This window comes from Homalodisca vitripennis, chromosome X, assembly GCF_021130785.1.
Source record: "Homalodisca vitripennis isolate AUS2020 chromosome X, UT_GWSS_2.1, whole genome shotgun sequence".
Taxonomy (NCBI): Eukaryota; Metazoa; Arthropoda; class Insecta; order Hemiptera; family Cicadellidae; genus Homalodisca; species Homalodisca vitripennis.
In genome coordinates this window covers 57,404,988-57,549,166 of record NC_060215.1, presented here as the reverse complement: position 1 = coordinate 57,549,166, position 144,179 = coordinate 57,404,988, and the positions used below count along the sequence as shown (strand labels likewise).

At 32.3% G+C, this 144,179-nt stretch overlaps 2 protein-coding genes across 5 annotated transcripts in view; both read right to left on the bottom strand.

The window, feature by feature from the left end:
• LOC124369032 (retinal rod rhodopsin-sensitive cGMP 3',5'-cyclic phosphodiesterase subunit delta) overlaps window positions 1-16,343 on the bottom strand; it is a 17,799-nt gene extending 1,456 nt beyond the window's left edge. Inside the window, exons 1-5 of the mRNA XM_046826711.1 lie at window positions 16,019-16,343; window positions 13,288-13,350; window positions 13,003-13,138; window positions 6,822-6,943; window positions 1-4,433 (exon numbers count right to left, since the gene is read on the bottom strand). The exon at window positions 1-4,433 is cut by the window's left edge and continues 1,456 nt beyond it. Coding sequence (XP_046682667.1) covers window positions 4,352-4,433; window positions 6,822-6,943; window positions 13,003-13,138; window positions 13,288-13,350; window positions 16,019-16,059 — 444 coding nt within the window. The 5' untranslated portion in view covers window positions 16,060-16,343 and the 3' untranslated portion in view covers window positions 1-4,351. The remainder of the gene's footprint in view (window positions 4,434-6,821; window positions 6,944-13,002; window positions 13,139-13,287; window positions 13,351-16,018) is intronic.
• A 30,947-nt stretch (window positions 16,344-47,290) lies between these two features.
• LOC124369031 (protein strawberry notch) lies at window positions 47,291-137,085 on the bottom strand. 4 transcript variants are annotated; one of them, XM_046826706.1, is made up of 26 exons: window positions 136,978-137,085; window positions 123,297-123,411; window positions 115,714-115,905; window positions 111,260-111,478; window positions 108,049-108,239; window positions 105,245-105,326; window positions 102,922-103,131; window positions 100,642-100,817; window positions 99,201-99,365; window positions 92,479-92,720; window positions 91,047-91,200; window positions 88,937-89,097; window positions 84,692-84,811; window positions 75,093-75,265; window positions 70,789-70,974; window positions 69,817-70,091; window positions 69,288-69,390; window positions 68,780-68,944; window positions 64,780-64,892; window positions 63,871-64,042; window positions 57,102-57,326; window positions 55,005-55,192; window positions 52,451-52,582; window positions 51,399-51,520; window positions 50,215-50,408; window positions 47,291-47,566 (listed from the first exon to the last, which is right to left on the bottom strand). In XM_046826706.1, the coding sequence occupies exons 1-26, from the start codon at window positions 136,996-136,998 to the stop codon at window positions 47,481-47,483; spliced, it is 4,182 nt and encodes a 1,393-aa protein (XP_046682662.1). In that variant the 5' UTR covers window positions 136,999-137,085; the 3' UTR covers window positions 47,291-47,480. The 4 variants fall into 4 exon arrangements, with proteins under 4 accessions (XP_046682662.1, XP_046682666.1, XP_046682664.1 ...); XM_046826710.1 differs by having other exon boundaries at window positions 111,260-111,424; window positions 136,978-137,050; XM_046826708.1 differs by lacking the exon at window positions 136,978-137,085 and adding an exon at window positions 136,699-136,971.
• Between the last annotated feature and the right edge of the window lie 7,094 nt (window positions 137,086-144,179).

The following is a 144,179-nucleotide window of genomic DNA, read 5'->3' as shown; positions in this document are numbered from 1 at the left end:
CTTATGAGTATACTAACAATTATTCATTAAATTCTATGATACAGGGTAGGGCAGCATAACTTCCTATTTTCAAAACTTAATAAAACGCACTGTATGAGTCAGAAAAATTTTGTGGATTTGACTACGTAGGTACATACATAAAGTTTTGTTATACGTAGTTTTGAAGAGTAAATAAGGTAGGTGACGTCCCCCATTCTGGATACATTGAGTATACCGATTTCTGGTGTTTGTCATTACCCTTTCAAGCGTAGCAGGCGTTATGTTGGCAATTTCATCCTGCATCTTTAAATCTTGAAGGGTCCTTGGACGGTTCACACAAACACGGGATTTCAAAAAACCCCATAGAAAAAAATCACAAGGAGACAAATTGGGAGATCGAGCCGGCGATTGCAAATCGCCCCTGATTGAGATACAGCGTTCTGGGAAGTGTTCCCCCAAAACAGCCAACAATGCTCTTGCGGTGTGTGCCGTTGCACCATCTTGCTGGCTTGCACCGCTATGACATCAACCAACTAAATGGCGCGCATTTAAAAAAAGGAAGTTATGCTGCCCCATCCTGTATTTAATTTAATTTTGAGAGAAACAAATAAAATGTATGAGTAATTTTTCACATAATCTTCAAGCAGATATAGTGAATAAATAACTAATCACCTAATTATGACTAAATAGGTGTTACATAATTTTAAAAATAATTATAATAGCCAAATTTGAGCACACACTAATCACATTGCACTACCGCTTGGACCATCACACTCAACTTGTAATGTTAGAATTCCCATTAGACTGCCCTTTTCTCCATCCTCCCATATCGTACAGTGGACTCCTTGGCCACAACTCCATCGCCAGAATCCAACATACATGGTGTTGGACAAACCTGATAATATGATTGGTGGTTTCTATGGAAGTTCCAATAATTTTATAAAGCTTATAAGGAAGTTTCCACATGGAGGTTCAGGATTGAAGATGATCTGATGACTAACAGAAGTGCACGATTAGAATATTTGTAAGTGTAATATAAGGTAGCGTACCTTATACTCTTCCCGATAACAGAGACCGTTCTTAAAGTCTACTCACAAAAATTTTTTTTTATAAATGGAAAATCAAGTTTTCATTACAGATTTACCAATAAAATTTATTTATCTGCCTAAAGTAATGGTCCTAAATTAAGCTCTACATATATGATTCTTACAAAGCATTTTAGGATTATTGGAATTTCCCAGCCATAGCTACCTCCACACATATCTTGTTATTAACCAATCATACTGATGAATTATATCAACCACTAATGAGTACTTTGGTTCTGGTGGCAAAGGCATGGCCAAGGACTACCAGATAATGCTGGATTATGGAGAACAATCAGTCATCTGGGAATTTTTCTAAGAGTGCGGATCATGTGCGAGAGGCTCTGCCGCAACAGCCAAAGCAGATAATGAGACGCGTTTTGGGAGTTCAAAATTTGGATGATAATCGTATTCATGTTAAGTGGGCTAGTAATTCAGTAGTCAAGTAATTAGTAATATTTTAGAAACCAAACAATTATTAATTATTTTAAATCTGTTCTTACAAAATGATGTAATTAACAATTTACACCTTACCCTCAATTTATTTTACTAAAAATGAAACTAAATATCTTTGAATTGAATACATGATCATTAATAGTTTTATAAACTATTAAAATGTGATATAGCGGCAAATTGATAATTTCAATTAGTACACCATTGCATAGTATTGCCAGTTCTTTATTTCTTCCAAATGTAGTCCAAATAATTATTTCAAGATTTTCTTTCTTTAAGAAAGTTTTAAAATTGTATGCTAAATTTTAATAGTGTCAAACTAAATAGTGATATATTTGGTGTGGTCTAAATATACAAAAGATAAGTTTCTTGTTAATATTTAATCGGTTTTGAAAAAGGTTAGAAATTCTTAAAATCTTAGGCACCTTAGATTGTGGATTTTCTTATAGAGAAAAAAACAAAACATTTTCAATGGAATCAATTAAAGATTAATCCAACATCAACATTGTAGTTACGTTACGTAGTATTAAAAAAAAACTACATTTACAGTAGAATCCCGCTTATCCGAGGTAAATGGGACTGAGACTACCTCGGATAAGGAAAAGCTCGGATGGTAGACCAGACTTTAAAACAACTTCTGCCAATTTATTTTGAAATTTTGTGATTTCTGAAGAATCTGCCGATAATTTTTCACCAACAGTATTAAGCTGTCTAATGCCGTGCCGCCTTTTATACCTGTCTAACCATCCATGGCTGGTTGTAAAACTGTCATCACCATCCATAAACTTGTTATGAAATTCTATTGCCTTTGCTTCTACTATTACGCCGATTATAGGTCTGCCCAAATTCTGCATTTGAATAAACCATAAAAACAAGGTTTCTGATGTCAGCTCATATTCGCCTTTCTTCTTTGTTTTCTGCAATAAACTGCTACCCCCGCACACACATTTATTAACAAATTTCTCAATGTTTTGTCGGTTCTCAATCACCAACAGTCACTTTACCAACTTCTAGATCTACAGCCACCATTTTAATTGTATCGCTATTGTCTAAACGTTTTAACGCTTTCATTTTTTTTCTAATAGAAAAATCACACGCCTTTTTCTTTTTCCACTCATGCTGTAACACTAACACTGTACACTTTCCACAGCTAAAAACACGGGTAGACCACTGTAACAAAAATAACAAACGAAATGAACATGTCCAAATAACTTGTGCGACTGACTAGTAGAAACGTCTGTGGCGTTCCAGAAATATGGCAACGTTGCAGTGTCACTCAGTTCATTCATATAGGCTACGCTCACAGGAGCCTCCTTCAAACAAACATCAGGTGACCTATCATAAATCAGCAACTATTATGTCACCAAGAGGATGTGTATTCTAAGAATTCACTACTCAACATAGTAACAGCCAGAGTACACGCATCACAAATAGATATAGCCGCTAGTCACAAACACAGTATCTTATTATTTTACTGCAACTCCTTGGTCTATAAAAAACATTTTTTATCTTCGAAGTCTTCGGTTAACCCGGACCCTCAGTTAATCAGGACTCGGATAAGTGGGAGTCTACTGTAGTTAAAAATTTATAAAAAAACTACATTATCAAGTAGAAGATAATATTTAAAATTGATTTCAATTAACCCTTTGTTATACCAAAATCTAGCCTTCCTGTCATATTATAACTAAGCCATTTAAACTGTAATTTGTATTTTAAGTAAGAAATGAATTAAACCATCTATTTATCTTATAAAAGTATTTGATTTCACATCGTAGATATAATTTACTCAAATAGTAGCATATTAGATATTAAACTCTCTATTTTATTATTTTTTTCAAATTTAATAAACTTAGTTCAAATCACTCTTAAACTAATTGTTTAGATTATGTTTTTTATATTTACGGAAACAGAATATTATTCCACATCCATGCCTAATGATAATACATAATAACATTTATGTAGTAAAATTACTCCCGCTATTAGGGTTAAGGCCCCAGAATGATTTTTATGTTGAGTGCATTAAACTACAGGTATATGTGGTGTCTGTAACAGCCACTAAGTATTTAGCCTTCAAATATTATTTATTTTAATGACATCTTAAAGCTAGAAATACAGGTCTGTACGGTATTACGACTGATGTTTAAATACAACCACTTACGCTTGTGACTAAAATGTAAATTTAAAAAATTTTCTCAAATCCAAGATATAGTGTTATGTAAAAATCAGAAATAAGAGCTGTATTTTAGAGTTTTGGTCATACATTTGAAACATAAATGTATGACATGATACATGATTTGTCATTTGGAAATTATCTAAGCTGAAACAAGACCTGGTTTTTTTTACTATGTACAACTTAAAAATGGCCATTTTCAACTCTTAATGTTTGATTCAGCAGGAAAGAAATATATTCAGTTGAACTAATTAATAACCTATACCATTTTATATCCTATGAAGGTGTTTTGATAAACTCTAATATATTATAGACATTTTTATAAAAAAATGAACAGTATTCATGCAGTATTTTTCATATGTACAATGACTGGTTTTTTATACTATACTTGTAATGAAAACCATGTTTAATACAGTTAGGAGAGTATCAACATCTCTTCCAATTAATCTCAACTACAGTAATATAACAAACAACAACAAATATATATATATATATATATATATATATATATATATATATATATAAAATGCTGTTAAACCAAATTTCAATACTCTATACACATACACACATTATATACATATTGAAATAAAATGAAGACCTCTTTTAAAAAAAGTTTTAAGTATAGTATCCTCTATACCACTTGAACTTGGTCACTAGTGTAGGATGATTAGACGTAGAACAATCGCACCCTCGATGTAGATATAAGTGTTGTGTCATCATAGAACTTGGTTTCTATAATAACATTCCCGCTGAAAAAATAAATAATTAAATTTGTTAAAGTTAGAAATATATGTATAACACATGTGTATCTGTCATCATTATCTGTATAACTATAATCATCAAAAGTAAACATTTGTTTAGTGATTACTGTGTAAACCTTGCCCTTTATTAAGCATATTTTGACCATTTCAATTAAGCTGATTAAGAGTCTTCATCTGGTTTATTCCTTCTAAATAATGTGATAGTCTACATGAGGAAGAATATGATAATAAGGAATTGCAAAATATCAAGTTGTGGAATAGTAGATGAGGGGTTACCCAAAAAAACCAGAATAGCATTGCCATTGGTGGAGCTTGTGTTGTACACATTTCTGCAGCTAGGCGTGTATAGCGCATCTAATAGCCAGTTCAGTGCTGCCTAATTTGTCAATATGACTTGTTCAGTTCATCTGCAGTGATTGTTTCTACTAGTGCTGTTTTGTTCTTGCTTCGTTTTTTTATGATGGCAAGTTTAAGTGAACAATGTGCAGCTATGAAATTTTGTTTTAAAATGCTGCTGAATCTGTTTAATGTTGAAAACAGTTTACCAAGATGACTCTATATGAAAAACTCAAGTATACAAGTGGTTTGTTCGATTTAAAAATGGTGACATGTCAATTTATTTCAAACCTCGTTTTGGACATCCATCAACTGCTGAATTTAGGATAGTATTGAAAAAATTCGACAGCTTGTGCTTACAGACCGTTGACAGACAATTAAGCAACTGTCAGAGATTAGTGGGTTATCTTGGAGCTTGGTTCAGCAAATTTTAACCAAAGATTTGGGAATGAAAAGGGTTGCTGCCAAGTTTGTTCCTAGGGTTCTGACTGACAATCAAAAGGAACATCGGGAAAAGGAATTTTTTAGCTAAAAATGGCATAGTTCTGCTATCCCACACACCTTACTCGCCTAACCTGACACCATGCGACTTTTTCTATTTCCACACATGAAAAGGGGCATGATAGGACACCGATTTCAAAGAGGTCAAGAAAAAAATGAAGGAGGAGCTGTCAGCCATTTCTAAAGATGAGAACAAAAAATGTTTCGAACAGTGGAAACACTTATGGGACAAATGTATTAGTTGTAATGGAGAGTATTTTAAAGGGGATAAGGTTTTTTGTCAAAAATTAAAAAATATATAGCTGATAAAAAATATTCTTACGGTTATCCCCTTATATGGTTTCTTAGAAATATTGTGACAAAAGCAACATCAATGAATATTCATAAGGCATTGAGATAAGTGGGGTTGAGGAGCTTTATGAATTGCTTATTATGATTATTTGGCTCAAACCTCCAGTATGCATTTCCAAACTAAGAAGTAAATATAATTACAACTCATTTGTAGGTAACTACTGCTTGATGTATCTGTTATAGTAAGAATTCTATACAGTATAATGTTGATTTAAGGTAATGTCATTATTGTTCGATCAGGCAATAAATCACTTGAATCAGATTGCATACTCTTGTAAAAACAAAAACTGCACTCTAAAATCATTTGTTCAATAGGAGAACCATTTTCTTAACCTATATATTGCATAATTTCTCTGTTAGCTTCCAAAGCTGACTTACTTTGTAATAGTGCAAAATGTCTATATGTTTTGAGTGTGTTGTAACTTGTTTTTCTTGGAGTACTGGTTTTATCAATGGTTTAGTACACAGAGGCAACATGCGCTGCTTAAGCCCCAAACTCATGACAAGATAAGACCATTTACCCAATGTAAATTACTAACAAACTTCCTTCAATAAAAACAATTTGTATAGTCACCTCTTGAACTTATTTTACAACCAATGACTAATGATAAAATAGTTTAAAATTGAGGAAAACTTGCACATTAAGAATGAGAATTTTATGTTTACTTCTGCACTTCTATTTTTACTAAGATAAAGTCAAAGATCTTTATCCACCAAACCTTTTAAGTCCCTAAGCCAATACAAATTCAACACCTTTAAACTAATTCTAAATATTTTACAAATTATTTTTACCCATTGGCATATCTAATAATAATAACTTTGATGTAGCTTCTGGTTGTAATTAAATTTAGTTGAGTCTTATGTTTAATTGTTTTATGCCCATCTGTAGTTAGTTGAATTTGATATAATATGTATGTAGGTCTGAATCTGGTTTTAATAATTTTTTAAATCAATATAATTAATTCTACCTAACACACACAACAGGCATAAATATAAAAATAACTTGCCTTCATAAATTTGTATGCATTTTTTAAATAAAAAATTGCAAATTCAAAGATGTTTGTACAATAAACGTATATAAAAACACATGGCTAGTAAAAATTGGATCAAAAAGTTTGCTTTTTACCATACAACCACTTTTTTAAATAGTTTTTTTTAGATTAGTGAAAGGTTTAACATGAAACTTACTTGAGCACATTAGCTGGCATCATCTGAGACTCAGGAGCAGCTTCAATTAGTGACTGCCACGTGTTTGTAGAGTTAGGTATCACAAAACCAAATTCAAAATACCATTCTTCCATTACTCTACCCTGTAAAATATAAACAATTTTATTATGAGATTAATTACCCATACAATATATTGGGCAGATCACTCAAAAATATTGTAATTAAACGACCTTGAATTTTTCCCTATAAGAACAACGTTAAACTTCATGCACTTCTACGACCTTATTTTAACCGTAGTGTTAGGAAAATCTGAATCTAAATATTTAATTAATATGCATCCAAACAATGTTTAGTTTTATTTTATAAATTTTATATTTTTTCAATAATTAAACAATAAAGTACAAAGAGTTTGAGATTTTTGAGTGAATAATGTTGAAAATTATCAAAAAATCTAAAAAAACATTTGGATGCTTATTGATCATTGGATCATTGATCTTTAAAATGAGACATCTTCCATGATTCTACAATGAAAAATAATGTTGTAAAAGTGCATGAGGTTTAAATTGTTTTTATGGAGTTAAAATTAAGATGAATGAATAACAAAATACTTACATATTGAAGATCAATTGTGTAAACAATTATCTAGAGTAGTCTATCTCTTGAGTAAATTGAAACATTGTATAACTACCTGTATGGATATGCTTCTAGCCTCCTATTATGCATTTTTCCATTCACACTTAAGTTATGGTATATGGGGGAACAGTAGTAGTGCAGTAAGAGTATTGAAATGGCAAAAAAATGCATTATGTGTTATGAAAAATGTTTCAAAAAGAGAGACTTGTGTTCCAATTTTTAAGGAATTAAAAATAATGACTATTCCTAATATGTATATATTCTACTGTCATAAGTGTAAAGGAACAACTTGAAACATTTACAACTAGGCAGGATATTCATGATTATCCAACTAGAACAAAACATTTGTTACTACTCTTACCAGTTAAATTAACCAAAACAAAATGCAGTCATCTTTTTATGAAAATTAAATTGTTTAATAAGTTACCATTAAATGCTAGATCTATATCTTTAGTCAAATTTAAAACAGTTTTGAAGTGCTGGTTAAAAGTTAATATATTTTATTATGTTGATGAATTCTTAAATTGTGATACCACAACAATAATTTTTTAAATTTTGTCTCTCAATGTATTTATTTATTCAGTTTCAATATTGTTGAGTTTTAAAATTGTATCCATGTTAAATGTGTTAATAGTTATTTATTATTGTTAATTTATATAGATCTGTTAATGTTGTTATTAATTATATAGATCTATATATTTACTGGTAGGCTGGATTGAGTAGGTAGAATCTGAATTGTTTGTTTTAGTTTTAGTTTAGAATATTTTAGTAACTTGACGAAGTCTATTGCAATATTGAATGTGTTTAAAGACCAATAAAGATCTTGAATCTTGACCGTCAGTACAGCCATATTTTTTTACTTTTGACCTATAAAATGTTTTGAATTTGTGTGAAATAATTCAGTATTAATGGTAAACGAGAAAAATGCTCTGACATTTTTACATTTCATATGTTTATAGCAAAAATACTGTTATGATTTTTACATTTCATATATATTTTTGGCGGCATACAGGGTGGTTTTTTAATGGGCCACAATTGCGATCTTAGAAAATATAAATCAGACAGCAAACTTTTAAAAACTATCACCATTTTCCAATATGGCGGTCAACTTAGGTTTTTCTTATGGAACACTCTATTATTATTTTCCATAGAAAAATTAATTGTAAGACTTTTATTGTTAGAATTTTGTTATATTTCCTTTCATAATGAAGATATGAGAGCTCACAATGTTGAATTCCTTATGGAGTTTCACGTTGAGAAAATGCCTTTAAATAGACATCCATTTCAATATTAAACTGTTTATATAAAATCTTACATTTAGAAATGTTTCTTCAATTTTTTAAATATTCGTAAATGTGAATTAAAAATTTATGTTTTTTCAAACACAACCATTTCATAGACATATATATATTTGTGTGGCCGACAATATAAATATATATATTTCTTCCTCAGAATTTGACTTGTTACTATAATTTATTAATACCTTTAATGCCAAATAGTATCTACTACTTCCAGCTATAAAATATTTGTGTTTGAAAAAACATAACTTTTTAAAGCACATTTACAAATATTTAAAAAATCAAAGAAAAATTTCCAAATGTAAGATTTGATATATACAGTTTAGTGTTGAAATGAGTATCTTTAATATGCCTGATCACGTATACATGCTGGTAAGGGTAGCAAATTAAACTTCAGAATTTTCCAGATGTGAGGACTTGTTAGTGATGTGGGCCGGGTAAATATAAATTGGGTATTTACCCAATAGTCATTTAAATACCCAAACAATGGTATTTTAAGTATTGAGCAAAACCGAATTGAAATACAGTCATTTGATGCCTTAAATTGGAATTAGCAATAATATTTATCCTTCAAATGAAAAGTAAAAAGAATGTCCGCACATGTTTGGGTACTTATAACTTTTTCCACTGTTATTGGCTTTCTCAGTTTTTTAAATACATTTTAATCGTTTATTTTAACCCTATGTCAAGCATTAGTTTTAGCACAATGGTTTTCGTGTTTTGGTGTTATTATGTTTAAATGGTTTTTAATTCTAAAAGGTATTATTATGGTCATATACCTATAAAATAATACAAATCAAATATTTTATATTTATAGTAAAGACAAAAATACAAAATAGGTGCTAAGGATTTAGTACACTTATACAAGAATACATTGATCCTGTCAACTTCCACCCAAACCAACCACCACTTATTTAAGGTGAGCCTTCCCACCAGTTTTGGCACAGACCAGTGACCTTCATATAAGTGTACATTAGACGGGAATCAAACGCACAACTCCACATCTAAGAGAAGCGCCTTAGACCACGCAGCCATTCTGACTTGATGAGTGAAATGTGTAAATACCTCACTTCTGTTTTAGCTACACCACAACGTATATACTCAAGTTTTTATAATCAATTTACAGTAAAAGTGGCAGGCGTACTGGGTATGTCTAGATTCATCAAAGGGTTAAGCTAAGATCAAACGTTGGAAAAATCTCTATTATTATATAATATATAGAGAAGTATTGAATAAGCATTGGTAACATTTCATTTCAGTGGTATTGCACCTACACTTAGAATAATACAAGAAAGATTAAAATAGAACATAATTTGTTACAAGGTAGGTGTAGGCCAGTCCATAGCTCAATTTGTTCTTGAGATAATTAACATAAAAAACAGACACAGACAGATAGATAGAAGAAGAATTTTGCTATGACCCTTAGTGATAGCTAAGAAAAATACATAAAATTCAGAGTTATAGCTCAATTCATTCTCAAGATATCACCCTGAGTTATAGGCCTTCCTAATGCTAAACCAAATCCCATAACTCTATTATGTCTATATAGAAATAAAGCATTTAAATCTTGTTCCAGTAAAATGTAATAATTAAAAAATGTTCCTGTTTGTGATAATTAAAGCGTTCTATGTATCTTGTTTTTTCATGTACTTGTTTTAGCACATGATTTACAATTTTATTCTATATGTTGTGTTTTTTAAACTTTTGTACAAAATGTTTGTCTTTTAAATATATGTGTACTATAATGATCCTTTCGCGTTTTTTTTTTTTTTTTTTTTTTTTTTTTTTTTTTTTTTTTGTAGCAGTATTAGATTTTTTTAACTTTTTGCCTACAGAAATAAAAGAACTCCCTCTTTATTTATTTAAACAATAAAATAAAAATAAATTAACTGTTTATACTCCATTGGAGAATTTTTACATTCAGTTTTTATTTCTTGGTTTTTATTTGTTGATTGTTACTTTTTGTTTGTTATTGATTAATTGTATTTTTGTTATTTTTTTACCATGTTAATGCGATATATATATATATATATATATATATATATATATATATTGTTTTTTCTATATTACAGAGAACAGATTCAACTGTCAAATCTTTAGTATTAGTATTTAGTGTAGAAGGATTACACTATAATAACTGTAACTGTAACTATCTTTAACCCTTTGAAGGCCAAGCCATAAATTCATTTGTACTTCTAAACACCCCAGCCATTATATCCAGATTACTTGCCAAAAAGGCCAGCCTCAAAATGGCACTTTTGACACACTCCTACAAACACTGGTGTAACTCATCTATAAATAGTAGTATCTTAGTGATGTTTGTTTTGTTTTATTTAGTAGTATATATAAAAGCATCAAAATATATTTTTGTAACAATTAAACTTTTTTATTATTTTTATTTTTATTTATTTTTTTCAAAAAATTAGGATGTTTTTTTTATTTTTTGTGTTTGATTGGTGACAACTAGGATAAAAAAAATTATTTCAAGGAAACCATTATTATTATAAGAAAGTATACATATTTTCAAACAAGTATAGAAAAAATCATATGGATATCTTCAGAAATAAAGTTTTTAGAAATATTTTTATAGAAAACTACAACACAGCACACCATGCGAATCAACATGAAAGTTTGGTATAACAAGTGTTTACCTTGTAACTTCTTGTTTGTCCATAGGCCATGTGAATTACTGTACAATGGTCACCTTATAGTTTTCTCTTGTTTACACAATTGTCTTCAAACACTTTATACATGAACATTTAAAAAAAAAAAAAAAAAAAAAAAAAAAAAAAAAAAAAAAAAAAAAAAAAAAAAAAAAATGAAGGGTGCCGATTTCTCGGCGCGATGCCGTTTTCGAACTGATTTTTCTATGCCGATATCTCGGCTCACGGCCGTTTCGGAAAAGAAATTCGAGAGCCAGTATATCGGCCCGTGGCCGTCAAAGGGTTAAGAAAAGAACATGACGGATGCCTATACTAAAAAAGTTGTTTGGCAATAAATTATTGATTTGATCTGACATGAAATAACACCAAATAAACTAACATACCTGAGCATCGAAGGGCCGAACACAATGTAAAGGAAGTCTTACCGACCATTTCAACAAAGTAACCTCATTACATGTGCTACTATGTCAGAACTCAGAAATTCTTTATTGACAGACAGAATAACACTGCAAAATAGCGTCAACAATAATATGTAATAGTTAATTACATTAGGTGATTCAAAATAACCTAATTAAATTAAATATAAAACAAATTCAGACTAATTCAAACAGCGCTAAAGTTTTTGTTAATGCTAAAATAAACTAAAGCTTATACAGGTGGCCTTTCATCTGAGATTAAACTAGTCTGATCAGAGCACTCATTAAAGTCCCTGACACTGTAATATGGTCGCTATACCAAATACCACTTTACCTCCCTTTCAAAAAAAGGACTTGTTTTTTTTTCATAGAGTCTGGAAGAGCATTGCAAAGTTTAATGCCGATAACTAATAAATGTCTTAAAAAAAAACTTGTTCTATGGGCAGGAATGGACATTTTTTTAAAGACGTCATATTGGAGTGACGTAGACTGTAGTGATGTTGGGAATTGATGTATTGATGAATCAAATAACATTTATGAAAAAGTAAAAAAACGACAAATTAAATGAGCATGTTCAGATTGTACTACATCCGAAATTGATGACAAGAAAGATGAAGATCATAATCTGGTTAATGAGGAATTAATGGAACAATTGAGATATCAAAACTCAATAATAAAGACAATGTCTGAAGATTTGTTCCTGACTAATGATGAGATTAAGAAACTAAAAAACCATAATAGCCAACTTGAAATACTTGTATTGGAAAAATAAGAAAAGATCATATTACTTGAAGGGAAATTAAAACAACTAACTGAATTAGTTAAAGATGTCAAAGTAGGCAATGGCCAAGACCAACAAAGAGATGATGAAAGATTGATTGACACTTCAATATCAACACCAAAAATTGATAATGGTGAATTAATAAAAATGAGTTAAGTGGGCTTTCATATAAAAATAAAAATGTTACATAGTTTACTTGTGCTTTTTATTTATTAAAACGATAATAACAAAAAAAAACACGGGTCAGCAACAAGTTTCAAAATTATATTTTAAATTTAGCAGTTGGTTTCTTCAGTAATGATCCTGTTCCTATAATTGTCAGTTTAGGACTGCAAAAATAAAATCAGAGTACAAATTTCTTTGCTTTTCAATTTTAATTTGAAATCTCTTGTTCATACTACTCATACTGACCTTAAACAAAATTTTTTGTTCCAATCGGAATTTTTCCAAGGCCTCAACAGAAGAGAAGTTTATTTCCCTTGAGACAGCTCTGCATTTTAGAATTTTTTTGGGAACTCTAGCCATATGTTCTACATCTGGAGAAGACCTGCAAAATATGAAAATCAATACGTAGTTCTATAAAAACTGTTTTGATTCAAATATAAATTGTTTTGTCTAGTTGTAAGGAATAAATTAATGTATTATTAATGAGGGGTTAATAAAAATATGTTACCATAATTTGTTTAATATACTTACAAGTCTTCGTTTCCTTGCCATAATATTTTTCCTGTGTCGGCATCCCTCAGATTCATCCAATTACTGAGTTATCAGGTCAAGGCTTTTAGCTAAATAAATATTAATTTGACATATATACCTCTATTAGCTGAGCTTTAGTGAACCCTATCACTTGTGGAGCTGGAAAAATTCCATTTCTGTCAGTCCACACAATATCTCGAAAACGAAGTAACCTACAGACTTGAAATAGTGCATGAAGTTTCATTTCTATATGAGAAACTCGAGTTTGAAGATGGTGCATGTTACTCTATGGGATTTGGCTGAGAGTTAGCTAATGATTTTACATTGCACTTATAGGTAAACATGATGGCAAAGAGAAAATAGCAGAATAAATAAATTTGTAAATAACCTCAATACACCCATAAGAGATTCAAACATGCAACATATTAACACGTATAGCCCAACTAACCCAATAATTACATCATTTTATAGTGACTTGAAGTATAGATTTCTATTATTTAAACACTGCTATGAAGCCCAATTTAATGAAAAAAATCTGAATGTATCATGTGGCAAGATATGTTGAAAAAGATTTCATATGTAGATTTAAATTTTGCGTAAACTTCATTTTTACAAAAATAAGTTCTATGACGCATCTTTTTCGTGTCAACATCTTTTCTTTCTGAGTATCTGCAGGACAACTCGAGAACAAAAGCAGCTATAGATTTGAAATTTTGCATGCAACCTCAGCGAAGCCTGTTACGACACTTGGTATGGCGTACTTCTACCTTGTTTACTAACATTCCTCAAAACTATTCAAGCTAACACTTGGTGTCTTGAACACTAAATTAACAGTTAATAAACTTACAATTTACAATAACAACAAGAGTGTCACTAAAATAACACTGGGAAAGGGGAGGGAAAGTGATGAGAAATAATACTTCATAATTCTGTTTTCTTAGTGAATAAGTAAGATACATTAAATTTCTTTTTAAATTATTTTACGTGTTGGTCTTGTTGAAAAAAGTAATTTAGAATACAATTATACATAAAACAATATAAAAGTAACTGATAAATGACAAATATACTGGGATACAAATATATTAGGATAAAAAAAAGTTAATTTTATGAACCTAAAACTAAAATCGACTGGTTGGGTGAATTTGTAGTAATATTTTTAGCTCTCAAGCATCAGACTTTTAGAATTTTATATTTTATTGATCACTATCTTCAGGAATTGTTTTCCATTCATTGTCATCAGTGCAGGGCATTTATCACAGATGCCACATTCCACGCTGATGGCTGGAGGCATCAACCCATTCGACTACTAGTTTCCTCTTAAAAGGATTTTTTAGTTTATGGACTTTCCAAAACTTAATTGTTTTCTATTGTTTTTAATTTCTTTTTTTTAAATTGTCCTTTTGAAAAAAAAACATCAAGGAACTTTTCTGTTAATTGACCACCAGCACTTTATTCTTTGAGTTTACAATATTTTTAGCTCTCAATCCTAAAAAAGAACAGAAAACCGTTAGTTTGTTTCTTTTAAGTTTCGGAAAAGCTATACATTTTTTGTATAAAGTTTACTTAAGCCAAATTACATAAAGTGATCCAAACCACTATTTACAATTTCTTAAAATAGTGTAACTACCATGTTCAGAAAAGATTTTAGGTGGTTGCAAATGATATATTGCCAAACATTTGTAAGTGTTTTAATTTAGGTTATGTCTTTATTAGTCCATCGGTCTAGGGGACCAGAAGGAATCGGGGCTTCAAAGAGGTTTTGCTAATTACTTTCCCATTTAATTACTATTTCTCTTCTTGTGTTTATACCAATTTCCTGTTCTATAACTTAAATTTATTACAAGAACCGGTTATCATAATGGTATGAATTTTCACATTCAGTCAAATAATCTGTTCTTTCTAATAATGTAGTTTTTTAGGTCTCAGGTGAGAAAAGCTGTTGAAAAATAGTGGCCTCCAGATAATACCAAAGTACCCAATAATAGTATTCTATAGTGAATATTTTAAATAACCAATCTACAATTTTATTAGTCTAATATTACGTTGTAGTTAGTTAAAATTTTGTATATTATGTGTAAATGGCCCCACACATGTAGATTTAGTATCAGTTTATTTGTAACTTAGTAACATCAGTTCAGTATGATGCTAATACCGAGAGTGGATCGCAGTAACACGTTACTGGAACGTTTTACCTGAACAGGCTATTTTTGTACTAGGTTATTGACCAATAACAGTATTTCCCTTTATCTAGCGGCCGTTACTCACATATCATACACATGATTAACTTTATTTGAATTAATTTGGAACAAAAATTTTCAACCAAATTATATTATAAGCTTTTAAGATTGAATTAGACAATATTGTTACTCTATAAAATTAAACAGCTAGCAATTAATAATTATGAATATCTAGGCCTATAGGTCATGTTTTTATATTCTATATTGGTAATATTTTCCAGTTTAGATATTTCTAATCGACAGTTGATTCAATTCTTGTGGTGGCAGCTTATATAATCCAGCCATAAAATATTTTTATATTCAATAGTTTAGATATTTGTAGTTGAACTGATTGGGGTAGTGGCTGCTTATTATATTGCAGCCATGCACAGAATACAATAATAACTAACGTGCCATTAACTTTACTAATACACTAACTTATTCTAGGCCTACTTTCTAAATTACATTAGGAGAAATACAACATATAGTCTACATTGATTGTAGTAAAAGGATACACTTGAAATCCATTCACAATATCCGTTGCTTTAGGACCCATCGGTAAATCTTTATGAGACGTTTAACATCGACTAATTGCACAATTTTGGTAAACAGAGAAAAGCAAGACAAAACCAAGAACTAAATTGTTTGTCAAGACAGCCTAATACGTGTACATAAAAATGTATACTGTGGTAAAGCTTACTAATGTCACTACTCACTTACACAAAATGTATAATAATATATTATAAAGGTTAGTATTGACAATTTGGCTGATGAATATATAAAACAGGAATATGCTAATCCTATAATTACATTTATTTATGTCAACGGCAAACAAAATTGTTTACTAACACAACAACCACAGAGTAATACACTAGTCGAATAGTTGTTTATTCGAGTAGTAATAAGGTAGTCGACTAGTCGGTTGGTTTGACTAGTCGTGGTAAATTAATAGAAGACTTGTAAGGTGATTTTGCATTTACAAAGTAGTATTTTAATAGTTTCTCTATTTAATACAAAGATGGCTATTAAATGTAGTTGATTAACAACTAATGCAATATATGCAATATACAAAAATAGTTACTTGATTATTTGCTAAAGGTTATTGCATTCTCTTATAAAAACCTTATACTATAAATCACTATATGCTTGCTATGCCAATCAACTAGTTTTATGAACAAGCTATCATGTTTGCAATATACAGTGTAAGTTAAAAGTATGGATACACTCTGTTTAGTTTTTGATGGGTAAGATAAAGGGATGGAACTCGGGGCACCTTTCTAGGAAATAGAAGTGAACATTTTAGTCACTGTTAAACACTGCCCATTTCCCCAAAATGGGATATTGGAGGAAGGGTCAAAAGCTATTTTTATACGTCTTACTCTTAGATTGTTTTGTAGAATCGTTTACATTTGTTAGACACTTACAGAGAAGTTTAACAGTAAGATTGAATAAAATAAAAGATTTTAAAATAGTGCTATCGGCCAACTAATGGTGTTCGATTATGTTTTCGTTACTACTAACTTTGCCGGGGCTTATTATTAACAAAAGTCACAAATGCACGACTACTATCAACAATACAAATAAGACTATATTAAGACTGTTACAAATTAGCCTTCAAAGTGATGATCGGTAGGCGTTCAAGTGTGCGAAAGTGCTGGCTTTTATTGCATTTCTCAACCCCTACGGATTGTACACGGACTCTTCATTTCGAAAAAAATACTAAGCACAAGTTTTCTGTTGTACTGTCTGCCAGATGTTATAGATAAAATATCAAAGCGAATCTGAACTATGAGACATGGTTCAGTTTAACACAAGCTAAAATATACCTCGAATATTTTTATCATATGGGGTGATTAAAACTCCAACGAAATTTCATTACATACTCCATGTATAAGTTTTTTAGCGTTTTTCGCGACGGTAGTATTTATTGTGGCTGAAGTGCATTTGAGTACTCCTTGAACCTTTCATTATTTACTACGGGCAGAGGTTGGAAATTCCTACTTGTAATGTAGCAAGGCCCGGGTCGATAACAAGTTTTGTCGCGGTCGGTAAGGTGTGTGTTTTTGTCATACGTTTAATTTACCATGATCGTTTCTTCAGTGGTCCATCTGATAGTATTACTTAAATCTCTACTTCTAATCTGTTCTATAATTTTAATTATAGTAAAGCTCTTACCAGAGGAATATTGAGGTACAATTACTGTGGTGGCAGCCTCTTCTGCACGAGAACTCTCACCACATACATTGTAGGGTGCCCACTCTTAAGATGTAACATCATGTTACTTGTATTTTTTACATACTTAGGAATATTTTAACATAATCCAAAAATAACATTGTCCTTGTATTTTCTTTCAAAATAGGGCCAAACTATTGACCTTGTATGAAGCATTTTACTAATTTAAGCTCTATAAAAATACAGTTTAACCCTACATATTCTAAAATATTGTATATGATATGTAACAATAACACAATTGTGTTTTTCTGATGTAAATGCATACACAAATAATTTATACAGGGTGTTTAGTCAAGGTTTTCCAATACCTTAGTATTTTGTTCTACACATAAAAAGGTTCATATGAAGGTCTGTCATAAAACCTTTAGTTTTCCGTTTATCTGTCTGTATGTGTTCTTTATAGAAAAAAACTATCTTTTGAACCATTTAAGATAAATTTATGACACTTGAGAATTGTATTAACCTTTGGTAGACCTTTATGAATACAAGATATTAACAAAATCCTTTTACCAGTATCAAAATGGTGTCTGATTATTTTTTTAATTCACAACCGGTAACAAAAACCGGTATAGTTATAAAAATGCATAGGATACCATCTATTTAGTTATTTGTTTACCAATTTCAACGGTTGCTTTTTCAAAGAAATCTGTTAACGCATAAGCGAGGACGATCCCTTTATAGGTATGCTTGCACATGCTGGGAGCAACTAAGATTTTGCTTTTGATAGCCATTAACTGTTTCAAATAGGTTATACAAATTTTACAAGTAAGCCAGGAGTAACAAACAACTAATACCTCTCAACTGGGACATTTTTATTGTAGAACAACTGTATATAGTGCTAGTACAGTTCCTGTACAGGACAATAAACTGAAGTTCCTGACCGGCTCACGACTCGTTGTCTTGTTTTATTCAAGACAGCAGACTTCTTAGAAAATATTTCGTGTAAAAACACGATAAGCTAGCCGCCCAGTTGTTACGACTAATCTTGTCTATGTTTGACGGTAGTCAAAAAGTACGTCTGTAAACAGTAGTTGATAATCCCATCACTACGATCAACGTCAATTCAATATCGGTATTCTTCTTACTTGAACAGAACGAAACAGAACAGAGATCCTGTCCGCCGACACATTACCGCGATGTAACATCACAATCTGTCAGGTTAAGGTATTGGTTACTTATGTTTTTTTCTAAAAAAAAGACCATTAACAACATGTAGCCTTTTATATATTTTATTGGGTAATTTTTATTGCAATAGGACTTTACGACCATAGGCTTGTAACTGTTAAACTAGCACTTTACCAAAACTAGAGAATACCCCTGATCATGGACAAACTTCGACTAGCACTCTCTGTCAGTTTTCACTATTTCCTTGGCATTCAGCTTATGGGATTCAGAACATTTATAGTTGTTGAGAAAACACAACGAAAAGATATTGAACATGATATTATAATAACAAGAGAGAGAGAGAGCGCGCGAATGTTCGAATGGGTGCCGATACCCATAATACTCTTTTAAATTCATAAACGTGCATGGTTTCTCCCGAGACAGAAACTGAAGTACTTATTTCAGTTCTCCTCTAATGAACCACATCTTCCATTTTACAATCTCTGAATAATAGTTCCTTTTTCGTACAATATGTTTTATTTTTGTGATAAATATCTGTTCCGTATTACGCCTCCAAACAGATGCAAGTTACATAATTTTAGTCAAAGTATTTGTTATGAGTTGTACAATGGGAAGTTTATATTGTATGCAATTACACAGTGACGAACTCAAAAGATTTGAGTTTATGGGATTCAGCGAATCGTTAACTCATGTTTTGTGAGGAAGGGTTATATTGACATTACTTTTAATATTATGTATTAAAGGTACAGGATTTTAGAAATTGTAGAGAAAACTTCTAGGCATAGGTAAACGGATTTCATTACCAAGGAACTGCGCAGAAAAAAGCAGCTTCTTCAACCATGATATGTATTTATCACCTGCCTAATAAAATGCATGATGCTATGTCGATATCTACTATATAAAGACGGATATATTGGGAACTAACAAACATTGTTACTTAGTCAAATCTTTTGTCAGGGACAGTTGTCTCAGGGTATACATCTGAGTCGGGTATCAGCTCATAAGCTCATATTAAATCCAGTTTTATCAACTAATTAGTTAATGAATAATTTCGGATTTAAATGCATTTCTAATTATATTTAAAGACATTTTCATTCTTCCTTAATTTTATTCGCAGATACGTTTATAACGACAAGAAATTAGTTTCTTATCTAATAATTAAACGTAGGTCCAAGGTGAGGATCATTGGGCCAACGATCGGTGAAGTAATCGAACCAGACCCGACCAAACATAATAGGCTGACTGATCATTAGGTACGATCATTTTCTAGTCGAAAAGATTCTTTGCTTACTGATTTGTCATAAGGAAGATTTAACCGCTGTTATTAAAACAATTGGCTCCCCGGGCTGGTTTGTCATTTATGCATAATACACATGTATGTCAAACTTTACATTCATAGGATACCGGGAAGTTTACAAAACAAAACGTAGTTGTTATACCGATTTCAACTCCCTTGTAAGCCCGTATTCTGGATTTATCTTTTTTAATAATCTTTTTGTAATCTATTTATATGACGAGAAACTTGAGTGTGAAATTTAAACATTTTTTGGACAGCGGGAAGATGAAAAATAACAATATAGTTTTTCTAGGATTTGCAATTATATTTTAGCCGGTATGGTAGTTAATCTTCATGGAGATGCTCTTGTTTTTCTATGTAAAGTCATGAAGTACGTGTGTTTGCACCTAGGAGCAAAAGGTCTAAAGCAGAAATCACAGAATAGATTACCAGAAAGGAATTCACTTTACTTCAGATATGAAAAAGTCGAACATCAAGTGACAGTCAAGCTCCGCGTGATAGAACTAATATGGGCTCAAATTAAAGGAAATATCGCAAAAATAAGAAGCCATTCACTATTACTTCTATCACAAAATTTGCAACGAAACTTTGGAAACTACACCTGATTGTTGGATAACAATTGTAGAGAATACCAAAATAATTATTGATAACGCTTGGACCAATGAATGATTGCTGGGGGAGGCTGTAGAGAGACTAATATTTTGACTGGGAGACTGAAATTCGTCGGAAGACTGTGTCAGTGAATATGAGGTAGACAGTGAAAATATAAACACTAATAACAAAGACGATGATGATAAGATTATGTAAGGTATTCCGCCACTTTGCTTTGAGGAATATTAACTTCCCTCAAATTATCTGTAAGTGAATTTACACATATGAGTTTAATTAAATGTTTGTTTTTGGGTAAATGAAAAATTTAATTGCCTTTTCCTGATTTAAATATTTACCACAGTCATGCAAGCCTAATTTAAACACTTCGCTGTTGTGGTTTGCGTGAAAACAAAACTGTCGATATTTTATCTCATGTTTTTGACACACGAGGTAAGTTGGTATGTTTCATTAAGCCATAATGTAGCACGGTCCCGGCACAGTTATTGTGTACTTCGCTTGTTCTGCACCCTCACGTACAAGTAAAGACAATTAGCAATAAACATTGCGTTATTTATAAATAAATACAAGTCTAATGAGTTTCCAAAAAAAACTTGTTACGCCTTTCAATTATTAACTTAAAATTCTCAATTATCAGTATGTCGTTCTTTAGGAGAAATACAACAAATTATATATTTTAACTGTAATTATTTTTGAATTATGAAGAGTTGAACTGGAGAAAGCTTAAATTTAACACAAAAAACTGTGTTTTCTTCATATTTTTTATTATCACAATCCCTAAAATATTTTGCTTTCGCTAAACAGTAAAACTGTATTCTGATGTAATATAGGTGTATATTTTAATGTGGTAGACGAGATATTGTGCGCGCGCGCGCGCGTGTGTGTGTGTGTGTGTGTGTGTGTGAGAGAGAGAGAGAGAGAGAGAGAGAGAGAGAGAGAGAGAGAGAGAGAGAGAGAGAGAGAGAGAGAGAGAGAGAGAGAGAGAGAGAGAGAGAGAGAGAGAGAGAGAGAGAGAGAGAGAGGTCGCCGTGATCCGGCGACAATAACATATATAAATTCCTAAAATTCAGAGTACTGCTAGAATCCTAGATTTTTACGTTGCCAAGATGTAAATTAAATAACAATTTATAATTTAACATAGAGCGTTGTAAAAAGTTATATTTTTTATCTCATTGAAGTTATAGTAATATGAAACGTTCACCGCCTTCATTCTTCCAGCGAGCGCGTTGATGCAACACGCACAGCACGTGTCAGTAACCAATTGAAAGAGCTATACCCTAACCACACGACTCAACGGACGTTCGCCCACTAGCCACTGACAGTGGTAGCGGCCTACCCCTCCAGCGAGCCCCACCACTCCCTTTTAGGTGGTGTGAGATTAGGTGCTATAGGTGCTATCCGGCACGATCTTTAGGTGCCGTTCGATTCTCGGACATTTATTAAAATGCTGTGAGTTTAGGTAATATGACATTAGGTGCTATGGGAATCGGCCTTATTTGACGGTTACATTTTAGGTGCTGTGACATTAGGTACTGTGAAACCCCACGAAATTTCTGGCGGTGGGGGAGGCTAGTTTAGCATGGCAGTGTCGGAGAGTATAGAATCAAATCGTTATAATCAGGTATCTGGAAATCATTACAGTAATTAATTACCAGTATTATTTTATTCAAAAGTTGGACTAATCTAGGCTTGTTTTTAAAAACGAAATCTACAATTTCCCTACCTGAGTTTATTTTTCAACTAATTTATACACTTTTCAGAAACTTAAAAATAGTTTAGTAATTAGATAGGGTTCCACTGACATTTAAAGGTGGAAAGAGAAGGCAAAACTAAGAATACAAGAACAAAATATGTATTTAATAAAATAAAAAATAGTTGTTTAACAAAACCTGTTCATTTTAAATTAAAATATTTGCTATTATCACGAATTTTGTGTTAAATATTAATAGTCAAAAAGTAAAACAGAGTTTCTATGTCAAACGCAATTTTTCCTTCTTCATAGCGAACCTTATACAATATCTTGATTCTTGAATTTGAACCTGTTCTCTATATTTTATTCTCTATATATACAACAACAATAAGTTGGAGAATCTCTTTTGCAGTATTAAAGTTCTCAACCAGTGTTTGATCCTCCTAATAGCAAAGAAACTTCTTTCGCACGAGGCTGAGCTTATGGGAATATAAACAGCTAGTTCGATTGACTTCAATAAGATAGGAAAGTTTTCTTGCTTAACTTAAATTAAATTCTTGCCTTAAATTTTTTAAACTATACTTTTAAAATAGCGACGTTTCTATTTTCTGACATATTTTGGTGTTCCAATGGTCTAGTTTTAAGTAAATTGTTTGCTAATGTAATACCATTCCTACTTTAAGTAACGTGGTGTTTACTCTCAGTAGACCATCAATGTTCAACGAAGACTCGATTGTTCACAACTCAGATTTAACAGTGCATTGACGGCTTCAGCTAACTTTAGCAATTCTTCATGGAATCTTACATTCAATCGTTCAATGATAACATCAAGGACCTTGAAGTAAACCTAAGTTCGCCAAAATCTTTTCACTTCGTCTTGAACTTCATTCTGACTGACATCCTCTCCTGCTCCGACGGTTAACATTACTGCACTGTCTCTCAAAAAGCACTCATTTCACTTTTTCTGTTTGAACTCCTAACGTTCTCCAAGGAAACGTCATGCTTTTCAGCAAAATCTGTTATTTTTGTTCAGATTTCGGAAAATTATGCCTCACTTGTTTTTTTTTCTTTCAAAGAATTGATTGTGCCTTTAATTACCTGCGAAGCTTCTACCAATGTGCCTCCAAAGTGATGTAGCTGTTGGCTCAAAATGTGAGCAAGAGGTAACACTTAGAGGAATACAAAGAGGTTAACAACGAAGTTCCCCCCATAGGGAATGCTCAAGGAAAGTTGCTGATCCTTATAACTTCTGGCTTCATCGATCATAACAGAACAACCAATCCACTCAGATTTCATTTCATCCACAATTTTCTCAGTTACCATACTTGAAATAATGTGTGTTATTTGTTTTTGTATAGATTTACTACAAAAACTTATGGTTCTTTCAAAGCCATCTTTAAATAAAAATAATAACAGATCAGGTCCAGCGTAAAAGTTGCGAAGTTAGAGAAAATGTTCCCGGTTGTCTGAGTTGTCTTTCTCTTTTGGAGCAAGGCACTGATTTGTAAGAAATATTATAATTTCTATGATTTTTCTTATATATACTCGTAATTTATTCGTCTTTGTGGGCACTCGACCTTTCCTTTGGACTGTTCTTCCATCAAATGTTTTTCCCAATAAAAAAGGAAGTCCTTTACATTTTTCGTGTTTGTAAAATCTCTTTTTAGTTTTCCCAGTTTCGAAACCCAGACTTTGTAAGTACTTCCTTTGAGGAGGAGAGATTTGAGCTAAACACACGACAAACATAGCAATATGTTGCGTCATTAGCTACACTGTATTCAAGCCAAGGATAACTGATCAAAGTCGGCCTTTGAAAAAGAACTGTTTTGTTTGCCAAATACAGTTTGAAGGGTTATTACCCCGCTTAGGCTGAACTGGCCCTGATTTTCTAGTCCCTAGATCGCTAGATTATTACATTTATTCTCACTTGTAATTAGATTCGAGTCAGTTTGAGTACCAACAATCACATCCCTGCTACTTCTCATACTAGGCGTTGGCGTTCTCTGTACACTTGTAGTTGCACTCATCGTTTTGTGTCACTGGTTAGTGTTTTTAAGTAGTCAGTTAGACGCTTTATTACTGAATATCGTTATTAACAATAGTGTCAATAAACACAAATATGAAGTACCATAGACATGATGTTAACAGCACTTCAACACTTCAAGAACTCATTTTTAATTTATTTTTCCTTGCCTTAACAATTTATTTTTCTAATTTATCCGAAAAAATCCACAATGAATTTTTAGGGACAGAACAGGGCTAGCAGACTAAGTCCCCCAACCCTCCCTTTAGCCGCCACTGTTTAATATATATACAACATTAGATACTTATCAATAAGTGTTTTATAGTTGACCTACATACATATATACAATAATGAACTTACAATCTTTTAGTGGTGAACTTCTTCTAATATATCGGAAGTCATGCAAAATCCATGTAATCTATTTTTAAACGTATTTTAATCAAATGTTCACAAAAAATGTAATGTCACAACAAAAGTGTAGAAATACAAAGATTTTTTAAACAATACCTGGCTTGAAGTTCGTTTTTTAAGATTAATTTTACACATTAGATCATGTTTTGAACTAGAAAAATAACAAATATTATTAGAAATCAATCATTAAGCTCATATTAAAACAAATTCGAGTACTTCACTTAAACGGTATAGGCCTTTGCGACCAGATAACGTCCTAACTTTTAAGTTAAATCATTTAGGACCAAAGTAGAGTTGATTTTTTATGCGTAACTTCAATTTCTCTATTTTTTATTAATTTTAGTTTCTATTGCTGGAGCTATGTTCCGGAATGTAAAAACATCGTTGTTATTTTAACAAAAATCAATGTAGTGATAAATTAATAAAGAAGGGATGTTATCAGGCGGAGAATATTCTTTGAAACTCTCCCGAGGTCCGAGACTACAAACGACCAGTAAGTCCACGCGGAACAAAAATTCGATTAAAATTCTGAAGAAAACAATCTCCAGAAAACTATGCCATATCTCAGCCTAGACTCAAATATATTCCACTTTAAGGTACCCTGAGATTCTCGTGGTAGACAACGTCAAAAGCCTTAATTAAAAGAGGGTAAAATTGGGTAAAATTGTGCTCATTTGACACAACAGAAGTCACTGTTTTTTTGAACAAATGAAGAAACGGAGGAAGTATGAAGAGATTATGGTGGAACCTAGGTTGAGATAAAAATGTCATATTATTCGTTTCAAGACAGTAGTACAGTATCTTAAGTTTTTAGGTTTTTATTAGGATAGCTTTACTACTTCGAATCAGTTGGGAAAACACTATAGAGTGTTTGAGGATTTGAACAAACCAGTCAAGTACAAGACAATAAAATCAGTCGTAATACCTTTTTAAGAGAGCTGATTATATCTAGAGATTCAAATAACTGGATCTTGGGGAAGTAAAGTTTAATTAAATATGTGAATAATAGAAAAGTTAAAAGATTTCTATAGACAATGATAAGACTGGTATGTTTACTGGAATAAAATGAGTTATATTTTAATGTAGCAGATTTGTATAAAGTTAGTACGTATTAAAGCTATAGATATTTCTTTGAGATCATTTGTGATAATCCAATTTAGTTTTAATCCACCCATATCATATTTAGATAATGAAGATTATTAATTAAAATTAGTGATAATTGTTACCACAGGCAACAGTAGCCCCTAGTATGGTTCAATTTTACTTTAGTACAAAGTTTTATGTTCATAATTCTTTAATTTATAATAACAATTTAATTATAGTGGGCCATTGATATTTGAAATATAAGTATCTTGAAATTCTTATCTGTTATTTCTAGTTTTATGACTAAACAACTTTGGTTTCTTAGATACTGATATTGTTCAGTGAATTGAAAGGAACGTTTTGTCTCAATATTATCTAAAAATATCAACACAAAATTTATGAACTGTCTTTCAACATCTCTTTTATTGAAAATACTATTCCAATATTTTTGTTGCAATATTTTTCAATAGCTTTCTTAGTAAATATTATCTGTTTTATCTTTTTACTTGCTTCTAAGAAACTGCTAAATAAAAGTCTAATTTATTATGTGAAAGATTAACAAAAATATTGTTTAAAACTGTAATAAAAAATTATATCTAATAATACGGCATTAGTCTTTTTATGACTAGTAGGTTAACATTAAAATCGCCAACACACAAAATAATTTATTTTTCGTTGATTTATATTTGTATACGTTCATTAAATATTACGATAGTTATTTTAACGATCGCTATAAGGTGTTTCTGTTGCACTTTGTGGATGAAAACCAAAGATTAGATAACGAAAGTAAGGAAATATCGTGCTTGTAAATATTTGACTTGAAGTTCATATTTTCTGTCTATATTTATTCATCGCCGGGCTTCTGCCGCGTTTTTGCGCAATGCACGTCAACCGCTTAGCAGAGGTTCAAAACACACAATTACTAATTTTTTATAATATACAGAATATATATTCTCTAAAAAAATACATGTCGATTTATATCCCAATATTTTTATCAGGGATGGCATGGTATGCAATGAAACAAAAATTAAATGTAAGGTACAAATCATTTAAGTTATACATATACACGCCCATTTTCAAGTAAACAATATGTATCCTGGAAGCATATTTTAGAATATATAAACTTTAGGTAAAATGTGCAGGGTGTGTCTTGTAGTACTTAATATATAGCCATTTCCCCGGGCCTCCGTTATTCTCTTTAATATAAAGTCGTTTTCTTGAACTTCTTTTGCGTTAACGGGCGGTCCCCAAAAGGTTGCAATTTTACTTAAGTTTTAGCCATTTTTGTAGAGCATAAAATCATAGTAAAATGCTCTCGAGCGGTTATAATTTTGAATATGATTAGCATTTAACATATTCCGGGGAAGTACTCCCGTAACCCAGCTTGACTGGGAGGTGCGGGAAATTTGTAGTGGTATCACCCCCTTTGGCCATCCTAGATATGTTTAGGATGAAACATGAACTTGACTTCTGTCCAATAATTACTGATTAGTGTTGCGGTAAATCTCGGTAGATACGTTCTCAAATCTCGTCGATAAAATCTCGAATACGTTTTTTTTTTAAGATCCTGGGTATTCTAGATACGGCTTTGACATATCACTAAATCATACGATTCACAAATATCGTTATACAAATATGAAGCCTTCAAAACTAAGTTTCTTAAAATTTCATAGAGGAACATTAATTTGTGCCAAGACTTATTTGGCACATATTTATATTTGGCACTTATTTTGTGTTATAACAGATAGAAAAGGTTCAAACATAAATCCTAGTGAATGGTCATAGTGAGATGCTCATTTCGTGTTCGTGTGTACTCCATTTAACACGTTGAGTCTCATGGGTATCTCTGATGAAACCTTTTAGTTATTCCACCCAGCTCAGAGTTACACAGCTTATATTGTATTTTTACCTTTTCGTTGGCGCATTTTATCTAGGACTGGTTGTAGAATGTTTTGAAGAAAATATTAGGTATCACCAGTGATGCCTATATTCACAGCTGATTTGTACTTGAAACTTAAGACGCTTTATTCCCTCCAGTTGTTTCAAATGAACGGGAAACAGCAAGTAAACTGTGTGCGTTATAACCTATCTCGTGCTTTATCTTATTTTACTCAGGCATAAATCGTCACAACCTATGAGTCAGAGATGGAGCCCACTAGGGTACAGCATAGAAACATGCATCTTACATTTTCTTCATTTAACATTTGTCAACCTCAAGAGTCTTAAAAGAATCTTTTACAATAACAAAGGGTATTCACCAGTAATACCCATATAACTGAAAGACAAACATGCAAAATACACCCATGGGACCCGAGTGCTAATGGTGTAAGCAAGGGCATACCCAGCGAGACGCAGGGGCAGCTGCTCCACCCCCCCTCACACGGAAGAAAAATTATAATGAATGGTTATTAAACTGTGTTGATGAAATTTGTTATAGTTATTGAAATAATTATATTTGAAATACAAATACACACCATTGAAAACTACATTACAGTAATTTATTGTTATTTTATAGCCGATCAAAATTAACGTACATCTCATAACACTGATCTAGAGCTACCTAGCGGCTAGTAGAGGAATCTGTCAGCCGGTTAGTGCGGGTTTTTAATAGAGCGAGAGGTCTCTAGAAGAGTCTTCGCCCTCCCCTTCGGTCTAGTGAGTTCCGTGTCACTAAATAAATTCAGCCGTCCGCCGCTAGTTGATAAGTATTTTAGTTAGACTGTTAATGTTTACTAAGTGTTTATTTTAAAAACCAATTGTTCGGAATTATTCCAGTTATAGTTTATTAGTTTACCTTCTTCGGGGTTGCCAGTCAAAACCTCTTTTCAAATTTCCGGTTTCCCGCGGTTTTCCCGGTCGAAAATTTCCGATTCTCTAGTCTATTTTCAAACCAAATAAACAATTATAATACTGTATTTAACCCTTACACCGAGTTCAACGATAACGGTTTATCGTCTCCAGCTGTATTTGCAAGAAATGCCTCAAAGCTGCGATGATTTAGAATTAGTCGCTAGCGATATGTGAGAAATGTGGTGACATCGGTATCATCTATTTGAGGCGGACGTGTAGTGTCAGGCCGTCGTCCTACGGGTTGGTGCCGGGGCCCCGCTCTTTGGTTTTTATCTCTGTGCCTTTCGATGTGTCGACAAAACATCGTGAAAACCTAATAACTTTCCTTTCTGTGATGTTTGGAAAATACATATATCCAATACGGAACAAACAAAGATAACATATAAAAACCAAAACAGCGCTACCGTGGGGCAGACTGCATAGTCCAGCATTGCGGGTCAAGGGTCTGCAGTGAACGAACTTTCGTTACGAGAAAATGATTTCGCCGGTACACACACGGTCGGTCCATTTGATACTTTCATCTGAATTCTACCTAATTGTCAAACAATTTTTGAAGATTGTAAACAAGAAAAATTTTACGCCGTAATGGCCGATGAAACAGCAGATATCGCTGGAAAACATCAACTTTCTACCGGATTGTAGTTTTATAATGAGAAACAAGAAAAAATAAGTGAGGAATTTGTATGCTAAGTTGAGCTGAAATCTCAAGTTGCCACTACAATCGCTAGTACAATTCAGAGTTTTTAATTTGTAAAAAGCTTTCAGCGGAGAATTGTGTTAGGTTTGACGGATGTTCTAAGATGATTAGAAAAGAATATGGTGTACAGGCCATTTTGAATAAAAAGTCCAATATATTTTTATTTTTCCATTGCTCAAGCCACAAACTAAATCTTGTGGTCATGATGCTTGTAAATTACCGAAAATACGAAACTTTGCAACAGTAAAAGATACTATTTATGAGTCCCATTTAGTCCTATTTATAAAGACTCTGTGAGACCAGATGGTCTGAGAAATACAAGGGCATCAGACATTTGTTAGACAGCTTCTTTGAAATACGAGGGCTATCCAGAAAGTAACAGACGTTTTTGAATGGTGCGGCAGTGGGCTACAGCCGTCATCTTGGTGTCAAAACACTGGCGTTCAGTACGCATTGAGCTGTAGTCGTGCGCGGTCTGTATCTCTTTTACTTTTCTCACTGTGATTAATTAAAATGTGTACTGCAGTTGAAAATTCCACCACCTGTAAAGTGCGTTGTTGGCAAAAAAACCATAAACCAATTGAAACCTATCGCCAACTGTGTTAAGTTTATGGAAATGGAATAGTGAGTGAAAGCAGAGGAAGGCAGTGGTGCATAGATTGACTTTAAAAATGGCCGCACCGATGTTCATAACGTTAGTTATAGTATATACGTTGTGCCAGGTGGGTTCTTGATGTTGAAAATCGATGACAAAGTTCGTGAAAATCACTGTTTGACAATGACCGAATTCTCGGAACATTTCCCACAAATTTTACTTCATGAAATTGTAGTAGGGAAGTTTGGATACCACAAATTTTGTGTCAGGTGGGTTCCAAAAATCCTAATGGATGATCACAAAAAACAAAGACTTGCTGCATTATTAACTTTCCTTGATGACTACGACAAACATGGTAATGAACTTCTCGATCGTATTGTTACTAGTGTTGAAACATGGGTGAAGCATGTCAATTGTTAAACAAAAATGCAGTCTATGGAATGGGGGCACACACATTCTCCAAACTCTATCAGAGAAATTTTTTTTATGCTAAAAGTGCGATTCTGGTTGATTTCCCTGAACGAGGATCAACTTTCAACGTAGAGAGGTACTGTGGAACATTGCAGAAGCTACGGCAAGCAAAACAAAACAAGCGTAGGGGGAAATTGAGCTCAAAAATCCACGACAATGCACGTCCCCATATAGCAAATCGTACACAAATCTTGGACGAGTTTAATCATCCGCCTTATAGCCCAGATCTGGCACTAAGCGACTATCACCTCTTTCCAGCGATGAAGACCTGGCTCGCAACGCAGTGCTTATGTAGTGACGCTGAATTTCACGCTGGCATTAAACAGTGGTTAAGATCTCAGGCGGCAGATTTCTACGAAGCTGGAATCGAAAAACTTGTGTCACGTTACTACAAATGTTTCAATTTGAACGGGAATTACGTTGAAAAACAGCCCGAGTGTAGCTTTTAAATGTGTATAATAAGGTGTTCCTCTTTCAGTTGGTTAATTTTTTATTTCAAAACGTTGAGTCAACAGTTGCACAAATTGTTCAAAAGCAAATACACAGAAGTAATCCACCATCTGAGACTCGATTGAATACTGGAGATGGTCGTTGATTATCTCTTATCTTGATCATTGAATGTTAGATTCTCACACGAAAATGCACCTGCTTTGTCTTATCCATCTTCATCCTTCATACATGCTAAAAATTTCCAAAGATTTTTGAAAAAATGCAGTCTTCATGGAGTTTTAAGAGATGGGCGTTATCTCTGCAGAATTTTATGTGGTATAATCTGTGGAAATAAGATTTAGCAGAAGACAAATTAAGGGTATTAAAGCGGCCGCACTTCTGGAGAAGGCTAATATTTTTCCCAGAAACAAGGCATGCACTCGTTTTTTTTAAAGTGTCTTCCTATTCACTACTGTTGGAAGATATTTCAGTACTCTTAGAAGGAGAAAAGCCCTGGCTAAGAAGTACAATGGGAGAGGACTAATTGACTAGGTCGTGTTTGGTGAATGTTCATCGAAAATTCTTTAACTAAAATCAGGACTGGATTAAAACAAAAGTTTTGAACAAGCTTTCAAGAAATCCAAGAAAAATTATGGTAGTACAAGACAAGTAACTAGAATAACAATATTTTTTCAAGCAAATAACTTAGTTTAAAAAGCTATGTTATAATTATACATAATTTTTTTAACATTTTGGTTTTGTTCACCTTTTCAAGACTAAAATGTTACAACCATGTCTTACCCTCCCTCTCTAGTTCTGATCCTTGGATGTAAAGTACTAAATTTATTGGTGGGATGGAAAATCTTTTTGTGTGGAAGTATGATCTATTTGAAACGGCTGCCACCATTCCTACACTGTTTTTCTTGTTCCTTAATAAAAATAATGGGTTTACATATTCTGTGTAATATGGACATATTTCTCGTATACGATTGCTTATACTAGATTATCCAATATTTAATTCAATTCATCCTTCTTCCTTACCTTGTCTGTATGGGAGGAAAGTTATCTGGTTCAAACATAGGTCTTTAGCTCTATTTTCATAGCGTTTTGCCATTACAATAACAATGTATTTGTGGTGTTAGAAGGCCGTTTTATAATAGGAGAGGGTTCATTAATAGGCTGCAACCTGTTTTCATGTATGTAACAATTACTTTTAGAGAATTAGAGGCATTATAATATATATGTGTGTGTGTGTGTGTGTGTGTGTATGAATCCTTATTCTTAAGTTCTTATCAACTTCAAAGATGGTTTGATATTATCTCATTAGTTGCTCATATTTTATAAAGCTTTGGTAGTTAAATAACATCAGTCTCATGTATTTTCAATGCCAAGTTGTCATAGCTTTCATTCAGTGGTATTGTGTTTTCAAAATTATCCTTGTCATTGCTTTTGAAGAGGAAATTATTTCTCACAAGTTAGATTACTTCAAATCAGATATGATTTGATATGGAATTTATCATAAAGCGAAACTCATACAAAATCATGCCAGATTTTACACCAGAATTTTGGGAGGTGTTATCTCTCAAACATAATATTAAAAGAAAGAGCAAGTGTTGAAGAATTCCAGTAAATATGAAAATTAGTAAAAGTTGCATAATTTTCGTTGAGTAAATACTATACAAGTTAAAATTGGTACATTACTTATTTACAAATAGTAAAATTGACACTATCCACATTATCTCTCCCACATCTCTCTTCTTTTTACACACATTCTCATTCTATCTTTTAATGTTTTTTTGAATAGGCAACCATCTTTTTTCACAATTCTTACTTATTCAAACCATTTCTCTCCTTCAAATAAACCTTATGAATTTTAAAATAAGCTTATTATAAACTGCCATAACTATTTACAAAGAAAATGCTTTGATAACTTATAATTTGAAGTAAATTATAACTGTACATTTATTGCAATGTATCAAAAAAGGGATAGATAATTGAAGAACTAGCCAAGAGCATGTTCCTCTTAGGAATCTCCTCCAAATGTTAAATGGAACAAAATTAAATGCAAATCTATTAAACAATATAACTTCTATTTTTCTTTGTTCAAAAGTTAGTGAGGGAGAGACGGTTGAATACCTTATATAAAATTATATTAATTAATATATTTATTAGATTAAGGGAATACTCAAACAAATACACAAAAAGTTGTTTTTGAACTTTTTAAAATATTGAAATACAGAAAATGACAAGGTGGCAACATACAAAATAGCAATACATATCGTAATACCACTTACACTACTTTACATAAATAGATCACAGAGGGACGCAGAGACCATCCCCTAGACATACATTTGTGCTAAGATCCAATACGATGCTTAACATATTTCTTAGGGTTCTGTTCTACGTATTCGAAATTAATTGAAGACGTCCTGAAGGTTCTCCCATTTATTGAGAGATCAAATGGTAACCAATAGTTTGAAAATAAACAAAATTATATTACTCATTTTTGTTTTACAAGGATATGTAGTAGATTCTGATGTACAACTTACTCGCTTTTGACTTAGACGTCAATATTTGCTATTGATTAAAAGTAGATAATTATCGACTGGCTTAGTTTTATTACACCATTCAGTTCTTAAAAATGGGTTTAAGTCAAAATAATTTTACTGCAGAGAAGTAATTTAAAAAAAAAAAACAATCTTACTGACATCAAAAGCCTCAAGTCAATTTTCAGATGGCTCAATTATGACAGAATGTTGGGTCTTTTATGTATCACCTACTGAAAGGCTATAATTTTCTTGAACTTGTTCAAGCTACTTCTTAGCATTGTTTTATCACATTTTATTACAGAAATTCCATATTAAAGACTTTCCATAGCAAAACATCAAATAACGCAATATAGAAACGTTACACAGTAGAAGAAGCTCAATAACAAATCTGGAGATGAGGAGATGAATATAATCCAACCAAGGAGTAATAATTGTGGTACTGAATTATAAATAAAACTGGCTCAGTTAAGAGGATAAGTCTCTGTCTTAGTTTCAGGATAACCTATATTGCAGTTTTGTTTTGCTACCAAGAAATTTGCTCTAGCTATTTAGAAGTTCGCTGTGTTTAGTAAAATGCTCTACTCAGTATACTTGTTATTATATTTAATAAAATAAAATAGTAATTTTCATTATTGGGTAAGGTAGGCTGCTGTTTTCCAAGATATATTATGAAAGAAGTTTAAAGTGTGTGGAAATGAAAAACCTTACCCAATTATGTAACTATTTATATAGATTATTACACCTTTTGTGTGTACATTTTGGTGAGCACCCAAGAGGAAAATAAGACAGATCTTTATTCTATATTTTATTGTTTACTCAACGTATATTTTTTATTTTTTTATCATCAAACATACAATAGTGGTGAACTAAAAAATGTAATACCATTAATCTGGTTTTGTTCTGAATTTCCACAGACAAAAAACATGATCAGCATAGCTACTTTTTAACTAGCTAAGGTGAAATGAAAGCTTACAGTTGAATATTCAACAGACTAATTTTAAGCAGACATTATTTAACAAGAGATGTAAGAGAATAACACGGAAGTTTTAATATTCTTGGACTTTTCATAAATTTTATTAGTTATTGGCTGAGTTTCAATTTATGTGTTTCTGTCTGCCAGCACGATATCTCAAGACTGAACTGATCTAGACTTGAAATTTTGGGTGAAGCTTAATCTCTATAGAATTCTATTATTTCTATACTGAGTTTTGATGGTGGTGTACCTGTATGTTACTCTACAACAGTTGCAGACAAACTGAGTACAATCATATGAGCTTTTAACATGTGACATATTAACACATGTAGCCTAATGAAATGAGTTTGCTTATGATTTTGCATACAATCTCAGCGAAGTCTGTAACATGACACGTGGTGTGGCATACTCTTACCTAATTTTAACCTGAAAACTTTAGCTATTTACTTATCTTCTACAAATAATGGTGCAATTCATCATTTTATATGTAATAGATGTGTTTACTACAAAAACATAATGCTATAAGACATAAAAATCAAGTTGCATATAATCTGTAAATACTCTTACTAATTTGAGGCTAATGATGTCATTAAATACATATTTAATTTATATAAAAATCTCTCTTAGTTTTCATACAAAACTGTACTATTTACTTTCAAGGAACATTCACCTAAAAGAATGTACATATGACAAAGGTTGTGATAGTAAGAAATCAACTCATCTATGTCCATCATTTTCTCTGCGATTTCTGAAAGGATTAGTACAAAACAGTTTGAACTTAAATTATATCAAAATAAATCGAAAGGAAAAACTAACCAAATCAAGAAATAAAATATAACTAATTTACTAACCAGGCAAAAGCCTGATGTTGAAGTGGCATGGCATAGGTCGAAACATAAATAAGTTGATACAACTCTTAGTACATCAAACATCAAAATTAGTTGTCTCTAACACAGTACCATTTCTGTCGAGTGTACATTATTATTCTTGCATTTAAACATTACACTAGTTTTACTTTATAGACTAAATATAATAGTAACTTATCACATTTTAACTCAAATAAGTAAGCTAATCCATAATATTTTATTTACACACAAAAAAGCTATTAATATTTTAAATGAAATATCCTACATTAGATTCAATTTGCATTAACAGTATGTCCATTGATAACTAAACACAATTCAACATGATTCGCAACACTAACTAGTTGACGCTGGAACCGTTCCTTGAAACAGAGATTAGACTTGATAATTCAACTGACCTTCACACAATATGGACCAATAGGTGCCTTGTCACAATTGACACTTCCAAGGACTGTTTTAAGACACATATCACAAATCGATTAAAATATTTTCTTCAAATAATAATTTACACCCTTTTATCCAACAGATTTTTTCATTAACTGAAATGTACTTATTAAAAAAAAAAAAAACATAAATAATTTGTATGTTGTAATTTTTAATGGATTACCTGTAATAGTTAAATGAGTAAAGCATGTGTGTAGACACACTTGATATGAAATTAATTTTTAAACATTTAAAATCTTTCTGCACTTTTTACAGTTTTTTAAAAACACAAAATACAAACGTTAAAACTGAAAGATTTGTTTATATATGTTGTACATAGTAATGTCTAAATAATAATGATGTTGGTTTTTATACATGTCGTACTTAGAATAGCAACATTGCATTTTTGAAATGTACAAAAATGACTAATACACAATAACAAAATAGGATGGATAAAATAAAGGCAATACTTAAAATTAAATAGAGAAAAAAATAATGAGGAATTACAATAAATAGTTAAATGGAAACGTGTTGAATAAAATTTCTTTACAACTTACACTGCTTTGATACTGCCATTACAACTTAAGATAAATTTAATATAAAATGTAAGTTTTAAAGGTATTACTTCTTACACCAGTTACTGTATGGATGACGTACATCATGCCCATATTTATAGCATGTAACAGAGCCCTTGTAGCTCATACAACAGAGGTAATTTCCCCCTATTTTTTGTGGAGCTCATACAAATGTAATATTTATTAATTATTGTTAAACTAATAGTTCTTAACTACAAATTTCTACACCATACATATTTAAAATAAGTAGTGATAGTGAATAACATAAAACGAATCTTACAATATGAAAAGGCTATTTTTAAAGAACTAGTTTTTGTTTGTAAGTCATTAAGACAGTGCCATTTTAGAGCAAAATATGGATAATTTTGAACTTGCTCAGTCACTGTATTGAATTCAATTCCTTAAATGTGTTATATCCGACAAGTGAATGATGATGTGCACAACACTGGGAGAATAGTGATATAATACTCCTGTCTAGCATCAAGGGTCCACTGTCTACCTTGAGAACAATTGGATATTGACACTATTAGTGAAGATGAAATCTGCCCAAAGGAAAACAGTCCCACACAGGCTTTTCTGGAGAAGACCACAATCTCCAAACTAAGTACACGACTTTTTATTCATAACATTTCAAGGCCCTAAAGAAGAATTGCCTACTTTTCTTGATAATGAGTACATCTGACACTATTTCATGAGAAAGGAATAAATAAGCGTATAAAACGGTCAATTTCATTAAATCTTGCTCTTATGTTGCCCATTCTTTCAGAATTTTGATGGCTGCAAGACAAGCATATAATGTCGAGTTTGCACAAGTTGAATTCTTCTCAAGAGGTCTCCAGATCCAAATTGATATCTGGAAATTCCAACTTTAGAATACAGAGGCTGGCAGGGAGTACTTTGTTTGTAGATTTTGAGATCCAAAATTTTGGCTCTTCAAAAGGAAATATGAAACCTACTCTCAGATCAAAAAGTATAGATACTGAGTTTGAGAATCAACAACAAATTAATTTGTAGCTATAATAACTGGGGTTACATTAAATTTTAGCTTGTTTATTTCTGTGTTTCTATATACAAAGCAAATTAATTTAAAAACAATAACTTTCAGTTTTGATGTTGTAAGAATGGAAAATGCACCGGTTTTGGTGCTTTTTACAACCAAACTACATCCTTAAACTTTTCATAACTAGGAAACTTGAAATGAATTTAGGGCAGATCTTTCACTGAAAATGTACCAGTTTTTCCCAGTCAAATCTGATTGGTGGTCCAAGATCAGCCCAAAACAGGCATGATCCGAAGTGAAAACATTAGTACCAATCTTTAACATGAAATATGTAATTCTTCACGAATGAGAATGGGATGAGTGAGGTCTAAGAGAAAAGGGATGAAGGTTAAAGATAAGCTTCATGCATTGAAGGACTACAATAGATTATTTGTTTAGAGTTCGTAATTGATAATAAATGATTTTAAAGGATAATAGGATTTGGATATTTGTCATCGTTACAAAAATAGAACACAGTAAGTTGTTTCTGATGATGTTCAACTCGTACATGATGGTCATCCAAACTTACAACATTATTGGCAATGCATTGAGTAAATTAAAAACAGGTATTAACAAACATTTATTTGATATCAGTATATTTTCTGTAAAAACCAACTTCCTACTCATTTAAATAAAACTATTTAATGCATATAAAATAAAAACTTGAACATAGCTAAATATAAGTTACTTTGGAAATGCTTAGTCATGTTAGGTTAATTTTTTATGAACATTTAATTTCAATTTACCACAAAACTAACACCACGGGCTACTATTATGCAACAAAATAGTGAAACTTAGACATTTTTATGTAATTTATTATTTGTAAATCCACTTAAATATACTACTCTAATATACTATTTTTCGGTACTAGTGTATATGAAGTCAAGAAATTAGGTTTGTGATTGTTCAAAAATTTGGTCTTGATTCTGTTAGCATAATTATTATTTATGGACTATAATTTTAGGTAATTCTATACACAAGTCAACATTACATTTATTTGATCTAATATCAGTATTAAACACAATCATAGAAAAAGGAATCAAGGATTCTTTTGTAATGACAGCCTACAGATTCAAGTTTCATGAAAAAAAGGTCTAAATAAATACTGTCCAAATCTCAGAATACCATAATAATTTAAAGATTCAAGCAAAAAATGAACCTGCAAATTAAAATAGAACCTAAAATCGTATGTTTTGTGCTATTGTTATTTAAAATATTTTCACTACCACGCTCAATGTATGTACATTGTATTGTACAATACTAGTTTTACAAGAAACCGTAACGCCAGAGTTATTTAAAGTTAAACAATTTTGTATCTTAGATTTCAAGAAACTCCATACTTACATTTAAGATTTTAACTAACTCCAGAAATGTGAAAAGTCACTGATATAGGTCAGTGTATATTGATATGTAGAGTTTCATATTTTTAAATTGAACCATTACAAAAATTACAAGCAATGTCTGAATGATTAGCCAGTCCTATATATTGGAAGTAAGTTATTTAATAGCTTACACTAATTTTTTTAAATATTATTCAATATAATGTAAATTTCATTCCATTCCATTCTATTTCATTTTTATATACTAAATTTCACAGTAAGGCATGTTAATAAAGTTAATACTTCTATTTTTACAGGCAAAATATGTTCAATCATTAGTGTTTTTTCAATCTTCCATTTTCCAAATCTGTGGTTATTAGGTTTATGTGTTTAATTTATGGTGTTAACAACAGCTGTAAATTAATTCCTCATATCTAAAGAAACTAACATAAAAAATGTACTTTAAACTATACTAATAGAATTAGTGTTTTGTTTAACTTATTTTTTACACATCCATTTCTTTACTAAATGTAGGGTTGCCATATGATAATGTAAGAAGAAATTTTAGTTGACAAGCCTCTGTTATGGGAGAGGGGATCCGTGGGTGACCCCCAAAAATATTTTGCAAATTAAGCATTAAAAAGCGTTTTTACATAAAAGTCAATCATAAAATTAAATGATTTTCTATTCTAGAATTATACCTTTATTTCCCAAATGTTTTATAGGAAATATTTGTATTACAGAATATCTAAATGTAAATCGTACAAAAATTGTGTAATAGAGTTTAATAAATAAACTGCAAAGACTACTGCTATAATAAGTTAGGCTTTTAACAAATATTTCCTATTGAAGTAAAAACAACCACATTGTTAACATTAAAAGTTATTACTAATTAAGTTAATTTTATTGTAAGTAGCAATTGGATGTATAAATAACATTTTGTATTCAAAACTAGCTATTTTAAAAACCTTATCAGCTAGCAGTTAATATTTAATATTTTTACAATTGTAAATTTAGCCTACAATGTAAATCTTTGGTAACAAATTTCAACGTCACTGCCATTTAGGTAATTCGTCATTAATTAAGTGTTCAATTTATTAAAAGATACCTATTAATTTAATTTATAATTTCCATTTGAAAGGACAAATTGCTCATTTGTGGAAATGAGAGCCAGGAGATGATGGATATAGTACTAAATGTACTTGTTTGTGGGTCCTATCTTTTCAATAAATATTTCTTTGACCGAGGTACCTTTAGAATTCTTGACAAGAATATAATTTCAAGCTATATTTCACACATTAAATGATTTTAATGGACTCTACTGTCTGTGTATTCCTTTTTGTCCATTGAGCAGACAAGATCAAACTCCCACTCTACAGAAGTAAATTATGAAATTATTACTAATGAATTAATTTCAGAAACAGCTGTATTCTTTTTTATATCTGTGGCCTATTTCTTCGTCTCTAATTACAGTTACACCTAATTCATATTTAAACGCTACAAACTTAAATCCTATAAAGAAGCTAAATTACTGTTGTAAACAACTTCATATGCAACCGCGTCTTTTACAACACAGATCACAGACAGAAACCTAATCCTTCATCTCGGTTTGGTTCCGTTACTCCTCTAACCATTTTGGTTCACTCATACCACTTTGGCAAGCGACACCGTAAATCTTTAAAAAAAGATTAACAACCTTTTTTAATACAGGTAAAACTAAGATTTTTTTTTTAGCTAACGAAGTTTTCCGTCAAAACAAACCCACAAGCATGACATGGTAGGAAAGGATGATTTGATGCAAATGTTGAGTTAAGCTTCATTTCACCTCCATCCAGTGTAGCGTCTGAAGTCACCCATTGTCTCAGATTTGACTACTAAAAATCTGGAGTCCACATCTGTCTGTAGTATAGTTTCAACATCAGAGACACCTAGACTACAAAAGATCTTTGTCTGGTTTACCAGCAGCCATCCAGTGTAACCTGGACACAATTATCTAAAACATCGTAATGTACTCTATTACGCACTTGAGACAATAAGAATACCTCTAAACAAAACAAAACCTCTACCTCTATATTACACTATTTGGCTGCTAGGTCAACCCAACGAATTATACCAATGGAACGCGCTCTGGGCTGCAGAACCGAGCTGGAATCAGGGGTTGTGTCCAGGGTCTGCAGATGCTCAAAATGGGCAACCATAAAAAATACCATACAGCGTCCACTACACTGGAGCTTAGGGTCTGTGCAGCAACCTTCACATTCATTTTTCGGTTTTTGTAGAAAACATGTTTGTCTGATAGTTTTTAAACCCAGTTTTTCTGTAAGTTGTTAAGTTTATTTTTATATTTAAAACAAATCCTGCCTGACTAAGATTCCATAATTTTTATGTTCGCTAGAGCATTTCGTACAAGTTTTAACATGTGTGGAGGATCCAAAATAGCATAAATATCATAATTAATGGCATCAAGTTAAAAAATGGCATTTCAGGGAATTTACAGCCTAAATAGTTTAAAGCACTGAGATTAGTGCTAGTACCGTCTAATGTCACACTTTGAACATTCACACTCACTTCACTCACTTTTAGTATAGCCACTTTAATCAGCTGCGACAGTAAAATTGATGAAATTTTATTAGAAAAAAGTACTTTCGTCTGAAAAGAAATGTGACTGCCTTTAGTCCATCTAGACATGCAGTTGTACGCAGTGCACTCTTTACCATGTTACGAAATAACAAACATTATAAACATTGACAACTAAATAGAAAACATAAAAAAAACTACTTCAGTTGCTCAGAGCAGACGTCTTGATGTAAACACGAAGAGTCACCAACAGTGCAAATATTGCGTTAAACGACAGGAAAGACACGATACTGTATCGTCCCGTTGATCCGCCGTACAACGCAGTGAGTTCTTGCCCACTTTGAGCGCCTGCAAGCCCATGGATACAACCGCAACGCACAGCTGTATGCGACCGAAAAACCTAGCATGCGACTTATAGGCAGTGCACATTCCAGTAGTATAGTTTGTTGGGTAAACCAGGCACAACTCTTTTGTATTCTATTCTTGTAACACTGTTCAAGAATCCACCGAAGAGATCAGCCATAAATGACAATCATGTACTATTACCATGTATCATATGTATATTCTGATGCATAACTGTTCTCAATGTTCATGTTAATAAAGAGATTCTGATTCTGATAGGTGTCTCTCAAGTCATAACGATGCAAAGAGGTTGTTTTTAATGTCTTTGCCACTGAACTTTTTTTAACTCTTCAGACAGATATGGACTCCAGATTTTAAGAGAGTAGTCTATGACGTGACAGTGTCAGATTTCAGATACTGCACTAAGCGGTAGGTGAAATGGAACTAAACTTAACATTGCAAAGCCACAGAGTAATAATAATAGATAAAAGGTAAAGAGAGAATAGGTTAACTTTGGCAATTCTTACATAATTTACTACAGTTACAAACATTTAAAACTATTTGTTCACAAATGAGATTTTAACATATAATTTTTGTTATGTAATGCATTTTTGTAGCCAAATTTATAAAGGGAGGTTTTTAGTTTCTTAAGAAAATTCCAGGCACTAACTTTTTACCCTAAAAATCCAATAATCTCTGGGGAGATCTGGTGATATGGCAACCCTAATTAAATTACAATTTGAAAGCTTAAAATATAGTTTTTATAAATTACTGTCATTATGAAAAACAAAATAATCTTTTTAATTAATTATACTCTTCGGTTTAATTGCATCACTAACATGGTGTTGGATAACAAATAATAACTGTTCCTTAAACTAAAGAGAATCCAACTATTTTAAAATAAGAGATTTTGGTGAAATTAAACTTTTAGAATATTATTAGTGTTTAACTGTGACACATTTTGTTTTTTACATTTATGTTGAAAAATATGGTTTATTTTGTTAGTAGAAGCACACATTAAACAAAACAATCATGCGTTTATATCAACCAATAGCTCACATGTCTACAGAATATGTACTAATTCTGTAATTAACAGCTAATGAAAGTTCACATAAAATCCAATATTTTTTACTATATTTATCTGGCTGTAATTAAATATGTATACATAAGTTACGAAGTGTTTGAAAATGTAATTTTTCGATTTACACTATCAAAACTTACAGACAACTTGCAGACACATATCACTCATTCAAACTACTCTAACCTAAAATCAAAATATGTGAACACCTTTTGTACATTATAATTTATGAATATTAAAAAATGTTGTATGTTTGATTCAATCAATATCTTTCTTTATTGTTTCTCTGTAATAGTAATATCGTCCAAGAGTTATCCACATGTTTCAACTTCAACTATTCAATCAATGGTAAAATGTAATGTTGACCAAAGATCCAATATGTTTTACGTAAATATCATGTGATAGGCATTAATATACTTTTTTCATAAATCCAATTTTGGGATAGTTTTATGACCAACGTTGTACCATGTTTAAAACACTATTTTTATATATGTATTTTATATTCTTTTAAAACCAATAGAGAACATGAAAAAGAATTATTTAAAAATTATACAAACACAAAGGCAAACACAGAAAATACACAACCTATTATGGTTGAAATCAATAAATATTACAAAATGTAAAAATACAACTTTGGATTAGCACAATAATCAATCTAATACACATGTATTCCAAATGAAATTGTTTATTACTTCTTTTACTTTTCTTTTACTTACTTATACTTTTCCAACTATATTTCTCAAACTTCAGTTTTAATGTTACTAAATAAATTTATATGTACAACTTAATAAGGGAAATAACTTTTATTTTTATAACAATATAACAAAGAAACACTTAAATAATATTAACTTTGGGATAAATACTGTAATGGGCTAACTTTTATTTTTAAATAGTTTTGCCTATTATGTATAATTTTTAAATGCCAAAACAAGCAATTAAAAATATTAAGACCTGAAGTAAAACAATTTGAATTACAAAATTGAATTACAATTATGTATTGAATAATGTACACTTAGTAAACTTATTAATCAGTTCATAATTAAAATAAATCTTGCTGACATTTAGTCATTAATAAAACTGTAACATACATGGCATTCTTTGTTTGAAGTTTGTTTTTGACAATGGAAGGATTGCAAAGGAAACACGATTTTCCAGGGACAAGTCATTGTTAAAAGATATACAAATAACTCTGATAATATTTACATAAATTTATAAAAAACAAATTAGCCACTAAAAAAGCAGATAACAAATTAATAATCAACCAAAAAAAAATGTTAAGGTTGTAATTGCATTCAGTCATAAAAATTGTAATTTTATTAATCCAGAATGTATCAGTTTGAAATTATATTAATACAGCATTTATATTGGATGAGCTTGAAATGAACATGAAAAGGACAATTATGTTAAGTACATCTCTTTAGTAAGATTTCAAAAATTCAATGTTTATTTGAATTGATTGTTTAAAGAAATAAAATCATTTGTTTAAAATTTGTTACTGATATGAAGTTAGGATTTCAGACTTTATCATAATTATTGTTACAAAAATAGAAGGTAACACAGTGTTCTATTTTTGCTTTAAATTCTCCACTTCTGAAAATCATAACATGTATTAAACTCAAAATGAAAGAGAAGCACAAGGCCTTGTTTTTCAGGAAGCATTGACCTTTTTCCTATTAAAAAATTAAACAAATAAAAACTAGAAAGAATAAATTTACGACAACACATTAATTTACCAATTGTATCTGCATAAATCATATTTAATAGAAACTTTATAGACAGGCAACTGGAAGAACTACCTGATTACCTGATACTTGATTAAAAGTAAACATAAAGGCAAAATGGTGACGGGTCTTGGGAGCTTACTGGATTGTTATAACTACCCTTCAGTTTAGAGAAAGTTCTTTTTTTTAATTTCACCTTATACACTATATATGATCAAATAATGGGATAGACCACAAAATTTTATAAATCAGAATATGACTGAATAATAATCAGTAGTAAAATAAATTTACTACAAGTTTATCTATAACAGTGTATTATGCATATGTATATTCCTATCTTTACATATCGTATCGAATTCTGGGGTGATTCAGTTGAAGTAAACAAGATTTTCATATTAATAAACAAAACATAGTTTGTAAAATAAAGCGTATTTAAGCATGAAGGATACTGTAAGTCCAGTTTTAGAGATTTCAAACGGCTTACTCTTCCATCAATTTATATTTTTCAGGTAATGATTATGATAAAGAAAAACAGCAAATTTCAGTTCATTTTCCAATACACATATTACACACAAAACACAAGCTTTGAGAAATTGCCTGAATATGAAGGAATTTATCTCTATAATAATTTACCTAATGCTGTCAAATTAAAGATTGTTTGGAAATTTTAAAGAAAACAGTGAAGAGCTATTTGCTGGAAAAGTGTTTTATAGTGTAAATGAATTCTTTACTGAAAAACAATAAGTTTTTTATCATTACGATATGCTGTGTTAGGTATTTTACTGTTTGCTGTCTATTTATTATTTAAATTTAATGCTTAGTATTTGACGTTATATGTTTAAATTCAATTACTATATGATTGATCTATACAAGTTATAATTTATTTTTTATTTATTTATTTTTATTTAGTACAGAGGTTTTAACAAATTGACATGTCATCTATCATAAGGTAATTACTTTTATATGGTGTTGTGACAAAAACAAAACAAAATCGTGCTATCTCATCTTACCCTTCCTATACCTTTCCAAAGTAACCAAATCATTTTCTGATCATGCATTTCCCACAGACATGAAATACCTTAAACCCACAAACTATCAAGTTTTTCAGACTTTATTTCCACATAAAGTAACCTCAACGTGTTACCTCATGATCCTTACAAAGCATTAGATAATTATCAGAATTTTCCAGAGCGGTGCAATGCGTTGTGATTTGGGAGTGTGAAATACGGATATTAATCTTCTTCAAATTATGCAAGCATAGTAGTAATACATTAGTTAAGTAATTAGTAATATTTTAGCGACCAAACAATTAGTAAGTATTGTTAATGCTTAAAAATTATGTAACAAATTCATATTTTTGTTATTGTATATAATATATATTTATACATTATACAGGGTGTCAATTAAGTCTGGAACCTCTTTTTTAATTTTTGAACCATAATAGAAAGAAATACCAAAGTTCACACGTGCTTACTGGTGATAGTAACGCACATATCTGCCCAATTACCGACCAGATAATCCCTTTGGGAGACGGTCCACAAGGAGTCAGACAAAATTGGTTTCATTCAGTAGTTATAGCTATTTGAATTTTAAAACAATTGAACAATGTAAATTATTAAGTATTACAAGTAAACACCAATTTTTAAGTACCTGTGATCAAAGTAAGTGTTCAAAATGTTCCCCTACTATCGTCTGGACCGTCCCCCAAAGGGATTTTCCGTAATGGTTCACTCAAGAGAACAAAAGGAAAGATCACAAATATTTAAAGTTTGAACTTCATCTAGCTGAAGGGTTGTTAACTAGTATTGTAACATTTACAAGCAATAACTTTTATTAGACATATTCTATGTGCTTCATTTTAAAAATACAATTAAATTTTATTGTACTTAACCATTTTGTATATGTTTACTTTGCATTATTTAAATAAAATCTTATTTTTACTTTATAAAGTTCAAGTTTATACAAACTTAACATGTTATAATACTATATAGTTAAATGGTTAATAGGCTTTTTAGGAATTTAAATAAGTAAAGATATCTCTTTATAGCACTATTTTTTAGTAACTCCAAGTTAGCATTAACCAACTATCTAATATTATGCTCCACTTGAATCCGCCACTGCGCCTGAACAAGAAATGATTTAAATGTACTTAATAATATTTCATGAACTTGTAAATTTTTGTTAACAATAACAATAAACATAGGTACAAAAATAAAACTATGTATTCAAACATTCCTTATGAAAAGAACTTATCAAACATATTAACTATTTAATAGGATTTCAAAATTAGCTAGTGTTGTAAAATGTAAATTACAAAATCCATGATAAAAATATTACATATGTTTTGTAAATTAAATGTGGCTATATTAATAAAAACAATGATAGAACTGCAATATTCATTGGAAGGAAATATTACCAATATACATAATACATATATAATTTAACATTTCTATTATGTTAAAATGTATTTATTCTACATAATTACTGAATTTTAATATTATTCAAAATGATCGGGATAAAAAACAAATATATATATATATATATGTATAAATAATAAAATTATAGACTAATTACAATATGATCAGGTTTAAATATAATATTAACGTTCCAACAGTTGATCAATATAACATAACAAAATAGAAATGATTAATTTATCTACAAATTATAATAAATTATCATGATCTGCAATGTACGTAATCCAACTACTCAGTGATCATAAATAAGACCTCAGTAACAAATATAAGCAAAATAATCACACAAATACTGGATATCTAGGTATAACAATATGAGAACTTACTCAATTAAGGAACAGGTTATCAATGTCTCAAAATAATCAAATGCTAACACAAATTGGTGTTACATTTCAAAATCAGTTGATCAAATTACAGAGCGAATTCTCTATACACAAAACGAAAAGGAATAGATTGTGTAGATCATTATAATGATCCGTGTAATATACGATTAGATTTGCTGTTTATAGGTTAGACACATTTGACACTTTGATTCTTAAAACACTTCTTCGTTGGTCTTTTCAGCATCAGATGCGAGAGCTTCACGCAGGGACTCTACACAGCTCTTTGGAATCAGAGTACCTGGAATACAGTGAACTTTTAATTAAAAACGTATAGTTACAGACATGTTCCTGACATAAAATTATAAACGAGTATTGCAAGGGTCACCTTAAAAGTATGCAAAAAAAAGAAAGCCAATAATAAGACAAGACCTATATATATTGACCTATATTCTTAACAGCATTGTGTTGGTTTAGATGTTTCTTGGTAGGCAGATAACAAAAAGTAAAATTTTTAAGTAATTACAGCTCTTCTAAGGTAGTTGAATCTGGTGTCCCACAGGCCTCAGTGACCTCTGCAGTTCTCTTCCTGATATTCGTAAATGATTTATTGGAACTTAATTTTCATGGAAAAGTCAGTGCTTTTGCAGACAACATAGCGTTATTTTATTCAAATAAGGATCCTATTGTACTTGGTGATTTAATCAATCAAGATCTCTTACTGCTAGACAATGGTGCCTCCAAAACAAAATGCACCTCCAAAACAAAATGCAAGTAAATGTAAACAAAACCAAATTTGTCAATTTTGATCTTCATGGTTTTGAAATACCACTTCCTCTCACCTACCATTCTGTTTTATGTAATTTAACAGTATGTGCGATTGTCTACCTATGGAAAGAGTAAACCATTTTAAGTATCTGGGGATTATTTTGGATGAAAAAATGAATTTTGAACAATATATTAATAGTTTGAATAAAAAATTAAAATCTTCTACTAAAACTTTTTACTTTTTAAGAAATTTTTGTAATAGTGATCTTCTACGTTCCCTCTATTTTGGCTTAATAAACTCTAGATTGCAATATGGTATAATATGTTGGGGCGGGACATATAAGTATCTGATAGACAAATTAAGAACCACCCAAAACTACTTTTTACGTGCCATGTTAAAAAAACTAAAAAGGAAAAGTTCCTTTCCCCTCTACAATGAAATAAATATTAAACCTATTCAACATCTTTTTGTGTACAAAGTCCTAAAATTCTTTTTTATTAGAAGTGGGAATGTAGGCAATGATAATATACATTATTATACTAGATATGTAAATAGAAATAATTTTAGACTACCAAAAGTAAATAAATCCATTTTTCACCATTCTTTTCAGTATTTGGGACCAAAGTTTTTTAATCATATTCCATTACACATTAAAAATATTCCAAATGTTGTCAACAATAAATTATTTGGCTTACTTTGCAGCAAGACATTGGCTATTTGAGTACTGCGATGTCATAAGGTATAAAGAGTTTCATGGTCTATGTATATATTATATATTGCTTCTTATCATTGTTTATTGGTAATGTATTGATATTTATTAGTATTTATTGTTAATTATATTTGTGTATGTATTGTGGTGTATAATTTATTTATTTTGTGTATTTGTTTATTGTATGTAATTTATTTTCTGAATTGTATTATTGCATAAATATTTTTTGTAGATACCCAAATGGCGGCTCAAAGTAATATATGATGCTAAACTCTCGTAAATGTGTATTTATTGTTTTTTCAATTTTTCAATTCAACTGGCCACACTACTTGTAAAAATGGTCAGTCAATTTCCAAAAATGATAATGTTTATAATTATGTTTATATTGATTGGAAATAAATTCATTTATTCATATATGAAGCAGGAATTTCTTTTGAAGCAGATTTGTCTTTGCTCAAAGCACCCAACCATTTGATTTTGGAATCAATTCAAATTCCTCACAAATTACAATATTAGTTTTAGTTTATATGCATGTTTTTAGTGCACTCCAGTAATTCCGCAGTGCTCTGGTCTGATATCTGCCTGATTACTGAAAAACTAATGTATTAGAAATGATTTCATGATCCCCAAAATCAAGCACTTACAGAATTTTCCAACAGATTCTAACTCAGCCAAACTGTGAAGCACAATGATGTCTTAAAAAATCATGCAAACAAAATTATTTATATTCCTTCAATTCAAAATTCAATCCTTACTAAATTAAATTGTAATTTAGGTGCCATTTATGTTCTCTTCAATCATAGTTCACACAAATATTAACATAATAATGTAGCATTACTGTATGTTCATCATCTAAAGGAGAACTCTAAACACTTCAAAATTAAGATTAGTGTTGTAAAATAGTTCTATGCAATACTACTTTTTTAACACACAGCCAGATTGATAGTATTCATATTGTTAAAAATTAACCCTAAAGGAAAAAATCATGAATCAAATATGCTCTTGAAATAAATTAATGACTGATATCTTTAAAATTCTCACACAGATGGTTTAGATAAACTGTCAATACAGTTACACTGGGAGTCTGTGTGATGATGATAATAATAGAGGATCATTTTGAAATTAGACATGTAGATTTTTTTGAGTAATCAAGCTTGTTACACATATGTAAACAATCTATTTCGAAGAAATTTCATGAATCTCCCACTGTGATAACCTGGAATTTTTTAGTGAGAACTAGAAAATAGTTCTAACGGACTGCATATTAGTATGTTTACTTACTTCACTACTTATGTGTGTCTTCTTACTGCTACTACAATTGAAGTTGTGAAAAATGATTTACATAACATGTATTCAGTTTTTAAACTTACCTGTTACAAAAAGGAAATAAATCACAATATTATTTAAACATATTTCATTCAATATCATGTCTAATTCACATTCACAACTAATAAATCACATGTAAACTTACCAACAATTTTTACGCCTTCAGCGGTGCGTAAGCGAACAACCTGCATTTTGGTTTGATGACCAGTCTTGGTTTGAAGAATATTTTCTACCCGTGTCCATACACTGAGGACTGAGCCTGCTAGTACATTGTATGTACGTCGTCTCAACCCTACCTCACAGTCCAGTCCCAATGTAACGTTCTTGCAGTTGCCTCTCCTGCAGTGTCATTGTGTTAATAGAGCAATATTTCACAATATATATAATTTACTGTTACATGAAGTAATGATTTCATTCCTGACGTACTAACAATGTAATTAATTATGCCTCTTTAAAAAATAATGCTAGTTACATGCTGGTGGCACAACTGAGGTTCCACTTCTAACATGGGACTAAAGTTTAACACAGTGACTGCAGTGGACACACATTATACTATTCTGCGTATCCTAAAGTCGGCAATGAAAAAATCTATACAAATAAAAAATTATAAATAAAAAATATAAAAATTAATGTTAACAGATGATATTTTGTTACTCATCAGCATTGAGACACTAAAATCTAAGGTTTTGAAGTGAAATATTTGTGGATTTGAGATGTTCAGTTTTAAACATTAACTCCATGTTAAAACAGAGCCTCAAATGCGTGGCTGGCAACTAACTTGCATTCCCTCTTAATACAAATAATATCTAGCTTCATTGTACAATAAAATATTTTATAATAAATAATAAAAGCCAGATGTAACATATAGCAAATAGAACTGGATTAAGGAAAAAACTGATTTATGTGAGCGCTTGGTCTATAGAAGTGCATTAAAAACCTATAGACCATATTATACACCACAATTTAGTAGTAATTCACTACTAAACCACTATGCCACTATGTTGAGTGGCTATCAACATCACTCTAAACTCATGGTGTGGATGAGATTTGAGAACAACTTTAAATTTGGGCATGAACATAAAAAAGGAAAGTTGAATCTCAGAAGAATTTTAAAATCTATAATAACCTGTAACAATTAATTGTAGACCATTCTTATTACATCCATTGACTGTGCAATATATAGGAAATTATAATCCATTTGGCATATTCTTATTCAGTAGTTACAAAATAATAAAAGAGATGCAAACTTTAATAAAATTGAAAATTAACAATTAATAATTTTTTTGAAATATACACAATAATTAACTATACATACAAAACAAAACTTACCAATACGCATGCGAACAAGTTGTTTCTGATGATTCATACTGTTGTTTCCAATGTTTCTCTGCATCAGCACACTCCACTTTCTTGTACTTCTTTTCCAGCTCCCCAAGAGTTTCTTGTCTTAGCTAGTAAACAATCCATTAATTTAAAGCTTATTATTATGAATCGCAATGAATCAAAAACATTAATAAGTTTTAGAGATGTATTACATTACCAGAATAATTGAAACAAATTTGTATTTAACCCCGTCTTCACCACTAACAATGGGTTTGGCATTAAATGAGTTGTTTAATTAAATACACATTTGGTTAGCCCCTCACTATTATGCCAGTATGTTTTAATTCTCTACCTGTTTCAGTTGGTTGGTCATGTTCCATTATTTGTTGCTGTTAATTAATGATCCAATGTATGGTAAAGTCTTGTAGCGTCATCCCATTTTTAAATGTATAATGAATTACATTATGAGTTTATTAAAGCCAAGTCACACCATTCAAAACTGACAGCAACAAATAGTCTCAAGCAGCATCATTCTGATTCATAATAATGCAACTGGATTTGTTCAGATGGATACAACATTTACTATGCTGTTCTAATTTAGCATCCTCGGATTTAAATCTTAATCCAATACTTGAGGAATTTCACGGAGGTTTGCTTCTGTTGGTTAGATTATACATTAAGTACCCATAATAAGTTCTAACCTTGCACCAGTAAAGAAAACACTTTTTTATTGATGGAAAGTGACTGTAGAATGCTGATTTTATTAAAAAAGAATGATTGGACTGATTAAATTACCAGTTTGCAGAGGTTACGTTCGATAGCAATGTAAAAAACTGGAGCTATGACAACAAGTAATTGTCATATTTTTATTATTTTATATAAATGATAAGTTCATAAATAAAGTGTATTTTATTTTGCTATGAAACAACATATGTAATCTAAATTTTCCCACGTTATTTAGTCAATCTTTTTCTTATATTATTTTGTTACGTTATATAATAGTCAAATTGGTTTTATTTACTTTTCAACTATGGAGTTTGTAAAATAGATAATATTACCTGAAGGCCAGTATTTGGCCTGTATATTGTATAAAGCTGATCTTTCTTTGCTGTTTCGGTCTTCTTGCCTGTCTTATTGTTGCTAGCTTCTGGACATATCGCCAATATTGCTGTTTGTTTTCCATTACGGATCTAGAAAAATAAAGAAAACAATTCATTTGTACTTTCTATTTAGGTACATTCATACTAATGAAGAAATATGGTGAGACTAATTGTATGACGACAAATTTTATGAAAAGTAATCATCTGTTAAATTTTTATTAAGGTATAGTGTTAACCCTTTCGAGACTCATTAAAAAGCACTAATTTCTCTAACTTTTGGTATTTAAATGTTCAGTTAAAGTACAGTGTTGTATTTTTTAAACTAACACTTTCTATTTTGAAAAATAGGGTGATGCATGCATTTTTTTTAATGAGGCTTTAAATGTAGAGTAACACAAGGTATAAAACAATGGGTTTTGTTACACCATTATATTTTTACTTTATAATTTAATACTTGAAACAAATATTTTGTTGTTCTTTTTAAACCAAAATTTCAAGTTTAATGCATATTTTAAAGCTGTTGGTGCATCAAATCATATTTGTTTTATTGAATATGTGTATTTTAACTTATTTCTATTGTAATGTAATATTATTTTCAATAAATGGTAAGAAATAAAATGTTTACAAATCCCTATTGTTAGGGCTGTCTAGGCCTAGATCAGGTGGAGGAGAGAAATCGGCCTCTTTATCAATGGATGTTAAATGGTCATCTAGTACATCACTAATGTCATTAATTTGTAAGCCACTTTTACTTGCAGCCATTAGAAAATAAATAGTACTACATGAATATGTCACACATTGTTTCAACACTATAACAAAGCAATTCAATACAAAGTAATAAAAGTTACATATTTTCACGTGAATATATGAGGCCTAAAACTGATTAGATGATTTAATTGCACTTTACCCACATATTTACAATAGATTACAAAGTAAAACAAACTTGTATTACGATGAAACAACAATAAAAGTACAAAGAACCCAATTCACAGTGGCTCGACTAGTTTTTTTTACATTGGCAGTTCATTCATTCAGCTGAAGCTTTTGTCACCAAACCAGTAAATATACTGCCAAAAAACGGCTGCAATATTGTTTCAAATAACTCAAACTATTCCCAAGAGGTAGCAGCACAATACAGAGCCAGTATAACCTCCTAAACTAATCTCATACGTCAGTGAAATGAGATGTAGTACGCCAGCTGTGCAGTGCTTGTGATTCATCCGAAAAGGGTTAATACTCTAGTTAACTTTACATTAAATGTAAAGAATAAAGGAGAGTAATTTAGATCTATTGTGTTAGTAATGTTATTATAATAGGATGGCCACCCAAAATAGTTTTTTAATTACCGGATTTTTGTAATGTAACGGTTTCTTGTCACCAGCTGTATTTGCATGAAATACCACAAATTGTGGTGGCCCAACAAATTTGGTCGCTATGTGTGTGTGTATTTGGTATATGTGAGAAATTTGGTGACGATTCATCGCTACCTCCTCCTATTTTAAGCTCCTTTTTGTATATCCCAGTGTCTTTCAATGTGTAGACATAACATCATGTACACCTAATAATTTTCCTTTCTGTGATGGTCAGAAAATAGAAATATCCAATCAGGAAAAATATAGAGAAAAACAATTACCAACCAATGCCATAGGCCAGAAAATCTAGTATTGTGGGTCAGAGGTCGGCGGTGCACGAACTTTTGGTATGAGACCACGAGTTTGCCAGTACACAAGGTTGATCTGGTGCAACCAAATAATAAACCAAAGAAACCTTTTTCTGAACTCTACTTTTAACTTCTTGTAGGAAAAATGGACACTAAGAAGCAATGATATTTTAAAGGAATTTACACAGCTACTACGAATACGAATTAAAACCAAAATATTATTTGTTAAACTTTAGTAATTTGCTAATTTGCTTAAATATATATAATTTGAAAAATTTGCAAAATTTAAAGACTAAAAGTCAGTGAGATATGAAAAAAAAAAAAAAAAAAAAAAAAAAAAAACAGAAAGATAGCCATGAAGAAGAAAAACTTTACTAGCCCATGGAGTAGTAGCAAAATATGCCAAATTTCAGTTTATAACTGTTCTCGAGATATCCTGTGGAAATTTAAGACGTTGCCGACACTCAACCAAATCCCTTACATGCACTATGATATAATTCTATGTTGCATAAATAAAAATGAATCTTCATGCAAAATTTAAAGACTATATATTAATTATAGTTTTCTTTATATCTTGCGAACAGACAAAAAGACTGAAGATACATTTTTTCAGCCACCAGAGCTACAGGCTTCGCTAATGCCCAGGCAATCAAAGTGGCCCATATTACATGCAGAGAGGACAATTCTTTCTCTTTGTTTATTTATTATCTATTATAGAGGTCCCTTTTTATCCTGAAAGCATTATTTCTTAACACACAAATGTAAATAAGCTGAGATGACTTATCTGATTTGCTCTGTACAAGAATATTTCCAGGGGGACATTCCGTCACTTATTTTCAAAGATGTACTAACCTGATGTGAAAGGTAGAATCCCTCTCTGGCTCCCACTAGCTCTGCCCATCGCTCCATTGCCTCCTCCCATCCCATGCCTCGTTCGACGTGGACAATGTGCAGCTCAGTTGTAGCTGAACCAGTCGCATGTTTTCTCAAGAATGTGTACAGCTTCACTCGCTTTACATTTTCCCCTGCTGTACCCAAATCTAAAACAACCAATTCACCATTCATAAACACAAATGATTATTTTTGTATAATTATTTTTATTTTTAATAGCAAGCAAAAATAATTTACTCCAAACACTATTAAAATTATTGTATTTTATAAAACCGTACTTTCATTTTTTTGTAACATTTGTATTGGCTTTTTTTATAAAGACCAAGAGTTTTTGATACTTTACAAAGCAATTTAAGAATATTTTAGTATATAAATTATTATATGTTAAAGAAGGAGTTTTTATTTATAATGCTGCTTAAAACCATTTAACATGGATGTCATAATTTGCAAAGTTGTAATTTATTTTATAAATCATGAATATTATTTTACTTTAATGACATAAATTATGTAATTAATCGATAACTGCATAACTTTATAGCTCCTTCACCCACCGGTACCCGTAAAATACAAAAAGATGGATTCTTCAATAACGATTCTCTTAAATTCATTATCTAACACCAGTATATTGGTACACACTGACCTTCTTAAAAATATGTTGAAGCCTTTAATAAAGAAAACAAGTCAGTACAATATCTTAAAGGATATTGAAAATAACAACTTAGTGATTTTGAACAGAAATACGGACAAAAAAGGAACTTTTAAAACATTTGGTTAAAACAATGTTAAAGCAGAAGCTCTGCTAATGTCAAGTGGCTGTCAAAAACACATAATACACATCTGTGTTTGGGGATCAAACTCTTCTAACAATTAACCATTAGTAGTAAAGTTTTAAAAATCTGTGTCTAAATGGTTAAAGTAAAATTCTTTTTATTCTATGAAAGAAATATTTTCCTGTACTATAAGTAATTGTATTTTCATGTTATCTGTACTCTTGTTCTCTGTGGCTTTTTATGTACTAGATAATTTTATAAGCTGTATTCTTGTAGACCATTGTTTAAATTTATGGGTTTATATGTATTTTAGTTTAACCCATTGTAGATCATATTGTTTTGGCGCGCGGGCACCAGCTGGCTCGAATTAATTTACGGTCAGCGACCACACGAACAGCAATGGTGCGCCACATTGTATAGCTCGCTATTGTATACTAGAAAATTCAGCCGTGAAGGTATTCGTTCAGATGGAACATGGGCCTGCTGGGGTTTCCGTGATGTAGGAATGATAACACGCGAGCAAGGTTCCAGGGTGGCAGGGATGATGTCTGAATCACAGTCTAAATAAAGTGGCTTGGGCGAAGCGATTACAACATCCGGGCCATTTTCTAGACTAAACCCGCCAACATGTACTTCTGCGTCGTTCTGTCACTAACCTCCAAAGTATTATAATAACAACTGAGGAAAACGCCCAATCAGAAGTGCTAAAAAGCAGAGAGTAAACTCATATGAATGATTTTTCAACTTCGACATACAACTGCGACATTTATAAAACTTATGAAAACTCTAAACGTAGACAAACGTAAACACTCTTAGTTGACAAGTGAAGACGATCACCCGATCTATCAGATATTAATAGAACTATTTGGAGGGAAACTTAAAAGCAGGCCGCTTTTGCGACCTGAGCTCGTTAGGCCGTTAGGCCAGGCCGCTGCGTAACGAGCCCAGCTCGTCAGTGATCCGCAAAGGTTAAATTCTAATGTATGATTCTTAGGCATATTTTATTAAACTATGATTTTGTCAACATTTTTATGTGGGATGACACATATAAATAATGGCCAAACAGACAGGACTTATTGGTACTTGGGTGTAACCATCATGATGCACACAGTAATTTGTACTTGCAAAAAGGAAGAGAATGTATTTTCTTATGTATTGAGTTAATGTGTCTAGGTTAAATCTAGAAAAAAAAACAAAAAAAAAATCAGCAAAAATAGATACCCCTTAATTCATACAGTGACGATTAAAACCTTATTAGTACTGTACAACCTGTATATTAATTACATACCTAATATACCAAGATCGAATCTGCCGGATTTCTTGGCTTGAGTGATAATCGCTTGTAGAGTGTCTGTGAAATACTTAAACAATCGATTCTGAAGTTCCACTGGCATTCCAAGGATACGATTAAGGAACTTGCTCATGTTGTTGTGATCCTTGTCTAACATTAGGATGCCAGGCATTGAGTCACTGTTGGTTATTAAACCTACTCCCACTAGAGCATCAGCGATATCTGTACAAAGAAAACAAAAAAAGGACAAGTTTATATATGTATCAGTTAATTGCTTCTATAGTAATGTTGATACTCAAACTAAATTTAACTGAAAGCATTCACTCCAAATAAAAAAAGCCAAAAGTACAAACAAAGACATATTTTCAAGACACAAATGTTAGGAATAAAACAAAATACACCTCAAAGTTGCAAAAACAATTGTGACTTTAAATAAATGGGGTAACTTAATAATTATTTCAAAGTGATCGATTGCCACTCTTTCTAAAGAATCATTACTGCACTGTAGGTAGTATGATTTCAACAGATACACATTCATAAATGACATTGTTTTATTATTAATTACCATATTGTACAATTTGATGTTAGAAACAAAAATTCCTGGAAGATTAATTAATACAGATATTTTATCTATTTCTATTGTTTAAATGCACAATTGAATTTTAGATACTTTGTGTGGGTATGAATTTGTGTTTAGAAATCTATTCTCTACAATCCATTAAATAATGCCTCTACTATTTTCTAGAAGAAGTAACGAGAAAGTAACATAGTTTCAATATAATATCAAACTGTCATTTCTAAATTTTTAATCCTGTACTAGGCAAATTTTATATATATATATATATATATATATATATATATATATATATATATAAATTATAGGACATTTAACAATCTAAAGCAAATACATGTATTTAGGAAAATGACATTTTCACACCTCACTCATATTTAAATTTGCTACAATTAGATGGAAAGACTGAATATCTAAAAATACTATGAAATTGCGATGTGAGTCTATTGTTAGGTACGTGCAAGTACTTCTTATTGCACTTGCGCTGACTACTTTGCAAATTATTTGATTTTGAAGAAGAATTGTGAGTAATTATTATGATTTATAAGAAATACATGGTGCTCAAAGATTGTAGCAAAGAAGAAAAATATAAGATCAATAATAAGCGAAGACATCAATTTTTTTTTATTAAGATAATAAATGTAACCATACTTATATGTATGAGTACTAGTAATTCTACAAAAATTTAATCAAAATGTTAGAAAGAGGGGCAACATATAGTTAAAATAAAGGTTATGCCTAAATTAATAAAACAAAAATTAAATAATGTGTAACCTGTGTAATGTTTACAATTCTGTTTCTTCGAAGTGTAAAACAATTTTATTGTTAGAATATTTTGTTCCATAATTGTGTATTTTATCTATAATACTTAAAAGGCTACCTGCAATGGCTAGATAGATGTAGACGTACAATCAGGTGACTGGTCTTTTGATTGGTCAACATATTTAACTTATCTCTCTAGCTGTGTAAAGACATCACGTGAGTGTCACTTCCCTCTCGGCCGGCATTTTATGATATGAATCAAGAGTGGTGGATCTCGATCTTGTTTTCAGCCATGCACATGTTACTTAAGGGGGGTCCGTACCAAAAATTTCATTTTTTGTGAGTTTTTTGGGTTTTTTTAGTTTTATATTCTTCAGAACCTCACCTTTTCAAAGATGTGCTTATTTTCTTTCTATCTTTATTAGAAGTTATTGAAAAGAAAGTTTTTCGAAAGCATTGCAACCAATTTATGGTGAAAGAGGCAGCCCCGCTGGTGGCCCACCGCTTTAAATCATATTCATACATACTACTACTATTCTTGTTTCCTTATTGTTATGTTATGTTGGCTACCCTGCTTTTGATGTATATTTTTTGTCTCTGTCAGGGTGTACTATTTGTCATGTGATCTTTGTTTATGTGATGTCAGTGAGAGTGTTTCTCAATTTGTGGTTGTTTACAAAGTGACAGTTTACTTATTCGAGTTTTGTGAATATTAGTTGTGTTTCAAGTTAACATGGGAAATAAACAGAAAATCGGGAATCGTTTCAAGTGTTTATTCCCAGAGGAAAGCATGTTGGAAAGACTAAATCTAGCCTTGATAGATCTTCTGAGGCTATGTATAACCTCAATACTGAAACTTTGCCCAGGCCTACCACCAGCACTGACACTTCTGATAATCCTAACCACCCCTAGTTCTTCTGTTATAAAAATGAAAGTTCAAGGTAATTTTGAATACTATAATCAGAAGAATGAGGTTTTAGCATATGACATATTTGATTTGAATTCGCTTGCCGAAGCCATAAATGAAATCGCAGGATGCAGTCGTTGCAAGCACAAATTGATTTTTGAAAGGCGGTCTGTTGAAGGGCTTGCAGTAAATTTCTCAGTGTATTGTCCAAACTGTACAGACAAAAAAATAGGTCTATTGACAATTGTAATAAAAATCACTGAAAATATCAATGGAAAATCTGTAACTCTTTACGACTTGAAACCTACGTCTTGTGCACGGTATGGCGCAGCATTGGCAAAGGCCACACAGCAGCCCAAATCTTGTGTGGCACTCTAAATCTTCCTCCTCCTCCAGTTCATTATAGAAAACATGAACAAGTTTTAGGCACAGTAGCAGAAAATATGTGTAAAAAAAAGTATGAGAAACGCCGTAGAAGAAGCAGTGAGCAGTAATGATGGGGACCGACATAACTTATGCGTTGCACTAGACGGTTCATGGCAAAAGAGAGGCCATCATGTCTCTCAAAATGGCATTCTTTCTCTAACATCAGTAGATACAGGGAAAGTACTAGATGTATCTATCCTTTCAAAGTTTTGTAAATGCCCAAATAAGTGTGAAAATGTTCATGTAGTCAGCTGTAAAGCAAAACTATCAGGGTTAGCAGCGGAGGAATGGAGGTCGCTGGCGCTTTTAGAGGTTTTTCGGAGGTCAGAGCCGGAATATAATGTTCGCTACCTCAACTACTTGGGAGATGGAGACTCAAAGGCCTATGCATCAGTGAATGAAGCTCAAGTTTATGGAGAAGAAATAAAAATAAACAAAAACTTGAATGCATAGGGCCACGTGCAAAAGAGAATGGGAACACGTTTACTCAAAATAAAAAGTACGTCGGGTAAAAACCCTCCTTGAAGATAACAAATCTATGTCCGGAAAAGGTCGACTTACTACTGCTGCTGTTCATCAACTGCAAAGTTATTATGGACTGGCTATACGTCGGAACACATCAAGTGTAAGGGAAATGAAGCAAGCAGTTTGGGCTGAATTTTTCCACGTCTTATCGACTAACGAACAACCAATTTGGCAGTAGGCCGCCCCAAGGAAAAAAAAAAAAAAAAAAAAAAAAAACGAACAACCCCAACATGAGCTTTGCCCAAAAGGAGACGGAACGTGGTGTAAGTTCAACCAGAGCTTACTTGATAATACTGAGTATGATCATAACAAACACTTTCATTTGCCAAAAGCTGTTATGCTTGCTATCAAGCCAATATTTAGGGATTTGGCTGATCCTGAGCTTTTGCAAAAATGTGTGAAGGGCAAAACACGAAACTCAAACGAATCATTGAACAATGTGATTTGGTCTGTAATACCAAAAAGGGTTTTTGTTAGCCTACAGTGCTAAAAAATATGGGACTTATTTAGCTATAAGCACATTTAATAATGGCCTGATAAGTAGAGTACAAATAATGGATGAGCTTAAACTTTCTCCTGGTAAAAATTTGGTTTGCTGCAATGAAAAGCTTGAGAATAAGCAACTTAAGAAAGCCGAATTAGCTGCAAATGAGCTTGAGAAGAAAATCAGGAAGGCTAAGGCATTGAAGAAAAGAAAGTTAGAGGACCAATTTGAGCAGGATGAAGCAGACAAACCAGCCTACAGCACTGGCAGCTACTGATGTTACCAAGTTCACTGTAGGTTAGTACAACGATTTTTTCAATCGCGTTTTTCCCAAAATTTGTATTTTCTAACTTTGATGTAAGTTTTCTCAGGACCTGTTAAAGATATCTTTATGAAATTTTCACTGTGTGTGTTTGTTTTAGTATTTACTAGTCACTAACACAAGGATTTTGTAAAATTTTAATTTTTTGGGCTTATAAAAATTAAATTTCTGAATATAAAACTTGAAATTTAACACAAGTTTTTTAAAAAATTTGTAGAAAAATTAAAATACAAAATAAACAAAAATCCTTGTGTCAGTGACTAGAGTATTACATGATTAATAAAATAAAATAAAACATTTCAGTGTAGGTTCAAACACAAACTCTATAAAAATTACATATAATTAACATTACGGAGATAGGCGAACAGACCCCCCTTAAATCTCTCTTTAATTTTACTTGTTTTTAAATGTATTTCCAAAATGTAACTCTTAAGTACATGGATCGTTCTCATGTAAGGTATGTGAAGTTACTAGTTTTGGGTTGGGCACATGTCGCTTAAACTCTCTTTAATTTTCATCTTTCATGAACCTGGACAGATGTTGATTCCCATAAAATTGGGACATTCCTATCTTTTGATGCCAGAGGACTCCTGAGTGTGAATGTGTGGTACTCTCACTCTCATCTGTAAATGTGCTTATAGATGATGTGTAAATGCCTGTAACAGTCCTTTAAGAGGATAGAACGTCTCTGACCTGTACCATGTTGCATGTAGCAGGTAAAGACGACTTCGGTGAGTAGCATCAATTCTTTATTCAACCCTTTTCTCTCTATGTACATCTGCCCCTTCCTATCCACATTTGTTCTTAACTTTCTAAATCATTCACAACCCATATAAATTACCTATGACTTTCTAAAACGAATGACATTATTACATTACTATTATAATTTATAAGAATAGACCATAGCCAATAAATATTCTATTCATATTTCGAAAGTGATACCAAAATTAAAGTCTCGATTCTCAATTCAATATGACTCCTGTGTTTGAGAATACAGACCGATCCTAAAATATTGTAACACCATTTTAAAAATGTGTGTAGAAGTAAAATTAAAAATTTTACCAAACTTCAGCCACTTTAAATGTAACTTAACTATACCGCATCTATAAAAAAGTGTCTCGAAATGACCACCACAAATGGCACTAACTAAAAACTACACAACACTAATGGTTTTATAAAATTTACCATCATTTTAAAATTGGAATATATAACTAAATACATTCAATAAATGTAAGTTCACTTAAATGTAATAACAATTAAGAGATCTGCCATCTTTGACACAAGTTAAACCGACGATATTTTTTATAATAAAATATATTTGATAGTAAATTTATCTTGTAAACGGATTATGTTTTACTATAGAGATTAATATTATAATTAATTATTGTGAGTAAGTATTGTGAGTTTCACCATTAGTCACACATTAGGTAAAATGCAACACTAGACATTATTATATCAGAAAAAATTACTTAATTTGTATAACCTTTAAAATTATACTTGGTTATAACTCACGCCATGACTGTTTGATTTGTATTTTAACCCAATGACTATTAAAAATGTTAATGACTAATTTTTCAAAAGCTTATAATTATTATAACATATGAGTGATGAAATAAATTGTCTTTTATTCTTGTAATAAGAGATGTATTGATTCTATTAATGGATCCAAGACTGAATAAATTAAAAAACCACATCATAAATGATCAGAAATATTGTCCTTGACTGGAATATGGGCTTTTTTTCGTAATTATTCTTCTTTTTTCAGGTTTTTCAGTGTTTTAAATACTTAATTTACTACAGAATTAAGACATAAATAAAGTATTGTGGCTTTCCAGATATATTTTTTAGCACTTCTGTTGATTTTATTAATTATTTTGTAGTAAAATACTTTTAAAATATTAGTATTGGAATCAAGTGAAAAGAGCTGTAATATTAAGAATCCTTGACACCTTGATTGTTAAGGTTATTGTGTTGGTTATTGGTCTATTGCCCCTAAATTTAATAATGAATCTTTCAAGAAACTGGTTCAGATTTTTTTCTTGGACCTTTCCAGTCACTATATAACATTTTAAAACTTTAAATTTAATTTGATAGGTGAGCAGAGTTAAAAAACTATTAATACTCTGTTTATGCCGATCTTTAATTCATGCTTTATTATACAGTCTTTATATCACGTAAATTTGCATTTTACTCTATTAGGATCAACAATATATTATTAGTTTGTGTTTTAAGACAAAAAAACCCACACATACAATGGTCGTTGTCGCACTCACTTTTACAATTAACACCTGGTAATGCTACCTTGTTGTTGTAATTGATAACCAGCTGAATAACATATCGATTTTCATTTAGCGTTGTTAACACTTTATGGAACTATTACAAATTTCAATTTTCTAGATTAATTTTATCAAAAATGTAAGCGACAAATATTTTCAAATACAAACACCTCCCAGAGTATTCAAATGAGTATTTTAATCAAATAGCCAATATATCAAATGCAAAATTATATTAATTATAACTTGGTTTATGACCCCCATTATCTTGATTCATTATGATCACCCAGCTGTTTTAATTACTACTTGTAACAAAATAAAAACATATGTTAATTAATTATATGACATGCTTCTTGACAGTGATAATTTTAAACTTCTAACGTTTCTTGCTTACATTTTATATATTTTCTGAGAAATTGTAACTTAATTTTTGGGTTCAAAATCAAAAATTACATTAAAATGATAAGATACCTATAACTATATAAGCTCTTCTCACCTTTGAAGAAATCACCCTTGTAGTCTTGAGGAGGAGGGACTAGAGGGCTCTCGTAGCCCATGATAGTTTTCATGGTGGCTTCGAGTGCTGCTCGACCGTATTTGTTGTCAATGTTGAAACGAGACAAGTCCCTGGTCTCTGTGGCTCTACGATCTCCATGTGTCAGAGCACCCTATTTTAACATGTACTGTCTACAAAAAAATCCACTGGAAATCTATGGATAAATGTTTCTTTGGTCCCGGTCGGGTACTCTAAGTTATGTAGAAAAGAGTTAGCATATCACTCTTTTGCTGCAATAGTTTTGATATTATTTCTAAATAAGTCTTTGCCGCAGCACAATAATTCCTCCCACAATGAAAGTGCATATTAATTTGAATTACTGCATTTTAATTTGGCTTGGTGTTACTATTGTATGTTATGCATAACACAGTTTTGTGTCACTCATTAGTAATCACCACAATTTGTTTGTTAATTTTATCAACGATTGTTGCCAACCATTTTGTTGTCACATTCTTACTTTTCATGACTCAATTATCGCATATCAATGCCATGTATGGACTCTTCAATTTGAGTACCCGCACATCTTTATAAATAACATGTTAACTTAGCTTGTAGAAATAAAGCTATAAATGAACGTGTAATGAAAAAATAAATCTTAATAGAATTAATCTAGTTTGAACGAGTTAAAACATTGATTAAATGTTTGGGTTGAGTACCTTCCTTTTAAGATACATAAATTTTCATTTATTATTTTTAACAAATAAATAGAAGATAACATTATATTTAATATATACTTTATTCTTATTTGAAATGAAAACCACATGCCAAATAACAGCGAATCATTTCCTTCAGACAGAATTTTAAAACATTACAGATAAAAAAAATTATAATTTTAAGTATACAACTTACCAAACTTTCCAATCTCTTGGCAACGATAGAAGCAAACCTCCTCTCACCAGCCAGGTCTGATATGAGGAAAATGTACTCAGGAGCATTGACCTGGTTACTTCGATGTGTCCTTCCTGAAATAAACAACCATTATTAGTGTGTTACTTCAGAATTGTTACTTTCCAAGAATAGTAGAATTTATAATATGCTGATCAATCTGGCCAAATTGTTTATGCACAGTAATATACAACAGTTTATATGAATTACAATTAAATTGTAGATAAAATAATATCTTTCTTAGCTAATGTATAAAGGTTTTTATAATATACAAGTTAAAACTTTGTATTGCATTTAATATTGAATCATCTTGTTAATTGTTCGTGCTGCGTAGCGGACTTAGTAGGCATGTTATGTAATATACAAGAAGAGTGTGACAGTCGATCTTGACTGACCTTTTTAAGTGATGTTTGATTTTGTTTACTATATTATTTGCGCAAACTAGGGATCTAATAAACAAACTTTTCAAGAAGTGGAGCATGGACGTGACTTCTATACAGTAATGAGCAGTTTATAAATCAAACCCCATTAGATGTTATTGCCAAATCTTACCAGTCGATTCTCAAATCCAAACTTTTTTGGAGATTTGGTGGATTTTAGAATTGGCTTTGACACCTCACATACATAATTATAATATAGTGTCCTAATTTGCTGATAAGAATTTATCATATAACAACTACGTAAGTTAAGTAATAAGAAAGGTCAGATGGTTTGCAGTAGATAAAGGAATTAATTGTGTCTCTTATTAATCAATTGGACTATAGTTCATCTGCTTAGCAACCAGAACTAACTAGAGAGATTTAAGCAAATTTGTATTTATTTTGCTGGTAGAATTACAAGTGTGTATGTGTCAGTTTAAAATAAAAAAGTACCATTACATGTTTGTTCTAAAATCAAATAACATTGCTTATTGCACTATACAATATACGTTACATAGTAAACGTTATTTATACATCTAAAATTGAACAATCATAGTCTTCCATTCACCCCCCCCCTCTCCAAAACCCACTTCCAGCGCAGGAGTAAATTTTTCATTTTGCTGTCTCCTAGACATATCCCCTCAACACCTCAACACTGTAAATAGTGTTTGACTCCAAACAGAGTTTGAGACAAGTTTTAACACTTTGTACCTTGTGGCAGTTTTAATTGAGTTTGACTTGTGAAAGCAAACCTTCATAAACCACCGTTCTTGTGCTGTGTCTGTGTATGTTAAAAAAAAAATTTTTGTTTGATTTATCATGGAATGGTTGTTTGTACAGGTTCCTCGCAATACGATTCCATAGGAAAGGTGAGGAGGAAATAAGTCGTAATCCGCTGTAATCAGAACCTGGCTCAGGCAATATTTTACCAAGGACCTTCCTGGAAGGAAATTCCTGAAGATAATACGACACAAACATGATAAATGTCAACCATTCCATCAAGGTGTATTCCAAGAAACTCTGAAGAGTAAACTTCAATCAATAATGTACCTGTAACCATAATAGCAGGACCACTTTCAATGTCTATAGAGCCCAATGAAAAGTTCAGGGTAAATGTTGGACAAATTGTTAAAATTAATAAATGTACATAGCTCCAGACTTAGTTTTGAGCTTCCTCTAAAACAGAAAGTCATGTCATCAGCATACTGCAAAAGGTTTCCATGCAGTAGTGATGATTAAATGTCATTGCCATATATCAAAAAAAGAACTTAACTAGAATTTAACTAGTTATTAATCACTGGGGGCTCCATTGCTCAGTGGAGTAGTTTTTAAAATTTGATTTTAAGTTTGCATGACTTAACCCTATGCACTCGAAGGCAGTATTTATAATTTGTCCTTGGAGCTTGTATGGCCAGCTCTACTGGCCACCGCCATTTTGTTGGAAGCGCAGATTAATTTTTGCCGTAATTTTATCTCAGCTTGTATGTCCAGCTGTACTGGCCAAGATTAATATGTTCATAGCTCATTAGGCCAGCACCACTGGCCACTAAACATAGCAGTTATTTTCTAATATTCTCTTTGTTTTATGATGAATGGTTAAGTGCTGAACCCTAGAGAACAGCTTTATTTAAAAGTAAATTTTAGATAAAGCAGTACATTTTTAATTAGCCTATAATTTTGTTCTAAACATTGACTGTGCAAATAAGACAACTGAGGCGTAGTGGGCCTATTCACTGAAGTGAAAGAAACCTTGAAAATTTTACTAGAAGACATGTGCTAACAATTCTTGACTACATATAAGTGTCTATTTATAAAGTTTCATTATGTAAAAATGTAAAGACTGAGAAAAATGTGAAATAGTTTGTATCTGAGTATAACATAATTGGAAATGCCTAATTCATAAAATTTTATTTACATATCTTTGTTAACAATATATGGTATAAGAGTTAAATTTTACAAATGTATGTTTATCTTTGTATTAGAAAGATTAATGAAAAATAAATGTTAAATAGTTTTTCATTTCTTCTTTAGACATTTTAAAATACTATGAAAATTACGTGGAGGATATTGAAAAATAATTCCGATCTGGGAAGGCAAACAACAAATATGGCCACCGATCTGCCAATGAAAGTAGCGCTTTCATCTGTACTGGCCATACGATTTGCGAGGACAAACTACGACAAAACTAACACGGGCTGTCTGCAACCTTGGTGTGGCAAGTCCAGCTGGCCTTTCGAGCGCAAAGGATTAAGTTCTATGACTTAGAAAATAAACTAATCCATAAAAGCGGCGTGCCACACGTCGGATGCTGTGGGATTAGAATGTGTCAAGAAATGTTTTAGGAAAGGTCAAGAAACACTTAATGTGTGATTTATTACCTTCTATCCCCTCTACAACAATATCAACAAAATTCATTATTGCGCCAATTGTCGATTAGCTATTTCTGAAATTAAAAATATAAACGTATTAAAAATATTTAGAGCAGTATAGACAAAAATGGTTTTTAAATAATTTGCTCAGGAGAAGCAAACTGGAGACAGGCCGGTAGTTATTTACTGAATGATAATATTCTTTCTTATAAATTGGATGCACTTTTGCAACATTTAATGGAGAGGGAAAGACTCCTGTTTGAAAAGAAAAATTTATTAATTTTGTCAGTGACCTCATAAAATGCTCTGAGCACATTTTTATGAACTACATTAATAACAGATTAACGTCATTGGATTATTTGGCTTTGGCTATGAGTTGTTGAATGATTTGTTTAACCTTTCCCTCAAATATAAAAGTAAGAGCCAATGGTGCTACTAGACTCTTTGTCTGTGGAGTTTCCCTGTGGAACTAATAAAACAAATGTGAAAACTCTATTCAACTCGTTAGCAACCATAAAGGTATTCAATCACAAGCTTATCATATTCTGACTTTTGTTTACGTACTTTAATATTACGATAACCAAACATTTTGAAAATACTTTTGGAAAAAGGAACTTAGTTTGAGACATCATACACTTTCTATAATCACCTTTTTGTAAACTGGTTTTAAACTCTTTAATTTTAAAAACCTTTAAATCTTACTTGAAACCAGGATTGCTTTTGAGAGCCCATTATTTCAAGCATTTTTTGTATAAACTTCAATTATTTTATTGGAACAACAGATATTGAAATAGAAATTCAATTGATCACCAAAAGGTTTGAACTGCTGTTCTATGATAAAGTTTAGAAAATTCCATAAAATTTCTTTTCCTTTATTTTTTTATTAGGTTAAACCTATTAATTACCACTTAGATGTAGACAGAATTTAGAACAGCTGCATCTAAAGCACACAGATTCATAAACAATGCTGTACTTATGTTCAAATAGTACAACAAATTATGCAAAGTGGAACATGTTATTTTAATACTAAAAGCATATACTATGTGTCATGACATTCTGAAAGACTCATTCTCTGAGTTGATTTTAGGTCCTATGTCAGTTGAATATATTTGTATTTATTAATTTATTAGAATTGCATACAAATATTTTGGAATGAGTGGAACTGAAGTAACATACCAAACTGCTGAATAGCCCTATCAGCACTCCATGGCAACTCTAGGGTAATATGGACCCTTCTCCGCTGATTTCGGGCTCTTCGATCACTTTGAAGTGAGATACCTGAACTCGCAGCTTCTGAGATAATGGCTACATCCTTCTCCCCATCCATGAACCTTTGTTTTTCTGCAACAAACAATAACATATTTTAACTATATATTATTTAATTCTAAAAATTATCAGTACATATGTTATCATGGTGACATTTTTAAAATGTAGATGCACCCCTAAAACGTAATTTGTGTTTCATGTAGAGGTTTCCAAGGGCCAAAAATAAATTTTAACATTTGTTTGCAGAGTATTGTCAGGTAGTTTATTATCCACTATTGAGTATCAAAATTGGGATCTAGTAATAAAAGAAGGGGGGATTCTTCACAAAATTATATGAATTGTCACAATTGAAACCAAATAAAATTATTTAGTAAGTAATAAAAACAATTATCAACCTGTAAAACCTTGAATAACATACCAGTTAAATTAAGTGTTTCTAGAGGAACATCAACTTCAGATCGAGATTCGTATTGGATACCACCATCTTCGGTCTGAACCACCCTGCCTTTTCTGCCTGTCATCTGAATCAAACAATAAGAAAAATTACATCTACTTATCACATCTCTACTGCATATACTGATCTAAACTTAATATTGGATTCAATACAATTTTTATTTTTAACCATAGTTAATAATTTATTTTTCACCTTTTTATTGAAAGTAACACAGTCTCAAAAATAGAAAGAGTTGAATACAATATTATGATATCCTCCACTTTTAAGAGGTAAAATAATTGTTGTATGGTCCCTAACATATTGCTGTATTTTATTTGTAGAGATATGTCAAATGCAAAATGAAATAGTAATTATTCCTTTAAAACAAATCTTATTCAGATGCATTTCTCACGACAGATCTCAAGCTAGTTAGTTACTATCAAATCATCAATTAAGATTTTGAATTATAATTACTGAAGAAGTTTAATTATTAAAACTTCAAATCATCGTGTACCTCTGCAACATTTTCTGGGCCTCCTAATTCATCTATAAGCTGATCAAGAGTGTTTGGAGGAAGTCGATCTCCTAGCCTCTCTATTTTCATCAGCAGGTCTTCTTTCATGGAACAAGCACGCTCTATAGCATCACGTTGGGGGAACATGTGTGCAGGCTTGTTGTTGTCTCCACTCTTTGTTCTAAACAGCAGAGAATCTATCTTATCTTGTGTTGACTGGCGTTTCTTTGCTGGAGGCTTTTTCTTGCCCTTCTTCTTTCGGCCAACCCAAGGATCTGTAAATAATAACAAATCATGAATAGAAAGAAAAGGTTAAATGACAACCATAAGATGTGATTTGGTTTCAGATGCTTTAGTTAATTTTCTTTATATAAACTTTCTCCAGATAACAAGTGGTATTGTAGTAGAAATACTGGCAATTAATAAGGCATCCTTATCTCCATCACAATCCAAAACAACCGATGATATGTTGTTATTTGTTACATGTTTCAAAGGTCCATCATGAGATTACAGTATAAAATTTAATCTGCCTGCCAATAGCTTTGTTTTGTAGTTAAAATTGCCCTTTTTTAAATTGCGAAACACAATATATATTACATAACAAAAAACAACTACTCAGTTCATAAAGACACACATGGAAGCTTTATAGGTTTTCATTTACAAGACATAACCAAAAAGTTTTAACTATAAAAAGAAGCCATTTGGCAGATTCAATTATTACTGGCATGGTTAATTATTACTGTAGTTTATTGATGGAGTGATATCTTTGAAACATGTAACAAATGGAGTGATATCTTTGAAACATGTAACAAATAACAACTAGGCAGTTGTTTTTGGATCTGTTGAAGCTAATTAATTGTTAATTTAATCCGACAGGGGCGTAACCAATGAATTTTAATAACAAACATTACATGTAGATTTAATTTGCTTGGTTTAGAATAACATTTAACTAACTTGTTTTGACATTATTACCTTCACTATCACTGTCATCATCAAATGGATTGAAATCACTACTGGCATTACTGTCCTCAGAGATTTCACCAGCTGACTCATCACTGACACTCAGTTTGAACTCTGAGTCTGAACTTTCTCTTTCTGAGTCTGAATCAGAGGAGTCCTTCCTGACCCTCTTGACTGCCCGGGCCGCAGCTTGTCTTACTACACAAACATTGAACACCAGATCATTAATAACTTACAACTTATAACTGTAACATCTTACAAACCAATATGACTTCTTTAAATAAATAAACAAACTGAAGCATAGAAATACTCATTTGCTACAAATAACACTGTCACAATTTTATTATAAGGCCCAGAATACCTATTACATGCAATACATTATTTTGAGGTTTATGTATGTAAACCATTTTTTCTTATATTATGGATTATTATAAGCTCAGTGAAATATGCTTCAATTATTAATTTGAATAATAATTAACACTTATATTGTACATGACTCCAAACTGCTTAGTACCAAACACTTTCCTCAGAGGAAGCACTAAATAAAGTTCATTTTATTTCCAGACTTTTTTAATTGGTTAAAATATGCTTATCATAAAAACTGGATCTGTAACATGTGTTGGTGAAATTAGCAATCTTTTTTTATCTAAAGGACAATGGATAAACTAAGAAACTGTTCAGGGTTTCCACTCAATCTGAATAATTAAATCCATGGTTCTTTCATGGCAAAGAAAATTAATCTCATGCTAAAAATGTGTTTATAACCAACGTTAGCAATACAATAAAATAAAAGAGGATGTGAAAGGGGAGCATGGACATGACTCAGGTGTGAAAAATCAGTGATAAAATTTAAAACTTGTCCTCATTTCACTAATGATGTCAACGGTTTGTGTAAGAATGGACGGAAAAATCTAAAAAAATAAACATTTAGTTTAGATGTTGGCAACGACACAAGTGATGAGCTGAGGTATTCTACCAAAGCACTTCTCTTACTACTTACTTAAGCATCAAAACAATGACGACGGAATTATTTATATTGCTTACAATCACATGTCATCATTAGCACGCACCTACTTCATAATTTCTTAACTTACTAGTTTGTTGAAACAACATTTCTGATCGCAATGCTCAAGTTGATTAATTTTTCAACGTTAAATGATATTTCAAGGAAAATTTTAGAATTGGCCACTACATATTTGAGTCAGTGAAAAACAAAATTTATAAGTTTAGATAAATATAATATACAAATTAACTATCTCCATATTTAATAAAACCCAACGCGTAAAGCATTTAAGACACTAATTTTTCTTAATTATTGATTGGTTGAGTAAAAAATTAAAAGGAGTTATGTCACACATAATTAGGTAGTGATAAGAGATGTATGTGACCTATGAGAGCAAGATGTGTTATTTATAGCCTAGAAACAGAGGAGTCTGGGACAGGCAGGTCTGTAACATGGTCATTGCTAATTGACAGCAGTGTTTATGTTTGCAGTAGGCTATAGTACAAGGGCTATTCAGAAAGTAGATTACGTTTTGTAATTCTAGATCAAACAACATGTAATTTACTAAACTGTTTATATCGGAATATGAACAAAAATCAAATTCGTGTAGCCAGGTACATAGGAATGACACTAGGGACAGCAACCGGCAAGTAGCCAAGTATCGGGTTGGCCCTGATCCTCCGTTGTGCTAATAAATTTGTGGGTGTGTGTATGTGGCAATTTGTCCTGGTTCTTGAGCCGTACTCCTTATTTAATACTGGTTAATCTTGACTGGAGGTACAACTGCAGGGATGCTTTTTAAGAATTGGAAATCTTCAACAGTTATCAACGTCTATTTGCTGGAAGTGATATGCCTTGCATCCTCAACACAACTGCAGCATCGCATGGACACTCATGCCTACCAGATGAGGAATGTCAGGGACTTTGCTCTGCTGATTCAACACAGACGTTGTTTCCAATCGAAGCCTTCATATGCTGGGGCCAAAGTTTTTTAATGTCTTTCCTGATATGAAAGGAGAGCTAATCCGGCCACCTTTCAGAAAAAACTTTAAAGCTGGTTGCTCCAAACAACCGTTTTAAACCATAAGTGAATTTCTGAACTGGCTGAATTTTACCATGTAAAGCAAGTTCTGGACTGAAATTATTATTACGATTACATTGTATCAGGTGACACCTTTCTAACTTATAAATCTATAACTCATTTCATCCTAGAGATGTCCTGTGGACAGATAGAAAGACGGGTAATCATAAAGAAATTTTACATCCCCTCTGGTAGGCAACAGAGGAACTGTGTCAGCCTACCGAGTCATACACAGCCTTCAATGACACTCAGCCAAATGCCATGGTGGTACCATCATAGAACATCTTCTTGTTCATGTACAAATCAAACTACACACATTTATTCTCCATTTAAATTTACATAATAAATACACAACAAGGAATTACTCACTACATAGACCAAATTGCTCGAGTATAGAGAGGAGTTCATATACAGAATTATTTTAGTTCACTTATTTTCAGATGTCTTCCGCGAGTGACAGTGCCATTCGGGAGTAACAGACCCAGTGTGTCCTGCAGTACTGACAAAGTGGGGACCAGTGCCAGGTGCGGCTGACAACAATTTATTGTTGTCACAGTTATGACGTCACCAAATCTGGCAGTGGGGTTACCTAGACAACCTTGTACAACCTTTTTGACTGCTCTGACTTCATTTTAAGTAAGTTAAAAAAAGAAAATTATTTTCCCGCATTTACCATGACCGGTCAAATTTTTTCGGCAGCAAATGTGTTAATCAATATTTATTTCATGTTACTAACAGGCCATTGTCATGTAGTAAAATTAAAAAGTTAATCTACTAAAACGTTTGTTTTGGAAAATAAAAAACAGTTTTAACAACTTACTTAACAAAAATACTAATGATTCGCGGTTAATAATTTTCTTTCCCAAAGAAATCTTGTGATTGCATCACTACTCCGTGATGCCGTTGACTTCTTTGATTTATAATTACTTCTTTAACTATAATTCTTGTTTTTAACTTTAAATATGGTTGGTTGTATATCATATTTTAAAGTAATTTATATTTATGAATATTTATTTATTATAGTACCTACAAAAAAATTAAGTACTAAGTTTTGTTATAAAATCCTTACTCAAGTGAATTGGGCCACACATAATCTCCTATCAGTCTTTCCTTTCCCTCACTTGTTTTAACCTTTCCAGCGTTATTAATGCGGATCCGCGGAGGGCCACTACAAGTTCAAAACGTTATTGCCGTGGATCTGCGTTTTTGCATTCTTTATTTTCTTACTACTATGTTAGTTGAATATTTTGCCGCTACATGGTTCTAGTAGTCATGCGACATACAGACGGGTTGCCCTGCCTCGAATTCTATTACAATGGGAGTGGCAGTGGCTTCTAATTGGCCAAACACTGTCTAGTGGGCATGGCTCCGCGCCATTCACAATGGAACCTACGCTATCTCTAACTCAGACCCAAAGTCCGAAGCCTTAGACTGTGCGGCCATCGGCTCTCTCTATGATCTAGCAATAATTGTTGGCGTATAATCCCTTTTGAGTTTGTATCCTTTATACTATTTTTAATACACACAAGAAAATTAAAATTCTCTACAAAAACATTTTTGCACCTGTTATTGGCGAATACTTACTGTTGGGGAATGTGCAAATTTTGCTATAATATTACAGTGGCGTATATAAAAATTATTTCGGGGAGTGCTGACACATTGGATGGTTCAGCAGGAAAAAATGTTCTTCAAAATTAGGTGCTCAGGAATTGTCCTCCGGGACATGAGATTTAAAACTCATAAATGTGTTCTGGCTTAAAATAAGCTATATTTTAACAACAAAACTTTTTTATTGCACACTAGTTTTAATAAAAACTATTAAAAGTGCGATTTTATTCATTCCCCTACTTACTGAATAAATGATAAAAAAATTAGTGACAACTATACTGCTATTCTACGATATTTACTGTTAAATAACTCTATTTTGACACACAGAAACAAAAATACATTTAACTTTACACATTGGAAATTAAAAAAAATTGTAACTTAATCAAAGATCAGGTCTAATTTTTCATGACGCTTAATAAAGGGTTAAAACTACAATATTGGTAAAATTGCGCAGAGTGCAGCATCATTCATAATTTACAGATTATCATCTAGACTGTGTATTACATTTTATTGAGGTATAGCAATTGAACACTGCCCACTATAATCATCTGATAATGTAGTGGCAGTGATGACACATGTCAATTTATGAGGAAATGTAGTTTGAATTATTTAACTAAAAATTACCTGGTTTACGTTTGCCTCCACCTGAGCTACCCTCTCCCCCACCCCCATTGTCTGCTCCATTCATGTGGTTATGTTTCTCTTTCTTTGGGGGAGTTTCCAGCCCCAATAGCCTAGAGATGCGGTTGCGGTCAGGTGCTGGAAAGTGTTTCTCCACCAGTGTCTGCAAAACTCCCCTGAGAAGCAATAAACATTAAATTATTAACATATTCCCTAGGGCAGTGTTTCTCAAAAATGTTTCCTGGTGCACCACTTCACAAGACAAAAATATTTTGTGTTCCATTTAGTTATCTGGAAGTAATTATGGATGGAACATGTTATTATTTACCATTTTGCTAACCTAAGCAACCAATTTTCCAACCATAAGTATAAATATGAAAAATAAAATTCTGTGTAGTATTATTGATATATTATAAAAACCATCACATGGTTACGTTGTGAGGAAAATACAAAAAATAAAAAAAGACCTCAATGAGAAGGCTGATCTTGAAGATAACAAGCCAACTTGGGAATATCTGGTTTATGATTACTGTCTTAAACGACGATAATTTTCCACACTGAGTCTATTCCGATATTTTTTCGTAAGACACAAGTGAAAAAAATGCTGTCTCGTACAAGTAAGAAGTTGTGAACGGAAGTAAAAATTTAACTGCTTTGAAAGTTACTTATGCGAAGTCCCCATGCCTTTCAACCCAGAGCTCCATGAGCAACATTTTAGAACATTTTTGCTGCAGTTCTAAGTCACAATTTAGTCCAAACAGTTGTTGGTCATTTTCTTTAACAAAATTCTTAAGCGTTGGAAACAACAATATCTTTTTCTGTTCTGCTTCTTTAGCTGCTTGGTTCAAATTTTTTTTGATAGCATTTACTATATCATGAACCCAAAAAGGAGTGTTAGAATTTCCTTGCAAGGTTTGGTTGAGCTCATTAAGCTTAGAAAATATCGTTGCCAAACATGCCAACGTTCGCAGCCACAATTCATCTGCAAAGCAGTCTTTCAATTCAAAATTAGTGTCAGACAAAAACATGAAAACTTCGTGGCGCAGCTCAAACAAACGTGTCAATACTTTCCCTTTCAACAGCCATTTGACATCTGTGTGCAGCAACAGCTGTTTGTACAAACCACTCATTTCATCGCATAATATCGCAAACAATCGGTATTGTAAAACACATGTCTTAATGAAATGAAGTTTACTGTTTTTACGGCTTGGCTCAAAACCTTCTTCAAGCTCTCAGGGCAATTTTTGCTTATCAAAGCTTCTCGATGCAAACAACAGTGAGTGAATGTTGCTTGGGCAGCCACTTGTTTTATTCTAGCTACAACTTCAGCATGACAACTTATCACTGCAACGGCTCCAGTGATACAAAGTCCCACACTTCTTCCAATACAGATTATGCTCAGTTATAAAACCATTTAACTTTACAAAAATATCTTCACTAGTTGCATGTGTCGGTAATACCAAAAAACCAAAATACGAAATAGCAGATCTTCATTTACCCCACTAACGTCTTCATACCTAACATAACACAGCAAATTTGGCACATTGGTTATATCTGTTGTCTAATAACTTTGCTGTGAAAAATATGGACTGTCGTTTACTTTCTTAATTAACATGTATTTTACATCTAGTGCCGTGTCTTTCACTCTCCGTGCTACAGAGTTGTTAGATTAAGAAACAACATCAAGAAGCTTTGCTTCTTTATGTCCTAAAATGGAAGAAACTTACAGGGTGGAAAAAAAGTATGGAAACGCTTTTACTAATTTTGTATGGCTTCACTTATACAAATTAAATTTTGTACATCACCACTTGTATTAAGAACCTAGTTTTTGAGACAAGTGGGGACATTTTATCTTTTCAGGGGACGGCCCGTGAGGAGTCGGACGAAAATCTTAAATGTAAGCATAGGCCGAGTTTGGTATCAAATTAAAGGTCTAGTAAAGAGAAACTCATTACCGCAAACCGCACTTTAAAAAGGTTGACCCTATCCAGAGTACGGGCCCGTATGAATTTCATGACAAAGAAATTTAGTAATTTTGTCTTGTGAAGTAACTAATTTACTTTCAGTAGTATGTTTTATGTCGGTTATGTAAATTTGAAAATCAATTTCCAACAAAAAATTAATTTTTTACCTCTACATTTGTTGGATAACAGTAAATAGGGGTTTTCCTGTCTTGTCTTCAAGAAACTGAGAGTATTCAATAATACCACCGTAACTCCTTGTCAACATGAGGTCAAGGTCCAGTCCCTCCAGCCCTTTTATTATCTCAGGCAAACATAAACTGGTTTAGGCAATACAAACAGTACTGTCACAGCAACACTCCACAGTTTTGTATTTTTAATATCAGCTTGGTTTTTAGTCTACGTTATAATTTCGTCCACGTAAGATAAAGTTGAAAGTCTTCACTAGAAGGTACTGCGATAGTTATAATTTTTTTTTACTTAAGTGTTTATATTTTATTCTACTAGTTTTTAAAAGCAATGTCACTTAGTGAGTTTGAGAGAATCACGCTGCTTATGATGCGTGGGCATGGATATCTAGTTCGTCCCTATGAAGAAACAGCGCATTTGTTTAATGACACTTTTCTTGATAGACCCCCTATTTGTAAGTCAACAGTGTTTAAGACAGTAAAGAGATTTGAAGAAACTAGAACAGTCAAAGATCGCGAAAGAAGTGGCAGGCCTAAATCGGCAACAAATGAACAAAAATCTTTGATGTACTCCAAACATTTGTTGAGAATCCCAGCACCTCGGCCAGAGTGGCTGCAGAAGATCTTGATATGGAGCCATACCTCAGTGTTGAATGTTTTACACAAAAACAAGTATCACCCTTTTAAAGTAACCCTAACCCAAGAACTTGCAGATGATGATTTTGATCGAAGGACTGAATTTTTGCGAAATAATGATGAGAAAGTGTGACGAAATTCAAAATTTTTTAAGTTCGATATTGTTTTCAGATGAAGCTACATTCTTTGTTAATGGACAAGTTAATAGGCATAATTGCCGTTACTGGGCCGAACATAATCCACACTGGATGATAGAAGGCCACACACAAAGGCCTCAGAAAGTGAATATGTGGGCTGGAATAATAAACAATAAAATTGTAGGACCGTTTGTGATAGATGGAAATCTAACAGGCGAAATTTATTTCAATATGTTGACAAATAACATTTTGCCAGCAGTGCGTGATCTTCTTGGGGCAAATTTTAATGCAGTATGGTTTCAGCAAGATGGAGCACCGCCCCATTACTATTTGCGGGTGCGCAATCTGTTAGATGAAGTGTTTCCTAACCGTTGGATTGGTCGCAGGGGTACCGTTGAGTGGCCGGCTAGGTCACCCGGATCTTAATCCACTAGATTTCTTTTTGTGGGGCTTCTTAAAAGATAATGTGTATAAAACTAAACCAGCCAACATTGAGGAGCTGACAAATCGTTTATTAGAAGAAGCAAGAAGAATTACACCCGAGATGCTTCAAAATGTGACTGCAGTAGGTTTTTATAATAGACTAGCTCATTGCCAACAAGTGTTCAGGAGAGCAGTTTGAGCACCTCATTTAAAAGGTATGGATATTTTTTGTAATACATAGATAATTTTTAATGTAATTGTTTTGGATAATTGTGTTCCATAAAGTGTCATTTTCAGTCAGAACAGTTTACTTGAGACTGTGAAATTGCGGAGAAATAATAATTAATCAAACGTTACTTATGAAATTCAAACGGCCCGTACTCTGGATAGGGTTCAACCTTTTTAAGTGCGGTTTGCGGTAATGAGTTTCTCTTTACTAGACCTTTAATTTGATACCAAAACTCGGCCTATGCTTACATTTAAGATTTTCGTCCGACTCCTCACGGGCCGTCCCCCTGAAAAGATAAAATGTCCCCACGTGTCTCAAAAAACTAGTTCTTAATACAAGTGGCGATGTACAAAATTTAATTTGTATAAGTGAAGCCATACAAAATTAGTGAAAAGCGTTTCCATACTTTTTTTCCACCCTGTATATCTTTGGCAACTGGTAATATTAGAGATTCACCAATCGAATGAGGCTTAGCTTTTTGAGCGTTTCTTAAATTAACTTTATACAAGACTTCAACTGCCCTGGTGTTTAAAGATGAAAATGAGCTCATTGGTCTTTTGCTTTCTTGCAGCTCACTTTCTCTATTTTTAAAATAAGCCACAGGTTTTACATTCAAATTACTGTGCATCGGTAGGTGTACGTGTACGTTCAGTAGTCTCAGTAACAGTTTTCACAACACTTTCACTACTTTTAAAAACTTTAGGTTTAGAACCACTGATTGAAGGACCAGATTGTCAACATTTTAAAAACTTATCTATGCCAACTGTGATGAAGCAAAGAACAAGACAAAACTAACCTCAACTTGACAAAAACGGGTTGATATTGCGACATGTGTTGACAAGTTTTTAATGATAGTTGGGATCCCAATGAAAAGAGGACGGATGGTCTCTTTTCAAAAATAGTTTTAGTAGTTGAAGTTGGTAACACTTTGATTACAAATTTTATGTTCAAACATTGCAGTGAAAAAACTTGAGAATGTGAATCACGTCCTAGATTGTTATGTTTTCAATGTAGTAACTAACTAGATTACAATGTCCATATCTGCAAAAGGTTTGCTCATTTCGTGACATCTTTATGGATGTTAGTAATACAATTCACCAAAAAATGTACACATTGTATTATTTCTACTGGTTTACAACAAAAAATACGTTTTCATTTTTGTTTATTTTTATCAACTCAATCTTAACTTAAAAACATTTACAAAGTCTAGTAATGTTTGGTAAAAGATATTGGAAGTGGTTATGTGCACATGAAACATTGCGGTGTTTACATATTTAGATTAATTTATTTGAAATATAAACATGATTTATAAATTTTTTAAATAATATTACAAACAATTTTAACACTTTTCAAATGATTAAATACTTTTTATTCTACTAGAAAGAAAGGGAAAGTGGAATCCATTCATGTAAGTGCCTCATAACCAAATACATTTTCTGAGTATAATTTTTTTTAATCACTAAAAATGGGCAGTGTTAAAAAAAGAGCCATGTACGAGGTCCAATCAAAAAGTATCCTACCTTTTGGTGCAACGTAAAACTGAAGTTACCTGAAAAAAGCTGGCGTTAATTTTCTTCAAAATAAGCACCCTGAGAAGCAACACAACGATTCCAGCGATGTTTCCACTTCTGGAAGCAGTCTTGAAAATCACTTTTCGGCATCGCCATGAGATCAGCCGTCGTTTTTTTCATAATTGCTTCTCGACTTTCAAATCTGGTGCCTTTCAATGGTTTTTTGAGGTGGGGGAAGAGCCAAAAATCGCATGGAGCCATATCTGGAGAGTACGGAGGCTGAGGAACTTGCGGAGTGCCGTGTTTCGCCAAAAAAGTTTGAATGAGCTGGGAAGAATGAGCTGGGAAAGAATGAGCTGGCGGATTGTCGTGGTGTAGCCGCCAATTTTGAGACGCCCACAAGTTAGGTCTTTTGCGGCGAATCGCATCTCGGAAGCGACGTTGGACACTTAAATAGTACTGTGCATTCACAGTTTGACCCTCAGGGGCATATTCATGGTGCACAACTCCACGGTGGTCGAAAAAAACAGTAAGCATCACTTTGACATTGCTTCGAACTTGCCTTGCTTTTTTTGGCCGAGGATCCTGGGGAGACTGCCATTGTGATGACTGAAATTTGGTCTCAGGGTCATATCCATAGACCCAACTTTCGTCTCCAGTTATTATCGATGTCAAAAAGTCCGCATCATCCTCACAAAATTGCAGCATGTCCTCGGCAACATCCAATCGCCGTTGCTTCTGCTCGTCTGTCAGCAATTTTGGCACAAATTTTGCGGCTACCCGGCGCAATCCCAAGTCATCCGTTAAAATTGCTTCAGCTGATCCGAAACTGACATCTAACTCAGTACTTACTTCCTCCACAGTCATTCAACGATTTTCACAGATCAAAACTTTTGCTTTCTCGATGATTTCCGGAGTTCGACTTGTTTTTGGTCGGCCCGAACGCGCGTCACTTTCTGCCGAGGTTCGACCACTTTTGAAACGGTTATACCACTCTTTAATATGCGTAACACTCATTGCCTCATTTTCGAATGCTAGCTGAATTTTCCGAATGGTCTCACTTTGTTTTTCTCCGAGTTTCACGCAAAATTTAATGCAATAACGTTGTTCCACTTTTTCCGTCATCTTCACAGTTAGAGAAAACCGATACGCGCACTTGACTTATCAGTACATACTGACCCGTCTCCGGCGAACCAGTCGAGGGATCAAGATAAGACTTTGTACCTTTCCTTATCATAGTAGGAACTATTGTCGCAACAAATCTTATCTCATTATTGGCAGCAGAAGCCGCGATACACGACGAGGTCGGATACTTTTTGATTGGACCTCGTATAACATGTGTTTAGAGAGCCTGCACTCGAAGTGTGTGGTGAAAATCATCAGTGTTTGTCGAGTAGAGACAATTAATGGCAACGGACATGTTAATCTTTTTTTATTTTATTTTATTTATTTATTTATTACATGAACATTAAGAACAGTAATTTGACAAGTTACAATAAGTAGAATTAAGGAGATGTGTTTCATTAATTCCAGGAACTCTTCTATCTTGTACACAGGATTCTTCAACAGGAATTCTTTAAGCAAGCTCTTCAGTCTGTTGCCAGTCAGGGTCCGGAGGTGGTATGGAAGGAGGTTTTTTCAGTTTTTGGTCTACGTATGACGGTTTTTTCTCGAAGAGGGCTGTTCTATGTTGGGGTAGGACGAATCTAGAGGCATGGCGTGTGGGGTAGCTGTGAAGGTTCATGTGAGTCTGCAGGTTTAGTGTGTCTGCATATAAAATGGCTTCATAGATGTAGAGCGCAGGTACTGTTGGTATGCCTAGGGTCTGATAGGCTTGACGACAGCTTTGCTGGGACTCCAGGTTTGCAACTGTCCTAATTGCCTTCTTTTGTAGTACAAGTACTCTCTTCAGATTTCCCGAGGAGCTTCCCCGGATTGTAAGACCATATCTAATATGAGATTCTACTAGAGCGTAGTATGCCATTTTTGCCGCTTCCTGAGTGCCAACCCATTTAATGCGTTTAACAACATAGACACCAGTGCTGATTTTATTGCAGATGTTGTTTACATGGTTTGCCCATGTGAGTCCATTATCTAGAGTTATTCCTAGAAACTTAATCTGATCAGCCACTGCTACATTGGGGATACTAGTGGGTAGAATTTTTTTTCTGCTAAAATGTACTTGTGTTGTCTTGTCAGGGTTTATTGCTAAATCATTTTGTTTACTGTAGGCTATGGCTTTTTGAAGAGATGCAACAGAGTTGTCGTACAATTCTTGAGCTGTGTCATTTTTTAAAAGGAGGGTTGTATCGTCTGCATACATTATGCAGCTGGTACTGTAGTTGTGAATTAGAGCTGGGAAGTCGTTAGTCAACAAAATGAATAGAATAGGTCCCAGCACAGATCCCTGAAGAACTCCTCTTGTTATTGGTTTAGGATCTGATCTGAACATGGTAGTAAGGCCAGCTGTAGTATGTTGGATGTCTACAACTTGGGATCTCTCTTTAAGGTAGCTGACAAACCATTTGTTTTCTAAGCCTCTTACTCCTAAAGTTATAAGTTTTTTAGAGATCAGCTCATGTCCCAAACAGTCGAAAGCCTTGCTGTAGTCTAAAAATAAGGCTGTTACAAATTGTCCTTCATCTATGCTGTCGATTATAGACTCAACAAGGCTTATGATGGCAGAAATAGTTGATTTTCCTTTTTGGAATCCATGCTGACAATCAGTAATTAAGGCTTGATTTTTGAGATGGGTCATTAACCTGTTTAGTACTTTTTTTTCTATAATTTTTGAAAAAGTTGAAATTAATGATATGGGCCTGTAATTTTTTGGGTCGGTTTTTGGTCCTTTTTTATGCTTTGGATATACCCTGGAGACTTTGTTTGGTTGGAAACTGCCCTAATGAGAAAGATTTATTTATTATGGATGTGAGAGGGGTAGTTAATTCTTCTGCACAATGCTTTACGGTTTTTGATGAGAATTCGTCTATGCCACTGGATGGTTTGTTTTTTAAGCTATGTATGACTTGATTTACTTCTTTGCATGTTGTGGGAGTCAGATAAAATGATTGTGTTAAAGGAGTGTTTGAAGGGTTTTGATCCTCTTCCAGTCTGCAGCCTCCCAATTGTTGATTGTTCTGTTGAACTGTTACTTCTGCTATCTGAGTAAAGTAAGTGTTGAATTGGTCAGCTACCTGAATAGGATTGTCAACAACTGTATTGTTGATGTTGAGCTTAGGGCAGTTTTGACTAGGTTGTTTGGCATTTCTTTCTGTGTTTATAAGATCCCATACAGCTTTTGATCTCATTCAGACGTGCATGTCTGGATGATGCAGAAACATGCAATAAGCTTCCCAGTGGTAATTCAACATGTAATTTTTATAATTAGTTCCAACAGGTTTTGGAAGGTGATGATGCAAACACTAGTGAGCAACTTAATCCATTTATATATGCATGTCAGGTAATAACTTCTTGGCAGAGGATAAGTATTATGATAGATTGGCCACCACACTAGAGCTTAGGATGAATAAGCTTGTTTTACTCTCTTCATGAAAATTGTACCTTTAAGTAGATATACCTACAAGGTGTCCGCTATGAACACAGTCTTTAGGAGATATATCCATATCTGTCCTTGAAGGGTTAAGTTGTAAATTAGTAATTGCAAGAGTGTTTAATAATAATAATACAGTAATCAATATCAAAGCTGGCTGTGACAGTGGGTGTTGATTGGGCAGTTGATACTTGGGTGCAACTACTGATTTATGATGCATAAGGAAGCTAAAAATCCTTAAAGTAATTATCTATAAATGTGTTATGATTGAGTAGAGGGTGAGTGGATTTGAAACATTTAGCCTTTGTAGTCTGGCAGTCTTATATGGTAACTATTGTTTCCACCTACCTGAATGTTCGTACAGGTTTCCCCCCTGATATTCATTTTAATTATTTAGTTTTATTAAAACAACACATTTAAATAAACAATGACCAGGTGCTTTAATGACTATGTTTCAACTGAAATAAGAAGAATTCCAACCTTGTATTGATAATAAAGTTTAGGATAAAAGAATCATGATTATTGTCTACTATTTGTATCAGTATTTTTTTGTTAAGTTTTATAATATTCTTGTACAATTCTTTATTTTAGGATACCTTAGCGTTGTACTGAGCCATTCCAAAATTCAAATTTATACCAGCAATCTGACTGAGTATAAATCAGTACATAATTTTCACAGTACAAGAAATATAATTTAAATTGGGCAATGATTATGCTACTGTTTATCATTTCATAACTATTTAAAATCAAAACCAACAAAATATGTAAATTAACATTTGTAATGTGAGTTCATAGTCTTCTGAAAATTACAAGTTGATGCTACAGACTTAATACAACTATTCTATAATGAACTACTGTGTGTTTTACTTAAATATTCTATGGTGAACTAAGGTGAGTTTTACTCAACTAGGTATTCTATGGTACTAAGGTGTATTTTAATCGTGAAGAAAGAAAGTTAGGGACTAACTTAGCTGTTGAGACAAAGTCTGAAAGTTCTCCGTCATCTCTCTCAAGCTGTTCGAGAGTGCGAGCCTCTCCTGTCGACTGCAGACCGATCACAACACACTTGCCGCACTTAACAGCTTCTCTGTAACATCATTCAATCAAATTGTGACTCTTCATAACTTAATAGTTACATACCCACACCTGCAATAACCCTTTTAACCCTTCAAGCTGGTTTGACGTGTATAAAACGTCATCCCAAAAGTGTAGTCAGCTGCGGTTTGACGTGTATTTAACGTCATGACGACATTCCGTCATGTGGTGAAACCTGTCGTTATTTTGGTGAACTATATCGGACTCGGGCTATATGGAATACGTTGTCTATGAGTTGGTCGATCTTTTGCAGCTGTTTGCAGTCGAAAATGAGTGCGACAGAGACAGCTGTATTGTTTACAAAACTGAGCATCTGACCTTGACATTGTGCGTACTCAGTTCGTTCGCGCCGGTGTAACTAGTTGCTATGCAATGCGTTCTGTGATTGTTGTCTTGTGTTTTTAATATTATTTTGTTGAATAATATAATGGCAAGCTACATTTTATAGTTATCCCAATCAGTGTTGTAACTTTAGAATCACGTAGGAGTGTGTATAACTTACATTTATAATGTAGGTTATTGTGAAATGTGCAGCAACGTGTTGGGTATATATATCTTTGTTTGGTTAGAGTGAGGTTATTTTCGGGAGTGTTATTGCATTTAATTTTTCTTTTTGTAATTCAATAAAAAAATTGTGTTGATAAAGTGTCTACAGCCCGAGATAAAAAGGTTTTTGTAAAAGCTTGCGAAAATATGGCGCGATCTGGAAAAATAGTCCCGCAGCAGGGTCCGGCTTGCATTTAAATACTCCCACCTTGAAGGGTTAATGCTTAAAATAGCAATAGTCAACATTTTCTCAACTTAATACAAATCACACGAAACAATGCTACAGATAGTTAATAAAAATGTCAACGCAGATTAACAGTATAAACTCATCTGCATTGTATCTGGCGACTGGTACAAGCAGCGGCCACCAAATGATTATTCTGTGTTAAAATTGATTTGTCATACTGCCAGGCTGATCAAACTTATACCATTCTGTTGTTTACACTATTAACTCTTACTACGGCACTTCAAATAATACTAACATATTAGGGGGTTTTAAATAAATGGAAATTAAAAATACTAACCAGCTACCAGATAATTTTAGAATATTGTCAAACAAACATGCTTTTAATTCAGAAGATTCCTGTCCCCTGATTTAACAATATTACAATTTCTCCATACACTGCTCAGTGAATACTTATTGAAAATATTTGCGGTTATTTAAACACTGAAGTTTGACAACGTCATGTCTCATTCTCACTTTTCTGTTACACTGGATGTGGAGCATTACTGTTTCTAGTATGGAGCAGCACGGTGTGCAGCACTCGTCCAACCAATCCCGCTCTGAGGACAAACACGTGCGTGTTTGATTCGGTCGGCTGGCCATCTGTAGACTGGCGACAACATAAGCTGCAGTTTACACTGGAAAGTACAGTTGCGAGAGAATCTGCACAACTACTGTCGCATAATGTGAACAAGATAAACAATTTTACACACGAGAACTGTCACAAGTACTTGTACAACTTGCAGCAGTTGTACCGCTTGTTGTTCCAAGAGTCAATACGAAATCTGTTTACACACGGCAGTGATGTCTCAGCAATGTTTATAATTGAAATTTTAATAATCGAGCTGATCTCCAGTTCTTGCAAACAATTGTCTTACACTGGTTGTGGCAGCGCTCGCGAGCTCCTGCACCCGTTGAAGACACGATCTTTACAGTTGTACACAAAAATTGCAATTTTTTGCCAGTGTAAACAGTCGAGGTTTGGATGTGACCGTGATATCAAAACATAACACCACTTTCTTTGTTTTAACCTATGTAATATGAACAATCATTCATAGACCAACCGAGGTTTCGGCCGCGATACGAGTGGTAAGCAGTGGGCTGTAAGCGCTGGATTGAGTGGCGACTTAAAAGTTTAATGTTTGCTTTGTACATATGGGGAACAATCACGACAGACGTGAACGGCAGGGCGGTACCACACGATGCCGCTTATCTGCCGCTAATTCTAGACAGTAAATGTTTCTCCTCCGCTCAGCCCTCAACTCATTCTGCCATTGCTGTGCAACATGTCAGACGCAAAAGCCCCTTTCTTGGCGTTGCTTATTATAGCTTATCCACCATTTTTCTCCAAAATTTATCTTATCAGGCCTGGTTAAAATCCAACTGATATTCTGGTGTACTCAAAAACCAGGTATGTCAAACCGTCAAACATATTATATTATTCAACGAATATTATATTATTTGTAATGTGTTCAGAGCGTCCACCAGGTCTGATAAAAGCTATGGCTACAAAAAGTAGTTCCCTTTTATTTTAGTGCCAAGACAAATTTTTCCCATGGCTATCTGCATAGATTAATACTTTTATCTTGATTTTTTCCCCTTTGTTACTTTGCTATCAATTCTGATTGTACGAGGTGTGTTCAGGAAGTAAGTAGTGTTTCATTCTACTGCCGCCATAGCGCTGCAATCGGTGTTCCGCGCATGCGCACTAGTCGTCCTTGTTCACTGGCTATAGACTCACACCATTTTAGTTGTGTTTTCAATTTTCTCAGAACGTTTAAAATGTTTAAGATAATTAGTGATCCCACTGATTGCGAGATTCGTTCTGTAATAAGATTTTTGAACACAAAGAATGTGAAACCGGCTGAAATTTATCGTCAACTATGAGATGTTTACGGAGAAGACATGACGAGTGAAGGAATGGTGAGAAAGTGGTTTAGAATTTTCAATAGTGGTCGAACAAATGTGCATGATGAGAATCAGAGTGTTTGGCCTTTTCTCGTCACCGATGATCCAGTACACCCAGTTGGCGAAAAAGTCCAAGAGAACAGACGCACTCTTTTGTACGAAATTGTTACGGACCGCTTAAGTTATCGCAAGCCGTGTCCCCATTGGGTTCCAAAAATTGTCACTGACGTGCACAAAACCAAGAGACTCGGAAGTGCTTTGACTTTTCTCACACGGTACAGTGATGATGGTGAGGATTTTTTAAACAAAATTATGACAGGTGATGAAATTTGGGTCTGTCATGTCACACCGGAATCCAAACAGCAGTCAATGAAGTGGGGACACATGCAATTTCCGAAGAAACACAAATTCAAGACGATGTCTGCATAAAAAATCATGTACACTGTCTTTTGGGATCAGAAAGGTGTTTTGCTGATTGATTTTCTCCCAAGAGGTGAAACCATTAATGCGGCAAGGTATTGCAAAATCTTAAGAAAACTAAGGCGGGCAATTCAAGACAAACAGAGAGAAAGGCTCAGTAACGGAATTATGTTGCTCCATGACAATGCTCGGCCCCATACCGCTGTTGACACTCAAAACATTGGTTTGAGAATTTCGTTAGGAGCAGTTCGATCACCCACCCTACAGCTTGGACTTAGCACCGTCTGACTACCACTTGTTCCTGCACAAGAAGCACGAGCTAGGAGGCCAACGCTTTGAAACCGACGATGAAGTGAAAACTGCCATGGAGTCATGGCTACATTGGTTGACAGGAACCTTTACGAAGAGGGTATAGACAAATTGATCACCCGCTACGACAAGTGTTTGAACATCGGTGGAAATTAAGTCGAAAAATAGTTTAAGGTTGGGGCTTTCATGTACAAATAAAATTGTGTTGGAAAAAAATTGTTTCGTTTATTTTTACGGTACTTACTTTTTGAACACACCTCGTAGCAGACATTTCCCTACTCACCATTTCCATATCAATATTTTTGCTTCTAATCCTGTAACATATTAAAAAAAGATCATCAATGTAAGCTGCATTACGTAATAAATTTGTAAGGTTTGATTTCCACTTTACAACTGTACAGAACAATGTTTCATATATTCCGATTTTATTTTTTTGTGATTCTCTTACGGTTGTTTTGTATGTATACGAGTAGTTGTAGTTGTGTATGGTCTCAGAATTTGTATTCCTAAACGTTGTATGCTTGCAGGACTATGAAATACATTGCTCTTCTGGACACTATTGAAAGTTTGAAACTGTTTTTTTAAAGTTCAGAAATCTTTTCTAAACCTTAGCTGCTATAGAGAGGTATTTGAAGGACCGTAGAAGTGATGACCAGAACACCTACATTGTTTTCCTACTACACTTGATGCATGTGCAAGTACTATACAAACCTGGCTGTCTGAACAGCATGCTTCACTTTAGCTGCTATACAGAGGTATTTGAAGAATCGCTGGTGAGATGACCAGAACTGTCCCCACATTGTTTTCTTCATTCGATTTTCAGCATCTATAAGTTCCGCAGCTTCTTGAAACCTCTGCATTGCTTCCACCCACTAGACAACAACAGAAAACCTTATTCAAAAGCTCATTGAATGCTTCCATGGGTTAGCTTAAATCAATAGGGAACAAGACAAATATGAATGGAGCAATGAAAAAGTTGGGATAGCAAGTCACAATAAGTATAAAATTTTACCATTACTAGCTTATGTTAAATTTCATGTGAGGGAAGAGAAAGTTAACAATATATGATAGATTATGTATCTAATTTTTATTTAGGTGATTGTTCCTGATTTCTTATCAATAACGGCAACTCTTAGAATTTGGTACCACTATACAAATTAAACTGAATTATAGAGTAGGGTTGAATCTAACATTTGATACTCACTTATTCATAACATCGATATATCTGAAAATCTAGTCGAGTATATTACAGTTCTATACAGCAAGAAGGTGGATGTAGTGGTAAACAAATCCAGTACCTCGCATCACAACTGCATACGACATTAACTAATACAGAATGAGCAACTATGGCGAAAGACGTGACTAGACATTGTACAAATAATTGCCATAAGCAGAGACTTAAAACAACACATCATAAACAATTGTGGCACAAAAACATAACTCATAACTCACAGTTAATGATTGTTGTACAAATAAAAGACAGAAGACTATGACACTTTTTTAGAAAAAAGGGTTTTAATATAATATTCATTTCACATACATACTTGAAATTTATTTCTCGATTTAATGGTTAGGTGATCACACCATAATTACATCATTCACATCATACAAATAATAGGCACATAAAATGAATCATATATGGCAAATAGTAATACCAATAAAACTGAATTTCTTCTTAAAATTAAGAAATAAAATAAGCTGAAAACATTCTTCCCTTTGGCCAGTAAATTATTTCTCAATGAACTATGAATAAAAATGACAAGACCAGTGGACAAACCATATGGAGAGAAGGTATTGACGGGTAAAGTTAAGGATAGTCTTGGAAGTAGTGAAAAAGTTAAAATTTAATGTTGCATCCCTAATCTGGTTACTTTGTAGCCAAGCCAAGGACAGTTAAAATGATTATGGATAATGAAAAACCAAAAGATGTCATGACTTATTCAGATATCACAGTGATTTTTTATTTTGAGCAACAGTCCAACATTTCATGAGTGGAAATGATGGTCTGGAAACATCTGTGTGGTCGTACTCATTGTGTAGTATACAAATGTTAAACAAAAGAGACTGACTAAATTTTTACAAAACTGAACATTTATCATTACTTGTTATTTTAATTCTTTTCTCTATGACTAGGGGCTGTAAAAAAAATAATAAATCGGTTTTTTACTATTATATTTGTAAAAAAAATGTCTTATTATCTGTAAACCTATTGAGTGTTTACTGTATTCCCGTTTTATCCAGATTTTCATTCATCCCGATAACTTCCAGTCCCAAATAATCCTGACAAATGAACTTGTACTGTATAAGATTTCTTTCTATGGTAACCAATTTTAGTTCTTGTTTTTGCAAAATTCAAAACTGTAAAATACAGGCAAAACCTTTTTAAGAAACATTTCTTTTACCAAAAAATTATTCATTTATAAAGTAAATGTACTGAAGTTTACAAATGTTAATAGGCAATGAACTTTAAGAAAGAAATATATTTTTAATTGCTGGTTTATATTTATTGTTATTGTTTATTATAGTTTGTGTTATTGGAATTATTTGTGTTGAAGAATTTGCTAGCCATTGTAATTTCAAGGAGAATTTACTAAACATTCAGATGCTAAAAGTCTAGATAAATTATATTAACAAAATAGGTATGAGATGTAGATAAATAGGTTTTAAAAACCATTTAACATTTGTTTATATTCTACTTATTTAATTAATAAAATTAAATCTTGATTCTTTCATCATTTTTTAAAAGAATAAGCTTACCTTACTTATATTCACACCTAATCAAATCTTTTTTAATTGTAAAGAATAGATTGATATGACTTACAAGTGAGACAGAATCATCATAAACTTTCACGAAATCTGGAGATAGTGGGACCTCTTCTATCTTGAACGCTACTCCGTGAAAGCTGAGCTGACGAGCGATGTACATGCCTCGTAGCTTCATGTCCATGGCTACTATTTCCATCGCACCAACACCTCTACATCATAACACACATCTAACTTTACCAGAGATAACATTTGTCTACTCCCAAACAAGATTTATTTCAGTTTATACCTTATCTTGTCACATACAACAAAAAATATTCCGTTTAAATTGTAGTTGAGTAAGGAAAAATGGAAAACCCACATGAAATTTTTTTTTACTCAGGTGGAATCGTTTTAAACACAAAATTATGTTGTGCAGGAATATTTTTGGATATTTATTTAATTTATTCTAAATAAAATTAATATATTAATTAATTTAAACTTTGGATTCCTGGAGATGGATACATTCTTGATACACAAAAATTGATCCCTCAATACCAATAATTCTGCTTCATTATCACAGAGTAATATGGTACAAACAAACATGGCGCAAGCAAACGCCTAACTTCATGCAGCACAAAAGAACTGCAATATAAAGACACAATTTGATTAAATATGAATGATTGTGTCACAATTATAATAGAAGTACAACTTTAATAGATACAACTGTTAATTATATTATGACATGATTTAAATAATTTTAATTCACTCTGAAAATGTTTTATAACATTTATAACAATATTTGACATTATTTATTTAAAATATTTCTAAACACATTGAGATTGAAGTTACAAGTTATGGTTTGGTTAACAAATTCAAAAATTGACACCATTAAAACTATTAATAATGTAAAAAAGTCGTGAATATTACTTCCTTCATTAAATCATATGGACTATTGTTTTAATAAAGTAAAAGTAAAGTAAAGAATGTCTTATTTTACCAGGCGAAGTTAGGGCTAAGAAGCCCTCTCTAACACTTAACCTGTTATTCAAAAGCAAAAATAAAACTTTTATGAAGTTGCAGTTCACATTTTACAATTTCTGAACAAACCAATATAGCACATTATTAAAATTGTCATTTGTTACTACACTAGGAATGCAATTATCTGAAGTTGATAGGTAAAGTCTATTTGATATAATCAAAATGTATGGTATTTTAATTTATAAAGCACCATTTCTTCTCCACTATTATTCGACAAACATCATTTGTAGACCTAAAACACATTCCAAAGAGAAATGTATATTTGTAATTTATTTGCTTTTTTAATTAACACGTTCACTGGGTACACACGATTTTTCACAACTACCGTTGTATACCCGATCGGGTATACAATGTAATGATTCTTACTGAGCAGACATCAGTCATCATTACTATTATTCTATCCCGTTCTCAATCAGGCTATAACTACTGGCTAATATATTACATGCTAAGATAGGAGCCATGGAGTGTACCTCTTTTCGACGGCAGAGATGAAGTCAGTGAACTCAGGGAAAGGAGTACCTTCACCCCACATACCAAGCCGGGTCATGTAGGCCATGTTACGGGGCTCTGATGCTCCAGTTGCTGAAGCATATACCACTCTTGCCTTTGGCAGTTTATTTTGGAGTTCCAATACAGTTAAACCTGTCTTTGTTGGCTTTGATGAACCAACAGGGCATAAATTTTTTGCTCTGTGGCATTCATCAAATACTATCTGAGAAGGAGGAGTTAAAGGAAACACTTCACGTTTAAAGCACATAAGTTGTACCACTTTACTTTTGTGATGATCTTCAATACTGGTGCCTCGAGGTTAATCAATAGGTTGTGGATTCTCTTTGAAATGTGTGAAGGTTAGATTAGACCGTCTTAACCCTTTGAATGCCACAAGGCAAAAAATTTAGTACAAAAGAAATGCACTAGCAACTATATTGCAAGTCATATGCGAAAAATGCCAGGGAATAATAAGAAGTATTACCGGGCTTCGGGAAAAAAGAATATATTTTTATTATTTTTCATACTATTTTTATGAAACAGGTATCAAAATATTTGTAAAAAGTTGTATTACAATAAAATGTTACAAAACAAATGAAACAACATAAAATAATATTAGTTTTGGCATGTCAAAACCAAAAAATGTATAAAGCAATTTTTATTTTTTAGTTTTTATTTTTTTTGACAAATTAATAAGAAACAATTTTACTATGGGAAGAATTTTTTTAATATTCTTTATAACATTGTTAATGTGAAAAAAAATAATGGTTAACTTTTTTATATAATTACTATAGTTACATAACAATGCTTGAAATTATGTACATAATGAAAAAATCATTTTTCAGTACCGGTAACACAACACTAAAACAAAAATAATTAATGCATTACTTACATTTATCCTTTGGTTCTAAAGTATATCTAATATATGGTCTTCATATTTTCCCAAAAAATATGTACACACACACGCGCACACACACACGCGCGCGCGCACGCACGTACGCACGGGAGATATCAATTTAACAAAATAATTTTAGAGATCCTAACCTCAAAACGATGTAAACACAACCATGTAACCGAACGTATTATTTTAGATATTACGCATACTATAAGTAGCGAGTTGTTTACGCGCCAACGATGTTACGCGCCCGGTTAATCACCGCCCGCTGTTGTTGCTTCTATTATTCTGTGTTTTTTTTATCTTCACTAATATAAAGTACTATGTGAACTATTATTTATCTATTGCAGGATAGTTAAGAAATAAAACAATATTGGTTGTGAAAAGAATTCATGAAAAATAAAGCGTTAAAAATTACGATAACAGACGGCGACGACGGATCGTCGCCTGGCACTTTTCGCACAGTAAGTCGGCGACGATAGATCGTCGCCGTGGCACTTTTCGCAAGGGTTTTTGGCGACGATGTATCGTCGCCGTGGCACGCAAAGGGTTAATATCTTTAACTATAAAAAAGTAAAATTTAACCCTCAATGGGCCTCGGTTAAACATCTATTGCCCAAACCGTTTTTGGTTCATTTTGTAATAGTTTTTGTTTATATTTATAAAACATATCTTTTGTCTAAATGTATTAGTGTATCATATCATTTTGCTCAGCATGATGTGTAAATTATAAACATATGAATTATAAGAGATTGTATGATAACTACAAAAAATTATGACAGTATAAATGAGAAAGTTTGATTTTTGAAGACACAATTTTAAAATTCAAGTGCAGAGGAAAATAAGCATATTTATTTTTTTGATCCTTTAAGTCTAAATGTATTAAAGTTTTGAAATTTATTTGGCTACAGAGAAATGTATAGTTAGTTCAATTACTAAAGAGTAGAAAAAGATAGTGTGTAAAAACGTATAAACGTAAAATTTCATAAAAATAAAAAAATAAAATAACAATTTTTAAAAATTACCACAGAAAATCGACAATAGGTTTTTTATTAATTTTTAGTGGTAAATTGTTTATTTTCAGAGGTAAAATATAAATATATATTTTCTTATCCCCATAGTCTAAATGTAGAAAAGTTTTATCATTTATACCTCTACATTGAAACGTATAGCTTTTTAGGTATAGAGGAATTATATATAAAGTATTAATTATTTGAATCAAATGGGACACATTCTTTCCCAGGGCAAAATTTTAACTGGATCGCAATTCATAATACTTTTTGAGGTACACAAGCGAAAAATGAAAATGCCATATAATTCTACACCTTTTTTAGATATATATTTTAATGTGTTTTTTTAGTATAATTTGTTAATATTTATAAAGACCACTTGTAAAATAAAACAAACTTACACATTGTTGAGTAACAAAGATTTATTGATGATGACAACAGTAGTATTTGAATGAAATGACAACAGTAGTATTCGAGTGAAATGGTATGTCAATAGCTGAAATAATAATAAAGAAACGCACAATAAGTAAACACGACATAACTGGTAGTGTGCACACCTGATGTGAACCAAAGTTAGTCACAATGACCAAGGCAACACCGGGCAAACTCTAGAAAAAGGAGAAGTTTCAGCAAACAAAGAGAAAACAATGGAGCAACTGTTTTTGAGGAGGAGTTTTTAAGTAATATTTCATATTGAAATATTAATTTGTACCAAAGCTTGCTCGATGAAATAGAATAACCTAATGAGTGTTAACATACTGAAATGCATGGTTCAATGAATGATCTGGTTATTCTACAATTCATTAAGGGTTGAAGACAGCTTATCTATCATTAGCTGTTATATAATTTAATGATCGAAATGGCCAGTTATCAATTACATAATTTGTGAAAGCAACTTTTATAGAAAAGTACTAAACTTTATGTTTTTGGATATGATTTAAAATCACGCATTGCAAATCACAGATATGATGAAAATACATTGTTTTTCTTTAATGTTTATATTTTAAAGTTTTGTTTATACACCAAATATATAAAAGTATTATTAAATCAAGTCAATAAATTAAAACAGTACCACTTCATAATAATTTAATACAAATTGCTGAAAATAGCATACACTTTTAACCCTTTGAGCCCCAAGTGGTCGATTTTTGGACGTCTGATAAGTATGCTTAAAAGACTAAACGGTTGATTTCTGGACGCCGGAATTTCGGTATTTTTAATAAGTAATATAATAATGTTAGCATTTAAAATATAATTTTGCTATATACTTTAAAACGTATACACTTTGTTAAAATAAATATAAGTATTGAACAAAAAGGTATTACTGGAAAAACTTATTCGTTTGATATCACAAATATTTATAGAAACATATTCAATCCCAAGTTCGTTATTATACGATTTCAAACAGATAGAATAATCAAGAAAAATCCTTCAAAATTTGATAATTTGAATGTAAAAAATATCAGAGTAAAATTGAATGGTTCTTATTATCCACATGAACTGCAAAATTTAAACATTTCAGGAGGTCTTCAGAATTATGTATCAGATGTATCATGGACATGTATTACAATCCCAAAGAATTTATAGGAAACAGGCCAATTTATGTCATTGATAGATACAACAAAAAGTTTGACAAATATTTCTGGTTCAAAGAACGATATAATTATCAATATAGATTTCAAAAATTCTGTTATAGATAACAAATACGATTTGTTATGTTGTAGTTGTTTCTGAGAAATTTTTATCATATGATGTTTTAAGATAAGGGATGATTGGGGTAGATTTTGAAAATTTTGTTATTTTCATAAAATGTTAAGTAGAAAACTCACTTGCTTTTGAAGTTTCAGATTTTTCCAATTAATTTTTTTAATTTTTCTATGAATATTAAGAAATAGGGGATGATTTAACCCTTACAGATAAGTTAAGTCGAAAGACTTAAATATTTACTATATGTATACCAAATTTCATTAAAATTGGATAACTAGTTTTGGAAATATAAAATTATTAACAAATTTATAAACTAGCACTCCTAGTTGTAAAAGTGAGAACAACTTATATAGCAGAGATTTTGCTTATAATTTTCGAGATTCCCGTACACCAGTTGGTAAGACGTTGCCTTCAAAGCCTGAGGTTCTGGGTTCAAATCCTTTTTATTGAGGACATAGTTGTTGTTCAGTGGTTGGGGACAAGTCTTTACACTAGTGGCCATAGTGTAATGACTATAGAACAAGCCGAGTAATAACAACTATGGTTGGTGCACCATTTGCCGAACCATTACCCTATTCCTAAATTCCCTCTCTTCCTTAATTCGTTCATTACATTCATCATCATTCACATCATTCATTAATGTAACATTACACTTACAAACACCCGACAGTATTCACTAGATTGCTTCTCTCACTCAACATCTACACAAAAAATTTTTTTTAAATAACAAATATTGAAGACCTGAATTGTGCTTCTAACTATTAACGTTGGACATTAGCAGTGCTGGGCAATAAATAAGAATAAGGTAAGTAGAAGTTTGAGTAGATATGAGAATCCTAAGCGAAAAAACACGCACACTAGCAACACTACACCAAAGACACAATCATTCATTTTGTTAAAATACTTAAAATCTTTGAATTGGAACAAAGAAAATTAATAAACTCAAATTCAATATTTAAACTGTCGTAGATAAAAATGATGAATTTTTGTTTAAAGTAAAAGATGTCGCTGATATTCTTGAATATAAAATACGAGACAAGCTAACATATTAAACGTAAATGATGATAAATCAATGTTTAAAGATATAAATCAAGGGAGTCTATTGAATAGACTACCTTCAAACTTTCAAAACGACACTGTTTTCGTTAATGAATCAGGTATATATTCATTAATTCTTAAATAAAAAAAGCAAAATTATTTTAAAAAATCGAAAGAGGTTTGTAAAAATTTTGGAATATCAAAAACATGTTGATAATGATGAAAAAATTATATTTAAAGATATAAATTACAAGTCTATGCGATAGATCCTTTAAAAATCTTCATCCAAGTACGATTTTTATTACAATTTTAAGATCAGGAAAAGAAGAAGCAAAGTTATTTAAAAAATGGAAAGTGTATATAACATTTTGGAATATGAAAATACGAGACAAGCTATCATAAATAATGCTGATAAAGATGATAAATTTTAGTAAAATAATTCAGTGTGGTTGTTTATACTACCACAGAAAATATTAAATAAAACACTATTTTCATTAATGAATATTATTAATGAATTAATAATTATTATTAATTATATTCTTTAATTGTTAGATCTAACAAATTAGAAGCAAAACTATTTAAAAATTGGAATGGTAACAATTCGTTACTCACACAAAAACTAAAAAAAGCATTTTTCGCGTTTCAATTACACGTTGATGAAGATGACAAATTTCAGTGTTTTAATAAAAAATTCGTGCTGGTATTCATACTACCACAGAAAATATTAAAAAAAACACTATTTTCATAATATGAAATATAAAAACATAATGAAAGCAATTAGAGAAAAATGTAATCATGTTAAAGAAAAATAAAAGAAGAGACTCGAAAATATACGTTTTGACAAGAAGAACGAACCGTTCTCCTTACAAAAATTACATCCTAACATGGTTTTTATCAATGAACCTGGTATATATTCTTTAATATTAAAAAACAAAAATGCAGAAATTTTATTAAACTCTTGAATTATAATATTTTGTTTGTAAATGTCTTTGAAGATTATAGAATTGTTGAATTTTTCTTCCACATATGCAATGAACTGGTTTATAAAAGATTTCTCGTATACAATCTTTACAATATGCTTGTCTTTTATCTCTACTAATGCCAATTGTAAAAGTTAGAAATATTCTTGATTTTTTTACAAAGGGAACAATTTTTCTCTTCCAAATCTAATTTTTCCATTTAATCATACAATTGTCTTTCATATTTATTATGATAATCTTTACACATATACTCTAATCCAACTTTTCTATTCTTAACTTTATAAAACTTCGATAAATCTTTAAATTCTTGATACTTTGTACATTTCTTTTGAGCCTCCTTTTATATAGAAAAATTGTTGTTATAACCTTGACTTTTTAATTCATATTCATAAAAGCTTCCAGTTATTTCTTCATTATTTAAATCTTTTATACTGTAAGTTACAGGATCTGTGTTATTAATTTGATCAATCACAAAGATTTCTCCTGACCACTTGTTCTTATACTTGTTTGAAAATGTTTCTTATTAGAAGTTCTTACATGATCAGTGACTTAAAATTTAGTTTTCGTGTGAATTTCTGGTGCAACATACTTGAAAACCGTTTCTAATAACTCTTTTTCTGCATCCTTATCTACATCTTTCGGTTTCATCTTGATTGTACTGTACTATAAACTATATCATTATAATTGTTTACGATTATTGAAGGTGGAATATTTACGAAAATATTAAATAAAACACTATTTTTATTAATGAATCTGGATTATATTCTTTAATTCTTAAATCTAACAAATAAGAAGCAAAATTATTTAAAAATTGAACCATTTGTTACTCTCACAAAAACTTCATCCTAGCACTGTTTTTATTAATGAATCTGGTCTTTATACTAAAAAAAAATTAATAGTTAAATGTTTTCTACCTAAATGGAGACAGTTGTAGATTTAACACATAATCAACTAAAATTCAATGATAAACATATATTAACAATCATTGATAAAAATAATTAGCAACACTAAACCTTATTTTAAAACTATACTCAAGCAACTGGTTGATTTAAAAACTGTATAAAAAAGGATACAAGTCCATCAAAGTCATCACCACACCACTGCAACAGCTGCTTCAGTCTTGTCTTGTACTTTCCTCCAGATTGAGATGATTCACCAATTAGGGCTGAGTACGTGGAGAATATTACACCTTTCTTAACATTTCCATTCACTGGTGATGAGATCTTGGCATACTTAAACTGTAACATAAATTATATTCATCACCATAATATAAATTAAGTAAGTACAAAAATAAATCACAGAATCTAATGTGAAGCAGTTGTCAATTTTTATGTTTTTAAAACCTGATCTCTAATACATTGTTATGGCAGACACTAGATTGGCCGATATAAGCTACAACCTTAATACCACAGGCTGCCTGTAACTATTCAGTTGCATAATAGAGTAGTTAGTAAGCTGAGAATTTAATAAATAATAAATTAAAGGTTTTAAGTTAATCTTAGCGTAGTCTGGTTTTCAATTTGTTTTATTAAAGGAAGGGGCTGTATTCCCATCTGCTTAGCCATTTCTGATGAAACAGTTTTTCTAGATTTAAGGTTAATAAACTATAACCACTTTGTTTTTTCCTTTATAAAAAAATATATTTATAAATGCCTTGGCTCATGAGTTTGTGTCGGTTTTATGCATGTTCATTGCAGTTCCTTTTCATAAATCATCATTTTGTGATAGCACCATTCCAGTTTTTTTTTTTCCCCTGCTAGACATCTACGATTGGATTAAAGCAACACTATGATGTACAACAATTTAGTATATCCAGCAAAGGGATTGAAATATCCAGCTATGGGAAGTCGTTATTTTTGGAGAACTTTGCGTGGGGTTTAGGGAAGTGTTCAAGACTAGGCTATAGTTAGGGCTTTTTGAAGTCAGAAGTATTCGTCAAGAACATAATGACAACTCGTGCAGGTATATAACACTCTATACTTCACTATAAAACAACGCTTTGATAAAAAGTGCCTTTGTTTGCTAGCTAGTGATATTGTATGTCTGTTACAGGAAATTAGTGTTATAAAGACAACAGAAAACTCACTATCATCATTTAAAAGTTATTAAAATTAAATATAAAATGTACTAAACATTTTAATGAGATTGTTTTGATAAGGGTTGTGTGTAAACCATATTAATAGAAATGTAATCTGATAGAAACAGTGTAGTGGTTGTCAACTTTTAGTCTTAGACGTTACTATTTTTCTTACAAAATCAAACAAAATTATGTCCTAGAAGTAAAATAAGATTGTATTACAGTTTTGTCTACTAAAAGATCAGTCTAGCAAAATTTGTAGTACATTGTGTAACATTAAGAGAAAAATAAATAAATTTCTAATTTATAAATTTGAGAACTTAAGAAGCTTCCACTAGAATGATTCACAGAAAGTTACTCAAACATTGTTTTAATAAATGAAACAAACAACAGGTTGTAAGAATACCATACATTGAGACAAAATAACATAAACATACCTTATTAAGGGAATAGACCTCCACCTTAGAAGCTCCTATGTCTTTTAAATCTCTTTCACTGTCATATTTTAGGTCGTTAGACACAGACACCCATATTGCCCTTTTGCGACCCTTGAGAAAATTCTCAAAGATACAACCAGCAATGGTTCTCCCTTTTCCAACACCTGCACCATCACCTGTTCAAAACAACCTATTTTAATTCATAAAACTAAATTATATTAATGGATATAAATTTTCATAACATATTAACTGATGTCTTTGAGAGAGAACATATTTACAACAAATACCCGAGTAACTCAGGTATTGTTTGGTCTTTTTGCATACTGCATTCAATTCACTATCATAATTGATGAAATAAATACAAAAATGTCCCTTAATTAAAATAAATTCTTTTGGTTTGGCCTAGAGATTTGGGTACATTCTAATTTGTTACTGACTTGATATTCACTTTTATTAAGGCAAAATGTGATAAGTATTTGTTTGCCATTCTGAAAAGTGAGTCCAAGAAATGTTTCCAGAAGTGAGAGGTGCATTGGTCAAGTTAGTAGCTTGAGGAATGAAATACTTTGAAAGGAATCAAGACACCAGAAACCAAGTATATAGTCTGTATGTACAACCTCTATGCCTTGCCAATTTCAAGCTAGTAATAACTACACATTTGTTGGTTTTAATGACAACTCTCTGTGAAGGTGATGGGATATAAGAAAAAGTTTTGACCAGGTGATTAAGAATGTTAAATGTCTTTGAAATTTAAATAAGGTGTACTATTCAAACTTGTAATGAAGGTTTATATAACAAGTCTTTAAAAAATCATTTTATCAAAAGTATGGTTAATAAAAAGTGTTGCAAGTGGATTTCTAAAAATAATTTTTATCCATCATAGTGCACTCAATTATGCACCTTATGGGATAATGAGGTGCACCTCTTCATCTATATTACACTGGATAGCTCCTGGGTAGTCTGGGTAACTGGATACCTACTGGGTAACTCTATTGTAGTCTGGGTGCCTCTGATGTCAAAACAATGTAAGGAGTTCGTTTTGAACATCTTCATCACTGACTTATTTTTAAACTGTTCAGGTGGATTTGGACTCCAGATTTCAGAAGTCGAGTCTATGGCAGTGTCAGATTTCAGAGGTTGTACTAAGCGGAAAGTTAAATGGAGTTATTTGATTAACCATGCAGAATAATTACTGATAGTGTTTGGAGGCAATTTCTCACAATAACACATGAAATATATTAGAAATATGTAATACAAAGTGGGTAACCTATTCAAGCATGGGGAAATAAAATGTGTTGGTGAAAAGAGGGGCAGGGAAAGAGTGAAATGGCTGTGGGGTTACTAGAAACAAAAAGTATAAATGTTCGCCTAACCTAGTAAATTTGACTTATTCTAATAACAAATTAGAAATTTCCTAAAACTAAACATACATTATATACACTATTTTAACAAAATTAATTCCTTTTATTGGTTTTTGAGTAAGTGGTAATCATCAAGTCAGCACACAGAGCTACTCCAGAATCAGCACACATGAAGCATGTTTCTCACCCACCATGATCAACATTAGCAAAATAATCATTTCCTCCTGATTCGTCAGGTTTTGGTTGATAAATAAGGTCTACATCTCGATCGTTATCATTCTCAGAGAAGTTACATTGCTGAATGCCTAATTCAGAATTTCTAAAGGAGTAAAAAATCTAGCTAAAGAGTCAAATTTCCAAGGTTACATTCTATTATACCATTTAAGTACCAGTTTTTTAGTCTTCTGCAAACCAAATGGCAGATACAATTCAATTTGATAATTTATTTTTATCCTTGAATAACCTTTTTACTTGTGAAAATAGCCTTGTTCCTTGATCAACTTTTTAGCTTTCGCTACTTTGAATATAGCCCACATTAGAGTTAGTTTTATTAACTGACTGAAGTAATAAAACTACTCTTACACTAAACCATACTCCCAACACCATCAAGGTAACTAAAATTTGATTTTGTATCATTTGTTGAATCAAAAACTTAAAAAATATATGACACTTTAACTATGTTTATATGAATGGTATACCAATTCCTTAAAGGTTGTTTTACTGGGGAATAAAAGATTCATTGAATGCATAAAAAAATATTTTTTTTTAACTTTAATTAAACTGTACAAGGGTTTTATTTTGTAATATAAAGATTGTTAAGTTGTCTTGAATTGTCCACACGATATTTAAAACATGTCCCTTTTTAAGCAACAAGACTTCTCCAATTAAACTGCACAACACATAAAAAAAATATAGGTACCAATGAGGAAGCCAGCTCTAGTGCCGTCTGGAAGGAAGTGTTCGTGCTGCTGGGAGGCATAGGTAATAGCCTCCAGCTGAAGTGCAGAGAGTGATCCTGTCTGTATTGTCTCTTCAGGCAGGGACAGCTTGTACCAGACATCCGTGGGTTCCACACTCGACAGAGAAGCTGTCTCTACTACTGGATCTGGGTGCTTTCTTCCCAGCTTCACTGCAACAACAACCCCATCATCAACACGCTTCAAGTACATCGCCAACTTTGATACGACATGTGTTGAAACAACAAGGTTTACTTCAAAGCTCTATTATATTCCATCTTATGATTACAACAAAATCCAACTTTACAAACCCTTCTCAAGCTTTCCAACTGTGCTCATATTGTATCTACTTCATATTCCAAAACATACTTAATATAGCTTAATTTAATTGATGTAGTACTATATTTTAACTCGTAAGGCGCCTAATTATAATGTAGTATAACAAGAAAAATACACAATCAGCACATTCCACTTATATAGTTTAACAAGAGTTAAGATATTAAATTAGCTTGAAATAATCTTGATACCCCGTATATAATAGCCTATTCAAATGAGCGGCTGAAAAATAAATAGAGCTCCTAGTGAAATGTGAAAATAGTTTATAATGATAACTAATACGAAAACTAGGAACTGAAAAGAAAAGAAATTGAACAGATATATCTTATTAGTTATAATTTAATTTTGGAGTAGATCAAATAAACCAAGTTTTCCAATCAAGAGCTCTATACAGTTCTGTATGTTGTAACATAATATCGACTGTAAGGTACACATCATGCTAAATTTCATTTTTACTGAAAAATGAAAAGAAACATTGTAATCATGTACATAATGTTGCGTTTAAGTTTTGAATTAAGAAAGTGTACTTAAATAAAACATAATTATGGACTTCTTTTTATTACTAAATGTATGGAGTTATGCTAAAAGTGTAGATGATAAAATTAATAACCTAAATAACCTAATAACTATCCATAATAAGTATCCTAATATCACTATTAACACTATCAAAAGCACCATAATGTTTTACTCAATTTTTGAATTAAAATATTGAGGTACTCATATTGACAAGTACGGAATTAAGCTAAGAGCTTAACAAGTATTTGCTAAAAAAAGTTAATAAAAAGAATACGGCTCATCAAAACAATTCACAAAATTCAGAACAATTTCACTATCTTCACTTGATTATCTAATATATATTATATTTTAATTTTAAATTAATTATAATGATTATACTTAATTTTAAATCAAAATATACAATTTCAATGATTTTTCTTTTTCAATAATTAACATAGGCTACTATGTATTCAGTATTAGTATTGTATATAAACCATTGGTCAATAAATGCATCAAAACTGCTAGAGAATTAATAGAGTAGTGTTTATTAATTTTTCACCCAAAAAGTCATTAAAATATTTCAGTTAAAAATCATACTATATTTACACAGATTAATACGTTATATCTATAAAAATAAATCAGTAGAATAAATATTGATGGATATATAGCTTAAAAAAATTATAAGTGTTCTACAACTAATATGTTTTAAAAATGAATGAAGACGTGCCCCGGGCATTTCTGAATTCTGGGTATTTTCTCAGGCATTTATCCTGGGCACTTCCCCGACTTATAAATACCCGGGCTATTTACATCACTAATCACTACACACCTTATCAACTTGTAAATCATGTAAGTTTCACTTCCCATTACTACCAGCAACAATGATAAGTGAACTCAACAACAAAAATAAGATTATCATCCTAGCTAACACCAACAAACAAAATAAATTGGTTGGTTCTCACTTCTAAATAATAGAAGACATTTTAATAAATCTATTTAAACTATGATAAATTCAATTCTATTTAAATTGAATGGTACAGTACTACATAATTTGTGTGTGTGTCAGTAAAGGGTCCAGGATCTGTATCGCTTAAATAATATGGTTGTTCAGTAAAAAAAGTTTGGAAAATGAACACAAAATAAAATACATAATACACTGTACTACAGTGATTTCCAATGGGATATTAAGACGTCAAACTGTAATAGCAATGGTTAAACATCAATCACTGGTTACTGTAACCAACTCCCACCTATGACAGCAGACCTATAAGTACATAAGAGTGGGTTTGATAAAGAAATAACCAATCTAAATTTTCTTTACATCACTTAATAAAATAATAATTCAATAAAAATTTCAATAACATTATAACAATTATCAAATCGAAATTCTATGGTACTTACACACCAGTCAACTACCGTTTCTTTGAAAAATCAATTGAGGCAAAAATAACTTACATTTTGGAGGCATGTAGTCTGCATAGGTTTCAGCTACTCCCATGTCTTCATCATCATTTTCTTCATCATCTTGCTCTCTTATCTAAAACATTTTACGGGTTTTATAAGGATGTATATATTTATTATCTACTATTACAAACAAATTATTTCCTTTCACATCAATTGGAAAATTAATCAAATCATTTCCAATCTTATAATATCCAAAATTAGTACTATAAAACCAATGATATCCAGCAGCTCCGATATCCGACCTGATGGGAAATGATGAAACGTTTATAACTGAAAGTTTTGCAGTCTAAAAAGTTGAGCTTGATCACTTTCTCTCACACATCACCTGGTGAGGCGGAGGTAAGAAATGGGTGAGAGAAGAATAGGAGTTTGTTTTCCCTTATGACGACCTCATCTGCACTACTTTTATAAACAATGACCATTTGAAACTGTGATATCAGTGCTGTTGTGTCAGCTTTGTTGTAGTGGTGGGTTTCATGATTACCTTGCCTTTGAAGTTCTGGAAGGGTTTGTTCAATAGTCACTGTAACATGTTTAACTACAGTTGCAGCACCTTCACATGGTTATTAGTCACTAACACTGTCTTTTCACTATATAAATGAAGCATGTCATAGCACAGAGGTGTGAGGGTGGTGTCGGGCACAGGGGTATGGAGTGGTAATGGCGTCCCACTGCTGGGTGAAGACAATAGATTTTTAGTGTTTTGGTAAAAAGAGAGAGAAGGTGGCCTCCTCTTTAGTTTCAGCTTTAGGTTTTCCCCTATAGTTGCTACCCCAGTATTGTTATTTTCTGCAGTGTTGTTAGGTTGTAAAGTTTCAAAGCCTTCAATTGTTTTTGGTATTTTAAATAGGGTAGAATTTAGAAATGATTTTTGTTTGTAACGGTGTTGTACCTTTGGTTCTATACTAATTTATATATTTCCTAACTATCATGGGCTTTGGCCTATTTTTTGTTATTTATTACTTCAAGTGCTCCAAAAAAGTTCGGAAATTTGATTTGAAGGGACCGGTTCTTCCAGATGTTTGGCTATTATTGACTGAATCTCGATTTTTGTAATAGGCAACATTGTTTTTTTAGATAATAATTTCCTAAATCCTAGGTTATGTATCCTGTTGTCTAGCAATATGTGTTTCCTGCCTATTCCGGACCTCATGACTAGAGATTTGTCTGCAATCCTGCTATGACTACAGACTCCAGAGGGTTGAATGGAGATTGTAGTGGCCTCTGCCTTCTTCCCGGGTGATGGTGATGCAACACCTTCTGCTGAGGTCAACGACCTCACTAGTACTGCAAGAGGACAATGAAACCTTGCATCATCAAATGTTTATGCCAATGCTCACCATCTGGTATGGGGGAGCTCTGACACAAACCTTAGGGGTGAGTATTTTGATAAAATACATTAATAGTAATAACTTAATGATAGTTAACAGGGGTAGAAATGCCACCTTAAAAAAATCAAATAAGGAAGGTGGTTCTGGATTTGAGACTCGCTAACCCTTCCATGATTAATTTGATACACAATTGATGTGTATCTGTTATACCATCTCTTTCTATTTGCAATATCATATCCTGTTTAATTTTATAACAACAGGGTCTTGTGTGGTAATTAACAGAGTTCCAGGACTGATTGATTGAGGGTTGCATCGTTCGAAAGCACTTGAGGCAATCTTCGAAGATCAAGAAGTAGCTGTTCGGGTTACGGACAGTCTTGATCAAAAGGTTGACAGCCTCCATAATACTATTCTCAAGCCTATGGCGAAAGCTGCCCACAGAAACAAGTGACCAGGCGCAATGTGTCCTGATGGAAAGATAGACTCAAAAATTTGAGGAGAAAAGCTAGAAGGCCCTTTACAGTGCCAAAAGGTCAGAGGGTTGAATATAAAGCTGCCTTGACTGAATATAATAAGGGGCTCCGCGAATCCAAGTGGAGAAAATGAAGGGATTTTTGCAATCAACTCCTGAAACATCCAGATTGCAGAAGGCCCTCGAAAGAGACCATTCCAATCCTATTGGTCTCTTAAGGAAGGCTGATGGTTCTTTTACAGAAGAATATGTAGACCGTAGTCATCAGCCTTCTCTTGAAAACTCATTTTCCGGGTTCCGACTCATCCGTGACTTCAAAGCGTTTAGCGCCTAGCTTGTCTATGTATTAGTGAAGTCATGAGCTGATTTCCACAGGTCTGAAAGCCTTGTATGGGCTGACTCCTCCATCATTATGTGAAGAGTCAAGCAGCCCTTAGTCTGGTAAGACTGCTTCAAGGGACAAATCCAAGTAAGCCAAGACACTTGGCTGGGCATATGAATAATCAATAACTGAGAAAATCCACATGTGCTCATATTCTGCTCAGATGTAATGCTGAATAATTCTGCTTTGATCACCCATTCCAGGTTATCATACCAGAGCTCCAGAATGGCACAAGTTGGTGAGAGCTGGAACTATGTAGCTACTCTAAGGCCCGGAACCCTATTGTGACTTGGCTAAGTCTCAAGTCAAGAACACCGTCACAAAATGGGAAGCTGAGGAGACTTCTCTACTGAGAAGGTCTCCCAGGCCTGAAACAAGCGAAAGCTGTCATATACCCACATGACTAGATTGTTCTCTAGTCTGATGACGACATTGCCTACTTAACTACCATCTGTTTAAGATGGATCTCTGAGTGCAAAATGACAAAAACAAATAAAACCATTATGAGAATAAAAAAGATTTATCAAATTTGGGTTTGAAATTAATTTTTTAAGCCACTCAAAACCAAAAAACTACATTCAGAACAAATACAGTTAAGATCCACACTCACCTTAGATTCCTCATTAGCCCACATGTTAGAGACTGCTTTGTTGGGTAACATGGCTGGCCATACACCAGGATGCATGCCTTGGCTCAATAGCTGATTCAGGAACTGGCTGTTGCCCATTGATAAAAACTGCCCCAATGCACCCATGTTACTTAAGTTTGGAGGATAACCCATATCTCCACCACCACCCATACCTGCAAAACAACACCTTCAGCAAAAGTCTGCTATAAGTTTGTTGAATAATAAACTTATATAATAAAACTTCACTGACTCTCGACTGACAGCTTCTGACAGGATTTTATTTCTTTGACAATTACAATTTTTCACAGACTATACATAATAATTTTAAAAATCTGTCAAAAGCTTTCTGAAAGGTTGGACTGCCTGCCTTGCTCCTGGCCAACCTTTAGTTGGACTAGTAAATCAATTAATTACAGTATCCATATAGGTGTATCAAACTCAAGTACATTAGATGAGTTTATATTTAGATCACAAAGTTCTGACACAACTGATACCGTGTTTGACATAGACAGGAATACTTTAACCATTTACATGAAAAATAATTTGGAAATGTTATAACTTACATACTACCCTATTTATGTTGTGTGGTATCAATCTTATCAGGATTTTATAGTTAGATTATGTTATATAAATTTTGTTGCTGAAATAAAGTAAGCGTATTATTTCAATATCTGACAGCTTGGTTCTGAATCATATACATAGGCAAACAGCATATGGTTAAGGTACAGATTTTATGAGTCCACTGATTTTTCACATCTTTGATCTGACCTGAGCTGTTACAAAGAAAATAACTGGTTGACTATGGGTAATTCATGACTCATAAATGGTAAATGGGATGGGATGCATTGGAGTTCAGAAAACAGTACTATTTAAAGTTAAAATCAGTTTTAAAAATCTAAAACTTTTGTTATCTGCTTTAGCACAAATGTATCTTTAGTGTTTGTTATTGATTATTTTTCGAATGGGATGGTATACTCCAATGCATCCCATCCATGCATTGTATATAAAACAAGAAAAAAACATTGTGCATCCATTCCTTTACATAACAGAATGTTTTTAGGACAGGAATATTCCTAAAAATGTAAAAATCTCAATAAGGCTTAAAAATATTAATTTTAATGGATTGGTCAATTATATTAACTTGCTTAGATTTTTCTTTTTCACAACTATTTGAGAGGTATAATGTATACCCATCTCACAGTGTTTTGAAGAAAACAATATATTACATGAGGTCTGTCCAGTAAGCATGCAAACTGAGGCTGTAAAAACTTTATTTTTCAAAATTTAATCAAAATCGAATTTTTTCCCCTTCAAAGTACTATCCATTCGTTGCTATGCACTTATTCCAACTTCTTTTCCACTGTTTAAAACACCCTTGGAAATCCTTAACAGTTAGGCTTTTTAGTTTTCTCATTATTTGTGGCTTCATTGTGTCCTTATCTTCCCAGTGACATCCCCTCATCACATTTTTGCATTTTAGGAATAGGAAAAAGTCGCAGAGGGCGAGATCTAAGATGACGAGGATGGTTATTGAATTTCCTACCAGAAACTGGTGAACAATCAATGCTAAATGTGCAGGTGCATTGTCATGGTGAATTTTTCCAGTTGGTAACACATTCAGCTCTTTTCAACTTTTCATCTGGTGTCAACAGCTTGGGCACGATTTTTTTAACTCAAATGTTTGGTTAAAATAGTGTGCACTGTTGATTTTTCTAGATTCAATCCATCAGCTATCATTCAGACAGTTTTTCTACAATCCATAAGGACAAGGGACAGTACACGATCAATGTTGTCGATACAGGTGGTTGAAGGTTGTCCTGGCTTTGCATCATCCGTGGCATCTTGTCAGCAATCTTTAAAATGGTTATCCTCTTGAAAATGGATATTTTCTTCAGGGAATTATCACCATAAACAACTGTTAACATTTCAGTAATTTCTTGATAACTTTTATCACACTTCACAAAAACTGATATAGATTCGTTGCTCTGTGATTTCATCAATTTCCATTTTCAACAAATATTAAAAGCAAGGACAACAGAATCTAACATAACTACCACCATAAGCACAGTTTGATGATCCAAGCACTGACGGCTCACTGGGTCTCAGGCAACTAGTGCCGCCAGTAAGTGGGACTATAGTCTGTGTCATGGCTGCTGGCTTGCACAAGTTCATTTATTTATTGGACAGACCTCGTAAAGTGAACAATTTGGTTTTAGGAAGGAAATTTCAGTGGTGGATGTTAGTATTATTTGTAAAATCAGATACTAGACTCTACTGATAGAAGAGTATGTTTATGAATCTAACAGAAGCTTTGGATAGTGTTCCACATGAATTATTATTAACCTGTGAAAACTAAATGAATAAAGGTAGTATACAGTAGTCCCTCTATAGTCCAGCCCTGCACCAGTCCGGCCCCCCAGTAATCTGGCCAGTAGACAAAGGCAGGGTGTCATCATAGCTGTCAATTTGCGATACCAGCTCATAACGACAGTGTATTTAACAGCATTGTTTTTCTGTTTTTGAATAGTGTACATATAATAGAGGAAGTTTGTTAGATATTTTGATGATTTTTTGTGTGTGCTTATTGTGTTGTTCATAATTTATTGGTGGTTAGTTTTTGTAGTGTGTTAAATTGATAAATTTTGTACTCTATATTTAATGATAGTAAAACAGTGAGGCTGTACTTTACTGTGACTTTATTTGTGGTTTTAAATATTATCAGATATTGGAATCAACATTTTTTTACTTTTTTATTACTATTTTGTTCATGAATCAGTGGTTGAGCCTTATGAACAAAACTTACTAAAAGTTGTCAATGATTTGAAACTTGGTCCGGACCAGGTGTATAATGCCGAGGAAAGTGGAGTTTTTGCGAGGTAAAAAAAAAGAATTGACTTTTTGAGTAACAATACATTCTATTATGTAATTTAAACGTGTTTTTCAGTTGACTTCAATAATCCGTTTTTTTACTAATCTGACTTGTGTCTGGTCTGAATTGTGTTGGTTTATTGAGGAACTACTGTATTTGTATTGGATCTGACATTGTACAATTGTTTGCTATCATCATCTATCTGGGAGTAGGGGTTTATACATTTTCGGTCTTACTTTTTCAAGCCATGATTTGTAGGGTTTACATTTATGTCTAATCAAATTGATAAAGATAGAGGATATCAAACAAAACAATAAGGTGTACCTTGTAAACTCTGCTGAAGGAACTGGGCTGGATTCATATTGGGTGGCATCATGTTGCTAGGGAAGCCCATGGGAGGGTAAGCCATGTTCAGCATGTTGCCTGGAGAGGGCATGTTGACATATTGACCAGGCATTCCGCTTACAGCCCCTCGGACCATCTCGTACCCTGGGGTCATGTTACCTTTGGTCACAAGTCCTGGAAGTTTGTTGGGCATTGGGCCTAAATCAATAATCTAGATTTAGAATTAATCAAAAAATCAAGAAATCTTTATTGTCTTTAAGCACTTATGACAACAATGGACGTCACTTTATATTATAAATAAATGGCCTACTCCTATCACACCTTTAATATCCCACAGAACAAGTATAATGATTAACATTTACAAAATTAGCTGTAAGTAAATTTTATACACACATGGTAATGTGAATAATGCCACAATTTGCTTATTAAAAAGAAAAAAAGTAAATATGGTGTTAGCAGCATCTCGTTAAATACATATAACACATCTAAAACATTATATATAACAAAAAAAGGAAATTAATAACAATAAATAGATAAAAATACAACAACAAATAAATAAATAACAATAAATAGATATCAAATAAAAAACAACAATAAAATAAATGTAATAACAATAAATAAATAACAGGAGATATAACTACTAACAAATTATTAAAAAAATTAAAGTACTAATATCACAGGTTATCACAAAATAATCTTATGTAAAAGAATCTAAAGTGAATAGAATATACTCACAAATAAAAAAAATCCTTACGAACTTTGACAATCATATGAACACATTTAATACTTAGTAATCATGATTATTATCATATATTCGCTATATACTCAATAGCATTTCTTACATAGAAAAGATATACAAGTAAAACACCAGGTAACTAGTTGAGCCTCTGGATTTTATTTAAACTTTGACTATGATGCTGACTAAATTGTATTTAAAAATGGCTGTAGCATAAGTAATTACATTTTTCTGAAACAGTATAAATAATATTACTGTTTAGGATCTAAAAAGTTAAACTATTACAGTTAACTCCTAACATCACTTGTTATGAAAAGAAACATTGATTTTAATTAAACACTGATGTTTAACAAACTGTGTAGCATAAATGTTATGTTTGTTATTTACAACAAAATTACCATATTGCCTCTTTAACACAAAACATGTCACATACACAATGCTGTAGATATAGAACATTTCCCATCTCAAAGTCCAGTTACTATGATTTGAAGTGCTATAAAAAAGAATAATGTTTCAAAATAATATTTATAAGAAAATTTGTTTGCGAATGGTTCCAAAAATGCTGACTGACAACCACAGAGAAAATCACATATCAATGGCTGGCGAGTTAATTTGGCTGATGCAGATCCAAACTTTTGACTACAAAGGTTTAATTAACTATGAGTTCATTCCAGAGGGGTAAAAAGTGACCAAAGAACTTTATGTGGAAATACTTAGGCACTTAAGAGATGCCATCAGGAGGAAACACTCTTAAAAATGGGCGGGAAACAATAGGATTTTGCTTCATGACAATGCCCGTGCACATCTTTATTAGTATGTAATTATCTAGCCAAGAACAGAGTTCCTACGCTAGAACATCCACCCTACTCGCCTGACCTGGCACCAGCAAGCCTGTCAAGGAAACTGCGACGAAAACACTAAAAGAACGTTCACAAAATGATTCCCAAAAGTGTTATGAACAGTTGTATAAACGTTGGTACAAGTGTAATGTTGCAGAAAGAGAGTGTTTTGAGGGAAAATAGATTTCTAAGTTTTTAACTTTGTTCAATAAGTATATATAAATATATTCCGAGAGCTTCTTGACTCTACCACGAAGAACTATTCACTATGAATTGTGTAATGTATGTAAAATAAATACATTTCTTTTAGGTTACTGATGTATTCACATAAAATTGTATAAAAGTAACATTTCGGACAAAAATTAGAAGTTATTTATGCACAATCACAATGTTTTATTTGTAACAGCTAAAATATATTACCTGAAATGAGTACTGTTTAAAGAAACAGCATGTTAAATTAATTGATAAGTATGCATCAGTTTGAATTCCTTGTAGAAACAAATTGTCAGGATTAAAAGTTTGAGCTTACTCATAAAAATTTCCTCTATTCATGTACAGTTGGACACGACAGTAGTATAGTACCTCAACAGATGATTTTGCAACCACCTAATTCAAATTCAAAACAACTTTATTCCATAATTTGTACAATTACACTTAAAATTATACAAATAAAGAACGGCATCAGTCATATTTTTATATTTCCATAAATTCTTCAAATGAATATAAAACTTTATTGGTTAAAAATATTTCAATATTAAGGTGTTTCTCAACAGTAAATTATTTTCTATACTGAGTAAGTCTTTTGGAATTTTATTTATAAACTTAATTCCTGCTGAGCTTGGTTTCTTATAATGAAATTCCAACAAGTGTTTATGTACTACCAATTGGTTTCTATTTCGAGTAAAGTAGTCATGACTTGACCTAATCGAGGTAATTTGTAAACATTTGATCTGATTATTATTAATGTTTCAAGTATATACATTCCATAAACAGTTAAAATTCTCAATTTAGAAAGATAATCTTTCACAGAATCCCGTTTCTTTAAATTTAGTATTATTCTAATTGCCTTTTTTGAAGTTGCAGATTGCTTCGCAGATTTTTATTACTAGTGGCCCCATACAACGCAACACCAAAGATCATATCAGGATGTATGTGGGCATAGTAAATGGTTTATTGAATTTCTATTGAGCAGTATTTGGACATGGATTTAAGAGCGAATAATCCGGAAGAGATCTTTTTTTTTGCAAAGCCAAAATGTGCTCATCCCAAGTAAGGTTCCCTAGAAGTGCAAGAGACAACAAGTCTGGTTTTTTATTCCTTCCACACTAAAAACCAAGAAACCTGTTTATGCAATGAAGTTTATGACATTCAATTGTATACTCATATTTCAGTATCATCAAAACCTGTTTATGCAATGAAGTTTATGACATTCAATTGTATACTCATATTTCAGTATCATCAAACTTTTTTTAACTCAGGAACATTCATTTATCATATTTAACCCTTTGAACCCCAGACCAAAATATTGATGGTGGGAAAAACGTACCAAAAACATTTCACCTAAGAACTACAGAGAATCCCCGGAGCAGAAACAGCTGTATTGCATACTGTTCGTAAAAAATTAATATTTTTGCTATTTTTTATGCTATTGTCTTGTATTACACACCAAAATGTCCAGAATGAAATTGTGTACACAGAAAAAGTTTAGTCTGAAGTATAAAAAATTGTTTAACAACATTAAAATAACTTTAAAATATATGTTTATAGTTTTTTAGGTAAAAAAATAGATTTTAAGATTTTTTAATTCAAAAATAAGAAAAATTTTTACCATGGGCACCCAAATTTTATTTTACTAAATTTAGTTTTATGTATGTACAAAAACAATTATATTGATATCTCTAAAGATAAAGATTTTGCAACCGCGATCTCACTGAGGCCGGTTGGTCATTGTCCGGAGTAGGCCTAGCGGCGGCGTTACCGCGAGAAGTAGATAGCTGACTAAATGGCATTTCTTCGTCACCTGAGTCCGAGATAGTTGGCCTATAGGTAGGATCAACATCAGTGTCATCACTGAAAACTGATGAGACGCCAGACCAATCGTCATCTGATAGGTCAACATCCAGTTGTCTGTCCAATTCACTCGGGTGATTTACAATGTTGTCACTCATTGTTCACAGAACTGATTATTACTATAAGATTAAAACTAAAGAAAAGTGACTAAAAACAGTCCTCAATTACAACATTTAACTCAATTCACACGCACAAACACAATATACGTAACATTAGACCGCTTTGTAAACAAATACAGCTGTAGCAACAAAGAGTAATATATTTTTTTGAGCATAGATGTTATTTTAAATACACTATGTTACTAACAAAAAATTTGCATTATACTAAAATATTCATAAATATGTATTAATACTCGTAAAATAAGTATTTTACGATTTCAAATAAATATGTATTAAACGCATATACCATGGCATATACCATATTACGTCGCCCGGGGATTCTCGCATCTTCATTGGCGACAATACATCGTCGCCGCGGGGATCTTCGCTTATTTTCTCAGCGTCGATATTTCGTCGCCTGGGGTTCAAAGGGTTAAGTAATCAATGATTTCTTTGAGTTCAAAGAGTAAAGCATCCCAACTGTCCCCCCACCCATTACAGAGGCATACTTCACAGGTACATCATAACCTTTCTGCAGTTTGTGCAATTTATTAAACTGTTCTATAATAACACAAAAACTTAATATTACTTTTTGAAATATGAGTTATATTCAAAATGTGTGCCTGTTTTGATAATAATATACAAACACCAGAATTATATAAAAATAAAAATGAATTGTGTTACTGCTACCTTGCAACTTGTTGAGGTTGTACATGGTCTGCTGAAGCTTGCCCTTCAACAATGATTGCTGTTGTTGCAGTTGCTGGTGCTGAAGCTGCTGCTGTTGTTGATACTGTTGTGACATTTTGGACATTGATAGCACTGGTTTTTCCTCTATTCTATTGTTTAATGTAGCTGAGGTCGCTAGGTCTTTACCGCCTCCTGAAAATAACAAAGGTATGACGACAAGGCAGAATTGATTTTCCTTGTAGGTTCGTAAAATAGCAGGCAAACGGTAGTGTGAACCTAAAATGTATCCCTGAGGAATCCCATTTGTTACTTTAGTTAATGATGAAAAGTGATGTTTAAAATTGTTATGGCTTATAACTTTTACAAACTTACTTCAGTTGGAAAGATTCAATTTTAACCATTTTAGGGGGTATTGTTTTGTAATTCTAATTTGTACACTTTTGGAAATAATAAATTGTTATATATAGAAGTTAAATTGTTAAATATACAGGAACCAAAAGCTTTTTGAAGATCTAAAAATATACCAACCGCTTTTTCATCTTTGTCTAATGAGTCTATCATAGAATCAATAAAATCATTTGCAGCAGTCAGAACTAAACTGGGCTTGACGGAAATAGTGATATCAGTCATTTAGTAAAATATTATTTTCTAGGTAGTTAGTGAGTGGCACTTGAATAACTTTTTCATGAATTTTTGATATTGTAGGCAAAAGAGTGACATGTCTGCAATTATTAATATTCGTTTTATCTCATTTCTTAAGGCTAAACCTTGAAAATTTTAAGTTGGATCCATCACTTCCCTTTGCTATACCACTTACTTATTAAATTGATCACTTACATCACTAGGATTTGAAAAAATATATTATTAATTTGTAAACTTAAATTCTCATCTATAAAATTGTTTGACACAATTTCTTAAATTAATTGTAATCCATGTGCTCTTATTTACATTTGGGGGCTCTTTAACACTGCTTTGACAATAACTTCTTTTTGCAGGAATTATTTTTCTCCTAAATAAATTATTTTTAACCTATAGTTCCCTACTCATTCACTTGTTTCATTCTCTTCGATTTCACTAAAATCAATAATGTTTAGTTTCTCAACTATAAGGTTTCAGTTATCTCGGGGTTTTTATTAATACATCTGTAAAGAGGTTTAGGAAACCTGTATAGAAATAACCAATTAATAGTTCACGGAATATACCAAATTTAGTATCCATAAGAGATATGTACACTTCAATCCATGTTTTCTTAAAGATTAAATAATATATTCAATATTTTACTCATAAAATTTTCTTTTATATCACAAAAACTATTTAGGCCATCATGGTCTAAAAGTTGGGAATTCAGCTCTGTCGCTTTGATAAATTTGTTATAAATATTTGTGAAAACATTATCAATGGCACTATCTGATGTTTCTGTTATTCTCTGTTATCCTACTTGGGATATCTACAAGATAGTGCGTACCATATGATATCAGTATGTTTTTAATGTCCTAGAACTAGTACTGAAGAAATTATGAACAATCCAACCATGTTTCGTAGCAATAAATATTATTACGTTTATTAACTGTCCGATAAAATAAATATTCATTTTATATTATTTTTAACAAGTTAGAAAATAAAATAACGCATAAAATGTTAGATATCATAACTGATAACGCAACATTAAAATTTAGAAAACTACTAAATAAAACATCAACATATTTTTAAAACTAAAAATAGTAATTATCAATTACTCCAGCAGTCAAGTGCAACCGTAATCCCATTAACATTGTACTAAAAATGTATAAGGGTGAATGTTGAAACAAGATGTCGGTTTATTATCAATAACATATAATACTAATATAATTGTAAGAAATGCCACAAAGCTGCGGTGCTCTAGCATTTTGTCGCTAGCAATATGCATGAAATTCAGTGACGATTTATCCCAATAACTTGTTTAAGCTACTTAGTTGTTAATCTCTGTGTCTTTCAATGTGTTGATATACCATCGTATATACCTAATAACTTTCCTTTCTGTGATGTTTATAAAATATATGCATCCAATTCGGAAATACAAAGATAACAAATAAATACCAACACAGCGCTACCGTGGGGCAGACTGCAGTCCAGTATTGCAGGTCAGAGGTGTAGCGATGGACGAACCTTCGGTACGAGACAATGATATCACCGGTACACAAGGTCGGTTCAGTACAATCAACAAATAAACCAATAATTTTAATCTGAACTCTACTTAATTTATTTATTTTTGGGGGGGGAGGGGGAAGCCCAAGAATACCACGCTACTTCAAAGGAATTTGCAGAGATGCAGGGAAATGAATATATTTAAAATTACAAGTCATTTTTCTTTTTAAGTAATAGAAATGGTAGGTTACAAAATGAGCTTCCAGAATATATTACATTTACGTAAAAATGTATGGATGTATATTTATAGAGAATATATTTATGTACAACAACGCAAAGTACGACGTACGGATAAGATACAAATTAGCGACCGTCTGTTTACTATCGAGGAGTTAAAATCCGCGCATAGAACCGGCAGACAAGCTAGCATTGACAAATATAGACACAAAAAAAACCAACTTCAATTCAAATATTATTTATAAATCACATTATTCTGTTACCATATATTTATAAATAGTTTTATATACAAAGAACTAAAAAAATATGTTTAACCAATTGGTAATTTGTGTACTGCCAATCAACAGTGCAGACTCTCAACGATGCGCCAAAATTAAATAATATAAAATACACTAATTATAGCTAATATATTATTTGTTAACTAACAATAGTTTGTTAGCTCTTGTAAAAGATTGGGAAAAGAGGATAAGAAACATTAATTGGAGTAGAGCCTCAGGATTAAGACAATCTAAAGTGTTTATCTCTCCTTATGCTAAAGGGTGGGCAGCTCTCCTAGATCAGGATAAGGAGGATATAAGACTGATATTAGGGATGTTGACAGGACATGGCCCCCTATGGAAACATTTTATGAGCCAGACTGATGAATGTAGACTCTGCGGAGAAGAGGAGGAACAGCAGAGCATATTTGGTTAAATTGTCCTGCCATATCAAAAATTCTGAAAAGATTCCTGGGAGCATATCTCCTCAGCCCCAAGGAAATCAGAGAACAGGAGCCCTCAAATGTGATCGGCTTCTGTAAAAGCATTCTGAGCACACAAATATAAGTAAGGGAGGTGAGGAATTTTTTAGGACTAAGCGCGGGGACTAACCGTCTTTTATCCTCAGGATAAAAAAATAAATAAATTTTTAGCACGACTAATTTTTGGATTGGAGATCAGCTTCTCCATATCAGTAATGTTGTAAAATCGTGAAAAAGCCACAGTATCAAGTATCAGAAACAATCCATATTCATAAGGGACATTATTAAAATTTCCATTCATGAAAAAAATACATATTTACACATGTTTCCCGGAGTCAGAAATTCATGCATAATGCACACTTTTCCATATTTTTGTCATTGGTGGTAGCCCTGGTTAGAGTCCCACAAAAGTATTGTGACTCTCAATATATATCCCACTGACAACCAATACATGAAGAATGTTATCTGCTACAGAAATTACCGAAGTGCGGTTAGTTCGCGATCTGTAGAATAAGTATTTAGACACAAGAACAGAATAGTACCTTCTATATTTGCACTCAGATAACGACTACAATGTTATTAATTACAGGTTCTTAAATTTTTGTGTTAGATTTTTAAATAATGCAAGAATAGAATCGCATCATCGGGACAACACAACTACAAAGTAAATAAACACACGAAAGGCTGTGGTTTGTCAAATCACGTTAGTTAGATTATAGTCAAGGACTACGAAACAACATACTAATAAGGCTCCTCATGCACGTTGGACTATTGAGCGCTGGATCGAGCAGTGACTTAAAAGTTTAATGTTTGTGTTGTACATCTAGGGAACACTCGACACTAGCCAGGCCAGATGTAAACGGCTGGGCAGTACCACACAATGGCGAATATTGCCACCAATTCTAGACATTAAATGTTTCTCCTGCCCCTTAACCCTCAGCTCATTCTGTCATTGCAAACAGGACGCAAACGCCCCCTTCTCGGCGTTACTTGTTGTAGCTAGTCCACTGCTTTCTTCTCCAAAATATATCTTATCAGGCTTGGTAAAAATGCAACTGACATTCTGGTGTACTAACAAAAAACTCAAGAATAGTATTTTCACTCAAGTTGGACAACTTTGTCCACAGACCCCACTTCGGCAACTGAGTAATAATTCAGTACAAAAAACCCTTTTTGTATCGTGGTCACTACTGCTCTGTCGCATTACAGCTTAAAGCGTACCGCTCGTTTAGTGCCAAAAGTCCGAAACATAATTATTGTCCGATCTAATTGTCCAATGCACTGTTACGTTTTTTTTTTTTTAAGGTGTGACACAGGAGTAGAACTAACCAAGATAAACTCCACTACACTAGTGGAGGTAACCTTAGATCAATCGGCGTAAGATGGAACTCATGAACATATATCGATCTTCATTCACAATTTCACGAACCACATCATTTAAAATACAATGTTTCGAGATTAATCAGTTCTTGATTTAAGAAGTTGTCAAATTATATTTTGACTTCATAAGTTGGAGAGGGAAAAATTATTTTTCCGGTCTGTTAAATTTCCGTCTTATTCCCGGTTTCCCCGATCAGGTGGCCACCCTGTTAGCCAATCAAAAAAAAAGTATTTTTTTATTAATACATATGATAAGTTAGAATAAAGCATGAAGTTTATATTTTTTTGAATAGCAAACACAATAACATTTTATCACATGAATTAGTACCGAAATTTAGGTGTAATTTTGACATGCTGCCCTTGGTAAAATAACCAAATCATTATTAAATGCACTTTTCTTGCCATGCAAAACAACAAGCACTGATGAGAAAATCTAGTTATAAAGTGTTATAATTGTAAAATAAATAGCAATAATAAATTGTCAGTTAAACAATTATTCATAGGTATGGGATCAACTGCGGCAACTAGTAGCCATTGTGAACTGTTCAATGCTCCCCCAAACAATACTACGTCGCCGGAACTACAACACGCCGCTGTCGGCTGCTTTCTAGTAGTAGTGGCGATTGTTTACGATCGTTGCTCCTACACACAGTGGTTGGCCAGCTTGCACTCACTCGAGTAAACCGCTTCATTTAATATGGTACACTAGTAAATAGCATGATATATAACCGATCGGCGTGGGTCATCGCGATTGGCTTGTGCGATTCTCTTTATGTGTGAATCAGGCCTTACCAGTTACGGCGATGACGTATATTGATCCATTTAATCGCAAGTTGTGGAGATTTTCATAGTTAGTACATTAAATTCACGGCTTATTTAACCCTTTAAGGAGTATGGACGTCATATGACATCCTCTTTTGATAGGCTAAAATGAGTAATGGATAAAATCCAAAAAGTTACCAAAAGGAGTAAAAAATTAAAATCTTTAAAATCACTTAAAAATGTTTATTTACATTTGAAAGCTTAAAAAAAAAGGACTAGTGTTCTACAAATCAATATTTCAGTACTTTTTCAAAATTAAATGTCTTATTTCCTCACTACTACAGAATCAATCAATATTGTCTGCGATTTAGACAACAGTAACAAACTAGATGGTTGCTCAACAAATATGTCACTCTAAATATGGCCACAGTATGCAGTATACGAGGAAAGGCTAGTATAATGTGGCTGCATATTCTGACAGCAAAGCGATGCGTGTGCGCGACGCGACCTTGAGTCAGTGGCTTCTACCAGGTGGCTACTGCGATCTGGTGGTAAAATCAGATTACAAGTGATTGCGAGCACAAACATGGAAGTTAAGAATGTTGCCGATAGACGGAACCACTTTACAGACTAATCTACTAAAAGGCAATCAGTAATAGCATCGCATTTACGATAATACAAAAATACAGAGGCTTAACGTCATATGACGTCCGTGCTCCTTTGGGCCACTATAAGAATATAAGTCATATGACATCCCTACTCATTATGTATAGTTTACACGCACTCCTTAAAGGGTTAAGGTTTTTTTCACGGTGAACGAAATTCATGGTTTTCACAGTCAGGGAGGGAACCCTGTACACACTTATCCAGAAAGAGGAGTTTGTTTTGGACTTTACCTACATGGTAAGGCAAATGGAGGGAGAAATGCTGTTTGTGTGGGACAGTGTCTCTGGAGACATATTCATAAGTTCAGTGTCTCCATGAGGGAAGATGATGAAAGTGTCATTCACATATCTCCATTAAATCTTCGGTTTGGACTAAGTTGAAGCCAATACTCAAAATTTGGGCTTTATACTCAAATTCTTCCATAAAGACATTGGCGAAAATGGGCGATAGAGGAGATCCCATTCCATATCCTAATTATGACGGTAAGTTTACCCTCTAGTTCAAAATAGTTACATTGAGTGCACAGCTCCAGTTTCATAATTATGTGGATGGGAAGTTTTGTTCTCTCATTTAATGTTTTATCTTCTTTTATCAGAAATGCAATGGTTTTGAGTGTTTCTGGAACTGGTATATTGTGAAAAGACTTACAACGTCAAAGCTAACTAGCCAATCATCGGTTTCAGCAAGTTTCAAAGTTTTGACTTCTCAACGAAAGTCTTTGGAATTTTTAGTGAAAAAGTCAGCTTTCCTACAAATAGTGTCAGGAAACACAAGAGGACTTTAATTATTTCCCTACATGGTGAATTCCGGAAATTAATTATTGGTCAGAGAGGGATGCCAGATTTGTGGATTTTAGGAAGGCCATACATGTGTGGGACTTTGGAATTATGAGGAGTTAATTTAGAACTGAATATGTCTGAAAAATGTTCTCTATGATATGATGGATTTTGGCTAGTTTGTGCTCATATGAATACAACGATGGCAAATTTCCTAAATCCTACTATCCTTTCAAACCTTCCATCGCCAATAACAAACTTTAAACAAAGAATGTGAATATAATTACCAAGTATATGTTTAGTAATTTTTTGAAAAAGCAAATCTTCTTATGACAAAAATGTAAAACCACAATGCACTAGTGATAAGAGAATCAATACAGAATTGAATAGTATTCAAATACAGCCCAGGTATTCATATATTCAAATACATCAAAATGAAATCGAATAATTTTGAAATGAATAAAATTTCTCTGGAGAATCAAATTCAAACGTACAGTATTCTTTTGTTCAGACTAATAATATTCTAATAGTATATTCAAAAGCTGTATTCGTATTCATATACAAGTATTCATTGGAGGGTTTTAGACGAATATATAGTACCTATCTGGAATATGAAAAGAATAATTAAGGGGAGATTCATAATTTGGAATAAGTAATTAAAATGTTCAAAGTTTACAAATATATAATTGTACAAATATTCAATTAATAAATACATTTGTTAACAATGAAGACAAAAATGAATGTTTTCATATTGTGTAAAAGCAAAATATGATTGAGGTTTTTGGCTTCAATCTATTTTTTAAGTATTTGATTCTCCCATCACTACAATGTACAGGATGACAACTATTGCAACTGAATGTACATTTTTAAATAATTCAGTTGATAATTTTAAAAATTACCTGGAACTTCAATCTTGTCTGGATCATCATCTTCGTCAAAGTCACTGTCTGATGCTGCAGGAGACATGTCACTATCACCCTCTTCTTTTACAGAGAATTTTGTTTTCTTAGATACCTGTTAAAAAAAAAAACACTGTTAAACATGTAATATACTAAAAAAAAATAAAAGTATCTACATACTGAAAATGGTAAATAAAACTAATATATGCTAGTTTTTTCAATAGAATTTTCTAGAGAAACCTCCCAGCTGTTTTTTTTTTATTCTAGCAGTTCATTGCCATCACAGTAATTTGTTGTAATGGTAATTTGTTCAATGTAATTAAATATTTTTTTAATCATTTTGCTTAAGATTAATGTGTAAATGTTTGTGTTTTTGTAAACATATTTTTTAAGAATGAATAACTGATGAACCTTGTAGTTCAAGTGACATTAGGGATATCACTAAGGACATTAATGTAAGTAATTTTGTTGAGTCTATAATTGAGTTAGGCCTATTTCCAATCCTTAAAATCGTATTTTGTTTGATGTTTTGTTTTCATGAAAATTATTGCTATTATTTTGTTACATAAATTTTAACAAGTTGCCAAATTATACTCTTTCTAAGAACATAAAAATTATGATGAATTTCCAAACAAAACCTCACAACTTTAAAGTATATTTTTGTTTATAACAAAATTACCCACACTTGACTATCCTGGACTATCTTTGATGATGATATTTCAATAACTTATGCATACTGTTTTGTACCACATATTTTAGTTTTTTATATGAGTAAAAGTTCTGTAGTAAAACAAATATTTTCCCTAACTGAACTTTATATATTGGTAGTCTTATACTTTTGTTTTTTGCTGATAAAATAGCATGACATTTTATACTTTGGACATACATAGTTTTGGATATGTTTATAAATTCGAGAAGGCAAGACAGCAAATTACATAAAAAGAGTAAGTTACATATTTAGGACATTTTAGCTTGTGATGAAAGCTATGCTATCCTACCATTATGTACTAAATTGTACAATAGTTATTCTTTTATACCTTATAAACCTTATTCTTTTAAGATTATATATGTTACATCTACATGTAATGAGTTGTACTCTGAAAATAGTGACACTAAAATAAAGAAGTACAGTTTTAATACCATTATCTGTATTACACTATATTTTCAAAAAGTACTTGCTATGAACTGCAGCTATACTTAGTGAAGTTAGTTACTCCACTTTTTAGTATCAGAACCGAGATTTTCCTGAACATACATTTTTTTAAATATAATTCGTTTTAATAGAGAATTTTTATATCATCATTTAAGTGTTATTACTACATTTTCTTTTAAGTAACATTAGACTTATTGTATTTGTAATACACAAAATTTATCACTATTCTTCACATGTTGTGTAGGATTAGATACCAGAATAAAAATAAGAATACAAGGGCGGTCTGAAAAGTTTCCGACCTAAACGTGAAAATGGCAGCACTCAAAAATTAAAATCTACTGAATTTCATTGTTCAACCGTTGACAGTTACTCACAAAGTTTCAGCAATTTTTGAAACAGTTTTTATGTAACAGTCATTTGAGTGAACTGAAGTCCTGCTTAAATCCTATTTCAACAAGACAACACGCACTGTCTCACAACTACACAGTTGCCATAGCGAAAATCCACAAATTAGAGTTTGAAATCCTTGGCCTTACTCACCAGATCTAGCCCCAAGTGACTTCTTTTTGTTCCCTCATCCAAACATTGCGCTCGGAGGACAAAGATTTTTGTCAAATGATGAGGCAATCACCTTCATGAATAATTATTTTGCAGAGCAAAATGCTGAGTACTATTTGAACAGGTTACAGAGATGGGAGCATCGCTGGGAGAAGTGTGTGGAGTTTTATACAAAGATACTATTTTGAAAAATATAAAATAATTTTCAGAAAAAACATATCTTTGTTAGGTCGGAAACTGTTCAAACCACCCTCGTAATGTGTACCATTAAATTTCAGAATTATTATCTATCTATCTATTTAGCCAATCCTAGTCTGTTGCCAATAGTTTTTGGGTTGTACAAATAAAAAAATTCTGGCTAGATTATCAGCTTGTCCAAAACGCAATATCTAATTAAATTAATGTATGAATTTCAAATATTTTGTTCTTGACAATTATTTTATTTTCCTATATGAAGCATGAAAATGTACTTAATACTTATGTGTGATGGAGTCTGGATTAAAAGTAAACATTTACAATATACAAAGTATTCAGAAAAAGGTGTCAAACTTCTGTGGCTTATAGTACTCATCAGTTCAAACAAAAAGTGTCCTATAGGTAGAGAAATGTGTTGTTTAGCCACTAGCCGCCATTTTGTATTCTTTACACAAAAATATCATTAGAACTAGTATTCCTACAGATACCAAACTTTGAACATAGGTTGTGATAAAAACAGGAAAAACGAAAAGAAATAATTGTGTTGATTTGCTTGGATATAAACAAAATGGAACTAATTGAAAATTGTTAAAGCCAATTAACAAAAACCAGTATTGTTATAAAACATGTACTATTGTACCAATTATTTTTTAATTGTTATTACAATTCCAGTAGTACTATTTTCAATGCAATCCATCAATGCATAAGCAAGCACGACTTCTTTAAAAGGTACGCTTGCACAAGTTGGGAGCAACAATGTTTGTCAAAACACCTGATGCCTCTACAGACAAAATGTTTGTTCTCTCAGCTCAGTATTTACAAATCATACTACAAATGTGGATGGTCTATCAAGAATTTCAGAAGTATTGAATATTAAACAAGGGAGCATGTCTGCAAAATAATTATATTCCTTGTTCTATAACGGGTCTATACAGAGATGTTGAACAAAAATTTGCTTAAATCTTGAAATGGAATTTGATTAGAATCAGAATCAGAATTAGGATTATATTTATTCAATGATTACAATAACCTCTACTAATAGAGCCTTTGGCAAAGGTATATTTCAGTTGGATGCCTTAGTCCAGGGGTTTCCCACAACTTTTTTGTACCTCCTTTCTGTTGAAATAAAGCTTCATACACCCATCCCATTTACAATAAGTTGCACGGGCATATGAAAAAAAAAAACAAGTATTACATAAAAAAAATTATTTATTTCTACTTCCACTGGAAACATGATATATTGATATAACATTTAAAGTTTTTATTTACTACATAAAGAAGTAGGTCCTGGTAAGAAAAAAAGTTAGTTAGTTTGTTAGTGAGATTCCATTTTCTTAACTAGTATGCCCATTTTTGGTTGCGCTTTAGTCAGTGTATAATGGAATGGATATAACTAGCAACATCAACATTTTTCTCACTTACCAAATGCATGGAGCCTGAGCAAGAACCAAGCATTTAAGGGGTGCCATCTGTGCATATGCCAATCAGTTTTTTCAATGAGAGTTCATATTTGTTAAAAAAGGTCTCGACACTACTTTCATCATGTTAATAGCTTTTGTAGTGGTCACCACCTCCATAGTAAACATTAGCTCATTTTTTATTCTTTTGTTTTAAATATATGAAATATAACTGGGAACATTGTGTTAAATATCTGTACTCTTGTCTAAATAAATAGCAAAAAATGGTGATTATTTTATTGCATCAACTACCTGGCTTTTTATGTCTTTGGCCATATCATCAATACTACAACTATAACTAAGTGAGAATTTATATTATCTTCAACTGGTCTCGTGCCCCCCTTGACTTGTATTCACCACCCCATCCACTCCCAGGTGGAGTGCAACCCCTCAGTCTTAGATCATTTTGTTTGTTATTCTAAAATTTTAATTTTCACTACTATCAAAAGCTTTTCAGACTTTAATAGACATTCATACTACTACAACAAATTCATAGAACAACAGCTGACTGTACTCATTGAAAATGTAAACTAAATTAATAAATGTAGTAACAGATTTATTGTCGATATATGTTAAAGAATAATCATCTTATAACAGATTACAAAATCTTGATTAACATATTTCTATATTCTTTAAGTGCCGAATTTAAGAATGTAGGAACCAAAACTCTTATCTTAGCATAGCAATAAATGTCTTTATCAAATCTCTTATCAGTAGAAAGCTACTCTCTAAATAGTATATGCCTTCTGTTTGTCTATTAGAGCTAATATTAACTTGGACATTAACATACTAAAATGACAAACTAAAATCAGGTATACTACAACCTTAGAAGCCAATCTCATTTCTTATAACACATAAATCCAAACAAAAATGTCCCTCAGGTCTTGTGAGAAAATCTAATTTATGGTATCACATTTTTTCTTTTAAATTTAACATATACAAAATATGTTAACAGATAATTCATTAATAGTATTTTTTTATAAAGTCGATTATAAACAATACTATCAGAAACAAATCTGTTTTACAAGTTTTACAAAACTGAAGCCCATGCATAAATTATTTTAGTCCATTTAGTCCATAACAACATTTTTTAAATAATCAAAACAGCTAATATATGTACAATATTTTTTATAATAAATTAAAACTAACCAGGCAAATAACAAATCAGTAAAGTGTATAATCTTATGTATTCATAAACGTAATGCACAAGTTTCCTACTTTCCAACAAACTTGGAGGGGTAATAATTTTAAAGTTGACCAAATTTACACTTTTTAAATATTTGTGTGACACTAAGCTTTTGCATATTATTACAAAAAAGTTGAAAATGTCAGTTAAACAAATGACAGTTCAACATTGTCACATTGAAAATACTAAGTGACAAGTAAAATAAACTAACTTTCCTTTAATATGGCAAATGAGAATATAGTGAAAAACAGTTCTAAAGTTCAGACCAAGTTCTAAGACTTCGTGCAATGTCTTCAGATCTGGCAATGAATACTAATTAGTTCAAAAATTAATAACAAGAAATTTATTTGCAAAGTCCTGCAAAACAAGCAAAATAGTGCTAGGATTCTCAACAGACACAGTAACCACAGGTATTCCGGGTAAACTCTTTTTCAAAAGTGGCTGTGGTCGAAGGGTTCCAATGAATGTTTTTTAATTTTTTACAAATTTACATGTTGTTAACACATAAGAGAAGCAGTTATAAAATTGGAGAAATATGTGTCAATAGGTTATGTTAGTTCCCTGTTTTTATCCTTGTAATCTATAAATGGATTAAGGAGACTTTGTATGTATGCCCTACTGTATCCATTAGGTAGAAATCATTTTATCTAAACTAACAGGTATACTTATCTTCTCTAGTGTTAAAAACAAACTTTTATGAATGGCAATCCTCCATTGGTAAATTCTAAAACTTTTTACATGTAGGTTTTATAAAAATTCATAAAGTTACAACACATCTAAGGTATACAGTAGTAAACATGCAGGCACCAGATTTTATCCTTTATGTGGTTGTAATCAATTGTCAGCATATTGCCAGTCAAATTCTGTTATTTAGCCACAAACCTTAAATGTTTTCTATGATACTTTAAACTACTGAAATATAAATAGAAACCAGGAAAAGTATTTATGCATTTTGCACAAATGAAAAGACCTTATATAGTGTAGCAGTGAATGTGTTAATCATAAAAATGATTAAAAGTACATATGGTAATTTACTTTTATTTATATTTTATGTTGATGAATGAAGAGTAAAATGGCTGACATACCAACACACATGGTAATGGCACCTTAAACTAATTGGTATTGTGATAGTTTGAGGCAAGAAAAGAACCTAATGTTGGCATATTACACTGTATATAAAAAATTGTCTGTAAGACTAGATCTGAATATCCTGAGATTGCTTACAGGGCCTTCATGAATGACAAATCTAAAGAATTCATCTTCATGCAGCATAGAAAAAACATATGAGAATTATATTGAAGAAGCTAATATTAAATTCAAGGCTGCTGTGATATAAAAACAAGAAAACACTCCTACAAAGACAAAGATAATCACAACTGAACCAGAAGCATTTTATTTTGTAGATTCTGTTCAGAAACTTGGAAAACAGTTTGACAACTCCACCAGCTTGACCGCTGTCAATTAAGGGGAGTCTAAATTGAAAAAAATTATTTTTTTTCATTTTTGGGTTTTTTATTGAATATTACAGTTTGAAATTTCCTCTTTCCAATGATATATAACACTTTGTAATACATAAATCATAAAGCCATGAAAAAAATCAATAAAATAAGGCCTGCAACTCAGTTTTTAGTAAAAAAGCTCCTTGGTCGTGCAACTGTATCAATCTGAATCCCTACCTTATGGACCTGATGTAGTAATAAGAAAACTAGAATGCGTAGGTCATGTACAGAAGCGTATGGGGACTCGCCTACGCACTCTAAAAGATAAATGTAAAAAAGAAAAATTGTCAGATGGGAAACCTTTGTCTGGGAAAAAAAACCGACTAACGACTGCTGCGGTTCAAAAGCTTCAGACGTTTTATGGATTATTAATTAGGAGGAACACCCATAGTGTAGTTGAGATGAAGAAAGCTGTTTGGGCAACATATTTTCATGTCCAATCTACAAATGAAACGCCAACACATCAATTGTATCCGAATGATGAAGTGACGTAAATATAAAAAAGCAGAACTCGAAAATAAATCCTATGACCATGGCAAACATTTCCATCTTCCTGAAGCCATTATGTTGAAATTAAAACCAATTTTCAAGAGCCTGTCTGATCCAGAGTTATTAGCAAAGTGCCTCAAAGGGAAGTCCCAGAACCCAAATGAGTCACTAAACAACCTCATATGGTCTCGTATTCCTAAAAGGACTTTTGTACGATTGCACACCTTGACATGATGCTGTGCTATCATTTAATGAAGGATTTTCCAGCAAGTGTAAAATATTAGAGGGGTTAGGGTTGGAAGTAGGATCTAACATGCTTGCCGCTATGAAGAAGATGAACTTGGACCGACTCCGAAAAGCAGAAAAAGCCATGACTGACCTTGAAAAACAAATCCGACAAAGCAGGACATTAGGCAAAAGAAGTCTGGAAGACATTTACTAGGAGTCAGAAGACCCAGAGAACCCATATTATGGTGCAGGATTACACTAAAGGTAATATAACTTATATTTTGGTGTTAATTTTTACATTTTTGCAGTTTTCCGTCAAACTTCCAAAAGGGTTGGAAGTAGGATCTAACATGCTTGCCGCTATGAAGAAGATGAACTTGGACCGACTCCGAAAAGCAGAAAAAGCCATGACTGACCTTGAAAAACAAATCCGACAAAGCAGGACATTAGGCAAAAGAAGTCTGGAAGACATTTACTAGGAGTCAGAAGACCCAGAGAACCCATATTATGGTGCAGGATTACACTAAAGGTAATATAACTTATATTTTGGTGTTAATTTTTACATTTTTGCAGTTTTCCGCAAAATAGCATTTTTGTACATTTGATGTGATATATCTCAAGAACGGTTATAGGTAGGATAGCCAAATTGTTACTGTAGCTGCATTACTATAAACACTAGTTCCTCCTAAAGTTTCAAAATATTCCAATTATAAATAAAAATTTAGCAAATGGAAAAATATAAAAAATAATTTACAAAAATCATATTTAAAAAAAAATATCACCAATTTTTTTATTTTTTACAAATAATAACAATAATTTACGCGGAACTAACTAAAGAGCTGTTCTTTCAAACAAAAAATAATGTAGGTTTCTAGGTTACTTACTTCCAGAGATATGTAACATAAAGTTAACATTATCGTTAAATGGAATTTAGACTCCCCTTAAATAGACCTAAACTTGAGAAGAAAATAGATATTTCAATTGGCACAGAATTACATCTGTGGTCAGGTAATTCTTACAGTATCTTATTTGTTTCTGTTTATGGATTATTTAGGGTTCCCTAATTATATACTAACCAAAAATTAACATAACATTTACATTTAACAGACATCAACAGACTCTAAGCACATATTTTCAAAGAAGGTCTAATAAAGGATTCTCTCAATAGCTCAAAATTTGTAAAGTAATTCTGGTTTCTAAAAAGGGAGACGACAGGCAATTGTTAAATAATTATCGTCCAGACATAATAGTAACATTTGTTTTTAAATAGCCTATTTAAGTCCCATATAAAATAAAATGAATTTATTTTTTGAATGTAACAATTTGCTTATTGATTGCAGATTTTTATTTAGAAGGATTAGATCCACTATTAGGGCAGTTCTAAGAGTCGTTGAGGATACAATGGAGGAATTTTAAAAAAAAGGAGTTGGTTTCTCTGCTTCTGTTTTAAGTATCTAAGGCCTTTAACTGCATACCATTTAAAAATGTAATTGATAAATTGGAAATTTATGAGATTATAAGTAATGCTTTAAGTATTATCTTGTGTTAAGATCAAAAATTTCACACTTAGAGATGTAAGAAAAGATGTGCCTCAGGACTTTGCCCTTGGACCTTTACTTTTCATTGTAGCAATTAGTAATTTGTCTTTCAACATTCCTATCAAGTATAGGATTTATACTGATGACACCATGGTTTTTGATGCGGGCTGAGATCTGGTCCAGCTATTGGATATTAAGGGAAGGGTCTAGGAATCTGTTCTGGATTGGTTTGAAGCTAATACACTGATGCATAACCAGTATAAAACACAACAATTAATTCTCAATCTAAATCAACAAAATAACTAACAATCTTAAAAAATAAATTAGGTACAAAATTAAATTGGAATGCAGATGTTGCAAATATAAGTAATAGATTATTTAGTCATCTATTTATTTTGAAAATTTAAACCTTATAGTTAATTTTTAGTATCTTTGGACAGCATATTTTGGACTCGTCCTATCTCACATACAGTATGGTATACCCCTACTGAAATATGAGATTATTTCCCAAAATAATTTGAATTATGCTAGGAGCAGGCCCAATGGAGTGCTGCAAAATATTTTTTGAAAATGTAAATTTAGTGACTGTTATTAGCTTAGATATTTACATAATACTAAATACAAAAATTTATTTTCATGAATTTCTCTCCAGGAATGAGATACAGGATTACAATACCCAACATTAAACTTTTATTAACATCCCTCAGCATCGATTGGCAAAAACATGTCTTTTAAAATTTACTATGTGAAATTTTTTAATAAACTTCCGGAATGTGCTTGTTTTCAAAACTCAACAGTTTAAAATTAAAATTGTATAATTGGTTACTTAAGACCCCTTTTTATCCAATCAATGAATTTTTTGGAGGCACCTGTGAGCTTTCAGTTCACATGAAGAATTGTAATATCAATTTTATTGTCAGACCTTTATCTAGCTTGTAACGCAGTGCAGAGTAACCTTTACAGACTGATCTAATGGTTATTATAAATTGTAATTAAGTGCTATCTGCGTTTTGACTTTAACCCTTCAACTGTCTGTCAGCGATATTTTCGCTGACGCAGTTGTTTCTGTAGTGTCACTGACATGTATTGGCTTTATAAGTTTTATAAATCCTAAGGTCGTTCAAAAACACATTTAAATGTTACACTATTGGAAAGCTGATGAAATAACCTATATATTTGTATATCTTTGAATTCCCTAATGCCTGTTTCTAGATAGTTTCGATACAAAAAATTAACTTATTGTTTTCTCTGTGTAGGATTGTTTGTAAACGAGTTCCCTTGCGTGTGTAAATGAAGAGCAGTGTCGTGTTTCTTAGTGCAGTTATGTGATGTTTTATTTTGATATAGTTGTTATTTAATTGTTTTGGAATGACAATGAGTGATCCTTGTAAGTAAAGTGATATCAGGGAACTTCTTATGGACCTTAACATCAGTCACTTTCCTGAGTCAGAAAACAACGATTATGAAGCAGGATTACTCAGCGAGACTGATCATGGTTCTTGTGAGTCATTAGCTTCAAATAATAATGATACTGAATTAAATTTGGTCGATTTGAATAATTTAACATATTTTTCATCAGGTTGAGGCGATGATTACATACCATATTCGTCTGACTTTGAGTCAAATGACAGGGACGTAGCTGTACCCAGACCTAGTGACAGCAATACATCCACTTGAACCGGAACTAGATACTGCTTCTAAATTTTGTATATGAAATCCTGGAAAAAAAAAATGTCTACCAAAAAACAGCTCACCCTTAGAGTATTTTAATTTATTTTTTATTCAGGCTATTTGGTCATTGAATGTAAGGGAAACAAATGCATATGCAGCCAAGATATTTAGCGCTAGGAGAGATTCAGGTATTTTGAAGGAAAATTCCCGCATAAAGCGATGGGTTGAAGTAACTTTACCTGAAATGAAGCAATTCATAGCAATTATGATTAAGATGGGGATGACAGTGAGGAAGAATATAGCTGAGTACTAGTCCACTTTGGACTGTGATTTTGTCCCATGGTATGGGAAAATTTCCTGCAACAGATTTCTTCTCTTATCTGCTGTTTTTCATCTGAATGCCTCAAATCCTGTTCTCCGTGGGCAACCTGGCTATATGACCCATGGCACAAAGTCAGAAAATTTCTTGACTATTAATCAGTCATTTAAAACTTACCTCGCACCCTCACAAAATATATCCATAGATGAAAGCATGATTGGTATGAAAAATAGGGTCATATTTATACAATGCATGCCCAACAAACACCATGCCAGATTTGAGATCAAGAAGTTCCGAGGTTTGTGACAGCGAGACAGGATATGTTTTACATACTGCCCTTTAAAGTGGAAAAGATTTCCTTGAAGGTGGAGATGGTTTGTTCACACAAAGGGTAGTAATGGAACTAATGATGAAAAGCAATCTTCTAGACAAATATTACCATTTGTTCACTGATAACTTTTATACAAAGCTACCACTAGCTGAAGCTCTCACTAACCATGACACTTTCCTTACTGGTACAGTAAATAAAAACATAAAAGATTTATTCACTCATGTTCTACAGGCAGATCTAGGAGTTGCTGAAAGTGTGTACTACAGGAAAGAACCCAGCCTTCTTGTAGGATATAAAAAAAAGAAAACCAGTTTATCTCATAACAGCTGGATGCCACGCTGAAGACAAATTGATCTGTAGCCGGAAAGGCCTTGAAATGCAAAAGCCACTACTTATCCACAAATATAACCTGTTTATGGGAGGTGTAGACATAAAGACAAATCAATATACCATGTGACCTATACAAAACCTACCAGACGTTTCTGGAAAAAATATTTTTCAATCTTCTGGACATGGCACTATTTGATTCGCACATATTACACTATAAAAATACAGATAAACCAGTAAACAGAAAGAGATTTATCAAGGAGGTTGTTATGGCATTGTCAATGAAAACTGTTGCTGAAATTCCTCAGGCAGATGAATCTAACAAGCATGAGCTAGTGCACTTGCCCGGGCGAGCGACCAGAGTATGTCCAGTATGTGGGAAAAGGAGCAGCTGGTATTGTCCAGGTTGCACCTCTGGGGCACACCCTAAATGCTTTTCTCAGCTCAAGCATTTTTGGAGAACTTTGAGGGGTGTGAAAAGACCAAAACCTCAAGAAGATTCCGGTGAATCTGAGTAAAAGTCTTCAAGTATATATATTGTAAATAGTGAAAAGTTATATAAATTTTATTTTTTTGGAGTGCACAGTAAGTTTTGAGAAGTAAAAACTATTATTTCACTCTTCAAAGTCTACAATGGGCCAGCAAAATGTAAGTAAAATAGAACATTGTATGAACATGTAATTCTTACTCTGTTATGTTGCTAAGCAACCGGTTACATCATACTAGCATACTTTTTTTAGGATTATCATAGTAAAACTATATATTTTTGAAATCACAGTTAAATTTAAGATAATCTGGCTATTTCACTTTTTAGGAGGATTTCAATTGATATAAGTTACATACCCTCAAAAAAAAAGTAAAATGATAAAATACCCAAAAGGTTTCTTTAACTACAGTTTGAGATTTGTTATAATGAGCTTATAAATATTTTACAGGTAATTCCAAACAAAATGGTATATCAAACAATATAATTATTTATTATTTATGCATTTTTCCTACTTTCATGCCCTTGCAAATACACTAAAATTAGTTGACAATGTGGGAAATATAAAACAGTTGGAGGGTTAATAAAATATCATCATTCATTACACATTGAATACATGTAAGAAATAGGTTGAGGCCATGTGTTTTGTCTAATTATTATGTTAACCCTTGAATTAGCAACTACATATAGTTTAGTTACTAAAATACTCCAAATGAGAATTTTGGCAGCTATAGATAGCTAGAGAACATGAATTTAAATAAGCTATTTATATTTATAGAAAATATAGTAAACAACAGTTTTCAGATTAAATTTATTTTGTCCTGCACAAAGACAAAACACTGACAGTGCATCGTGGAGATTGTTTTGCACTAATCAATTTAACATAGGTCCCTAACCCCACAGTAGGCCTATTTTTAATAACCAAACAACCTACCTTCAAAATATTGATTTACATATTTTAGTAGGTTAATTATGAATCAGATTAAGAAAATGCAGCAAGATATGTGCTTTATTATAATAATAGAAAACCCATAATAAAGTATTAACTAGTAAAAGTTAACCTTTCAATTAGTAAATGAAATAGTTAGTGCAAGCAAATATTCACAACACTGGGTTATTGTTAATGTGTATTTAATCAAATCTTCACTTACCTAAAAAAAAAAAAAACATATACACAATGTCTCACCGACAGCATTGTTTCGGGTCTTGTGTGAAATTTCCAGATAATTTACTGGTAGCTTAGCAGTGAATGTGTTAATTGTAAAAATTATTAAAATTTAACGTGTTGATTACTTTACTTTATGTTCATTAATGAAGGGTATTATGGCTAACATACCCTACCAACACTACACTGAATGTACAAAATATATCGAGACCATGTGTTTTGTCTCAATATTATGTTAACTCTTCAATTAGAAAATACCAATTTTATTTATTACCAAAATACTCCAAATAAGAATTGTGACAGCCAAGGATAGCTAGAGTACACACATTTACATAAGCTATGACATTATAGTAAATAAATTAGTTTTCAGCTTAAATCTGTTTTGTTCCACACAAATATTACATCAATCAACAACATAGGTTCCTAACTTCAATCAACTAACTTAGCCTTTCTGTGTTTATAAACCACTTTTACTCTATAAAACATTTCCTCTACCTAAATATTCTGATCCAATCACATATTCTTAGGCTACATTAGGCCTGTGTTAGAAAAACAAACCTAACTTCAAAATAATGTTCTATACATTTTAGTGCCTATGAATAGATTAACAAAATGCAGTAAGATATGTGATTTATTCCAGTAAAGTAAAAACACGAAGTTAATCTTTAAATTATTCTATTAACTAGTAAAGGTGTGAGCAAATTTTCAAAACACTGGCTTAAGTTATTGTTGATTTGTATTTAATCAAATGTTCACTTAACCTAAAAATAAAAAATATAAAAACGAATACACAATGTCTCACCGACAGCATTGTTTTAGGTCTTTCAAAATTACTGAAGATGAATTGTGTGAAAAATCCACACTATATACTGTATAGTTGCACAATAGTCTAGAAAAGACACTAATATATTATAAATGTTAGAAAATTGCCGCATCCTTCACGAAACACCGCATCTTAAGATGGTCACTAACTACTACGATCCATGCTAACATGATATTGTAAACCTGCATCAACGAAAAGACCTTCCTCCTTTGAAAACCTGAGGACTTTTTACAATATTTCAAATCACTACCAACTTACGGATCTTTTAGGACGGGGCATTTTGCCATTTGCCGATAGAGGGCAACCTACGACTATGACACTTTTATTATAAGAGAGTAGCTCCCGCCATATTGATATTACCCACAGTTCACCATCTCTTGCAAACTTTTGTTATCAATGTAGGTTAGTTTCTTTGGTCACTTAAGAGAGAGCAGCACATACTTTGAAAATAGCATAGACGTTATGAACACATCGTAGTAGTATTAAACAGTACATTCAATGCAAAATATTACCTCACTCCGAAATAGGCATGTTCTTAAAAGAGTTTGAAATTAATATGCTTTGGAGAATCTAGGCTTTAAACATTCCTGTTACCGCGACCCGAAACATGCTAGTCTTTAAGTAATCATATTCATGTTCAAGGGATGAAAACTACAATGTAATTAGTCAATGTGACTCCACTTACAAATTGGAGGAAACTTAAATTGATGCATAACAAATATGAAAGAGACAGAGCTTCCAAATTATTGATTTTCCGGTCGCCCTCTTGTAAATGAGAAGAATAACGATTTGGAGATGCTCGATAAACTTCTGAGTCCCTATGAAATAATCCTTGCCTGGTCCATTTTTTGTAACAGCTTCATGTTATGTTTGTAAATTTGAACCCAAACACACTTTTATTTTCATCGATCTAGATATAATTTGGTGAAAACATGTATGGATGAAAGAGCTCCTCGGTCAAGCAAAATTACTTTTAATATTTCCAGCTTGAAGACGAGTTAGGAGGTAACTGCTCTAAATAAAGTGTTACCTATAACAGAGAGAGGTACAAGTACCTACGTGCTTTACTCTAAGCTGTTATCGTAACAAGTTGGAAATATGTATAAATTAATGCTCTGATTAGATAATACAACGTTGTGTAACAAGAATTTGAAATTGCACCATACTATATGAGAACGCCATTAAGTGACTACAATTCTATGAGAAAGCTGATCAAACAACTTTAATGAACTAGGCATACTTTTGAACGGCCAATTATCCAAATACCAATTAAACATGACGGACATCAAACATGACCTCACTTCTTAACACGCAGACTACTGAATTAAAAATGTACTGTCTAAAACAAGAAATTGCATGAACAAATGTCACGAACAACAATCTCATACAATTCCTTAACAGAATAAAATTACACGTCAATTAAAATATTGTTATTTTGGCTGTAACTTTTTAACAAGGAGAGATGTTTATGTTCTTAGACAATGTAATAAATATTTTTGTTCCTTCCTGTAGAAAGATGGAATACGTTGCACTACAGTGACACCTCCTGACAACTGAGTTAGTTTTATTCCTACTTCCATGTCTGAGTATAACAACATGTACATCAAGAACTCACAATGAGAGTAAAAGGAGTAGAGCCCAGTGCCTTTCCGGTGGGTGGGGTGAAAGCGTGGCGCGGGTAGCAGCGCCTACGTAGCCAGAGAGGTCTTAGAGATTATGTGGTGCACCGCCGCCGGGTTGAGTAGTCGACAGAACTGGCGGCATCCGTCACAAAAGCGGTGAGTTGCGACTGTCTCTTTATTCATCAATAATATTTGCCAGATTTTCGTTACATAATCTCAATGTAACTCTGTCATAAAAGTTTTTATCTATGATCATTTCTTGATATATTTATTGTTGTTTTCGTTAATGCCCGTTTATATAATTAGATTTGGCACCCCCGCTTGAAGTTGGTACCCAGGGCAAACCACCTTAAACCCACCAACATGACACGTCTCTGCTTCCTACTGCTGTGGATGACAGACCACTAGCCAGCAATTTACTTTACTATGTTTACACCCATTATTCACGTATTAGGTAAGTAAACGCATTTTCAACTTCAAAAGTACATTAAAGTCTCCTTCCCCGAAATTGTATTCAACGAAAAGTCAGTTAATATGGAATAATACACAAAATTGTTTATTTTTATATTATTAACATTTAGTAAGCATAGCTTAAGTCTATTATAATATATTGGATATGCATTAAGCTTTGTTTTAAATTAGATTTTATTGTAAGATCACTATTTATTTATATAAGTGAAATATAAAATATCCTGGTCTATTCAGCATAAATGTAATAACCAAATACAACGATACCCCTAAAAAGGAAACGAACCTTCCTTTTCCCTGGAAAGGAAGGTGTTAGGGTTTATTTTATACTAATAGGAAAATTCGGTTGATCAGATTTCATATAATTGGTTTAGCGTAGCCTATATAAATAATAAGGGCCGCATTTATGTAATATGTAAGAAATCGATAAAGTAATGTCTATAGTCAGATATAGTAAAACATACTACTACTAATAATAATTCTAATGATAGTTTAGTTGATTTTTGGAAGAGCACAATAGAGATATTCCTTACACACCACCAATCTCGTGTTGACAGCATTAAAATTTGAGGAGAAAAATAAAGATTTGGTAGGCAAAATACAAGACCTATGATTTCAAGTTAACTAAACTTAACATGTTCTGAACAAAATACATATCCCTTACAAAATCTTTGAACTCATAATTTGGATTAAAAAAAAGTTTAAATGTGCATCATCAGTAGCTCATATTACCACATATGCAGTTTTATTTGTCTAAGTATACCAATTTTAACCATCATGCACTGCTGCAGCCCACTTTGTTGTCCGGAGGCATTGATTATGAGATCCCATGAAATTTTATCTGTTCACGTTACCTGATTGACTACGTTACGAGAGATGATTCCGTATGTCACCAGCAGAGCGAGGCAGCAACGTAAGGTACAGCTATGGACCGCACTGATGGCTGAAGGCATTCATAAATAGACACTGTGGAGTTTTAATTGGATACAAAATACATAATATCTTGTCAAATTTGCAAAACCCTTTCAACAAGGTGGTTAATCTTACTGATTTCAGAGCTGTAAGGACATGGAGTAGCTAATCCACTCTTGAATTGGTATTATGGATGTCTCTTTGATCAAAAATAAGGTTATACTTCTCCGGTTCTAAAGAATACACACAAATTCCGGTTTGTCTCAGGGGTCACACTTTGGCCCTTATCTATTTAACTTGTGTATTAATGACATTTTGAAAGACCTACAAACAAACATATTAATGTTTGCAGATGATGTAAAAATGTTCGTTAAAGTATAACAATGTCGTATACATTTTCGTGTCAGAAGACCAAGCCCGGTTGCAGGCAGGCATAGACTCTGTTATGGAATGGTGTTACACAAAAATATGCACTTCGATATCAGCAAGTGCTTACCTATCACATTTTCCAAAATACAATTTCCGATTTTGTTGTCACTATAACTTAAATAGACAGCATCTTCAATGACTTACTCCTATCAGAGACTTCGGTGTTACTTTTGACCACCTTAATTTTGAAAATCATATTGCCATAGTTTGCAAAAGAGAAAATCAACTACTGGGTTTTATCTCAAGATCTCCACGAGGACTGCACAGTCTAGATGCCCTAAAAACACATTCGTGCTCTTTGGTCACTCATGTTTTTGAGTATGCCAGCCCTGTTTGGTCACCCTACCTGACAGTTCAAATATCTAGACTGGAGGCCGCCCAAAGGAAGTTCTTGAGAATATTGGGGACATTCATATTCTGAAGTTTCGGGCAGTTAGCTGCACCCTTTGTTGCACCTTGCAGAATTATAACATACATCATAATGTATGATCATTGATTCTCTCAAAACCAAGATATCCAGTGGCTATAATGAGATTCCATAACATTAATTAAATCGTCAAAAGAAGTGTTTATTAAACCATTACTCCATCTTGTAAATTTCTCCTTTATACCAGATAATTTTCACAAAAATTGGAAAAAATGACTTTCTGTTACTATTTACAAAGCATTAAATTCTAATATTTAATTATCTATTCAATTCAATATCATCAATTCAATTGTCTCTATTCAATGTATAAAATGTGCAAAAATATTGTTGTCTAGTGTTTACTGTCCAGCTATCTGATCAATTCCCAAGGTCTGTGGCTGTGTAGTCACTCTTAAAGTGTGGACTGTGTGCTTTATTACACAGAGCTCCTCAGTGACATGGCATCTGAATTCCTTCAAGGAGCACATCACGGCACATATTTGGAAAACGACCATTTTCAAGCGCCTATGAATATCACAGTCCCTTAGCAAAATTGTTGCGATTCGAGAATATGGGCAGTGAAGAGATTGACTTTTTCCATAGCAGATCACATCTAATCAGAAAAAATCATCAAGATATTTTGCTGAATATGCTATATTCTTGTTTATTATCTGTTATCACTCTTTGTCTCTTTGTTTGTAATCTCTGCTAATTGTTATTTACTAATACTTATGTATTCAACTAGCCATTAATTTATTGTTTAGTTTATTATAGCTATTATTATTGGTACTTTTTTCAATAACGCCTAAGTGTAATCATTGTTTCTCTCATTATTAATATTTTTGTTAGTTATTGATCATTATTTTAACAGTTATTATTGTTATTTTTTCTTCATTGGTTGTTAGTTTGTTGTCACGCATTATAATTATCATAATTATTGCTGTTATAATTATATTTTACTGACCATTTTTTCATATACTTTTGGTTATATACTGCACTAATTTTCTAATAAGTCTTCAATATCTGTTATTTTCTTTATATTAATTAATCATTATATTTATTGTTATTTTATCTTATTTTAATAACATGTCCACCATATGTAAATAATTATTTTTTCCGTTGGAAATAGAGTTAAAATTAAAAAAGATGGTAGAAAAATTAAACGTGGTGTGCCACTTTATTATTGGTTCATTCTAAATGAACTGCTCAAAACCATACCGTAAATCCACATTGGTTTATTACAAATTTCTAATCTGTTTGACACTTTAGGTTTCCTTGTTAGTTAATGTTTCAAAATTACCAACCAAGTGGTATAATTTGTGATGGTTGACTGATTGGTTGGTCTGTTAATTTAATGAATGAAGCCTTGACTGACTTCCTTTTAAGGAAATTAGATCCCGATGTATTATGCTAGCTTAACCCCAATTCATACGATGGTCTTCATACCAACAATCCTGAAATCTTGTCTGGTGAGTGTCCAGAACACCGGGGAATTCGGGGTATGGAAACCCCTCCAGATCAGAAAGGGGGTCTGGGTTCCTCCCTCGGGAAAGTTTTGAAACATTAGGTCCTAGAATCTTTATTTCGTAGGACTTCTGATGTAATAAAAAGAAGAGAAAGATCAGGTCAGAGTGTATAAATATTAAATAAAAAGTATTCTACCACCAATCACCAGGAAGCCTATACAAAGATCATGAACATCTTCTGTAACAAATCAAGTTTATATTAAATTTATTTAACTAAAACTAAATTATATTGGTTTTCAGCGCTTTTCAAACTTGCGATCCGATTAGGGCTAAATGTTTATTAAAGGTACATACAAATCGACTGTAATTACAGTCAACACTGTGAATTGAACTGAACTTTTGACACTATCCTTTCTTTATATTTTACAGACGTACCTTTTCCAAATCTAAATGTGATGTAATAAGAGGATCATACACTCTTATGCAACAATGGGCAGTGAAAAATATCGAACTGAAAGAAACAAGGACGGTAGAACAAAAATTATTGACTTCACAGGCTGAAGTTCATTTATCAATAGATTACCAAATTCGATTACAAATTCCTCAATGCTTTAAAACTGATCTGAAAACGACCTTAATTTAAAAAGCATTTTACAGTATAGGGGAGTATATGACACATAATGGAAGACCGCTAAATTGGCAGACTGGCCGGATGCTAAAGTGGAACGATTTTTACGACTGATATAAGTGAACGTGTAAATTATATGGTATAAATGGATTTTGATCATAAGATTTAAGTAAAATGTTAGATTTATAAATACAGTAGCCTATACGACGATTGCTAAGAAATGTAACATTGTATATACAATAAAACATTTATTATTCATATTAAAACCCCATTTAGTGCACGTTTGGAACGTATGGCTTCATGTCTTTTGCGTTCGCTGTTATTTGTTGTTCGGTAATGACATTACGCAAAAAGAATATATTTCAACCTTTGGTACCTACTATCTCGTAAGGGCCGTCACGTGTTGGATTACTTTTTGTAGGCTGTAAGGGGCCGTGTTTCATACTTCAACATTCCACCCTTTTGAACATTGCCTTAATGATTCTTGATACGTACTGAGAGCTGTTGCAAACAACAAAGTCGTCAAGGTACCGTAAGAGAATCGTTTCTTTGAACTGACGGGACACATTGCTCGCTGTAGCCACAAGTAAACGTAAATTTTATGTTCATTCAGTATAGTAGTCTAGAGACCACCTATTCAGAGCACGCTGCATGTGTTATGGTTAGGATAATCTATTGTAAATATTGTAGCATGGGTTTGTTCTTCACATTAAGGTAGTTATCAATATCACGGAAGTTATGTCTGGCCTGCAGTTACGCCCTGCCGAGATCTGCGCTGACAGGTTAGATGAACTTGTGTTGTTAAACGGAGCGACAGTAATGCTTTATCACAGTTTATCCGTCCCGTTTGTTAATTTATATCTGACCCACAGACTCCATAGGAACCCATTCACTTTAAAAGGTAAGAATGAAGCATGAAAGTATAATTACATAGGATTCCATCTATATTGCACAATTCTTTGGGTCAAGGAAGTGGAGTTATCAACATACACTCATTTTCTAATGGTCCTTGTAAAAAAAAACATTTCCTTGATGACTATTACAATATATTGAAATATAATAGCCAACAGTTAAAAAAAACATAGGACAAACGCAGAAACGCGTTTTATACAATTTGTACAGACATATTATGAACTATATTTGTGTTCTTATATCTTTTCTGCAGTATTTTGGATATAGATTTTAAAAGTACAACTGAGTAATCTAGGTCAGCTATCAAATACTACGATGTTCGTTATGACGAAGAGCTATTAAAATTTACTTTCAGCATACAGTTAGCAAGTCTAACGATGAAATTAAATCAAGTGAGTTACGACTTTGTAATGTTTGTGTTTGTTCCCAGGTTCTAAAGTAACTATTGAGGATAGTTAGGGCAATTTCAGAAGTAAAATTCGTTTTTTCAAAATCCTAATATTTAAGGATAAGTTTAATATCATATACATTAATAACCTTTTATATATTATAAATGCTACACAACGATTTGCCAATTGGTCCTAAGTGCGCTGTCCTCAAGACCGCCAATCTTCTCG

Coding starts and splice junctions, on each gene's coding strand:
- LOC124369031 (XM_046826706.1), bottom strand. CDS start 136,998: ATGCCCCGTCCTAAAAGATCC. Junction 111,479..115,713: donor CAACCTCAACAAGTTGCAAG/GTAGCAGTAACA, acceptor TTATTGATTTAG/GCCCAATGCCCAACAAACTT. Junction 75,266..84,691: donor GACTTTGTCTCAACAGCTAA/GTTAGTCCCTAA, acceptor ATTGCTTCTCAG/GGGAGTTTTGCAGACACTGG.